Source organism: Rana temporaria, chromosome 4, assembly GCF_905171775.1.
Source record: "Rana temporaria chromosome 4, aRanTem1.1, whole genome shotgun sequence".
NCBI classification, from domain to species: Eukaryota; Metazoa; Chordata; class Amphibia; order Anura; family Ranidae; genus Rana; species Rana temporaria.
In genome coordinates this window covers 168,614,783-168,748,433 of record NC_053492.1, presented here as the reverse complement: position 1 = coordinate 168,748,433, position 133,651 = coordinate 168,614,783, and the positions used below count along the sequence as shown (strand labels likewise).

The 133,651-nt window shown below is 46.1% G+C and overlaps 1 protein-coding gene across 1 annotated transcript; it reads right to left on the bottom strand.

Moving 5' to 3' along the window:
* Window positions 1-13,161: 13,161 nt before the first annotated feature.
* SEC62 (SEC62 homolog, preprotein translocation factor) lies at window positions 13,162-113,139 on the bottom strand. Its single transcript, XM_040349325.1, has 8 exons — window positions 113,017-113,139; window positions 67,682-67,790; window positions 49,163-49,268; window positions 41,414-41,636; window positions 37,976-38,068; window positions 32,641-32,701; window positions 17,923-18,042; window positions 13,162-14,554 (listed from the first exon to the last, which is right to left on the bottom strand). The coding sequence occupies exons 1-8, from the start codon at window positions 113,122-113,124 to the stop codon at window positions 14,088-14,090; spliced, it is 1,287 nt and encodes a 428-aa protein (XP_040205259.1). The 5' UTR covers window positions 113,125-113,139; the 3' UTR covers window positions 13,162-14,087.
* Window positions 113,140-133,651: the final 20,512 nt, after the last annotated feature.

Sequence of the window (133,651 nt, the reverse complement as noted above, 5' to 3'; positions counted from 1 at the left end):
TGGGACCTTAAGACAGGAACCTCCTGCCCTGGCAATCGCCAGGGTGCCTCCGCTACCAGGCGCCCGATATCAGCGTACCAAGGACGCAGAGATTAATCTGGAGCGATTAGAATCATCGGGATCTCCTCAGCATCCACTCTGTGGAGCGGCCGAGGAAGCAACTACCATGGAGGAATGGCAAAAAATCACCGATACAGACAACACAGGGCCACCAGCGCGACTGACGCGTCTGTACAAGATCACTAGACCTGGCCACTAACTGACACCCTTGCGGCGGAGACAAGCTGCCAGGAGATCCATGCCATGTGAGGCTCACCTCCTGCAAGGGAGCCGAAACACCCCAAAGCACAAAGACCAGTCGCCCTGGTCCAGCATCTGGCGACTCCAGTAGTCTGCCTGCCGGCATACCTGATGGTAGACTGAAGCCACGGCCGTGGCGTTGTCCGGCTGAAACCAGATTGGTCGACCACAAGGAGAAGCATAGCCTGATCGCCTAAAATAGTAGGACAATGAACAGTAGACAGCACCTGGTATTCCCAGGCGGTCTTCCACCAGGCACTAGCCAGGCCCGACCCTGGGTAGCTACCGAGACCAGACACATTCAAGGAGGTGTGGTCATAGGTCCACGCAAGTCCAGCGACTCAGGGCCGACTGGACCCCCCAGTTTTGTGAACCTCCAGGTTCACAACCCGTGAGCTGGCATTCGTCGTAAACACCGACCACTGGAAGGAAGGAACAACTTCCCGGACCGAAGAGTCGGGAATCTCTGTCACCAACTCAGAGAGACTCTGACTAGGTGGCGCACAGGAATCTAATGATTTCAGAGACAAGAGATTTTTACCACCTGGACAGTAGTTCCACTGGAAAACCAGGGTGTGGAACTGGGCATACAGTACCACCTTGAAGGAGGCTACCCACAGACCCTGAACCAGCAGGCGCCCGGAGAGAAGACCGATTGCGTGATGCCAATACCTTCTCCGCAGACTGAAGAGTCTGCAATTTCTCCAGGGGAAGAAGGACCTTTGCCACTGAGGAGTCTGGATCAACACTAGATACTCCAACGCTGAGTCGGAACCTAGCATGCCCATAATTTGAACCCTGGGTCGCACACATGTAGGGCAGGCTTGCTGCCACTGAGCTACACTTTCTGGCCTAAACGTCTAACATCCACCCGAATCTTCGGAGGGTCTGAATGGGAATAACCCATCCACTAGGTCGGAGACAGAAGCTGCTCTCAGAAGAAAGTCGTCAAAGTAGCCAATGAGGCAAAGCCTCGCTGACCCAACAAAATTCAAATAAGTGCGAGCTCCTAGCTGAAAACCCATGGTGCTGACGCCAGATCAAAAGGGAGGGCCACAGGCTGACAGAGACCCTTCTCTCATCACGAAGCACAGAAAAAAACACTGTGACATGTGCAAAACGGGACATGCATGTATGCGTCCCTGATGTCCGAGGACGTCAGGACATCCCCCGGATGAAGCGCAGCTACCACCGAACAAATGGATTCCATGCGGAACTACCCGACGTTCACAAAGGTATTTAGGGCCTGAGGCCCATAGAAAACCCCAAAACTCTCGTCCTGCAGGAAAGGTAAAATTACCTTGCAGCTTAGCAAATCCCACACTGCCCAAGGCAGACCGACGTGCCGGGAGGGGAAGACACAAGGACAGAACTTTGTTCTGTGGATAGGAGGAAACCCTATCTAGTACTCCGAAGAGACCACCTCGCAGACCCACTAATCGGAGAGCAGGGAGGTTTCACTGAATTGTGAACCTGCAAGCCGCCCCTCCCACCTAGAGACAGGGAGGGAAGGCTATATACATTGGCAGGATTTGGGTGCCGGCGTGATCGGCTTATGCACCCAGGGACAGATTAGTCCCCCAGCTGGGCCTTTGACGGCCTGGGAGGGTTGCCCCTAAATAATACACACACATAGTGTGTATGTATATTATGTAGGTGTATGCACACATGTCTTTGGAGGAAACCGGAGTACCCGGAGGAAACCCACACAGACACAGGGAGCGACAATGCAAGCTCCAGGCAGATTGGAGATTCGAACCAATGACTCTTTTGCTGCCAAGTAATGGAGTTAAGCACTACACCACCGTGTGCATAAAACCATTCTGAAACAGACGCCCTGGATAACAAGGGCGCAGCATTCAATGAAGCATCACAGACCTATATGAGGCCCTGGACCAGCTGGTCCGCTAGGCTAATAACCTCAGGAGAGAGTCGGTGCTCCTCCACTGTCTGGTGCAAAATGCTCACTCTGTGAGTTGTATACAGCACTAGGGGTCAGGACTACTCCAAGATGGCCGCCGAGCGTTCAGAACGCGGCCACAGGAAAAAGGCCAGCACAATGTAAGCTGCGCCATAGCGTGGCTACGACAAAATGGGCGCCAATGGGAGTTTTCAATGTAATTGAAAAATCTCCCAAAAAAAAATAGCGCCAGCGACCACTGAGACCCCAGTGTAGTGGCCACAATAGGCCGCAAGCCAGACCCCAGCATGGTAAACATGGAACGGGTCAGTACTTCGGATCTTCTATCAGTCAGATCCATACAAGTAGGGGTTCCCGCCCGGCGGTGAGGGACTACAAAAGCCCTCAGTGGCTTTTCTCATTCCGCATCTCAGAAATTATCAAAGAAGGGCACAGAAGGAAAAAACCTACACAGCGGTCTGATTTGTGTGATCCAAAAAAGACCGAGCCCTCAGCGGAAACCCAGCTGCACTATGCAGCTTAGGAGAGTCCCTTGCAGCAGTAAAAAGCGCACCCATAAATGCCTTATTCTGCCTTTTTTTTTTTTTTTTTTTTTCAACTAGGTACCTAGTCCATGGCTCCATAACAGAGCATTCCCCAGGGGATAACGGGGGAAGGGGGCACTCTTTTACCGCCCGCCCGCAGTCCACCCCCACCCTGGCACAAACTGTGTCCAGGACTACAATAAAAACTCTGTGGGAATCACAGGTGCTAACACCTGCTGCCACCACCAGCATGTGGGGAAGGACCCAGATACTGACTCCAATATTTACATATAGTGTGTATTATAATATGCACACCTGTCCATACAAATAGACAAAAGCTCCTAGAGCCCTATTCAGGGCCTCTCACCCACTTGCTGCGCTGACCAGGGGTAACCAGGGGACTCCCTCAGGAGGAGACTGCCCAGCGCTGCCTGTGAGGAAAAGAACCGTGAGGTAACTTTTGCAGGGACCTGTGTTTAAACAGGAAAAGCCTCATAGGGCTGTTTTATTTAAGGATAAGACACAGATACAGCATAAAAAGCAAAACCGTTACAGGTGTCACCAATCAGTCAGCGTCTGCTGAAGTATAATCATAAACATCTGTGCTCATCACAGGGCTTTTTACCTCACAGGAAAGCCCAATACAACAAAAAAAAAAAAAAACACAGGCCAGATAACACAGTCCCCTCAGGAAGGCCCCCTCCCCCCTGACAGCGGCAATGTTAGCAATGCAGCAAGGGAAAGGAGCAGGGAAGTAAGGGAAGGGACCCCCGAACCCCAGGAATGCCCAGCCGTACCAACCCACCGAAGCAGGAGGGACTGTACTTACCCGTCCGAGCGAGGACTCGCTGACGCATTCCTGACAGAACTACAACCGCAATGGAGGTAGCTGTCGGCCCGGTCCACTGTGATTGAGACAACACCACAGCTCAGTCATATGTGGACCTCGGAGCAAAGCTCACCGGCCACCTCAGGAGTCATGAGGTATGGCGTGGCAGACCAAGCCTCTTTGCAAAGGTGTGCCCACGCTTGCTGGTCGGACTGAGTAGACTACAAGGATCTATAATATCCAGCCTGTCTCTCAGCCAACAGTTGAAAGAAGATTCTTCAAGAAAAAGTAAAGTAAAATAAAATAAAATTTCTCCTCAGGGCGCTGGGCCCAAAGGGAGCCATACGTCCTTCTCCTTTGCTAGGCAGAACGAAACTGAGGCTGCAAGCTGCAGTGAGGAGGGTTATGTCTGGAGGGACCGCCCCCTGGGCGGGGCTGTTCAACTCTGTTAATGTAACATGTATTTAACTATTTAACATGTTTCTGCCTAGTCCTCTCCTGTAAACAGGGAACATAACCCACTTGTCAAGATTTAAGGAGCTGTGTCCGTCCATGGACGATAAGAGAAACTAAAATTAGGAAAGCAGTTTCTTGCAACCAATGCAGCACACAAGCAAGGGAGTTACAGATCAGCTCACTATGTGAATATTTTACAACTCAGGCTCTGGTAGTAATCTTCTGCACAGACTTTACCATTCATATCAATGACATTTGCCATTTTCAAACTTGGTACTTAACCAAGGCAATGGACGCTCTGAATGTAATTGTAAGCCTTTCTAGGACATGGACACCATAAACATAATTACAGGCGTCTATAAGATAAACAATAAGAACCATCAGTGAGCAGCACGACTGAGCACAAAGCACAACTTACATTACTAAAGGACAATAGGTCTTCCCCCAGGCATGCACCTAAAAACAATATATATTAATAAAACATTAACACACGCACACTGATATGTTTGAGGGTTCTCACTCGTTCAGGTCATGGTATAGCTAGTAGTAGTTAGTCACATTCAACTGGACTTGTTCTGTAAGGTTGAAGACATTGTGTAGCTTATCTAAGCCAATTCTTTAGTTCTAGTATGAAGCTTAGATAAGCTAAGAAATGTCTTTAACATTACAGAACAATGCGAATAACTACAACTAGATACACACTGATAAGGTTTACATTAAGCTGCTTATATGTATAGATCAAAACACTTTAGTTAAGCTCTAAACCTAATCAACAATAAAATCCCAAAATATAACATGGTCATGTAATTCCAAAAGTTGTTTTCAATCTTAATAAATATGCAGCTTTCATTATCATAACCCCTTCCTGTGATGAGGACATAAATGGGGCCACCTGCGTTTTTGTATACGTCCCTGATGGAGACTATATGTGGCTACACAAATGCGTTATTCATTCATAGATCTGTGAACGAAAAAAATACAAATACCGTCTGCCACTGAGGCCAACATACTTGTAGCTTGAATGGGCTGCAAAGCATGCTGCTCAGCATGGCCGTAGGTTAATTCATTCTTCCTCTAGCTTTGCAACAAAAGCCTGTATAGGGATAGGGGCACAAAACTAGAAGAAGATTGTGCACTGCACCCACAATCTTCTGATCATGGGTGGAATGCTCTGAAGGCTCCAATTAAAATAAATAAATGCACTTTTTTTTTACCTGCAAAAATATGTACATTTATAATTTCTTGGAAAGGTAACTACATTATAGCTCAACTACCAAGTTGTAACTTGCAGGAGGAGCCTGTTCGGGTTTAGGCACTGCGTCGCTTTAACTGACAATTGCGCAGTCTTGCGACGTGGCTCCCAAACAAAATTGGCGTCCCTTTTCCCCCACAAATAGAGCTTTCTTTTGGTGGTATTTTATCACCTCTGCGGTTTTTAGTTTTTGCGCTATAAACAAAAATAGAGCGACAATTTTGAAAAAAAATTATATTTTTTACTTTTTGCTATAATAAATATCCCCCAAAAATATATAAAAATCGCAATAAGCGTTTGATTGGTTTGCGCAAAAGTTATAGCGTTTACTAAATAGGGGGTATTTTTAGGGCATTTTTATTAATATTTTTTTTTACTAGTAATGGCGGCGATCAGCGATTTTTTTTTCGGTACTGCGACATTATGGCGGACACTTCGGACACATTTTTGAGACCATTGGCATTTTTATAGCGATCAGTGCTATAAAAATGCATTGGATTACTATAAAAATGCCACTGGCAGCGAAGGGGTTAACACTAGGGGGCGGGGAAGGGGTTTAGTTTGTTCCCTGGGTGTATTCTAACTGTAGGGGGGGTGGCCTCACTAGGGGAAATGACTGATCTTCTGTTCATACATTGTATGAAAAGAAGATCAGCATTTCTCTCCCTGATAGGACCGGGAGCACGCGCACGGGAGTCGGGGGCGCCCCTAGTGACCTGCGCGAGAGCGACGGCGGCTGGTCGGCAAGTTGTTAAAGCGGAGGTTCACCCAAAAATCCACTTTTTGACATTAGCTGTAGCATACTGCTAACATCTGCAGTATGCTGTTTTTTTTTTTTTTTTACTTGTACTTATAGTTATATGAGCCCTTGTTTTCCGGCTCCGAGCGGGGAATCCTGCGGGGAATGGGCGTTTCTAAGCGAAGAGGAGTTGATTGACAGCTGCTAAGGCGCGTCTTGGCCTCTGTTTAATCTTCAACTACCATGATGCTGCACATGTGATCAGTTATGACACCAGCCATTGGATTGTTTGACAGTTTGGTTGAGAGCACAACCAATGTGACAGTTAGCATTCCCGGCATGCCAGGAATGTAACTGCTTTTTCAAACTGTTAAATTGATGGGTTTACTTCCGCTTTAAGGATGCTGGAAAGTTCATTTTGAGGGTGAACCTCCGCTTTAAGAAGCATTTTTACACAGAAGACAGCAGAAAATCAGTAAAATACAACCACATAAATGACACTGAATAAAAAATGTGAAACTAAAATGCCTTTTTCCTATACAAGATATCAAGTTATTCAATACACATCCCATGAATGGAAACTTACTTTCTTAAAAATAATTTCTCAAAATAGAACTTTGGAAGCGGTCATTGCCAACTGTTTTTTTTTTTTTTTTAATTTGGTGTGAAGGAACAAAAAGGATGGCTGCACTCATATACACGATGCAATTTGGATTTATTGGAAAAATAAAAACATCAGCACACAATGGTACATAGGCAGTGGGACATGGGTGATGCGTTTCACACGGCTTGCATGCTTTTTGTCAGACTCATACACAGAATAACCAATTAGCCAAACAGGTTGTTAAGATCGTAGTTCTCAGCTCTTGTGTTATTTTCCCACACAGGAATATACACAGTTGTCCAATGATAAAAGCAAAAACTTCTTAAATCTAAATGGAAGGAACATACCTCAGCTCTTGTGTTATTTTCCCACACAGGAATATACACAGTTGTCCTATAATAAAAGCAAAAACTTCTTAAATCTAAATGGAAGGAACATATACATGTCGTAAAAATATAGAAATATATAATAAGTCTTTCCAAAACAGACATAAAAATGTATATAATAAGGAAAAGAAAACAAGAGACGTAATAGCAGAAAAATTGATAAATCAAACACACCAATCCAGACTATTGTGAATAACGTAAGCACGTGATATAAACAACCACCTACAATTGGTGTATGCATCAAATTACTCGTAAAAATGTGTCAAGTCCCATTCAAAATTGAGGCCCATCGGAATTCTGGTCTGCAAAGAAAAAATCCAGAAAACCTCACAGAATCCTACATTTGTTCACACCCATCCTAGGGGTGGTGACCTTCTCAATGCCCTAAATCTGTATCAAAGGGGTATCACCCCATTAAAATGTCTAGCCACATTGGTGTCATGTTTATTATTTTATTTCATTTCAGGTACTTCTATAGCGCCATCAATTTACACAGCTCTTTACATATATATTGTAAATTATGTTCCATTATGTTTTTAAAAGACCTCTGACCCATAGTGGAGCACCCGAGGAGAGCAAAGGCAACCAGTTTTACAACATTTACCAGATTCATGGCCCGTGGTTACAGACCTTTCACTTTAACCACTTCAGCCTCGGAAGATTTTACCCCCTTCCTGACCAGAAACATTTTTGCAATTCGGCACTGCGTCACTTTAGCTGACAATTGCACAAAGCAATACTTTTTACTTCTTGCTATAATAAATATCCCCAAAAATATATATAAACATTTTTTTCCTCAGTTTAGGCCGATATGTATTCTACATATTTTTGGTCAAAAAAACAACAACGCAGTAAGTGTATATTGATTGGTTTGCGCACACAAATTATAGCGTCTACAAAATAGAGGATAGATTTATGGCATTTTTATTATTTTGTTTACTAGTAATGGCGGCGATCTGCGATTTTTATCGGGACTGCGATATTATAGCGGACACATCGGATACTCTTTTTGGACCATTGTCATTTATAAGGCGATTACTGCTATAAAAATGCACTGTTTACTGTATAAATGACATTGGCAGGGAAGGGGTTAAGTGTGTCCTAGGGAGTGATTCTAACTAAGGGTGGATGGGCTCACTACAACATGACAAAGATCACTGCTCCCGATGACAGAGAGCAGTAGATCTCTGTCATGTTGCTAGGCAGAACAGGGAAATGCCTTGCTTACATAGGCATCTCCCCGTTCTGCCCCTCCTCGCCGCAATCGCGGGCCACCCGCGAACATTGAGTTTGCAGAGTGCACGAGGCGGCACATTTAAAGGGACGTACAGGAACGCCCATTTGCCTGCCCCCGTCATTCTGCCAACGTAAATCGGTGCTCAGCAGTCAGCAAGGGGCTAAATGGAGCTCAAGATATTGCAGAGGCTACATCTAGACAGCATTAATTGACACAAGAAAAATAGGCCTGGTTTATCCAACACATCTTTTCTACCCCATTTAGTATGAAATTTAAAAAGATCAGGAGAATTATGGAACGTCATATACTGATTTATTTAAGCATGAATGCTATGAAAAAATCCTGGCCAATGTGTATAAAACAGTATCACAACGGGCTCCCTCCTTGGCGAATTCCTCATCTCCGAGTGATTTCAGTTCCAGTGTTCGCTCCAGAACATTTCACTGGGACATATAAATGCGGTAAAACTGTCCTTGGGTGATACAAAGGGAAGTCAATTTTGTTTGGGTACAACGTTGCACGTCCACGCAGTGCCAAATTGCAAAAAATGCTCTGGTCAGGAAGGGGGTAAAATCTTCCGGGGCTGAAGTGGTTAAAGTGGAAGGTCTGTAACCATGGGCCATGAATCTGGTAAATGTGGTAAAACTGGTTGCCCTTGTTCTCCTCGGGTGATACAAAGGGACCACTTTTGCGCCACTATGGGTCAGAGGTCTTATAATAACAAATCCCTCATCAACTGGAATACCAGGAATATTGTTTATTTAATAAGATGTAAAGCATGTGCAGTCCAATATGTTGGTCGCACAACTAGAAGACTCCGTGGTCGTATGCATGATCACATCTATGACACGGAGAAGGAACATAACACCAATATGGCTAGACATTTTAATAAGAGTGCATGGGAGCTATACCTCTTTGATACAGATTCAGGGCATTGAGAAGGTCGCCACCCCTAGGATGGGTGGGTACGGTTCAGGCTTCTGTGTAAACGTAAGGTTTTCTGGATTTTTTTTCTTTGCAGACCAGAATGCCAATGGGCCTCAATTTTGAATGGGACGTAGTAATTTGATACATATACCAATTAATTTCAGGTGGTTATTTCATTTGCTTATGATTATTTACAATAGTCTGGCTTGGGGTGTTTGATATCCATTTTTCTGCTATTATGTCGCTTGTTTATTTTCTTTTGTTTTCCTTTCCTTCTTTTATTTATATATATTTATTTATTTTGGAAAGACATTTTCATATATTTCCATATTTTTACAACATGTAGATGTTCCTTCCATTTAGATTTAAGAAGTTTTTGATCTTATTATTGGACAACTGTGTATATTCCTTTGTGGGAAAATAACACACGAGCTGAGAACCACGATCTTAACCACCTGATTGGATAATTGATCATATGTGATATTTTGACAGACATATATATGTGTGAGGTAGTTATTCCGTGTTAGGGTCTGACAAAGCACGCATGTCATGTGAAACGTGTCACCTGTGTCCCCCCTGCCTATGTCATTGTGTGCTGTTGTTTTTATTTTTTCCAATAAATCCGAATTGCATCGCGCATAGGAGTGTGGCCATCCTTTGTTCCTTCCTACCAATTTCTGCTGCAGTGACAGGGCATGCACCCCTACCTACAAGTGGTTTAATTTGGAGCACTTCCTACCCACCTGCAGTGGCTGAATTTGTTTTTTTCTTTTAATTAATTTTTTATATTTAAAACAAACACATTTATTCATGTCTCCACACTTCGTTTTATTGAAAAATCACTTTAAAAAACACCCCTGGCATTTCTAGCCATAGCCATCTTCAGTAAAGCAAAATTATTTATGTGGATTTTCAAGAATCCATCTGCCCTTAGCTTAGGCATGAAGGTGTGTGTGTAATTATCTGAGAAAGCCTCTCCTCCCCTCCTTCAGAAGAATTAAAAAAAATGCCCATGACAACTCCTGGGATGCATCATTTTGGCCTAGGCCAGAAACCAACCGAAGGAAAAAAAAAACGGGGACGGCTGGTGACAGGATATTCAGAGTTGGTCCTCCGCACTGTAATGTAAATGGGCACTGTGATGTAAAAGAGGCTGCACTGTAAGAATTACAGTGCCCCTTCACAGTGCAGTCCCCCTTTACACCAGTGCCACTTGCAGTCATGCCCTACCCCTTACCCCTTTAATAACAGTGCCCCCCTTTTACTCTCTGCCTCTCCTGCACAGTCCTCTCTCGGTAGGGTAGAGGCAGGATTCAGCCTGTGTGTCCTCTCCAGGGTCTCCTGCCCAGCCGACAATGTCACCCAGGGCAGGGGGTGGGAGGAGCAGAAGATCTGGATCATATTAACAAGGTGGTGATTGTCTGCTTGTTAATATAAAAAGACTCCTGCTCTCTGTGCGGATCTTCAGCTCCTCCTGCACCCTGCTCTTCTCACAGGATGACATTGTTGGCAGGGCGGTAGAGAAGACAGGAATGGCCATGTAGCGGAAGGTGAGTGGCGACCACGGTCTGTGCAAGTCCTGTGCTGATTGCAGTCGGCGCTTACCTCCCACTGTGCGGCCCAGTCATCAACAGGCTGCTCTTGTTGGAGCACGCAGCCTAGGCACACCGGCAAATACATGGTGCGCCCTATGAAAAGTTCAGGCTTGCTTTGGAAAATATATAATCACATACTAGAGTGGCTAATAACATCTAGTCCATAAAATCCTTATGCATATGTTTTCCAAAGCTGCCATATTTACATGGCAAAAATAGACTGCGTAGAAACCTAATGTTGTCCCATGTTGCATTTAGTGCCCCTGAAATCTTGAAGGAAGCATATCAGGATCCACCAGCAATGGGCTGTTTTGACAGTTCTGTATCATCTTCACAGAAGGACATTAGTTATTTATTTTATATGGCTAACGTGTAATGTTGACTACACTGAGAATATCAAGGTTAAACCTTAGATGCCAAAATATCAAAGGAAATGGTATTGAAAAATATTCTGGTTAACAGAGCTATTTCACTTGCCAGTTTTCCTGGATTAGGTTATGTTAACAAACATTTGCAACAACCATCCGATATTACAGGTTTATTGAATTACATCCAACTTGGAATGGTTTTGCATTTAAGAATTTTTTTTTGTTTTGTATTTTTTTTTGCTTTTACATGACTATACATTTCAAATGGTGTCTTAAAAGGTGCACAGACTTACAAACACATCATAATGTTTCTCAATTCTCTTTCCTTTTTATGGTCCTATAAGTAATATTTTAAAAAGGAAAGAGAGCCTCTCCAGATGCCATTGGCTGCTTTTCCATCATCTTGGCCTGCTTGGTGAACATTCGTTTACACAAATAACAGCTACACATACTAAATTGTAGGTATTCATATTAGGAAAAGGGAATATAGCATAGCGAAGACTTTCTAGAACAATCTCCAGCAAATACAAATTACCTGTTCAAATGATTTCACCGAAGAGGACTACCAATGTCAATACCATGAGAAAGAACTTGTTGTTTAAAACACATTCTTCTTGAAAAGGTACCTTGTGTAAAATAGCAATGCACCCTTATTACGCCAAAGGGGCATGGATGAAGCTTGTTAGCCAGCTGACAGAAAAAGGTTTTAGTTTGGTCAAGATAAGCAAAAACATAGAAAGAGAACAATTATGCTGGAAAAATTCCTGGTCATCAATATTGTATATCTGGGATGTCCAACACGTTTGCATTTATCGCTTATAAGGCAGTGATTTTTTCTCAGTAGGCTTAAAGGTGAAATATTATTAGTTGTATGGAGGCCAGCCATAGAAAGTTCCCCCATCAACACAGACAGTGTTGAAAGAGGAATCAGAGGGAGGACACAGGAATTATTGCTAGCGGCTATTACAGCCGTTAGTGATAACCGTATGTAAAATTCAGCAGGCTGGTTGTGCCCAAGCTGATAGCACATTCATGTCCATACATGTCTGAATCTTTGGCCGGTTCAGCAAGAACCGTCTATGATCTGATTAAATAACAGCACAAAAAAACTTTAACACAAAGTCTGTACAAGATGACTTTTGATAAATACTATGGGCTCCATTACCTTTAGTGGGTCATACAAGCTCCACCTCAGCAACCCATACTTGCCTGCCCCTGCTTCAGCGAGATCTTAGCTGTAAGACCGCTTTCCCTGGTAAAGCAGGAACTTTCTATAGGATAGAGATCATAGCACCATATATGGGAGTAGCGGGGTGTGACTAAAGAGGCTGCAAAGTGCTGAACAAGGCTTAAGATGTTAAAAGAACAGAGACAGACAAGTATGTGGCAGCAAGGGAAGCTGGAGTAGGGCATTGAAAAACTTCCAAACTTGGCCTAGATAGGTAATATATTAATGCCTAGACTGCAATTACATGACAGGCCTGCAGGGAATGCAAATTTCTGTCATAGGTACAGAAGGCATAGTAAAGTGCTTTAGCACCAATAAAGCCTGTTTTTGAAATGTAAATCTCCCTTTGCTGACATACTTCCTCTTAAAAGTCACGACAATGAAGTCATCAACGCTTTAAATTGTATTAATCCTAAATTGCGCCACTGTATTAAATGTGATGTACTTCTTATACCCAATAATAAAAATCTATGTAGTTTTGCAGGAAACAGGCAGTTGTTCAATGTTTTCATTGATATTCGGTGCCATCTGTCTTTTTCAATAAGGCAGTGCAAACAGACATGATATACAAAGTGTGATTAACCCTACCAACCAAGTTTCAGCAACAGCAATAATGATTGGCAACTGTAGGATATTGCACTTTGCCTTTCAACATAGACCCATCAATGTCAAAAACAGAACATTGCTCATGGGATAAAATGGATCCCGCAAGGGCTCACATAACCCCATTTGGATAAAACAGGTAATAAAGTCAAATTACAAAGTCTCCTTTCCCAGTGACCTGTCTTTACTATATGAAGTGTGGCAGAAAATAGAATCTGGCCTTTAAATCGGAAACGTATACAATTAGTGTTGAACATCTCTGATATACAAATGTTATTTTTACCACATACAAAGTAGTTATGCGGCAAAATGTACAATCAACACCATAAAAAAACGCAGTGCTTTTTTTTTTTTTTAGCTTTAAAACAAACCTAAGTGGTCAATTCAACTATTAGACAGAAGGGTTGTCCATGAATAAAGGTTGTATTAAAAAAAAAAAAAAAAACAATCTAAATTTTTCATTAACATAAAAAAGGGACAGACATAATATGAACTATATTTAAATAGGGATCATCAAAATCAATAAAAAGAACATTTAATCTTTGAACATTTATGAACAGAAAAGTCAGATGTCCAGTTAAGGTAATAGCACTTTACTGTCAGGTGCTGAAGACACACCGACTAGATCAAGCATTTATAAAAGAGGCTAACCCCTTGAGAACAGACGTAGAATTAAATACTTTGCTACAACTGATATCTTCTGAGATTTACCCCGAACACGTTCTGAAATGAACAGACCTTATTGCATTACATGCACCAGACAGGCAACAATGTGTGTGAACAGCATGCAGAGGTCAGATCAGCTTCATCTAACCCACAAACCAATGGATTGTACATGACTGAACACTATGGACAAGCAGGAGAAGAATAAGCATCTAATCCCTCACATTTTGGATTTTTACCTAGAAAAAAGAACACAAAAATATCTTTAATGGCGGATTTTACGTTTTGTTTTTTTCGTAACTACATTTTTAGCCTAGTGAATTTGATGATCCCTACAGATCCTGCATATTTGAAAAAAACAGTGAAGAGATGTGTGTAAATGTTTTGGTGATCACTCCACGGGAAATAAAAATCCTTTCATTTGTATATAATCAGTCCTACAGCCTGGCCAACGTTTAAGATTTATCACAAAGAGGCTCTGACTCTTTTAAATCCTGGTCGTCGTCTTCGCAGTCTCCTTCATCTGTTTGCTGTTCAAGTTCCTCTTTCGTGATCATTTCAAAATCATTGCCATTGCCGTTACTGTGCTGTGAGCCGTCATCCTCTCTTCTGTCACTGTCCGTGTCTGACTGCCTGTCGGCACCTGAGCCGTCTGTGCCTGATCCCTCTGCTTCGGCAACTTTACCCTCCTCGTCTTCCTTTTTCTCGCTGTCAGATTTATCCTCACTGTCAGACTTTACAGGCTTCTTGGACTCTCCTTTCTCATCTTTTTTCTGATCTGACCTTGGTCCCTTGTACTCATGTGTATACAGTGGTCGGAAGGAGTCAATGAAGCCCACGTCTGCTGTTAAATTAGGCAGGAACCAGAAGTGGTGTCTACCTCCAGTCAAGAGCCAAATGATAAGGAACAGAATACAGCGAGCTGGGAATAGAACACAGAAAATGTAAATGCTAAAATGAGAAGATTAATATGTACTTTCCACAATTGCACAATCAACCTTCTATTGAGCAAGATCAGCATTATTTAAAGCAGGGGTAGGCAACCTTAAAGAGGTGGAGATCTACCTGAAAAACATAGGAGAAGTCAAAGATCACTGAGCACAGCGTCGCGTCCACACACCCGATTTAAACCTGTAACTGCCGCACTACCGTGTTGCAATCGCATACATTGCACGGCAATCATGGGTTTAAAGTGAAACTATGGGTTCAGTTTAATTAATTTTTTTAAACAACAAACATATCATACTTACCTCTACTGTGCAGTTTGTTTTGCACTGAGTGGCCCCGATTGTCCTCTTCTGGGGTCCCATGGCGGCTCTTGCGGCTCCTTTCCGCATTAGATAACCCCCTCTGGGAAGCTCTTTTCTGAGGGGGTTACCTTGCGGGCACACTCCCGTGTCATACACTCTGCGTCCATAGCCACCGAGTATAAGTCTCGGCCACGTCATTGGATTTGATTTGATTGACAGCACTCGGATCACTTTTCAGGGGAGCAGCAGTGCCTGCTGCACTTGTGAATGTGCCCTTAGTTGTATTCGGCAGCGGCACCCTTAGCTGCTCAATCACACATAAGGTTGGGGAGGTAAACCCTGCTGTTGAGTCTTGGTTTTACCGCCCCAAATCCCTACTCCCTTTAGCTGCTTAGGTAGCAGCCAAAAGGTGTACACAATCTGCAGCAGGAATTAAAGAAACACTAAAGGCAAAAATGTTTTTTTTTTTAAATAACAAACATGTTATACTTACCTCCACTGTGCAGCTCGTTTTGCACAGTGTCCCCTAACCCTGTCTTCTGGGGTCCCTTGGCGTCTGTCTCGGCTCCTCCTCGCAAAAGCTTTTCACCTTCATGCGGGCGCACTCCTGTGACACAGCGGCGGGCATAGCCGACTGTATCACTCGGCCCCGCCCCCAGCGCGCCATCGGATGTGATTGACAGCAGCGCCAGCCAATGGCTGCGCTGATATCAATCCGTCCAGCCTACCCAATCAAGGGTAGGATGCATTAAGGTGAAAAAACATTTACCTTTACAACCCCTTTAAGCTGAATGGAAAGCAAAAAACCGTGCTACTACACCAAAGGACTACAGGCAGCAGCTAGCATGCGATACACAATATAAACAAATGAAAAAATAAAAAAATAAAAAGCCGCGCCAGCTTTTTATTTTTTCAACCCCTTTAAGCTCCCTGATGCTTTTGGTGGGTGCTACCGCCTGCCAATCGCGACCCATTCAAGTAAACAGGGCCCCGAAAACAGCATGGTTCTGCAGGGTCCACAGGGTTAAAGCAGGTGGTGAGAAAGCAACACAATGCTGCCTGCTTTGTTTGCTGTATTTACAAGGTTGCAGGGCACTTGCAGAGTGGCCACATTCACTTGAATGGGTCATGCTTGGCAGGTGCTATACCCACCAAACATGACAGGGTGTATAACTCCTGCTGCGGCATTTGTACATCCCATGGCTACTGCAGCTAAGGGGGTGCGGTTGGGGCAGGGGTGATAAAAACACAACTGAGGTACCCCCCCCCTCAAACTGCAAATGAACCCTTATTGATCTGAGCCTATTAGAAGGCTGCTTTCACGCTGATGTGCTTCGGTTTACCTACACTGCGGGTGCATCTAAACTTTCCTAGGTTAGCTGCGTTTTGCTATACATTCTATTATATCCTGCAAGTGTGGAGCATTTTCTGAAAGCGCATAAAAACTCCTGTATTCAGAAAGTGCACCAAACAGGCAGGATATAATAGAAGACAAAGTATATGGCTAAGGGCAGCAAAACTGTAGGAAAGCTGCAGGTACACAGCACTGCACCTGCTTTGTAGGTAAACCATGGCGCATCAGTGTAAAAGCCGACCTATACAATTATGCTCAGTGTATTGCTTCACAATCTAAGGATCTCTTTTTTTCCTGCTGCTGGCACCACTCTGGAGATTGCTAGCCAGGTCAAGATGTGGGAGTGCAGTTGGCATCACTTTGCATTAGACAGAAGCCAGCACTACAAAGGAGGCATTGGTTTATGTGGCTCTTGCTCCCTACTACAGCTCCAACTATAAAAATAGTCCCTTTACATTGCACTGTTTGATGCTCTGGGATGGCAGGTCAGCAAGCCCAGACCGCAATTTACCAGTCACATGGCTGCCATCTACTGGTTGCTGACCTCCAATTTAAAGTGATACTAAAGTCTTGTTTAGGAGGGCCGAGGCACACAAAGTTTTTTTTACTTAATGCATAGAATGCATTAAGATAAATAAACCTCCTGCCTTTAGAACCACTTTAAAGCCTCAGGTTTCCTTTCACTTTCAATAGTTTGTTTGGGCCAAGCTGGCCACAAGATCTATTTCCATCACTAAGAAATGCACTATGTCAGCGCTATATGAACCATATGTAGCATCAGATACATACAGTATACAGAGCTCTGTTCCAGCAGCGTGATGCGTGATGAAGGAGCATCATCCATCTCCCAGAATGGTACTGTTCTGCATGGGCGCCGGAGAGCCTCAGAAACAGCTGGAAAGGCCTGAAAACAGCTCGGCTGACCTCAGAAAGGCTGGGGAACGGAGTGTTTCTGAGTCTTTCCGAGCATTTCCGAACAGCTCCGGCAACCCCCCCCCCCCCACAGCTCAGGCCAAACACGGTACTGCACACCGCTTTGGCCTGAATCCTGCTCGTTTTGTGAGACAACACTCGCAAACCGAGTAAGGATTTTTAAAAATACAGTGCTCCTATTTGCAAAACGCTTGTTAACCGCGTTGCTCGCAATCCGATATTCCACTGTATATATACAATCAGTGTCTGTAGATTCATATGCATGAATATCACCACTGAAATTATAATGTAAGGAATAATGCCCCCTTGTTGGTTTCAGTGGGAGGAACTGCGCCCCAAGGGCCGAATAAAGGCAAGCAAAGGGCCGCATTCAGCCCATGGGACCACAGAACAACTTCATGCGAGAGTATGAATAGTGACATTTAGAAAGAATGGGATGCTGCATGTTGAACATAATCAGTTGTAGGGACAGCTAAAAAATGCTCAAGTGTGAATGGGGGCTAACTGGTACTGTGAAACAGAAGTAGCACTTTAGCCAGGCAGTCAAAAATGCTAGACTATTGGAAAAAAATCAACCGTAGCATTTTTTTTCCATATTCATGAATTACTGCCACACTTTCAGTAAAGATAACTGATAGATCAAAAAGAACAGAACAGAGGAGGTAATGTGAAGTGTTGAGGACACCTAGTGGTTACAAAGGAAAATGACAACATCAGACAAATGCAAATATAACATTTATACAAGAGGCTTACCAACAGCAAGGAGAAGAATACTGGCCACAAAACACCCAGCTCCCACACTGAGATAATACACCCCTACACGCATCTCTGCTGGCCAAAGCGGGAAAAGAGTGGCAGCAATCACTGCAATCACTGTAAAAAAAAGAAAGAAATGAATTAGACACACACAAAGAGGCAATAAGTAACAATTTATGTAACCTGTAACTACACTCATAGGTATAGATATTGCCAACATCTTACATTTGTATTTCCCTGTTGCTCCTCATCTTCCTCAGGTTCTATCTCACACACCTGAAAGATGTGCAGTATATTTGTATTCGCATTTCTTATCCTTGATTCTTGTATGACACAAAACATTGTCATAAAGCAGGGAATTCTCTTATGCCAACAAGCCAATGTACTTAAAACACTGTTAAACTAGTATATATAAAAAAAAAATGAAATAAACGCAAAAAAAAAGGAATTTCGACTTACCTGTAAATCCCATATTTTGGAGTACAGTACAGAGGCACATGCTGCATATTCAGACGTGGGTTTAAAGGCTGCTATCCTCAGGTGACAAGCTTTTAGACAACCCCCTGGGCACACCTATAAACCTACCTCATTGTGTGAGACCTCAGTTTTATACAAAGCAGAATGCAGAGTATAACAAAAACAGAGGGGAGTGTGCCCTGTGGCCTGTACTGTACTCCAAGTAATAGAATGTGACAGATACGTCAAAATTACTTTCAGTACAGCACAGAATATTCGCAGACCCTGGGATGTCCCCAAGCAATGAATCAGAGAGGTGGGCAACAGCAAGGCAAACAGAACCATGCCAACAGGCCCAACAAAACAGACAAGGGTCAAGGACCCAACTCCGATTGCCCCTGAAAGAACCTAGGAACCAAAAGCTGTAGAAACCCAGACATCCACCTGGTAGAAGTTGGCAAATGAGTGAACTGAAGACCAGGTGGCAACCTTGGAAAGCTGAAAAAAATCCCCGATGTGGAAATGTCCAGCAAACCTCCACCGTTCTGGTGGAGCGAGTATGTAAGGATACTGGAAGTACCCTATTCTTCAGAGTGTAAGCTTTTACAACGTACTGTCATCCATCCAGCAATAGTAGACTTGCAAGCAGGGTGACCCTTTGAAGACTCTGATGGCAAAACAAGAGACTTCATTTTCTAGACAGAAGTCGTGGCCTTCAGCAGACAGACCACTAGCTTTTACCGCATCCAGACAATGGAGAGCAATTTCTTTGGGATGCTTAGGATCAAGGTATAGGAAAGGAAAGACAAAGTATTCACTGAGGATAACGACCGATATACCCTTAGATAGAAAAGGAGGGTCTTGGATGTAAAACCACTTTGTCCTTGTAAAGAATCAGAAAGAACTCTTTACTAGAGGGCCTGCTGCCTCAAAACACATATGACACATTGCCAGTTAGGATTCCGCAGAGCTTCTTTGGTAAGCTGCGTACAATTTTCATAATTTAATGTCTGGCAGGCCAAGCCTCTGCAACTTAGATCGCTTCTACAGTGGCCAAAACTTAGAGGTGGGTTGGCCTCCCCGATCTGTCCCTTTACTATACTGCGGTCCACACGAACAGAGTAGTGGACTGGTGCAGACACTTACCCCATAAATTATGGGTCCGCCTAGAACAGGAAACTGTGCCGATCCCCTTAGCAGGCTTACCTTGGAGCGGGACCCGGTTTTTACGATTTTCCTCTCTGCATCCGCTGATTGATCCCACATTGCAGGAGCTTAACTGATACTTCAGAATAGCAGAGACATCCAGCTTTCCTTCCCCGTTAACGCACATAATTGGACACCAATTCTTTACACCGGGTATCTCTGACAGGTCATTCCGGCTCCAATCAGACCAGAGCCTGGTTAGAGCCTCTTCTTTTCTTGGCCCCTCCGAGTGGGTTGACCCCTCAGGCCTATATCCAATCCTTAATTCCTCCATTTTGAGCAGGTGGAAGATTTCACAACTATCCCACTTCCTACGATCCCTCCCTGAGAACGCTTGTTTCCGTAGGCAGCTTTCGTCCTTCGAAGACCTTTGCCTGAGAGATGAGCCTCTCCTATTCCTACAACATTTTACTTGCTCACACATCTCAACATGACCCCCCATATTTGAAGAAATGGGAGACAGATCTCAACATCATGTTTTCTGAGGACCAAAAGAATCGTATCCTCTTATTTGCACATAAGTCGTCGTCCTTGTGTTGCAAGTATCAGGAGATCACCTACAGGATTCTGACGCGCTGGTATAGGACTCCATCTGTGTTAGCGTCAATATTCTCAGGACACAGCCCTCTGTGTTGGAGATGTGGTACCCAAATTGGAAAACTACTTTATATCTTCTGGGAATGTCCGGAGCTGTCCCTCTTGTAGAGACAAGTTCTATTGATCATTCACAAGATTACCGACGTCTCTCTTCAAGATAACCCGGCAGCAGTACTCCTAAACCTGACACCTATGTCTTGTAAGCGTTATCGCATGTGCTTACTGAAACACCTCCTGAATGCAGCCGGGGCATGTGTCCCCAGCGTGTGGAAGCAACAATCTCCTCCGGTGGTGTCACAGTGGTTTGCCAGGGTGTGCGATATACAGCAGATGGAGCATCTTACAGCTGCCCTGGGGGATAGAGCGGAGGAACACAACACCCGCTGGACACATTGGGATCTGTTCAGATTCTCAGAAAGATTACAAGGTCTACCTTTGAATAAATTGGTTTTGGAGGCATCTAAAAGGACTTGGAACGTCGACCCTGCCAGACCTTCTGTCCCCCCCCCCCCCCCCCTTACTTCCCTTCTACTGTATTTTCTCTTTTCATTCCTATCTTTCTTTCCCCCATTGACACCTTCGGTGAAGTCCACTTTTCTTTTCTAAGAAAGAAAAAATTCCATCGGTTTGTGGGGTCCCATTGGTGCCGTTCCTGCGAATCCAGGACTAAGAGTCACACGTTAAATTAGGCACAATGTTTTGTCTTGGTCCCCTGGAGTTCAAGGGCTCAGTACCTGCCATTTCGGGATAAGGAAGTTTTGCCTCTCAGGTGGTCATTCTTCCTCCCTATTGTTATTGCCCATTGGTTTACATATGTCCAATAACATTAACCCTCTTTTCAGTTTGGTGGTTCCCGCCGGGTGTTCAGATTAACTTACAGGGCATAACTGTTGTGGAGTCTCTAGACCACAGTTTCCTGAATTATGACATTGTAATGGAACCTTGACTGTCATGTCACCAATGTTCACAGTAGTTTTTGATGGGTTTCTGTTGTTGCCTTTCATTCGATGTTGTTGATCGATATGTGTGATATAATGCCATTTTGTTTAACCCGCATACATTAAATAAAGAGTTTAAAAAAAAACACATAAGACAGATGCAATAGCCACCAAGAAGGCAGGAGAGAACACCCAAATTGATTCCCTAATGGTTTCAAAGGGTGGCTTTTGCAGAGTAGAGAGAGCAAAATGGACATCCCAAGGAAGCATAGGTTGCAGCAATGAGGGTCTTATCTGTGAGACAACAACATCATGGAAGGTTTTATCAACTGAATTCATGTCCTTTAGGACATGGGTTTTAACAGCCTTTAAAGCCAGTGACTGAGAAGCAGGATGGAGCAGGGGGCCTTGTGACAGCAGGTCTGGCTTATTTGGAAGGAGCCAGGGGACATAGCCTACAAATTAGAGTATGTCTATGCACCAGTTTCATGCAATGAAAACCACCATTTTCTTCTTGGATTCTATCTTGTGGAGCAGTTGAGCAAGAATCCTTACTGGAACGAAGGCATAAATTAACCTGAACAGAGTCCAGGGAATTACCAGAGCATCCAATGCCAATGCTAGAAGATCCTTGATCCTGACCCCAAACAGGAGCATTTTTTATTGAACCTAGAGGCAGAATGTCCACATCTCGGGTGCCTCATTCCAGACACAGGAGATTGAAGATGTTGGGATAAAAGGGACCATTCCCCTTGGTCCAGGCAGTGATGGTTGAGGAAATCCACCTTTCAATCGTCCACTCCTGGAACGTAAACAGACAAGATTGGACATTTTTTTTCACCCAGGAGATGATTAGACTTACTTCTTTCAAGGCTGCTTGACTCCTGGTACCCCCTAATGACTGATATAGGCCACTGAAGTGTCATTGTCTGATAGCACCCTGATTGAGTATCCATTAAGAAGGTGGCCCAGTGGTACAGAGACAATTTTATTGCTCTTAGCTCCAAGATGTTGATGGGAAGCTTTGCTTCCCAGGGTGACCACGTTTCCTGTGAGAGATTGTGACACTCCTGTCCAGCCTGTGAGGCTGGCATCTGTTAAAAATAAAAATAAAAGTGAGCGCTATATGGACTACAGCTGCTAGCATACAACTCCCTTAAGCGACAAATAAAACCAATTGTGTGCAGTGCTCCATGTTAGTATCAAACTAAATACAAAAAGCATATCTGTAAAAGTCCAAAATGCGGTAGTATTGTCCCCAAGATAATAATGTAGAAACAGTCGTTGATGTAACGTGAGTATCGACCAAGTGTTTAAAGGGTCGTCATCCAATGGTTCCATACAGTACAGTTATGCACTCACCAGGAACAAGTGAATATAAAGCCTCAGACTACCATTACATTCAACACGGTTTTGTGAGAACAGAATAACCATCTGTGAGCCTCCACCAATATATTCACTCACCATAAGTTAAGCAGAGATAAGCCTTTATCAGTTCCTGAGGAGTGGGGAATCTCCCAGCTTTTTTTTGGTGATGCCCAAAGCAACGTTACAAGTCTGCATCGATCCGAATTTACTGCTACAATTGTTGTAGTAGAAGGAAGTGAAGTGTTCATCGAAGAAGTCAAAGTGAATAAAAACACGTTCAGCACAGAACTGTCTCCATAAGGGAGAAGATGTCCAAGGACACTAGCAAAAAACTGGGGTCTCCTGGATTGGGGTAGGGATAAGGAGGTGCACCCAGGGGCATATTCAAAAGCTTTGCCTGTGTCCAATCACCTGAAGGTAGTGGCCTATAACTAAACATTTATGAATGTCTAGCCTGTGCCCTATAATGTACAATTAAGATATCATAACTGATATTAGTTTTAAGGTATACATTTATACTCAAAACTTCTTTTAGTAGGTCTGTTGCGTTGAGGGCCTGAGAAAGGTGGGCTGTGCCCCACCAAAACATCAGATCAAATGAAATATTACGTAATCATAGGGGTGTGGCCGGATGTAGGAGCGTGGAGAGTGAGTGAGGCAGAGATGTGAGAAGCGGAGAGGTGTGTGCCTGACCTCCCATGGATCTCCCCCCCATTAGGTCATGCTGGGAGTGCTGATTAAGCAGTTTAATATCCCCGCTGCTGGAGCCTGCTGCCTGCTGATTTCACCTTATCATCACTAACAAGAGGCGGTTACCTGCTCTCTGATCGGGAGCGTTTTGTGTCCTGTGGGGGCTCTTGCTTGCCTGTCCGCCCCGTCCGTGGAGCTTCTGGAGCCGGGGAGAGAGCGGAGGAGACCAGGGGGTGGAGGCTTAGCTGCAGCAGGCGAGCGGAGCGCGTGATTGGAGGACGGCGGTCAGCTGACCAGCCCACGTGATCGGCCCTGTCAGTCCCGGCGTGGATCGGCGTTCTCAGGCTTTGGGAAGCACGGGACATAGCCAGGGGGCGCCCCCCACTCTCCTACGCTGAGCCGGGTTGGTGAGGAGGACTCAGTCACCCTCTACACCAATACACTGAAGCTTTGCAGCTCTGCCTGAAGGAGGAGAAGCTGGGGGAAAAAAAAAAAACCTCACCACTATGCCTCATAAAGCTGCACAAAAGTGAGTAAAATCTTGTATAACAGTGGCAATAGGATACATGGTGCCTTGAACTGAGCTGAGCTATGGTAAACTGTCTTGGACTGATTATAGGCCAATTGAATTAATAGTGCTGTAATGTGCTGGGCTGCGCTGTGCATTGAGAACATGGACTGACTATATGCCTAATGAATCTAACTGTCCAGTGAAGTAAAGTGTAGTGAAGTGGGAGTATGTACATTGCACACTGCATCGAGGACAACTGAGATTTCTGTACTTTACACCTGTGAAGTAGGGTCTATTGATTCTTACCATCATTTATTATCCATGGTTCCTGATGTACAACTAGGGTGATATCCTGCCTCCAGATTTGTTGCCCAACATTTGCTAGCACCTAAATACGGCACTATTTGACTTGCCCCCTGCTAAGTATGGGCTCCACATGAGATGGTGAGCTTCTGATTTTGATCCTGAGATAGAGCCTCAGTAGAGCCTTAACAGAGGACAAAGAAAAACCTTCTTTTTTTTTTTTTTTTTTTTTTTTGCTTTGCTCGCTCCAGACAGTTTTGGCCTGCTTTGATTATAAAGGATAAAGAGGACACACTGGTTTCAAACGAATCAATGGTGACTATACTGCGCTGTGCTGTGCATTGATGTATGGACTGGCTATAGGCCTAAATGAACAAATTGAGCATTAGTGGTTAACTCATTATCTACCTCTAAACAGAAGTTTTTTGTTCATACAATGTCAGGGCCGCAAGCATTGAGGTCAGCAAAAGACAAGGTGGGGGTAGCTGCTGCAGCAGCAGCCAAATTAGAAAAATGTGTTCTTTCAACAGAGCAAACCCCAAATAAAAATGGCTCAATTCCCCAGGCCTTTGCCAAAATAAATGCAGATAGACGAAGCCAAGGCCAAACAGCGGCAGTGGCAGTAAGTAAAACTTCTGCTAATAAGAATACAGCTACCACAGTTATGGACCCAAAAGTAACCCCCAGGCCTGAAGATGCTCCCACAATAAAAGACGTATTCCTAGTGGTGAATGAATGTAAAAAGGCACTGGGAGAACTGTGTGACCAAATGAAAAGTGTCAAGGAAGAACTGGTCTTAGTGGGACAGGAATTAAGGAAAACTAATGAAAGGATATCAGAAGCAGAAGGGAGGATCTCACAAATGGAAGATGAAATGCACCCTCTCAAACAAGATGTTAAGAACATGAAGACCCAAGTGGAGACATTAGAAGAGAAAGTGGATGAAATAGAAAATAGACTCCGGAGGGACAATGTTAGGCTGGTGGGGCTACCGGAGAAATGCGAGGGGGCTAGACCAATAGAATTTTTGGAAAACTGGTTTGTAAAAATATTTGGTAGAGAAAGCTTCTCACAAGCATTTACAATAGAAAGAGCGCATAGAGTCCCCTTTAAGCCTCCCCCCACCGGGGGGCGTCCAAGATCAATGCTACTAAAATTTTTGAATTACCGAGATAAAGAGTCCCTACTGAGAAAGAGTAGAGAAATGGGAGAGGTTTTTTTTGAAGGCTCTAAAGTTTCATTTTACCCTGATTTTTCTCCCCAGTTACAGAAGAGGAGGGCGGGGTTTCTGGAGGTTAAACGGAAAATGCAGAGGGCTAAACTTCCATATGCTTTATTATACCCAGCGAGGCTACGGGTGGCTGCGCTGGGAATGACATTATTTTTTGATAAACCTGAAGATGCAGCATTATGGATGGAAACGCAATTAAAGGAGGGAGGGGGGAGCTAGGAGTAAGGGGTTTAATTTGTAACTTGCACGGATAGGGGGGGGGGAGGTGGGAGGTAAGGTGCACACTTAAAATGAGTGAGAGGAATTGATCAAGAGTTGAATAGAGAAGGGAGGATTGTGAATGAGGAGGGGTGGGAGAAGTGGGGAGGGGGGGGGAAGGGGGGAGTGAATGAAAGTATGTTAAGAGAGGAAAGGACGATATGGGAAACGGCCATAGGAAACCCCTTAGGGGAACACCTGGGTAGGTGCGGGGGCGGGGGGGGAGGGGGGGGAGGGGGAGGAAGGGGGGGAGGGGAAGGGAAGATAAGTACATGATACACAAGGAAAAAATGTTCACTGTAATAAGTAAAATATACGTAAAACACGAACCAAAGAAAAGTATAGAAGGTAATGATAATGCACAAAGGATTGGGAAAAGGGGAAAACGCTAAAGTATTTCATAAGGGGTATATATTTTATATGGGAAAATAGAGTTTGAAAACCTATATGGAAATAACACTAAAATAACACATATATTTCTTGGGGATGTCAGTCCACAAGTTCTAATAGACACGGTAAAATTAGTAATTAGTAAACACTATTTATGCACATAGATAACTAGGGTAATGAATAGCTACATAAATTATTTTCTGGGATGGATGCCCCTATCCCCCTATGGTACATCCGTGGTTGCTAGATGTAAAGTAAAATGTTAAACTTAAGCTCATGGAATGTTAGAGGCCTGGGAACTGCAGCTAAAAGGGCTGCAGTCTTTGCCACGCTGGAAAAACATGGAATAGGGCTGATGTGTCTGCAGGAAACCCATTTAATGAAAAATACAAGTTACTTATTACAGAGTAAAAAATACCCTACTCAGTACCACTCAGTGCACTCTACATATTCTAGAGGAGTGAGTATCCTGGTGAGAGCTGGAGTGGGGTTTTCCTGCAGACAGGTCAGCATAGATGAATATGGTCGATTTATTTTTTTGCATTGTATAATAGACAACAAAATGTACATAATAGCAAATATATATGTCCCCCCGCCCTTTAGGATTGATATTATGCTCAGATTAAATGAATTCATAATGGGGAAGGAAGAGATACCGGTGTTGGTGGTAGGAGATTTTAATGAGGTCTTGGACCGAAGAGTGGATAGGTTTCCCACACCGTTGGTCCCAGACCTCATGAAAAATAGCCGCCTGGGTCAATTTTTGGAAGAGGTTGGTCTGTTAGACTTGTGGAGAGTGAGGAACCCGGGGATTCAACAATATTCTTGTTATTCAAGTACACACAATACACTCTCGAGGATTGATATGGCCCTGGGGAATTATTTAGCACTACAGAGGGTGGGAAAAGTAATATATTTGCCAAGAGGAGTATCTGATCACTCTCCTATGGTTCTTACCCTAAATCAAGGTGGACAAAAAATTCAGAGAGATTGGAAAATTGATGCACACTGGTGTGAGTTAATAAAAAAGTCGGATGAAGTTCTGCCCAAACTGAAGGAATTTGTAGATATCAATGAAGGCACCTCAGGCACTGGGATATTATGGGACACCCTGAAGGCATACCTACGAGGAGTCCTGATCCAGCAGATAGCAAAATTTAATAAAAAAGCAAGAGAGGCGGAGGAAAAATCCCGTAGAGAGGTGTTGGAGGCAGAAAATAACTATGTGGGGGACCCAACGCCGAAGGGAAAGAAAATATGGCTTGAAAAACAACAAGCGTATAAATCGGTAATTACAAGGGAAGTAGAGACCAGGCGACTTTTTTTGCGACAATCCTCATTTGTAGAAGGGGAAAGTGTTGGAAGGATGCTGGCGCAGGTGGTAAAATCTAACTCCTCCTCCTCCGGCGTTCGGTCCATCAGATTAACAAGTGGTGCGATAACTTCGGACACCTCAGAGATAGTGCAGGTTTTCTGGGCATATTATCAGAAATTGTACACTACACAAAAGAGGGGAATGGAGAAAGAAATGGAGGACTTCCTGGAGAGACTAGAAATCCCGTTTATATCCCAATTAGAAAGGGAAGAACTAGAAAACCCAATAACACTTGGGGAGTTACAGGTGGCAGTAGCAGGTATGGCGAATCAAAAATCGCCAGGACCAGATGGGCTCCCACTAGAAATGTACAAATATTATGGAGATATATTGTTACCTCAGCTTATAAAAACATTAAATGGAGCGGCGGTAGAAGGTAAACTCCCTGCCTCAATGCTGGAAGCAACGGTTATAATTATACCAAAAGATGGGAAAGATCCACTGGACCCTGTGGCATATAGACCTATATCCCTTTTGTGCTCTGACGCCAAGATTATAGCAAAGGTCTTGGCGACGAGGCTTAACAGGGTTATTTCAAAATTAATTCACCCAGACCAGACGGGGTTTATAGCCAATAGATCCACCAGTATGAACATCAGGAGGACATTTCTAAACTTACAAACCCCAACACAGAATGAGGGAGCAAGGGCCGTATTGTCACTGGATGTGACCAAAGCCTTTGACAGCGTAGAATGGGGGTATATTTGGAGGGTGCTGGATAAATTTGGGTTCGGCCCGACTTTTTCAGGGTGGATAAAAATGCTCTATGATAATCCTAGTGCTAAGTTAAAAATAAATAATGAATTCTCAAAAAAAATTGTCCTCGAGAGGGGGACGAGACAGGGGTGCCCCTTGTCACCCCTGCTCTTCGCCCTAGCGATGGAACCTCTGGCAATTGCTATTAGGTCAAATATCGAGATATCCGGCTTCCAGAGAATGACGGGAGAAGAAAAAATCGCGCTTTATGCCGACGATATCCTGCTCTTCCTGGGAGACACGGAACAATCTCTGACAAAAGCAATGAGCTTGGTGGAGGAATTTGGGAGTTTTTCAGGATTAGAAATAAATTGGGGGAAGTCCGAGTTACTGCCGTTAGATCCATTGGGAGAAACGGCAATACGTGGATTGCCACAGTTATCAGTGGTGGACACAATGAGATATCTGGGGATATTGGTGACGAAAAACCCTAATCAATACATTTATAAAAATCTCATCCCTCTACTTGCTAAGTTCAAACAAAAAATTTATATTTGGAAACGTCTCCATCTGTCAGTGGCGGGCAGGTGTAGCTTAATCAAAATGATTTGGCAACCACAACTTTTATACATAATGCACAATTCCCCAATATGGATTGGAAAAAAATGGTTCAATAAAATTGAATCTCTCTTTAGGGAGCTAATTTGGAAAGGGGGACAAGCTAGGATACGCCTTCGCACATTACAACTCCCGGTGGGGGAGGGAGGACTTGCAGTGCCCCAACCCGAGATATATTATTTTTCTGCACAACTGCAACAAATAGGGGGAGGTAATATCCCAGGAGGAGGTACCCCTAATGGGATGATAATGATGAACGGGGTCTCTCACGATACTATCTTTGAAGCACTAGAGGCTGATTCCTTTAGATATAGGAATCCAACAACAAAAATGATAACCAAAATATGGAAATCGGTTAAAAAATTGATGGGCTATACCGGGTTTTCTGAACTCTCCCCTTTGTGGAATAACAATAAACTGAAGGAAGTCCTCCAGATAGGAAAGGTCAGAGCATGGGAAATAAACGGTATTAAAAGATTGAAACAACTGTATAAAGAGGATAAATATAGGAAATTTCAGGATTTAAGAGAGGAATTTAAGATACCTCAGTATTCATTTTTCACTTATATACAGGTGGGGCATGCCCTTGAAGCCCAGTTTAGGACACAAACACTAGTGTGGTGCGAAATGCCCCTTCTCCAAGAACTAGGCAAGGTAGGACCAACCAAGGGACTCATCTCCGAATTATACAAACAGATGGTTAAAAAGGCTAATATGGGCCGGCATCTGTTAAAAACAAAAGAGAAATGGGAGGAGGACTTGGGGGAATTGACACAGGATCAGTGGCGGAGGGTTCTGGAGATGGGGCCGAAAGTTTCGGTCTCACCCCCACAGAAGGTCTCCCATCTGATGCTGGTGAACCGTGCTTACTATACACCTAAACGTCTGTTCAAATTTGGGAGAAGAACAAATGACAAATGCCCTAGATGCCAGGGGACCGGAGACCTAGTACACATGGTGTGGCGATGCCCAAAGTTGTTTCGTTACTGGGAGGGAGTCGTAAGTGTCATAGGGGAGACATTTGGGGTACCTCTGGAAGCAGAAGCCACACTATGTGTACTGGGATATAGAAGGGAACGGAACGAGAAGAAAAGCACCACAGTAGTGTTATTGAGATGTCTGTTCCAAGCAAGGAAATTAATAATGTTAAGATGGCAGGCGATAACACCTCCAACAATAAGGGAATGGGAGGGAGCAGTAAATGAGACAATATGTAAAGAAAGAGCAGTCTATACAAAAAGAGGTAACCTTAAGGAGTTTGAGGAGATGTGGAGACCTTGGCTGGAACAGAAGGACCTGCCACTCTAGTGGGTAAGAAATATAACTGGGATGAGGTAGAAATAAAATAATTCTTTAAAAATAAAGCTAGATATGTGTCATTTAGGAAAGCCGAGGCTGGCTTCGAAACCCCACCAGGGGTGAGAGAAAAATGGAGGGAGGGTCTAGATACATAAAGTTAAGAACGAAAATTTTAGGCACCAACCACATTGTAAATAGATACATGAACAGCCCCCTGTAATGGGGATGATCTGAGCATTTTTATCTTTCTCTTTTTTTTTTTTTTTTTTTTTTTTTTTTTTTTCTCTCCCCTTCTCTTTCTCATCCTTTTCACGAGATGTTGTTTCCCTTTCCCTCTATATAAATAAGATGATCAATGTATATTCTTAATTTTTATAATAGATGTATCGCACACTAAGATTAAGTGACAAACAAGTAAGGATGTTGGTTCTTGGAACTTTTTTGATATGAAATATTTGTTTAAATAATCAAATGTGTATAAGGAAAAAAAAGACAAATAAAGAATGAAATTTAAAAAAAAAAAAAATATTACGTAATCATAAAAACGAAAGAGGGAAAGAAAAACAGACAGATTTATAGATATGCAAATGCATTGTACAAGAATACCAGAAGAGGTTATGGTAAGATGGCAACCTACTAAATGGCAGTATTTTTGCAGAACAGCTTTTGCTACCATGGCTCAAACTTCTGAGTGTACTGGGGGAATAGAGATGGGCTCAGGTGTTTTTGGGATCCTAGTCCCAACCCACCTGCCCGATCCCGCCAGGAAGCTGAAACTGCACCTCGCTAATCACAGGCATTGAGACATTTCCTAGTCTGTGCAGCTGTGGACTGGGAAATGCCTCACTGCCTGTGATTAGTGGTGTGCAGTGTTGGATTTCTGGCGGGACCAGGCAGGTGGTTGGGACTAGGATCCCGAACAAGCCTGAGCCTACTTTTCTACTGGGAAACTGTCACTCCAAATAATAAAGGACTCCCTGAGCACCATGTTGCTGATGCTCTGTTGCTGATGAATGTGGAAAATACACTAGAATAATGTGGCCTGAGGCGTACACTGGTTGTAGACTTGCTCACCCCTGAAGTGGAATAATATACAAGTTATATTTTTGATGCCCATCCACCTTAGCTTTCAGGTTGATAGATAATTGGACCTAGATCGTGTACGTGAATTTCAGCTTGAGCTATTGAGTTCCATAAACAGGCTGTACTGCAAAGTGAGAGCCTGTAAAACATTGAGGATTGCAAATCTTCTCCTTCTGGCTTGAAAGAATAATGGAAATTAAAATGTCATATTTCATATTTGTACCCAACAATAAAAAAATATGTTTTAATCCTGAAAAATATTACGAATACTTTCACTATACGTTTCTATTAAACCAGAACTAAATAACCTAATTAACTATTTCTCAAACAGTCATATATAATGCATTCTTTGACTGATAACTGTTAATAGTTACTAGTGTGCTTATGTCAGCTCTCAACCAAACTGTCAAGCCATTAAATGGCTGTTATCGTAGTTGATCACATGTACAATGGCAATTGCAGATCAACAGAGGCTAAGATGGCAGCTTCCTTGGCTGTAAATGATAGGAGGATTTCCACTTTAAAAGGATCAGTTCACCTTTAAAAAAAAAAAAAAAAAAGCACATATTTTTGAAGGTAAAAAATATGTCAACATTTTTTTTTTTTTTTTTTTAACTGCAGTCTGTAAAAGCATTGCACCTGTCATCAGCAGAACACAGGTGCAATGCCAGGATCCTGCAGACTCTCAGTCAGCTGTCTGCCCATATCTCCTCTGTATTGGCAGACAGTTACTGAACTACAGAAGGAATCAATGAACAATGAAAGCACTCACCAGCACCCTCGCAGTTAATTGAAAATTACAAGCCCTCTGCCGCAACGACCGACGGTACTTGTAGTTCATCTAATTATAGGAAACTGTTTTCAAATTTTGACAGCGGGTGCGGGGAGAAGATCCCATGCCTGCTCTCACAGAGTGGGGAGCGCTGGAGGTGGGTCCCTAGGAGCATGTTACACTCTAAATATGGGTGTAACATGCTCCTAAAAGGTGAACATTGCCTTTAAGCTTGAAATGTCCATTTGTAAGGATATGTAAATCGTGCAGGAACAACTGCAAGAACTGTTATTTAATTGTATTCTCTTCATTGAGATGGCAGAAGTTTTAGCTCTGTGTCGAACTAAAAAAGCCTCTGGGAAGGCTGACATGTCTCCTGCATGAGCTTAGGGCTGATAAATTACACTTAGTCCAGGCTGTTGTAGAAGCATAATTCTCAAGAAATTCTTATGTTTTCTTTTACATATCCTGACAGCACTTTTGACAGTTTTTGGATTTATCAGCACCAAGCTCAGACAGAAGGTTGGATGGCCTTGCAGATTGACAGCTGGACACTTCTGCTCTAACTGAAATATTATATTTTACTGAGAGGTAATATAACAATTCTCAAACAAGTTACAAATTATTACAGACACCAAAGTTTGCTTCAAAAGGCCGCAAAAAACAAGATGTGAATAATGGCCCACATGTATATACATTCAGCACCAAAATGATCCCAAAAGGATCAAACCTGCCATATTTTGAGGGCACTTAAGCCATGATGCCGCTACCTTTGAAAAGAGTAAATATATACAATTGGACCATATTTTCAAGGTGGATTGTTCAAACTAAATTACATGCATGCTTGCCTGGTCAATTTCTAAGACAATCTTAAAACGCTTTTTGACACATTCACCTGTACCATAAACTTCTGAATGAACTTACCAAGGATGAGTCCCATGGCAAATGTTTTAAAATGGACTGGATCATATATCCACACGTACACCTAAAAACATTTTTTAACAGTTTAGACATGAGAAGCAACATTTTTAAACACTGAATGGTACAATGCTAAAATTAAAAAAAATATAAAAAATGTCTAATAAATTTAATGGAGGAAAAACAAGTCCATCCATGCAATGTTGGAGCATACAGTAAAATGTAACAGAACAAAATGCTTTATTAGATTTCAAATATCACTGGACAGTGCAGTGGTTAACCAATATCTACTAAGGAGTGATATGCAACCACTTTTTTCTGCCTTCTTCTCTCATTTACTCTATTGTAGGACTCAGTAAACCTTGCCTATTTGTATTCATATTCTCTTGCATGCACAATTGTGTTTTGCATGTATAGCTCAAGTCCATCCTATACCAAGGTAACTACCTAGTTAACTATGATATTTTTTTATCACGAACATTACAGAAATAAACATTTAAAAAGTGTGTTTAAAGCAAAACATATGTGTTTTGGTTAGAGTGGTGAGGAATTTGAATTTCTTATAAGTTTTAAATCAGTCAGTTTGCGTCCTCCCTGGGGTGATTTTGTTTTACTTTTCTGCATGCAGCTTCCCTCGCAGCCCCCTAAATACATATTCGAGCCCAACTCCGATCCAGCGATGTGCACAAGAGCCAAGGCTCTCTTGCTCCTCATTGACTTAGATACAGTAGTGGGAGCCATTGGCTCCCTCTGTGGTCAATCAGAGCCAGTGAGGAGGAAGCGGGGGGACGGGCCAAGCCCTGCTCTGTGTGTCTTATGGACACACCAAGCAGGGCTCGGGAGCAAGCACACACAAACTGCTTGCTATGGGGGCACTCTGAGGGGGAGGAGCCAGGAGCACCAGCAGGGAACCCAAGGAGAGGGGGATTGGAGCTGCTCTGTGCAAAATCATTGCACAGAGCAGGCAAGTATGACACGTATGATACTTTAGTAGAAGAAAAAAATAAAATAAAATATCGAACCTTCGCAATCCTTTAAATTTCTATTTGTTCTGGTGAGCATTGTCAGAGAATAAAATTAAGGGACTACCCAAAGCTTTCAGAACATGAATATAAAAGGGTTCAAACGCTCTTATTTAAGTGAGGAAGTTCCCTCAATTTGTAAAGACTTCCTCTTACATTCTGGTGTGTCTTCAGGACAGGAAGGGAAGAGAAATCTCCCTAATGAGACATAGATGGCAAAACAAACTGACAGGAGTTTTAGTCATTACCTATCTAAAACAAAGCAAAGGACATTTTGGATAATATATATATATATATATTATATATATATATATAAATATGCACACACACACACACAGTTGTGCTCACAAGTTTACATACCCTGGCAGAATTTATGATTTCTTGGCCATTTTTCAGAGAACATGAATGATAACACAAAAACTTTTCTTCCACTCATGATTAGTGTTTGGCTGAAGCCATTTATTATCAATCAACTGTGTTTACTCTTTTTAAATCATAATCGCAACAGAAACTACCCAAATGACCCTGATCAAAAATGTACATACCCTGTGATTTTGGCCTGATAACATGCACACAAGTTGACACAAATGGATTTGAATGGCTATTAAAGGTAACCATCCTTACCTGTGATCTGTTTGCTTGTATTTAGTGTGTGTGTATAAAAGGTCAATGAGTTTCTGGACTCCTGACAGACCCTTGCATCTTTCATCCAGTGCTGCACTGACGTTTCTGGATTCTGAGTCATGGGGAAAGCAAAAGAATTGTCAAAGGATCTGTAGGGAAAAAAGGAAGTCGAACTGTATAAAACAGGAAAGGGATATAAAAAGATATCCAAGGAATTGAGAATGCCAATCAGCAGTGTTTAAACTCTAATCAAGAAGTAGAAAATGAGGGGTTCTGTTAAAACCAAACTACTGTCCGGTAGACCAACTAAAATTTAAGCCACAACTGCCAGTAAAATTGTTTGGGATGCAAAGAAAACCCCACAAATAACTTCAGGTGAAATACAGGATTCTCTGAAAACATGTGGTGTGGCTGTATCAAGATGCACAATAAAGAGGCACTTGAAGAAAGATGGGCTGCATGGTCGAGTCACCAGAAAAAAGCCATTACTATGCAAATGCCACAAAGTATCCCACTAACAATACGCCCAACAGCACAGACACAAGCCTCAAACCTTCTGGAACAAAGTCATTTGGAGTGATGAGACCAAAATGTTGCTTTTTGGCCACAACCATAAACACTACATTTGGAGAGGAGTCAACAAGGCCAATGATGAAAGGTACACCATTCCTACTGTGAAACACGGAGGTGGATTGTTGATGTTCTGGGGATGTGTGAGCTACAAAGACCCAGGAAATTTTGTCAAAAGTGATGGCAAGATGAATGCAGTATGTTATCAAAAAATACTGGAGGAACATTTGCATTCATCAGCCAGGAAGCTGCGCATGGAATGTACTTGGACATTCCAACATAACAATGAGCCAAAACACAAGGCCAAGTCGACCTGTCATTGGTTACAGCAGAATAAAGTAAAGGTTCTGGAGTGGCCATCTCAGTCTCCTGACCTCAATGAGCCACTCTGGTGAGATCTCAAACGTGCAGTTCAAGACAGCCCAAGAATTTACAGGGGCTGGAGGCTTTTTGCCAAGAGGAATGGGCAGCTTTACCATCTGAGAAGATAAAGAGCCTCATCCACAAATACCACAAAAGACTTCAAGCTGTAATTGATGTCAAAGGGGGCAATACACGGTATTAAGAACTGGGGTATGTAAACTTTTGATCAGGGTAATTTGGGTAGTTTCTGTTGCGATTAGGATTTAAAAAGTGTAAAACACAGTTGATTGATAATAAATAGCTTCAGCCAAACACCAACCATGAGTGAAAGTTTCTGTCATCATTCATATTCTCTGAAAAATGGCCAAAAAATCATAAATTCTGCGAGGCTATGTAAATTTATGAGCACAACTGTATATAGACAGAGGCTTTCTGAACAAACTACTTGTTCTGCATTACTATTAAAGACTGAGGGCCAGATTCACAGATGTGTACTTTCAAATTTACCGCGTCGTATGGTTGTTTTGAATCCTCAAAACAAGATACGACGGCTTCTGGGTTAGATCCAACAGGTGTACGTCTTCGTACGCCTTCGGATCTAAGATGCAATACTTTGGCGTCCGCTGGGTGGCGTTTTCCGTGTCCGGTATGCAAATTATCGATTTACGACAATCCACGAACGTACGCGCGGCCGTCGCATTTTGTAACGTCGTCTGTAGTCGGCTTTTTCCGGCGTATAGTTAAAGCTGGTATTTTGCGGCGTATAGCTAGACTTGCCATGTTAAGTATGACCGTCGTTCCCACGTCGAAATTTGATTTTTTTTTGCGTAAGTCGTCCGTGAATAGGGATGGACGTTAAAGTTAAAAAAATTACGTCCTAGCGACGTCATTTAGCGCACTGCACGTTGAGAAATTTTGGGACGCATGCGCAGTTCATTCGGCGCGGGGACGCGCTTCATTTAAATGAAACCTGCCCCCAACTTGAAATCCGCCGCCAGAAATACACTACACCGCCGCAACTTACGGCGCGAACTCGCTGAGGATTCGAATATGCGCCAGGTAAGGTACGGCCGCGTAGTGTATCTCTGATACGCTGCGCCGATCTACATGTATGTGGATCTGGCCCAGAGTCAGTAAAACATCTGGGCAACTAGCAGCACTCAGTCTTTTCTAAGGAAAGGTTTACTATAAAATCTGTGCTTGCTTAGGAGCGGTTTTAATGTAGGAAGATAAAAAAAAAAAACAACAGGTATTCAAACATTTACATTCCTATTTAGAGCACCAAGGACTTGGTAGCTTAGGCGCTTCATGCATAAATATGTAAAGAACATCAGTTCAAATTTGTACATGGCTCCACCCTCCCCCCCCCCCCAATGCCTCCTGCATGTCACTATGTGTAGTATTATCCATTGTATCCACTATTTGCATTATACATTATCCACTATTTGTATTTATATCCATTATCGGAGACCTCAAAGAATGACAATCAGCAATGGGAGGTCAGAAGACAAAAGCCAAGTGTGGCCCTAGAAAATAAGCCTTTTGCCCACTGAAGAACTTTGGGCATTGGAGTTCTGCAACACACATACATCTTTTAAACCTGTACTGTACATTGTGAGCACAACTTTAAGTAGAATTAAAAGGCAAAACTTTTTCATTTTGGATAGAGCGGGAGAGGGCAATAATCCCTCAGTTTTTGCCATCTGTGTCCCTTGTGTTGATTTCCCTTGGAAGTGACATGACATCTCTGTAAATAAATGAATCCCCCTGGGGAACAAAGAGAGGAAATCTATAAGGGTCACCAGAACTAGTGTCCCCAACTGAAGATTTCCCCTCTATTTCAGTTCTGGTGAAATCCCAAAATTTAGATTTTTTTTCTGTTTCACTATTGGTATTAACAGTAAACAGGACAAATAGAGAGAGTGAGTATCTACAGGGGTGCAGGCAGCAATAAAAACGTGACTGGTATTTTAATCCCTTTTTACTCCATCCAATATAAAAAATAATAAAAAAAAAACATTTAAAAAACATGTATCATATGTAAAGCGGAGGTCCGCCGAAAAAAATAAATATTAAAAGCCAGCAGCTACAAATACTGCAGCTGCTGACTTTTAATATATGGACACTTACCTGTCCAGTGTGCCCGCTATGTCGGCAGCCGAAGCCGATCAGTGCATCAGCTCTCAGCTGCTGCCGCCATCATTGGTAAGGGAATCAGGAAGTGAGGCCGTTCACCTCACGGGTCCCTGCTGTCTTCTGGGACCTGTGTGTCTCCCAGAAGACAGCAGACAGGACAGAGTAGGCGCCGTGGGTGGCGTAGGTCACCGCGGTGATCTATGCCAGGAAGTGGGAGCAAATACCTGTATTACACAGGTATCTGCTCCCTCCTCCCCCCTGAAAGGTGCCAAATGTGACACCGGAGGGGGGGGGGGGGATTTCCAAAAAGTGGAAGTTCCATTTTTGGATGGAACTCCACGTTAAAGTCAAGTTTACCACGGTAGATGCCAATGCTTATTATGCTACCCCCTAATGCCTAGTATAATGCATAAATCTTCAGAGTTATGCAACTATAATTGCAGTTTACTATGGAGGGGTGCACACTACAGTCTGAGTATTTTGTAGCTTGTAGTTTGGTTGTATTTTCCATTAGGCGGATTGGTAAACTGCAATATGTAATTTTTTTGGCTTTGGGTTTAATACCATTTTCATTCTTGAAGTTCTCCCAGTATAACAAAAAAGTGACTTTCTTACGACTGTCTCACCTCATTGCCATCCAGGAAAACCTGATCCTCATGGGGTTCCAGCTTGAACTTTCTCTTGGTTTCCTTTTTTTTAGGTGTTCCAGGGGTGTCATCCTATAAAACACCATAACATAAGACATTGAAAGTATCTGTAATCACCTTTAAAAAGGTACATCAGTTATAATTTTTTATGATAACATTACTGCAAAATTATACCAGAATCCATCTTCTGGTTTGTAGGTGGGCCCTCAAGGTAATCACATACCATGTAGAATGGTTGCTTCTGCATTGTACATGATGACATTGGAGAGGTTGCACAACAAGACTGGCTAGGAGAAGTGGCTTTGCAGGACTGCTTGCATGGCAAGGATGAAGCTTGTGGAAGTGAGGAAGTAGTAAGTATTCCTTTGCTTAAAAGCTCCCCTTATTGTGTGTGATCAGGGGCACAAACTACTGCTATTACTCCAGCATTTGGCACAGTGAGGATACCTAAAACCATCATAGGCAGAGGCAATGGTGTTGTTTCGGGACCCCACCTAATCAACATTGCTTTTTTTAACTAGCATAAATTCAAAAATATTTTACATTGCCTGGACCTTGTGGGCTATAGCATTAGATCCTTGACTGGTCCCTGGGATTATGATTCCAGCAGCATTTTGCATTGGGCTTCATCTGGCATATACATGTCTGCTTGCTCTGCCTCTTTGGGAAACAACGGATTAGCTCATTCAGTTTTGGACACCATATTGGCAGATTGGTGTGTTCATGCTTAGGTCATTGGAGAATATAAATCGAGTCATCTATCACTGCCTAAGCACCATAAGGCATAGAATACACTGCATTTGCGATCTGCATTTGGGGTGTCATTAAGGTTGTGTTGAAACCTGTAGCAGATTGCACACCCAGTGCATTTTGAACGTAAGCAAAAAGTATAGGGAAAGTGGGTTTCCCCACACCGTGCTCCGGAATGAATGAGCCCTAAAGCAGGAACATGTAAAAGTTTAGAGAGCTGGTAAACAAATTTTTGCCTTCCAGATGACTTTTTCCTGTGTTGCATGTTCCTATATTTAGCTGTGTTTACAAGTGTTCTAATCAGACTTGGATGCACACAATTTTATGTTCTGTAAATGCAGCTAAGCTGAATGAGCCCTGAAAGTTGTTTCTACTTCCCAGATAACGTCTCTTGTGCTTAGAAAAGCTAATTGCAGGAGTGTTAGTGTTCAAGAGGCCTTAGGTTACATGCACACTGGGCATTTATGCTGTAAATGTTCACAATATGCCTGGAATGCAGGAATTCTAGTTTCGGCCATACACCTGGAGAGTGTGGAATGCAGTAAAATGTAAACAGGTCACATTGAGTATTCAGTATTGCCCCCAAGCTTAATACATTCAAGTGAATGGGGCTGCACCACAACACTGCAACTGTGCGTAATGCAAGCAGTCACAGCATGGTGCAAGATATTACCACTGAACGGCTTGTCAAATGTCGCTGAAAAGCAATCTACTGTGGATCACTTTAGGGCAGTAAAGGGCAGTAAAAATGGCTGCATGTGTAAATAAACCCTTGAAGGTAAAGGACAGGTGAGCTGCACTGGCAGTTGAAATCAAGCTGCTATTCCTGAATACAATTGATGAATTGCACCTAAGTGTCAGTAAGAATTTATTCTACTGCCCCACTACCACCAGTCACATTCACATTGATAACGCCATTTACTGCAACAGGTTTGATTACTACATGTTTGCCATTGTTTATTGCATGGTACTTAACCACTTAAGGACCACCTCCTGCACATATACGTCGGCAGAATGGCACGGCTGGGCACATGTACGTACAGGTACGTCCTGTACTAGTACCCAGCCGTGGGTCGCGGGCGCGCTCCCGCGACCCGGTTCGAAGCTCTGTGACCGGGACCGCGGGACCAGCGAACCCGATCGCCACTGGAGACCCGCGATCGGTCCCCGGAGCTGGAGAACGGGGAGAGCTGTGTGTAAACACGGCTTCCCTGTTCTTCACTGTGGCGGCTGCATCGATCGTGTCATCCCTTTTATAGGGGGACACAATCGATGACGTCACACCTACAGCCACACCCCCCTACAGTTGTAAACACGCTTAACCCCATCAGCGCCCCCTTGTGGTTAACTCCCAAACTGCAACTGTCATTTTCACAATAAACAATGCATTTTATCTTTCAATATTTTTTATTGAAAATGAACAATGTTGTATCAGACACAAGTAACAAAGATAGAAATAACAATCGAGCTCTGTCAGATTATATTACTCATACAAAGAGTCGTAAACATAAAACCTATAGACAAAAAAGGAGACTCAACATAAAATGCAGTTAGCGGGAAAGCCCGTTAATATATCCATATGACATAAGGATAACCAAGGAAAAAAACACAATGTTCCCTTTGAACCGTATCCTTCCCCTCTTCCGCTGTTAAATCATTCATTGAATGGTAATAAAAATAGAAATAACAAAAAAGAAAATAAGAATAAAGCCAATGAGCTATATTCTCGACTCCCTAGGGTCCAACTAGTGGTTGTCCCAGGAAGCCACACTAACCCATAATCGCAAGAATGATTCACACCGGGAGCAAGATGTATATTATAAAGAACAGAGGAGGAATAGAGGAAGAGAAGAGGGAAGAAAAAGGAGGGGAGGGATTGGGAAGGGTAGGGAAAGATAGGGAAGGACAAGGAAGGGTAGGGAAGGGGAAAGAAAAGGGAACCCCTCCATATACTTCCACCAGCATCATGTTAACGTAGAGATAGAAGTTCCGTTAAAGCATCCCACAGTTGGCAACAATAACAAAAATGCATTTTTTGCTGTGAAAATGACAATGGCCCCAAAAATGTGTCAAAATTGTCCGAAGTGTCTGCCATAATGTCGCAGTCACGAAAAAATCGCTGATCGCCACCATTAGTAATAATAATAAAAAATAAATAAAAAAAAAATGCAATAAAACTATCCCCTATTTTGTAAACGTTATACATTTTGCGCAAACCAACCGATAAACGCCTATTGCGATTTTTTTTACCAAAAATAGGTAGAAGAATACGTATCGGCCTAAACTGAGTAAAACATTTTTTTTTTAATATATTTTGGGGGAATATTTATTATAGCAAAAAGTAAAAAATATAGAATTTTTTTCAAAATTGTCGCTCTATTTTTGTTTATAGCGCAAAAAATAAAAACCGCAGAGGTGATGAAATACCACCAAAAGAAAGCTCTATTTGTGGGGAAAAAAGGACGCCAATTTTGTTTGGGAGCCACGTCGCACGACCGCGCAATTGTCAGTTAAAGCGACGCAGTGCCGAATCGCAAAAAGGGGCAAGGTCCTTTAGCTGCATTTTGGTCCGGGTCTTGAGTGGTTAATAAACATTGAGATTAAAAAGAAAATTTATTTGTGAAAGAAACATCTGTAACAGAAGTGACTGGCAGACATTGGTCTTACCTTTTTGCTTTCATCTTTCTCTCCGTCCTTTTTCTTTTCCTTCTCCTTCTCTTTCTCTTTCTTGATTTTCTCATCCTTAGAAGGATCTTTTTTCCCCTTTTTTTCTTCTTCCTTTCCACTATCAGTCTTTCCTTTCTCCTTCTCCTTTTCTTTCTTTGGATCTTTGTCTGGCTTCATTTTCATCACTTTTAATGCCCGATGAAAGAACTGTTTCTTGAGAAGCCTTGACAAAATAGAAAATAATTTTCAAATATTAAGGAGTACATTTTTAATTAGAGGATTCCATAACATTGGTTGTCTTGCTCCAGGATATTTAATAAAACGAAGAATCAAACTGGAACGTATAAGGTCACTAGAGAATATGCATAACCTTTGAAAATAAAAAGCTTATACTCAAGTATGGGGAAACTTCCTAGTAAGACCATCCTATCCCCTTACAATAAAAAAACAAAAAACGGGCTGAAAAAATCCCACAGCCTCTGAATCTGGAGGGATAGGGGGATCCACTGAGGCATTCTACATTTTATAGTGTCATCAACTGCCTGCATTTCTAATGAGCCCTTTTCCATCCAGGCTGTGTTTGTAGAAAGGCTCTGGGTATGTGGGAGTGTGTGTAGGCATTGACAGGGGAGCAGACAACTTCCCGTCTTTTGCTGGGAGGACACATATCATAGTTGTAAAAAAACAGGAGTCCATGTTAATAAATGCAAATGCACACATACAGTGGATATAACCCTGTTAAATGTCAGGTTTCTGTGATGTAAAAAAAAAAAAAAAAATGAGACAAAGAAATAATTTTAGAATTTTTTCCACCTTTAATGTGAACAAACAAACTGAAATATTTTAGGTGGAGGGAAGTAAAAATAAAATAATATTGTTGCATAAGTATGCACAGCCTTAAAGTGGTTGAAAACCCTTACAGGCTGTGCACGGCCTACACGGTTTAGGAGATATTTGCAAAAAAAAGACAGGCACTGATGTCTACGGCGCAGGCACACTGTGGAAACCTTTAGAAACGGCGAGTGTGCCGTTTCTAAAGGCAATCGTGCCGTAGCTGGCGGCTCCCACGCGCATGTGGCTCCGGCCAGTCACATCGCTGGAGCCGCCATACCCGGAAGTCACTCTGGAAGACATGGTGGCAACAGAGGAGGGGAACATACTAGCTCATTATGCCTTTGTCTTGAAGGGTGTTTTTTTTTTTTTGCAGAGGGTTTACTTCCTCTATAAACTAATACTTTGTTAAGGCACCTTTTGATTTTATTACAGCACTCAGTCTTTTTGGGTATGAGTCTATCAGCATGGAACATCTTGACTTGGCAATATTTGCCCACTCTTTGCAAAAACACTCCAAATCTGTAAGATTGCAAGAACATCTCCTGTGCACAGCATTCTTCAGATCTCCCCACAAATTTTCAATGGGATTCAGGTCTGGGCTCTGGATGGGCCATTCCAAAAAATGTTAATCTTCTGGTGAAGCCATTTCTTTGTTGATTTGGATGAATGGTTTGGGTCGCTGTCATGCTGAAAGATGAAGTTCCTCTTCGTGTTCAGCTTTCTAGCAGAAGCCTGAAGGTTTTGTGCCAATATTGACTGGTATTTGGAACTGTTCATAATTGCCACCTCTACCTTGACTAAGGCCCCTGTTCCAGCTGAAGAAAAACAGCCCCAAAGCATGATGCTGCCACCACCATGCTTCACGGTGGGTATGGTTTTCTTTTGGTGATGTGCAGTGCTGTTTTTGCGACAAACATATATTTTGGAATTCTGGCCAAAAAATTCAACCTTGGTTTCATCCGACCATAACACATTTTCCCACATGCTACTGGGATGTGTTTTTGAAAAATTTTGCCAAGCTTGGATGTTTTTCTTCGATAGATAAGGCTTCCGCCTTGCCACTCTACTCCATAGCCTAGGCATGAATAATACGGAAGATTGTTGTCACATGTACCACACAGCCAGTGCTTGCCAGATATTCCTGCAGCTCCTTTAAATGTTGCTGTAGGCCTCTTGGCAGCCTCCCTGACCAGTTTCTCGTCTGTTAATCAATTCTGGTGGGATGTCCAGTTCTTGGTAATGTGCCTGCTATGTCATATTTTCTCCACTGTGTTCCACGGTATAGCTAATGCAGTGGAAATTCTTTTGTACCCTTCTCCTGACTTTTTTTAACAGATCCCGCTGATGCTTGGAAGCTCTCTGCGAACCACGGCTTTTGCTGTAGGATGCAACTAAGAAAGTGTCAGGAAAGACCTACTAGAACAGCTGAACTTTATTTGGGGTTTATCAGAGGCACTTGTACTGACTCAAATTTAACATGAGTTTAAATGTGATTGCTTAATTCTGAACACAGCTACATCCCCAGTTATATGCCCCATCCCCCCCCCAAAAAAAAAGATTTCAGTTTGCTTTTCAATTGAGTTGTACAGTTTATAGGTCACATTAAAGGTGGAAAAAGTTCTGAAATTATTTCTCTTTGTCTTTTTTTTTTTTTTTAACAGAAACCTGACATTTTAACAGGGTGTCTAGACTTTTTATATCCACTGTAGGTCATGCCCACATATAAACGGCGATTAGAGCATCACCTTTGGACAATTTTAGGCACTGTAGTTAGTCCCCATTTCACAGGCGTGTGCAATTTTAAATCTTTCTTTTTTTTCTAGATACTGTACTTTTTATTAAAGTATTTTGAGGTTAAGGTACAAAACAAAGCCCATTGGGCATACCCAGGCTTATAAGATAAAACAAAGACCTAAAAACAAAACTCAACCATTTAAAAATAGGATTTTTATAACAGCTTACCTGTAAAATCATTTTCTTGGAGTACATCACGGGACACAGAGTCTTAGTCATTACGAAATGGGTTATATTCCACCTTCAGGTGCTGGACACTGGTGTAATCAATTAAAAACAGGAAGTTCCCTCCCTATATAACCCCTCTCATACTGGAAGGACCTCAGTTTTTGTAGCAAAGCAATAAGTGTCCCAATATCCCCAAACAAAAGGGGCGGGAACTCTGTGTCCCGTGATGTACTCCAAGAAAAGAATTTTACAGGTAAGCTGTTAAAAAAATCCTATTTTCTTTATCGTACATCACGGGACACAGAGTCTTAGTCATTACTAAATGAGACATCCCAGAGCAATGCTTACTGAGGGGAGGGAGACACCAACAACGCAGACCGTCTTCAGACGTGAGGACCTATAATGCTGCCTGCAGCATACTGCGCCAAAAAAGCTGCAGCCTCTTGCCGTCTTATGTTCACCTGATAGAAATTTGTGAAATTAAGCACCGACGACCAAGTTGCGGCCTTGCAAATCTGAGTCATAAAGGCTTGGTAATACTATCCTGGTAGGGTGCACTCCAAAAAGAAACAGGGGGAGCCCTATACCTAAACCACAAGTCTGAATAATAACCTGATGAATCAACATTGAAAATAGTTGATCTAGACGCTGCCTGCCCTCTCCTGGGGCCTGGTAGCGCAACAACATCAGTTTTCCGTATCCGAGCAGCCGCTCCAGATAGGCCTAGACCATTCTTACACTAACAAAAGAGAGTGTAACCATTTTAACAGCTGATCTGAACACTGCCTGTCGACATCTAGGGTCTTCTGGCAGCACACCAAAACGTCAGATTTCTATATCTGAAACCTTCAGATAGATTTTTAACTGCTCTCATCACTATTGAGAGACAAGCAATAACAATAACTTTTCTTTCCGCGGAACAAGGTTTTGAAAAAAAAGGAAGGCAAGAATATCTTGATTCAAATGAACACTAGATCCTTCTAGTAAATAAGGATGGGTGAGGATTAACATCACCCTACTTGTAAGAATAATTAAGTAAAGCTCTATACAAAGATGCCAATACTGAAAACTCTCTTGCGGAGGCTACCGCAACCAAGAACACCAATTCCCTTGTTAGAAAGATGAAGGGAAATATGGTGCATCGGCCCAAGGTGCTGACTCTGTAAGCCGACAAAACTAGACCCAATCCTCCAAGCCCAAGGGCGACCAAACTGGCTTATACACGTTACCCCTTGTATAACGGCCCGGGTTTCAAGAGTATGAAGCAAGTGACCTTTGAAAATACTGACAAGGCCGAGATCGGATCTTTGATAGAGCTTAAGGCTAGCTCCATCTCCCTTCCAAATGTAGGAAGGCCAGACTTTTACCTATGACATACTTCCAAGGATGCCACCCCTTGGTTTCACACCAGGAACCTGGGCCTTCCAGACCCTAGGACATCTGGTCCTGGAGGCCAGCTCTCCTGAATGAATCAAGGTAATTGCCGCCGATTCTGAAAGCCCCGATCCTCAAGAATGTGGGCTATAATAGTCAGACCATTAATTCACCTGTTTGCAAGACAGCATGTAATACCCCCTGCGAAGTAGGACTGGACAATATGTAAAGGACCCTGAGTCCTCTACTATCACCCCTACTGCTCCTGCACAGTGAGGTCATCTGGGTTATGCCGGAGTAATCAGGCAGGCTTCCGTTATCCTCTGATGTTGCATAGAAGATACAAAAGACGCGGAACTGGGGGGAAAGACACATAAACCAGTGACAACTGGTCCCCCAGGATCACTAACGCATCTGTCCCGCATGCGGGTGGATCCTTTGTCCTTGACACAAAGCTGTTCAATTCTCTTGTTGAACCTGGACGCCAAAACATTTTATGTACAGGGTACCCTTTTCTGTGGCATTTGGTCAGAAAAGTCGGGGTGTAGAGGTCATTCTCCCGAAAACAATTGTTGACGACTCCAGCGAATCGCCTGCTAATTCTGCATTTCATGTAATGACGATTGTCAATAGGCAAGGCACAAGCTCCTCCTTAGTAAATTAAGTAAATCACTAGTATGGCATTGTCTGATTGTACTCTGACAGAACGAACCTGCCACCTAAATGTTCAGGCCTTTAGGCCAGATGATCCATCACTTGGAGCTTGAACACTTCCCCTGGGCCGTGGACTCTTCCAGGCCTGGCAATCCTTTAGTTAAGAACCATCAACTGAAACTCCAGCATGTCTCTGGAACCAGACCCTTTGGATAATGCTAGGTTAGGATACACTCCTTCTAGGCCGACCAAATAATGTTTATATCAGCCTTGAATAAAACTGAGGATAGGGAACGGTCTTGAATGAAGCCAGCATCTTCCCTAGCCCCTAAGAAAAAATAAAAAAGTAAGGAACTGTTCCTTGCCGTGCCCACATAGACCAGCTTTCTCATAGCGATGATCTTGTCTGAGGCCAAAAAACCTCCCCTTTTTGGTCTGAGCATGTACCTTTAGAATGGGATTCTAACCCAGGTGTTCCAGGTACTTGACCACGCTGGACACCCTTAGGTCCAGCCATGCCACGGACTGATCCATCAGCAGGAATTTGCCTTGGTATGCCATTACTGCTATACCCTGGAGCTTTAGACCTGCTAGAGGCGGGCCCTAGCACCCTGTCAACCCAGGCACGGTGGCTAACCTACGGGGCAAGACCACCAACTGGAGACAGTGCTGTTCTCCTGCGAAACGCAGACAACCTCTGCAGTCCCATGTAAATACCACATATGCAAAAGGCTCCCCATATGTGTACGTGGCAAGAGTTAAAGCCATATGCCTCTATGTAAGCGTGATCATGGAAGCGTGTGTCCATGGAAGAAAGAATTCATATAAATATATTTTAGGCAAAAACATAAAAAGGGGCGCGCTGTATGCACGCATACATATAGCGTGTATGCTATGGAACAAGCATCTTGCAAGCAAGTATGCGCTATGAATGTGTTATGCAACATTGTGCAACATGCACCAATGCAGACACGTATTCCTATGCCAGCACAAGGAATCCTGTATAATTAAGGAACCTTAAATTATCATGCCTCAATAAGCAAAATCTAGGCCAACAAGCAACTTTAAACCCATCATGCATTCCTATGCGATTCAGCATTTTTCATGCGATCAAGCATCTTATGCACTTAAGCCAGTTTTCGACAAAATCCAGGCGCCAGGTCACCGTTGCGCATAGAATTATGGACCTGGCGCCCATGGCAGCAGACCTGGGGTTATCCTGAGAGCGTTGCCGCGCATCCCCCCCCACACCCGCGATCGGGTCGTGCTGCTAATTGAGGCCGCGGCTTTGCGGCCTATGCATCGGGCGGTATGGATAACTGTCATGTAGCCGATGATACAAGTAGAGGCTGCGTGAAGGGTGTACCAGGCATAGAATAGCTTTATTGAGAGGCAGGTTCTTATATACACCAAAAAGAAAACTTGCAGTAATCGGATGGACAAAGACACACTCCACCCACAACATCATACAATGGTTTACTAACGAGCCCCCCTCAATACACCTCTTTTAGGAGACAGACGTTCTATCTCTGATATAATCCACATGCGTTAATTACTAGTCATTTACCCAGACGAGGTGACTCAGAGGTAAGCTCTTCTCACCTGCTAAACAACACACATCTATCATCAATAGAAATTCACACAATGAATGGTTCCTGAGAGCCAGACCAAGGTTCATTTACATGACACAGCAGATGACATTACCACAGCAAGCTTTTATAGTACACCCACCCTCTCTCTGCCTGGGAGATATTGAGATCAGTTAAGGAATAAACCAATTATCTCCAGGCAGAGAGCACACAATTTTCCCAAAAGTTGGAACACCCCTTTTCACACAAGGTATCCCTACCATTACATATCCCCCCGATAGCCCCGATCTGGGGGACCAACATATGCAAATTTCACCCAGATTGATCCAGGGGTTCTTAAAAAACAAACCGAAACTATGAGAAAATACAGATTAAAGTCTATTTTCTTCATAAGATTATATTAATAAATAGATACAAGTGAAACATCGGATTGCGAGTAACGTGGTTAATGAGCGTTTTGCAATACGAGCACTTTTTTTTTTAAATCCCGACTCGGTTTGCGAGTGTTTTCTCGCAACACGAGCATGATTCAAGCCACAACAGTGTGCAGTACCGCATTTGGCCTAAGGTGCGGGGGCACCGGAGCCAGTTCCGAGAAACACTGTTCCCGAGGTTTTCCAAATTCAGCCGAGCTGTCCCCGAGCCTTTCCGAGGCTCTCTGGTACCCCCGACCTCTGTCCACATGCGGCATTGCATGCAATAGAAGTAGATGCGGAACAAATTATTTTAGTTTCCATTGACTTCTATAGGGGAAACTCACTTTGATATGCGAGCACTTTGGATTACGAGCATTCTCCTGGAACGGATTATGCTCGTAATACAATATTCCACTGTGTGTGTGTGTGTGTGTGTGTGTGTGTGTGTGTGTGTGTGTGTGTGTATGTGTGTATATATATATATATATATATATATATATATATATATATATATATATATATATATATATATATATATATATATATATATATGTAATTTTTTTTTTCTAAAGATTGAAAATCAATTTTTATAACACAATAAAATCACAAACAAAAGACGTTAAATAAGCTTGGTCTCTCATTGCACGGGAACAAGGCTTGACATATTTGGAGTCTACTTACTAATTGGCTATTATATTGGTTTTGTTTGAATTAAAATAAATTTGAGTGTAATTTTAAAAAAAAAATTACGGAAAATTTAGATTTGATAAACAATTGTGCAATTATGATACAGCAGGTTCTTTGCTTTCAGAAAATATATTTGTACTTTAACATGTGCATACAGAAAAAAAATATATATTCTGGCAGCAAAAGGTTTAGGAGTGCATAGCCCTCACATGGGGTATTTTAACCAGACATACCTGTTGCAAAATTCAACCACAGACTCCCTGTTTGTGAACAGGGCCTCCTCTCCTTTCTTTGCTTTTGCCCATTTTGAATCCAGAAGACAATCCACTGCTTTAGAAGCTGCAAACACAAGAGAAGACTGCTTAATAAAAAAATATTTCACACAAGTTGTTCCAACACTTTAAACCATTTGAAGGCCCCTTCCACACTGGGCGGGCTCCATTGGAGTCCGCCTACCCAGCAGGGAATCTGTCCGCTGAGCCAGCTGAGCGGACACAGACACAGCCTGTTCTCCTCTGTGGGTGGTCGGATCTAAATAGACAGCCACTGTTAGCCCCTTTTACATGGCCCTGTCAGTTTTTTTTTAGGCGAACCCGATCAGACCCTTCAGTCTTCTTAATGGAGCAGTGGGTGTCAACAGACACGTTTCCATTGACACTTGTCAACATCCGAGCCTACCTGCTAAATACTGACCAGAGTGGAAGGCAGTCAAGTGTAAAATGGACAGGTGGTCCGTTTACATCTGACCTCCCATGGAGGGGAGTGGGATGTGTCCGAGTACATTCTGCATAAGCAAAGCAGGCACAGACCAACCATCTGCTTGATCAGTGGTAATCAGTAGACAGATTTCCCATTGAGCAGGCAGACTCCAACAGAGCCCACCCCATGTGGTAAGGACCTTACTGACTTGCCAAAAACATCCCCAAGCATTAAAAAGAGTTCTCAGTACATACAGTGCTCTGTTTAGTAAAAAGAAAGCTTACTTTTTCAGCTGCTCATTTTATTGCTCTCTCTCTCTGCCCTGCAGATGAAAAAGACATATCAAGTGTTGGATGCATGGTGATGAAAACCCACGAACCAGCACTTGGCTTCATTCTCTATCCATGCATGTGTAGTCTGCTCTCTTTTGTGGCTTATGCCGGGTACAGACGATAGGACATTCAACACGTACGACTGTACTAGTCCATTACAACGTGACGAATGTGCCATCTCCATTACGAACACTAGTTTTACCAGACCGAGCGCTTCCGTCTCATACTTGATTCAGAGCATGCGTGGAATTTTGTGCATCGGAATTGACCACACACGATCAGAATTTACGAGAACGGATTTTGCTGTCGGAAAATTTCAGAACCAGCTCTCAAATTTTTGTTGTCGGAAATTCTGACAACAAATGTCCGATGGGGCCTACACACAGTTGGAATTTCCGACCAAAAGCTCCCATTGAACAATTGTTGTCGTAAATTCCGAGCATGTGAACACGGCATTAGTGTTCTTCGGCGAACGAAAGAGCAAACTGCGCATGCGTGGGTAGTGAACAAAGGTAAGTGCAACAAAGAATCTTCTGAGAATGCTGTAAATCTTTAGGATGTTTTTGGCAAAACTCAGTAAAAAGTGAACAAACCCTTTAAACCTGATAACCGCCAGGATTATAGAACATGTAATGCCAGGTTGAGGAGGGTGTTAGAATAGCTTTTGTGATCTTATTTATTATTTTAGTGGTTTGTGAAGTAGAATATTTGCGTAGGAGAACTAATGTGGATTGATGTGGAACATCAATTAATGTGGAACACTGATGTGGATACTAAAAAAAAAAAAAAAAACATCAATCTGTACAAATACAGTAATCCAGGTAATACTGCAATTATGGGGTCACCTTAAAAAATAATTGCAACTCAATCCAAAATGTATTCTTCTGTCAGGTCCTTGGCTGGGGCACTAGCATGGATATCTACCTTGGTGTAGCAACAATAGGATGTGCTGACAATCTACTCTTCTAGAGAAGTAAAAAGCACAATGTTAGGATTAGAGACAAAATCTCAGCTAGGGTTTATAGGAACAGGAGTCATCTGAATTTCTATCCATCCCTGTTCCAGAAGAGTTAATTAACTAACTCGCCCCGAACGGGACTGTCGGTACACTTTTATTTGATCAACTCCTACAGCCAATCAGGTGCAGTGCTGCTCAGTGGTTTCTGGCAGTTGAGGAGTCCCGTTGCCAGAATACAAAAGCGCAGCAGGGGATTCCCCCATCCACCTCAAATGCGTGGATGGGGGAAATAGTTTTTTTTCTTTTTGATCAGCCAACTGGGGAAAAAAACAAAACATCTATGGCCAGTTTTTTTAGAAGTAAAAACTGAGAAAAAACCCTGTTAGACTTATTGGTAACGGTATTTCCAGGAACCTTCCAGGACAGCTACTTGAGAGATGATTGGCTCCGCCCTCTACAGGAAACACAAATCGGATACAATTTAAAAGGCCCCTCCCTTTCCTCTGACCTTCAGTTGTTTAGAAGATCAAGTAAACCTCCACCAAAGTGCACTCGGCAGAGGAAAAACAACACAAAAAAAACAAAAAACACACCACCATCAGGTGAAAGAAAAATAAGGTGAGAATATAGAAGCTGTCCTGGAAGGTTCCTGGAAATACCGTTACCGGTAAGTCTAACAGGGGTTTTCCCCCCTCACCTTCCAGGACAGCTACTTGAGAGGATAAGCAAGATACTATACCTTAGGGAGGGACAACAGCCTGAAGCACTTTCCTACCAAAGGAAAGGTCCTGGCTGGAAAGCATCTGAACTCTATACTGTAATGTTTGACAAATGCATGAGAGAAGGACCAGACGGCAGCTTTAGAAATTTCTTCCCATGATGCCACCACTCTTTCTGCCCATGACGTAGCCATGGATCTTGTTGAATGAGCCCTAATTCTAGAAGGAGGACTACGACATGACGCTTTGTAAGGTTCACAAATAGCTTCCCTTATCCATCTAGCGATAGAGCTTTTGGACACTTTGGATCCCTTTTTGGGGCCACTGATCAATACTAAAAGTTGGGAGGAACTCCTAAACCCACTGGATTACTGTAAAGCAGTAGACATCTCTTTACGTCTAAAAAACTAAATCTTTCCTCTTCCACATTTTTGGGAGAGGAACAAAAACTAGGAAGGACTACTTCCTGGAACCTATGAAAGTTAGAAGAAACTTTGGGCAAATAGAAAGGATCAGGCTTGATCACCACCCTGTGCTCTAAAATCCTCAGGAAGGGATCTTTACAGGAAAGGGACTGCAGATCAGAAATCCTTCTCCCTGACGTAATAGCCAAAAGGAAGGAAATCTTCAAGGAAATACATTTCAGGGAAGCTTCATGCAAAGGCTCAAACGAAGCCCCTGTTGGAGCATTAAGCACTAATGACAGAAGGAGGTACATGTTTGATGATCCTGGGAGCATGTCTAGATCTGGCTGAAAGGAACCTCCTGACTAAAGGATCTTCAGCTAGCCTCTTGTCTGAAAATACAGACAGGGCCACAACCTGAACTCTAAGGGTGCTGACAGAAAGACCTTTCTCCACTCCCTTGTGTAAAAAATCTAGAACACAGGGAGTAGAAAAAGAATCTAAACCATATTTCCATTGCCAGGAATAAAACACTTTCCAAACTTTCCCATAGATTCTTCTAGTTACCAACTTACGGCTGTCCAGGATAGTTTGAATAACTGTCTCTGAACACCCTTTCAACTGTAAGATGCGATCTCAGGGCTTGGATGCAATACTGGTCCCTGATGGAGTAGATCCTTCCGCTCTGGCAGGGGCCAGGGAAGATCCACAGGAGAGGGTCTTCAGAGGAGAACCAACTCCTCCCAGGCCACCAGGGGGCGATCAGAAACACTTCTGCCCAATCCTGAATAATTTTCCGAACTACCAGAGGTAAGAGGGGAAAAGGAGGAATGGCGTAGGCCTGAGCGAAATCCCTGGGAAAGGAGAGATCATCCGTCCCTAAGGACCCTGTCTCTCTCTCTCCAGTGAGAAAAACGCCAGCAGTTTCCTGTTGAGACTGGAGGCAAAAAGATCCATTGCAGGAAAACCCCATCTTAGCACAATCTCCTGAAACGTGCTTTGATGTAACTGGAACTTACGCTCACCCTGCTCAGATAGTCAGCCAGTGTGTTCTCTGAACCTCTGATGTGTACTGCTCTGATCGAGGTGACATTGATTTCCGCCCAGGAAAGAATCTGCTGCGATAGCGTTAGGAGTGACTTCCGAACGAGTGCCCCCCACCTGTCGTGGCATTGTCTGAAAACACCAACAGGTCTTTTTAACTGAGCTTCTCCTGCAGAGCCAAGAGAGCTTTCCCTACGGCTAGTAGTTCCCTGAAATTTGAGGAGCGGTCTTCCTCCTCCGGCGACCAAACTCCCTGGGCCTGCCAGCCCTGAGAATGCGCACCCGAGCCCCACTGACTGGCGTCTGTGGTAACCTTCACTGGAGCATGTTGCGCCCAGTTCTTCCCTCCCTGCAGGTGTTCTCGCTGCTCCCACCAGGAGAGATTGAGAGAATCCTCCCTTGGAAGTTGAACCAGTTCATCCAGAGAATCCTTCCTGCGATCCCAATGGTGTAAGAGAAACGCCTGAAGGGGTCTGGAGTGTAATTGGGCCCAAGGAACTCCTGGGCTGGCAGCGGTCATTAAACCTAATAACTGCATGACCCGCCAAAGCTAGGTCTGGGGGAGCAATCTGAAGGCCTGCACGGCGAGAAGAAGTTTTTAAAACTTTCTCTTCGGGAAGAAAAAATTTCTGAGCAACAGAGTCTATTAGATAACCCAGAAAAAGTATGTTCTTGGGAGGGTACCAGACAAGACTTCCGTTGGTTAACTTTCCACCCTAGATCCTGAAAGGTCCGCAGAACCAACTGCAGAACCCGGATAAGGGATTCTTTGTCTCGGACAAAGATCAGAAAATCGTCCAGATATGGAACGATCGATACACTTTGTATCATGAAAAAAGGCCATGACTTCGGCCATGATCTTTGTAAAAATCCTGGGTGCTGCCGAGAGACTGAAAGGGAGGGCATTGTACTGCCCGTTGTCCATGAGAATCGCAAATCTGAGAAACTTTCGATGGTTCTGGCAGATTGGAACATGAAGATAAGTGTCCTGAAGATCCAGGGTAACCATGAATACCTCTGGCCATAATAGATTCCACAGAGTAAATGTTTTCCATCCTGAAACGTCCGTAGAGAATATACTTGTTCAGGGCGCTCAAAATGATGACCATCCGGAAGCCGCCAGAGGCTTTCTGAACCAGAAAGACATGGGAATAAAATCCCCGGAATTTTTGATTTTCCGGGACAGGGAAAATTACCCTTTGTTTCCCACATGGAAACTAGATTCAACATGGCATGTCGACTCTCTTGGTTTCTCGTCAGAGGAGTAAGAAAAAATCTCTGGGGTGGAATATTTTTGAATTCCAACCTGTAACCCTTTTCCAATGTTTGAAGGATAAAGGAATTGTCAGAAATATTTTCCCATTCCTTGACGAAGTGGGACAACCTTCCCCCTACCCCTATCCTGGCGTCGCTGAAGCAGTAAAAAGAATCCTCTTCTTCTGCTTATCTTTGTTAAAAGACCACTTTTTCTTCGCCTGTTGCCTGTTGGTTCCAAATTTAGCTTTGTTTTGGAAACCACGAAAAGTCTTCTTATTCTGTGGCTTATTCTTTTGAGAAAAAGGGAACCGTTTACTCTTCTCAGAGGAACGAGCTAGGACCTCCACCAAGGAGGAACCGAATAAGAGCTTGCCTTCAAAGGGAATGCCGCAGAGTTTGTTCTTGGAGACCAGGTCCCCCTCCCAAGCCTTAAGCCAGATTGCTCGTCTGGCTGAATTAATGAGAGCAGAAGACCTTGCTGTAGCTTTCACAGAGGATGAAGCTGCATCAGCCAAGAAGGCTACTGCTTTAGCAATGAGTGGAAGGGATTCCCTAACCTCTTCTTTGGGGGTGTCAGACATAAGGAGCTCGTCCAGACGCTGAACCCATACATCTAGATTCCTAGCCACACAGGTGGATGCTACAACTGGACCCAAGGATAAAGCTGAAGCATCCCAGGCCTTACGTAACAAAGACTTGGCCTTCCTATCCATTTGCTCCTTCAGGACCCCTGAATCTTCAAAGGACAGGTCTGACTTTTTAGAAACCTGAGACACAGGGGCATCTAGCTTAGTACATTTAAAGAAAGTTTCTTAAATTTCAGATTGAAAAGGAAATCTTTGTGCCCTTTAGATTGGAACACTCTCCTTTCCAGATCTTTCCATTCTGACAGAATAATATCCTTAAGTGACTGGTGAACCAGAAAAAGTCCTTGACTTCCGCCCCTGAAGCCCCCTATACATTCTATCCTCCACAGATTGGATTTGCTGCGGCATCTCAATCTGCTCAGAGGTATAAATTGATTTCAAAAGCTCATCAATTTCCTCAGCTGGAAAAAGAAACTTAGGGTTACCTGCCTCCCCCACTGATGCAGAATCCCCATCAGATGAGGAGCTCGGGTTCTCCTCTTCTTCTGGATCTGAGGTATAGTGTGAATCACTGATCTCGGACCAAGGAGAGGGTCTAACTGACGGTTCTAGAGTCCTGGGACCAGAGGAAGAAGGTCCCAGACCCGCTGCCCTGTCACTGAAAGACTGGAAGGAGGCAACCACCTCCTTCATTGAAGACAATAGCCTCTTTAAAAAAGAGGAAGTCTCTAAACTAGCCCTAAATGGAAAACAATCTTTTATATGTTTTATAGTTTTTTATATCCATCAGGCAGCCTGGCTCTACAGTTTCCGCATTTCTTTTTCATCTGTCTATCCTAGAAAAAGAACAGAAACAAACAAGCCATAAGAAAGAAGCAGGCCCATACCCCAAAAAAGGACCCCTGCTGCATTATTACAGACAAGGGCTTACCTTGGAGGTAGTATGGGAACCGGAGGCTGCCGCTGGCTCCATCCGAGCGGGTGCTCCCTCCTCAGGCCTATCTTCAAGCTCCATTGGTGAGTGGTGATCGGCCGAAGAGAAAAGGCTGCTGTCCTCAGTTAACTGCGCCATAGTCCTTATGAACACGGCGCCGGAAAATGCATCACGTGAATTCCGGCTCCGGTGTTATCTTGCCACGTCACCGGAAGTCCTCCGACGCCATCTAGGTAACACCTCGATGAAGCCAAGGAAGACAAGGTTTCCACCAGCAGAGCTGGGGAGAACCTGAAGGAAGTTGCCATTTGTACCCTTGCAGGTGAGGCAAAAACCTTTAACAATAGGGAACCCTTCTGGCCAGAAACGGGGACTGAACACATCCAGGACTCAGCCACAACCAGCACTGGATGCTGCCAGAGAAGAGGGGTCTGCCAACCACAGTTACCAGACCTAGGAAAAACAAAAAACGTGTCGGTGCTCCTGGAGGGTCTGGAAACACAAAACAACTGAAGGTCAGAGGAAAGGAAGGGGCCTTTTAAATTGTATCCGATTTGTGTTTTCTGTAGAGGGCGGAGCCAATCATCTCTCAAGTAGCTGTCCTGGAAGGTGAGGGGGAAAAAAGTGTTTTTGTGGAAAGTTGCTCTAAACAAGCTCAGAGCTGTAATAGGTTATTTGGCAGAATTTTTTTTTAAACACTGAATGTAAAATTAGCAATGTTAAAACCAGGAGAAAAAAACCCACCTTTTATTATAGGTTTCGAGGCTAGGCTCACACTATTGCGGTTTTGTGTGCTGCCATGCCAATTTTTTACAAAAAAAAAAAAAGGTTCTGCTAAAATTACCAATCACGTCACACGAATTTCAGATGCATTCATTTTAAATGGCACCTAAAAATGCAGTGTAGTTTTACCTGTGATTTATCGCTTGACAATTGTGGCAGAGCCACACCATGTTTTTAGGTGCCATTAAAATAAACAGCATCTGAAATTAGCGCTGTGCGATTTGTCATTTTAGTAAATCGTTTTTTTATTTTTTTTTATTTCGGTCAGGATTGCAGCGATTCTGCCCACGATTCAAAATGCCCAGGTGTAAATGCAGACTTATGGCCAGTTCACACCAGATTAGTGAGTTTTTTTTCTGCATCAAAAGCACATGGACAGTAGGTTATTTGGATTCCAATGGCATAGTTGACACTAGTGTAGTCAGCTCCAGTGCAGAAAAAAATGCACATGAACCATTTTGTCAGCACAGAACTGTACTGGAACACGGCAAAACACATCATAAACGCACCAGGTTTTTATTGCTGTCTGTACCTCCGTTAGAGAGACTCACCCTCTCTATTTGTCCTGTTTACCATCATCACCAAAAGTGAAGGAAAAGAAAACCCCAAATTTTGGGTTGACATGAGAATGCTAATGGAGAGAACTCTTTCAATGGGGACACTAGTTCTGGTGACACACTGGAATTCCATCACTTTGCAGGGATTTTCTCTCAAGTCCATAACCCTCCCTTACTCTATCCAAAATAAAAAAGATTGTTTGATATAACACCAGCAGAAAGCACAGGACAGCTCTGAATCTCTGACAAAAATCAACAAGCGACATAACTAAATATATAACTAAATTACAAAGTTTTCAATTGTAAATTTAAATGTAACTAAGGGTACAACTTTTTTTTATTTCTGTACTTGAAGCTTCTTTAAAGCGGTTCTCCACCCTAAAGTGGAGTCCCGCTGATCGGAACCCTCCCCCCCTCCGGTGTCACATTTGACACCTTTCAGGGGGGAGGGGGGTGCAGATACCTGTCTAAAGACAGGTATTTGCACCCACTTCCAGCCCGGCATTCACGGGCAAAAGACGGGCATTCCGTCACATCCCGTCTGTCCCCCGTTGTGTGCTGGGAACACTCGGCTCCCAGCACACAGCGGGAGCCAATCGGCGGGCGCGGCGCGACTCGCGCATGCGCCGTAGGAAACCGGGCAGTGAAGCCGCAGCGCTTCACTTCCTGGTTCCCTCAGCGTGGATGGCGGAGGGAGCAGCAGAGAGACGAGCGATCGCTCGTGCTCTGCTGCGATCGGCGCTGGACTCCAGGACAGGTAAGTGTCCTAATATTAAAAGTCAGCAGCTGCAGTATTTGTAGCTGCTGGCTTTTAATATTATTTTCCCGTGGCACATCCGCTTTAAAGGAATAAACATGAAGAAATGTGCATTACAGAGATGTACTGCTGAGCAATTTTTCCTTTTTTTTTACATGACATCTGCTTCAGGTCCTCTATTTTAATTTTGTGTCAAGAGACGTGTGGCATCGTGGTGTACAGTTCACATTACTGTATCTTGGAATAAAGTTTCCGACACCTCCATAACAACCAGTAACAAAAAATAGCATTGAGCTAAAAACATAACTGACACTGTAGAATTTAGACCTCTAGTAAGATTAAAGGACATCCCCCAAAGTACATCCACAACCAGGAAACAAAATATTTTCGTCAACTAAATGAACACTATTTTAGTCGACTAGAATCTAGGAGCCTGCAATCAGTGGATTGATTGACAGTGGGTGCACGAAGAGGAACCCCCGCCCCCCTGCCTTCACCAGTAGGGTGGGCATCAGTCCGATAAGGCAGCTGTTCCTCACCACCTCTAAGCCCAAGAACTAGGAGATCATGTGACTGCTGGTCACCCAGTTCTTGGGTTTCCTCTGAGCAGAGAGCGGTGACTGTCAATAACCGTCTCTCTGCCCTCTCCCTCCAGTGCACACTGGAGCATCAGGTAGGAGCAGCATGCTAAGAGGTTGACAAACTGACGGTCAGGAATCTGGGTGGGTCCCAACATTGTCGGGATTCTTTTAGGAGACTGAAGAGGGTCTGTGATGTCAGCTGATGGCAGACTTTAGCTACTAAGGGGGAAAAAAGGGATTTTTAATACAGCTTACCTGTAAAATCCTTTTCTTGGAGTACATCACGGGACACAGAGCGGCATATTCATTACTATGTGGGTTATATGGAGTACCTTCAGGTGATGGACACTGGCAATCTCAAACAGGAAGTGCCCCTCCCTATATAACCCCCTCCCATAGGAGGAGTACCTCAGTTTTGTAGCAAGCAGTATGCCTCCCAAAAATGGTCCCCATAAGAGGGGTGGGAGCTCTGTGTCCCGTGATGTACTCCAAGAAAAGGATTTTACAGGTAAGCTGTATTAAAAATCCCTTTTTCTCTCTCGTACATCACGGGACACAGAGCGGCATATTCATTACTATGTGGGATGTCCCAAAGCAATGCTTACAATGAGGGGAGGGAGAACATCTTCCCAAGACAAAAGGATTTAATTTAGAGATATACTCAAATCATAATAAATCCAACTTAGTTGAGAAAAATAATTTTTAAATTTAACTCAAAAGGGAGCCCCCGGAATCCGAGGGTCTCAAACTGCAGCCTGCAGCACTGCCTGCCCAAAGGCTGTATCAGTATTCCTTCTTACGTCCAACTGGTAGAATTTTGTAAACGTGTGGACAGACGACCAGGTTGCCGCCTTGCAAACTTGAGCCATAGAGATCTGGTGGTGTGCTGCCCAGGAGGCGCCCATGGCCCTAGTAGAATGAGCCTTTAATGATAACGGAGGAGGCAACCCTTTCAAGCCGTAGGCCTGAGTGATTAACTGTTTAATCCATCTCGAGATGGTGGATTTTGCAGCTGCCTGCCCCTTCTTGGGCCCATCCGGTAAAATGAACAACACATCTGTTTTCCGGATCTTCTCTGTAGCTTTAAGATAGGCCTTCATGGCCCTGACAATATCCAAGGTATGCAGCAACCCTTCCTTTCTGGAAGTAGGTTTAGGGAAGAAGGATGGTAATATCAAATCCTGGTTTAGATGAAAACTGGATATAACCTTCGGTAGGAAGGAAGGATGAGGGCGGAGAACGACCTTGTCCTTATGTAAAATAAGATATGGTTCCTTACAGGATAAGGCTGCCAGTTCCGATACTCTTCTGGCGGAAACTATGGCGACCAAAAATACTAACTTCCTTGTCAGTAAAACCAAAGGAATTTCAGCCAACGGCTCAAAAGGTTGTTTCTGTAAACTTGACAGAACAAGATTTAAATCCCACGGACAAAGCGGGGATTTAACTGGAGGATTAATACGCAAGACCCCTTGAAGGAAGGTCTTAACTAGCGAGTGGGTGGCCAGCGGCCGCTGAAACCACACTGACAAAGCTGAAATCTGTCCTTTGATTGTGCTTAATGCCAGTCCTTTATCCACTCCTAGCTGGAGAAAACTTAATACTCTATCGATGGTAAACTTGCGAGAAAGCCATCGCTTGGACTCACACCAGCCTACATAGGCCTTCCAGACCCTGTAATAAATCACCCTAGAGACCGGTTTCCTGGCTCTGATTAGGGTAGAGATTACTTTCTGAGACAGACCTCTACCCCTGAGAATCAGGGATTCAGCTTCCAGGCCGTCAAATTTAGATGCCGTAAGGCAGGGTGGAGGATCGGACCTTGCGATAGCAGGTCTGGCCGTAGAGGAAGAGTCCAAGGGTCTCCCACTGCCATCTTCAGGATTAGTGAATACCATGCCCTTCTGGGCCATGCTGGAGCTACCAGGATGACTGGTATGTGCTCCAACCTGATCCTGCGCAGCAGGCGGGGTAGTAACTGGAGCGGGGGAAATGCATAAAGAAGTTTGAACTGATGCCAAGGGCAAACTAACGCATCGGTTCCGCAGGCTCTGGGATCCCTTGTGCGGGACATGAACCTGTCTAGCTTCTTGTTTAGTCTCGATGCCATGATATCCACGTCCGGCACTCCCCACTTCTGGCAGAGTGTCTGAAAGACCTGTGGATGCAGAGACCACTCCCCCAGCAATAGAGTCTGGCGACTTAAGAAGTCCGCCTGTAGGTTGTCCACTCCGGGAATGAATATAGCCGATATGCAGGGCACATGGGCTTCTGCCCACAAGAAAATCAAGCTCACTTCTTTCTGAGCGGCTTGACTCTTGGTTCCCCCTTGGTGATTTATGTATGCCACCGCCGTGGCATTGTCCGATTGTATTCTCACCGGGAACCCCTGCAGTTTGGACGTCCAAGCCCTGAGGGCTAGTCGGGCAGCTCTGAGCTCCAAGATATTGATGGGCAACTGCTTCTCTGCCGCTGCCCAAGTGCCCTGGCGAGTGCAACCATCCAAAATTGCTCCCCAGCCGATCAGGCTGGCGTCTGTGGTTACTATCTTCCAGGTCACAGGACTGAACGTCTTTCCCTTCAGGAGATTCTGAGGGTTTAACCACCAAGATAGACTTTGCCGGACTCTTGGTGAGAGTGGCAAAGGAATCTCCAAGGCCTGAGGCCTCTTGCTCCATGCTGACAGGATGGCTGCCTGCAGGATGCGAGTGTGGCTCTGAGCATACGGTACCGCCTCGAAGGTGGCCACCATCTTGCCTAGTAGCCGCATACATAGGCGAACAGTTGGCTTTCTCTTGCTCAGAACTATTTGTATTAGCTCTTTGATGGCCTTGACCTTTAATAGAGGTAGGAACACCTTCTGTTGTTCTGTATCCAATCTCATGCCGAGATATTCCACCTGCCTTGTGGGCCGAAATGCTGATTTGTCTCGATTTAGGACCCAGCCGAACCTCTCGAGGTACTGAACCGTGAGGGCGACTGCTCGTTCCAGGCCAGGAAACGAGTGGTCTACGACCAAGAGGTCATCCAGGTAAGCCAGGACCGTGACCCCTTGGGTCCTTAGATTGGCTAGGATTGGGGCTAGGACCTTCGTGAATACCCGGGGGGCCGTAGCCAACCCGAAGGGGAGCGCCACAAATTGGAAATGACGCTGAGCCACCGAGAAGCGTAGAAATACCTGATGTGGCTGAAAAATTGGCACATGAAGGTAAGCATCCTTTATGTCTATGGATGCCATGAAGTCGTCCTTCTGGAGCACGGCGACAGCTGACCGAATAGTTTCCATCCGGAATGAGCGGACCTTTAGGTACGCATTTACTCCCTTTAAGTCCAAAATTGGCCTGACATCGCCGTTGGGCTTTGGGATGATAAACAGGTTGGAGTAGAACCCCAAGCCCTGTTCCTGGACTGGTACTTCTACTATCACCTTCTGGCACAGCAGATGATTCAATGCCGCCATCAACACGGCTCCCTTCACCGGGTCGCCTGGTACTCTTGACTCCTGGTAATGAGGAGGCGGGAATTCTGAAAATTCTAGTTTGTAGCCCGTGGCCACGGAAGACCGTACCCAGCAGTCGGGAATGCTGGCCTCCCAAACTTCTGCAAAGAGACGTAGCCTTCCCCCCACCATCATGGGTGAGGGCGCCCCTTCATAAGGCCGACTTGGGGGCTGGCTTCGCCGGCTTGCGGTACCACTGCTTCTTGCCCCCAGTGGCTTGGCCTTGTGGCTTATTGTTAAAGCCTGATCTTGCAGGAGGCAGTCGATACTGTCTGGTATTAGAGGGCCCCTGTCCCGGGGAGGGCTGGCGCTTAAACGCGGGCCCTCGGGCTTTCTTCTTGACTGGCAAGAGAGTGCTTTTGCCGCTTGATATAGTCTGAATATATCTATCCAGATCTTCTCCGAAGAGTCGTCCTCCATGGAAGGGAAACCCTACCAGGAGCTTTTTGCATGGGGGCTCAGCCTCCCAACTCTTCAACCATAAGAGCCTTCTCATATGGATTAGAAATAAGGATAAACGTGATGCCTGCTGGATGGAGTCCTTGATAGCATCCACCGTAAAGCGTATAGCCCTCGGTATATCCGAAAATTCCTCTGCCTGCTGGGCAGGGATAAGTTTAAGCATTTGCTTAGTCTTATCTGATAATGCTTGGGTAATTCCAATAGCAGCCACAGCGGGCTGAACTATCGCCCCTGCTGAAGTAAAGGAGGCTTTCAGTAATGTTTCCAAGCGTTTATCAACCGGATCCTTAAACACCTGTATGTTTTCCACCGGACAAGTTAAAGATTTGTTCACATAGGAGATGGCTGCGTCGGGGGCGCCCATCTTTTGGAGAATTTCTCCTCTATAGGATATAAAACAGAGAATTTTTTAGGTGGTAAAAAGACTATCTGGCTTAATCCAATCCTGAAACATGACCTCCTCGAGTAGAGGATGGATCGGGAAAACTGCGTTGCTTTGAGGCGTTCTTAAAGAGCCTAAAGCTGAAACCGCCGATACTTGAGGTTCTGGTATGGGTAACTTAAATGCCTCATGGACCATGTCCGTTAAGGCCTGAACCCACAAACTTTCCCCTTGGGAGGCTGAACCAGACCCCTCAGTATCCAGATCCTCGATCTCTGAACCACCCTGGTCCAAAGCGTCAAGTCTATCCAATTCCCCCAGGGAAAGGATTTCTGTGTCTGAGGGTTCTTGCTCGGGTGACGGAGACCTAGTCCGCTTTCTACCCGATATAGCTTTAGCTATCCTTTTTGCCATTCTTTTCTCTAGTTCACCTAAAGAAACAGCAAGAACTCTCTCAGTGACAAAGCCGGGGTTGGACTGACCTGGATCAGCCCCAGCACCAGATCCCCCAGGTCCCATCAAGGCGTGCCCTGATATGTCCTGTAGGGGGAGCAGCGGCATAGCCGTGTCTGAGCCCTCGGATTTTGCGGGGGAATCCCCACCCTTTGTACCCTCTGACCCAGAAGGCATGGTACAATACCGAGGTACACCTGCTATCACCCAGCCACAGACGTAGCTAAGGGGATCTGTCGGTTTGGGAGCGATAGAGACTAACGCCCAAACTGAGAAGGGAGATCAGCAGTTCTTTCCCTTCTTCTCTTTTCTTTTTTTTTTTTTTTGAAGAGGAAAAGAAACCACTCTGTCTCCCACTAAGTATTGCCAATAGCCATCTGCTGAAAAAAGGAAAAGAAAACCTATCTGTAGGTTTGACAGTCCTTAGAAAACTGCAATTCTTCCTTTCGCCACCGGGTGTCCTCGGCGTGCTCCGCTCTGTGTCCTCCTCTCCTCTAGCTCAGGATGACACTGAGCTCTTGGCAGCTAATGGAAGGACCTCCCCTTCCTTTATTTGTGATTCGCCGCCCACAGGGACGCGCCCCCACCACGGAAACGGCGCGAAAATCGTTTATATCTCGGGCACGCGCGCCCGTCGGCGGGGGCCATCACACATGGAGGAGGACGGAGCAGCGCAGGCACCCAGGCAGGTAAGCCCTTTAGGTAGGTCACAGACCTCCTTTTAGCATGGGAAAAAGACTCCCCTCTTACAGAGATCCCACACCTAGCGCCAGCAGCCCAGCTAAGCAACACTTACCAGGGAGGTCACATATTACTGGGGAAAAAAGATTGAATCATCCTGTCTCTGTCATAGACATAGTGATTCCTTGCCAATGCAGAGCATACCCAGGCCTGTCCCCCTGTGCACCCCCTGTAGGGAACCTGCTAAGAACCAAGTTCCGCAAGTTCCCCCAATACTTACCTGCTCCATGCCGCAGGACTTTTGCACAGCAAGAGGTCCAATCTTCCCCCATCTCCGTGGGTGGTGTCTAGACCTTCAGGCCCTGGGTTCCTATGAAGGAGCCACTGTCCTGGGCCCATATAGCACCCTGGCAACAGAAACATTAGGCCCCCAAAGGTTTCTAAGTTCTGGGCCCAGGGTCCAGCTCTCTGAACAGAAAGCATTATGGGCTACACCCCAATGGTTTGGGGTCCGGTTGCTGACCACTTTAGCACTGAGGCCTTTGGACAGAACCGGTTAGCCCACCTTAATCCCAAGGATGTGGAGGTAAGCTAAACCATGACCAACACCTAAGACACTGGCGAAAAAACTGAGGTACTCCTCCTATGGGAGGGGGTTATATAGGGAGGGGCACTTCCTGTTTGAGATTGCCAGTGTCCATCACCTGAAGGTACTTCATATAACCCACATAGTAATGAATATGCCGCTCTGTGTCCCGTGATGTACGAGAAAGAAAACACTGCAGCAGTGCTAAATCCTTTTAAACCACTCAATGTACCTTTATCTCTGTTTAATCCACTGCTGCCTTGATTGCACAAGAACCTCACACATACTGCAGCTTCAGGTTAAAGGATCACTGAGGCCGTGTTCACACCTATGCGAATTGAGTGCGACTTAAACCGCATCCAATTCGCAGAACATTTCTAAATACATTAATTTCAATGAGGCTGGTTAACATATGTGCGATGCATTCGCACTGCGCATTGCCGAAAAAACGTGTGCGTTTTCAAAGTATTGCGTTGCAGCTCAGATGCAAATTCAGGCCCATTATCTTCTATGGGTACGCATCTGATTCGCAGATGTGTTCATTTCTCTTCAGGATTTCTCTCATTCTACTCAATACATTGCCCCCCTATCCCTCCCCTCCCCCAGGTCTCCAAATTTGCAGATAAAATGGAGATGATCTGCTGAACAGCTCTCTTATCGTTTTGCAGAGACAACAGATCTGGAATTCGCACCGCACAAGTGTGAATCCGGCCTAAAGGTATTTATTTTTATTTTTTTAAATAACAAACATGTTATACTTGCCTCCACTGTGCAGCTCATTTTGCACAGAGTGGCCCCGAACCTGGTCTTCTGGGGTCCCGTGGTGGCTGTCTCGGCTCCTCCTCGCAAGGACTCAACACCTTAATGCGAGCTCGCATGGTGTGGAGTTCTTGCGGGCGCGCTCCCGTGACACAGCTAGCATCATTGGATGTGATTGACAGCAGCGCAAGTGAATGGCTGCGCTGCTTTCAATCAACCAATAAATGAGCCGGGAAGACGGCCCAAAAGCCTGCACATTCACGGCGCGGGACTTTTGAAAAGTCAGGTAAGTAAAGGGGGGGCTCAGGAAGGAGGGGGGGGGGGGGCGGCGTGCTAATACACGGATATTTTTTCACCTTAATGCATAGAATGCATTAAGGTGAAAAAACATTTACCTTTACAACCCCTTTAAATGACTTTGTGCTGTACAACTTCCACTCTCTCTGTGAGATATAGTAAAAGTCTTATAGCAGGTGGGACTCATAACACCAGGCCTGGATATTCACACTGTTCAGAAAAGTATCTTTTTTAGAACACCAGACTACTCTCAAAAATGGGGTTTGAAGTATATTTCTAGGCAAAACTTGTTTCAGGTAGAGTGGGAAAGGGTTATAAACTCTGTCAGTTATTTGTTGCTTTGTAAGTAGTTGCAGAGATGAATCACCCTCACTATTTGTCCTAGTGACCACTATCATCAGAACAGAAGTTGCTGACAAATACAAAGTTTTATTATTTGTCACAGGAACAGGAGATGAGGGAAAAATTTCCAAGGCAACTGTGAGGCCTCTTTTATATGAGCTTAAAGATGTTAAAAGATGACAAAACTTTAAATACGCACCTAAAGTGGTTCTAAAGCCTAAACATTTTACCTTAACCACTTCAGTCCCGGAAGATTTGGCCGACGGGCCATATTTTGCGATTCGGCACTGCTTTGCTTTAACTGACAATTGCGTAGTTGTGGGACGCTGTACCCAAACAAAATTGTTGTCCTTTTTTCCACACAAATAGAGCTTTCTTTTGAAGGTATTTGATCATTTCTGCGATTTTTATTTTTTGCGCTATAACCAAAAAATTCGCGAAAACTTTGAAAAAACACAATATTTTGTACTTTTTGCTATAATAATTATCCCCATTTTTTTTTTTAGTTTAGGCCAATATGTACTCGTCTACATAGTTTTGGTAATTAAAAAAAAAATCGCAATAAGCGTATATTGATTTGTTTGTGCAAAAGTTAAAGCGTCTAGAAAATAGGGGATAGATTTATGGATTTTCTTTTACTAGTAATAGCGCCGATCTGTGATTTTTATCAGGACTGCGACATTATGGCGGACACATCGGACACATTTGACACCACTGCCATTTAAACAGCGAACAGTGCTATAAAAATGCACTGATTACTGTGTAAATGTCACTGGCCGGGAAGGGGTTAACACTAGGGGGAGATTAATGGGTTAAAGGGGTTGTAAAGACAAAAATATTTTCCTCTTAAATTAAAGTCTGACAGTAGCTGATAAAGTAAAAAGTAATGTTTTGCATTATAACTAGTTTGATAGCTGTTGAAATGGAGCGGTTTTATTCACCTCCAGCACTCCTGAATCATTATTCTCACTGACTTCCTGGTTTGCGGCACATAACGGCCTAATGGGAACTACAGTTCCTATTAGGCTTAGCCTCCATGCCTGTGAGGGATAAGAGAGCATCTTCACGCAGGGCTGTAGGCATAGGGAGGGTTTGAGCACATTCTGCTTTCCACCATGCAAAACGGCTCAGATGCTGGTGGAAAGCAAGAAGAGGAGAGACAGGAAATGGCATTTTCAAACCTGGATTACTGTATTTTGGAGGTCAAAAGGAAAAACGAGGTAAGTGATATTTAAATGCTCTAGCTTACAGCAATCAATTGATCTAATAAAAAACGAACCTTTAGTGTTCCTTTAATGGTGTTCCCTGACTGTGTGTTCTAATTGGGGGGAGGGGACTGACTAGAGAAAATTGCAGATTGTGGTTCCTAGCTATTAGGAACCCACGATCTGTCTCTCCTCACAGAACAGGGATTTGTGTGTTTACACACATGTCCCTATTTTGCCTCTTGTGCCCGCGAGCGCTTGTGGCAGGCGGTCATCGCGCCCGCCAGTCACAAGCATCAGCACCCTTGTAATGCAGCGGGTGCATGCCTGTTATCCTGCTTAAAGAGACAGACGGTTCGCGGGATCTTGCTGACCTGCTGCAGTATAACAGCGGCTGGTCGGTAGTGGTTAATGCATAGAAAAAAAAAACTTCTGTTTCACAGAATTCCATTTACACCAACTCAAAATGCTTACCAATGAAATAGTCCACTCTGTGGCCCATCATGTTGGTTGATTTTGCAGGGCAGTTGAAGCGCAAGTACTTTGCAACGGCCTTTTCATCTTTGGTTGGCTCACCGACTTCCTGTCGTAAAACACAAATTAAATCTGTTAAAAAAGTTGTACATTTTAAACTACAAGTCTCAATTTACCACATCACATCACCTCTCTTAATGGAACTGGTAGATTTGTTTTAGCCCCGGTTCACACTGGGCTGCGGGAATGAAGCCGTGCGAGTTCAGCACGATTTCACTCCCGTTTGTCAGTCCCGATTTTAGACGCATCTGTGCAGGTTTCTGCACAGATGTCAATGTAAATCGCGGCCCGAAAACGCAATAAGTAGTACAGAAACTACTTTTTGAAATCGGTGCAGCACCGCAGATGCAGCGTCACACCGATTAGGACGGTGTCATTGCCGGCAATCGCTAGCAAATGCCGTCGATCTAACACGCAATTTGACAGTTCAAATCGCATCTCAAAACGCACATCAAAACACACCAGTGTGAACCAGGGCTTAATAATCATTTATTCAAATACGTATATGTGTTACTTTGAAAGAAAAACGCAACAAAGACAAAACAGTTTAACACACACCTGTTTTGGCAAGAATAATCATCGGCTTCTTTCAGCCATTCTGTTTGCACAGGTTGGAGGAAAAAAAAACCTCATGTTCTCATTTTTAAAACCTGTGGAGATTTACTAAAACGGGTGCACACAGAATCTGCTGCAGCATTGATTGAGGCCGGGTTAACACTGGTGCGACACAACACTAGTACTACTTTGGATCCGACTTTGCCCTGCGACTTGAAGCCGACATATGTCCGACTTTCAATGAACGGGGATCCGACTTGGATCCCTGCCAATACCAGGCACTGTGTTTGATATGAATCTTGAGGGGGAACTCCACGCCAAATTTTAAATAAAAAACCGGCATGGGTTCCCCCTCCAAGAGCATACCAGGCCCTTGGGTCCGGTACGGATTTAAAGGGGAACCCCTACGCCGAAAAAACAGTGTGGGGGTCGCCCCAAAATCCACACCAGACACTTATCCGAGCACGCAGCCCGGCCGTTCAGGAAAGGGGATGGGGACAAGCAAGCGCCCCCCCCCTCCTGAACCGTACCAGGCCGCATGCCCTCAACATGGGGGGGTGAGTGCTTTGGGGCAGGGGGGCGCCCTCCCCACTCCAAAGCACCCTGTCCCCATGTTGATGAGGACAGGGCCTCTTCCTGACAACCCTGGCTGTTGGTTGTCTGGGTCTGCGGGCGGGGGGGATTATCGGAATCTGGGAGCACCCTTTAACAAGGGGGCCCCCGGATACCGGCCCCCCACCCTAAGTGAATATGGGGTATGTACAGGTACGCCCATGTGCCTGATAATGCCATTGTGTTGACGTACATCTGTGTGCGGTGGTCGGCAAGTGGTTAAATGACAAGATTCCATTATTTAAGAAATCCTGGAATCCATGGATTAACTATCAGACTAATTAGTTCTATATAAATAATCGCCCTATATCTCTCCTCACCTCAGATGTTAAGATACTGGCTAGGGTTTTTGCAAATAGGCTATGAAGTTACATTAAAAAAAGAGGATATTCAGCACTGACAAAATAAAAAATGAACAAGCTATAATGCACGCCAGCACTTAAGGTAAATCCATATAGTCCCTAAAATAAATAAATCTATAAATCAGTGCAGCCAATAGTAAAAGTCCATAAATAGATAATTAATGAATCACAACATGAATGTCCATGTATAAATCAGAAAAAAAAAGTCCATCAGTGCATGTGTAAAGCAGAGAACAAAGGTGCAATAGGATGTTTACACAGGTGACATGGATCCCTCCACCGCACAGAGATTGGCCTCTCACCTCATCCACTTGACCTATAAAAAGGTCACAAAGCAGTGAACTCACAATCGGAGTAACAATGGGAATCCTGCTCCAGCTGAAACCATCCAATCGATCAGTAACAGCAGTATACCCACATACACAGCGATAGTCTGTACTTCTGCTGAACTCCACGGCACATAGAAATAAAAAAGAGGCGATCTAGTGCTCTCTGTATGAAAGTTTAATGGTAAAAAACAGGAAAACTACTTACAATAGATGGCACTCTCTAAGCTAGTGCCAGCATCAAAAGCATATACTGGTTTCCAACCAGTGCAATGGCCGCGGGTGACGTCAGACGTGACTCCTCCCCCTGTACGCGTTACGTCTATGGGCGGGACTTTCTCAGCGCGGAGATGGATGACACGTTACATTAACAGTTTGATACACGAGGATCAAACAGGTTTTATTCCAAAGAGAGAAGCAGCAACAAACATTCGTAGGCTTTTTTTGAATTTGCAATTACCTATAGAAAATACGGGATCTAGCGCAATATTGTGTTTAGATGCCCAAAAAGCCTTCGATATGGTGGAGTGGGAATAAACTACGGGCTGTATTGGAGGCTTTTGGAATAGGACCGGTATTTCTAAAATGGGTTGAAATATTATATAGGGACCCTAAAGCAAGGGTAAGAATTAACAACAATTTGCTTACCTTATCTAGAGGATTGGATTGTTGATAGAACACCAACCACAGGATTCAGACAGCCACCCTGCTTAAAGCGGTGGTTCGCCCTCAATAACAACATTAAATTAAGCATAGTAGCGTGAGCTACAGTATGCCTTTATTTATTTTTTTTGCCCCATACTCACTGTTTAATCCTATAGTGAAGATTCAGACTCCCCGCGGGGAATGGGCGTTCCTATCCAGAGGGAAGATGATTGACGGCTGGCTATGGCACGTCACGCTCCCCGAAGATAGCCGGAGTAGGTCTCGGCTCTTCACGGCGCTATACAGCGCCTGTGCACAGACTAGGCGCAGGCGCCGTGAAGAGCCAAGTCCTATTTTGGCTATTTCCGGAGAAGCGTGACGCGCCAGAGCCGGCCGTCAATCATCTTCCCTCTGGATAGGAACGCCCATTCCCTGCGGGGAGTCTGAATCTTCACTATAGGATTAAACAGTGAGTACGGGGCAAAAAAAATAAAGGCATACTGTAGCTCCCGCTACTATGCTTAATTTAATGCTAGAAAAAAAAAAAATTATAGGGTGAACTCCCTCTTTAAGGAGATCCCTACCTGGATGCTCCTACTATTCACTCTGCTTGGTGGCACTAAACCAGTGCCATACCCCCACAGTAATCTACCTTGCAAGGCTCCAGTTCTGGTGCACCCTACTGGGGATATCTTTACATGGTAAAAAGCACAGAATTTATTGTGGCTTGACTGCCATTTACTGCCATCTTGTGGTGACAAATAGACCTGTCCTTCTCAACTACCAATGAGGATGTGTTTTGTGGGTTATATTGTAACCTTTTACCTTCTGCAACTATTTTTTTCAAATAATTGATTTTTCAAATACATTGTGTCACTTGATATGAGATACTACCAAGCTCCCGAAGAAGCGGTCGCCACGAAACATGTCAAGCTAACAGTTGTCGTATCATGCATTACAGTTATTTATGTCCTTTGTGAGATGTGTTGACTTTCTGGACCTTTATTGGATTAATATATGGTCTCTGCAGTTGCTGCTGCAGTTCTCTTTTTAAGCTTTTATTTTATGTATTGTATGTGTTTTCTTTTTTAACAAACCTTTACGGGTTATATGTTAATAAATGTATTTGTATTTTTATAATTGGTGCCTATAAAGTAAATGTTTTCTGTGTTTTCAACACCTGTTGTCCCTACCTTATCTAGGAGGTTGCCCCCTGTCCCCACTACTATTCGCTATAGCAGTGGAGCCTCTTGAGTGAGTGAGTGAAAAACTTATATAGTGCGAACTGAATCGCCCCTGGGCACTTAGTATCCATTCCCTGAGTAAAATGTTTTGACTTTCGGAAGAGATGGGTTTTGATCTTTCTTCTGAAGGCCAAGTGGTTCACCTCCAATCGGATGGTGGTTGGTAGAGCGTTCCACAGTCTAGGTCCTTGGACTGCAAATCTTCGTTCTCCTTTGAACTTGTATTTGGCTTTGGGTATCTGGAGTAGATTTTGGTTGGTGGATCGTAGAACGCGATTGGGGTTGTGAGCTTTTAGTTTTTCGCATAGATATTGGGGGGCATTTCCTTGAATACACTTATGCGTTAGGCAGAGTGCCTTGAAAGTGATTCTGTCTTTTACTGGTAACCAATGAAGGGATCTCAGAGAAGGTGAGATTGATTCCCATGTTTTTTTCCCAGTCACTAGTCAAGCGGCCGTATTTTAAACGACTTGCAGACGAGAGATTTGGTATTTGGGGAGTCCGAGATAGAGGGCATTTGCATAGTCAAGTCTGGAGTTGATAATTGTTCCCACCACGACGGCTATGTCTTCTTTTGGGATAAAGGAAGAGAGTCTGCATAGTAGGCGCAGCAAATGATGCGATCCGCTGACTACTGACCCTATTTGTGCATCCATTGTCATGTTGGTGTCGAAAAGGACTCAGAGACTTTTGACTTTGGTGCTAGGGGTAATGGTTTTACCCAGAATGGGCGGGGGTGTCCATTTTGTTACGGGATGATTTTTTCGTTTGGCGTGAAACAGTAGAAGTTCTGTTTTTGAGCCGTTGAGTTTAAGATAACTCTGTCATCCAGTTTTCTATCAAAGTAAGGCATTTCTCTAGTCCGAGATAATGATCCTTTTTGTTGCAGATGCGAAAATACAGTTGTGTGTCATCTGCATAAGAGTGGTAAAGTAACTTCTGGTTACTGATGATTTCAAAAAGAGGGCGGAGATAGATATTGAACAGAACAGGCGACAAAGGGGATCCCTGAGGGACTTCACATGACACCGTGCGTTTTTCAGAAGTGAAAGGCCATAGTTTCACCAGCCCTCAAAATTTACACTCGCCTGCTCGCATTTTGCGAGTAAATTTTGAGGGCTGGCAAGTGTGGGCTGCTTGGGAGCAGGGGGGCAAGTGTGGGCTGCTTGGGAGCAGGGGGGGCGAGCAAGAAGAAGAGAGCAGAGCAGAGCCGCCGCGGCGTTCAAACCGCGGGGAACATTACAGCTTTCAATTCAATAGCTGTGTTCCCCGCAGCGCGCGTCTTATACAGCCCCTCCCCCTTGTCCGGGCACTTTGATAGACAGATCACCCATCCCAGGATTGGATGGGTGATCTGTCTATCAAAGTTTCCCGGACAAGAGGGGAGGGTCTGTATAAGACGCGCGCATCGGGGAACACAGCTATTGAATTGAAAGCTGTAATGTTTCCCGCGGTTTGAACCATTCGGCGGCCGCTCCTCTCCTACCCAGCACAGGTAGGATGCAGGGGGGGGGGGGACACACTCTGGCTACAATTGTGGGGGGACTCTGGCTACAATTGTGGGGGGACTCTGGCTACAATTGTGGGGGGACTCTGGCTGTAAAATGGGGACATTTTGCTGCATTGGTAGACATGGGCAGGCTGCATTTTTGGGCACGGATAAAGTTGTTGTTAATATTTATTTTTATAACTTAATTCTACATAAAACATTTAAGTGTAATTTCATGAGATTTATGAGGGCGTGTCTAGGGGCGGAATTAGGGGGTGGGACATGGTAGGGGTTGGGCAGGGCAACTGGTGGCGAGTATGCCTTGAGAAGATAAGTAGAAACCTGCGCTAGGATATATGAGGTTGTAGGCTGCTGCCTTCCTAAAGAACTGTCCCCTAGGGGGCAGGAAACGAATATAAATAGGTGAGTAGGATAAGTGGCGCTGCCTAAGTGTACACCTGCTGTAGTGAACCCTGGAGGTGTGATACCTAACCAGGAATGGGTGTCAAAAATAGCCCCAAAAGGGGTACCTGGATCTCCAATAGGCCAGCAGACCTAAGGGGTAAGATCCAATGTCCCACACAGACCAATGAGTCTAGGCTCAGAATGGCCGACAGCTACACTTAAGTGCTCTACTGGTAAATCATAAAGTCTGAGCCTGAAGAAAGTGTGCTGCTAGACAGTGGTATGGAAAGTGTCAGTGTATCCCTAATAAACAGGAGGGACCTCTCCCTAACATTAAATGTTACCACGACACAGAGAATACCAATAAGATAAAAATAAAAATAAAAATAACATCAAAAGTCATTAACAGATGCAATGGGAGCCAGCGTCCGTACCGCAACTAAATCTAGCCACATAAAGAATAGTCCGTGATGCTAAAATATCAAAGAAAATAAATACAGAAAATCCTGGAAACAATGAGTGTAAGTAACATCTAGAGTCCATCCATGTCCGCTAGTCCTTAGGCATAGGGAAATACATCTATATAAAATATGGAAGAATCTTGATGCAGCAGAATGTGGCAGGTGAGGTGCTCCTACAACAGAATTCGACGTGATCCCGGTGCTCCCCTCAAGGTTCCCCACTCACCAGAACGAAGCCCCCTCTTGGGGTAGCATGCATATATCGGGGAATCCTGTAGCTGCTGGTCCACTCCGCTGCTTCCTCTCTTTCCCAGGTGGATGTATGGATTATAGCCGTTTCCCGGTGTACTGTTGTCTTAGTTCCTCAAAAAGAAAAAATCAAGGGCTCCAATGGTGTGATATAGCATGAGACTAAGGTGGCTTAGATAAATCTGTATTTATTAAAATATTGCCATGCAGTAACCTGCTGTGAGGCAGGTCACTGTAAAAGGTACAGACAGTAACAATGTCCCCAAAGTCACTCCTAGCAAGAAGTGCGCAACTGTGGCATAATAAAAATTTATATTAAAAAAATGAATGAACAAAAGCAACAAAATAAGGGCCGTGATCTACTGAGAGCCGTGCTCGTGTAAGTAACGCTGCTTGGCTAATCTCAGAGACTGGCGTGTGCTAGCTTGATGGTGGCGTGCGTTCCAGCCGGACCATCGGACGTGCACCCGGAAGTGACGTAGCACGTGACGTAGCCTGACGTACGTTTCGAAAATGTTGATCGTCTTCTGAGGCGTCCAGAAGACGATCAACATTTTCGAAACGTACGTCAGGCTACGTCACGTGCTACGTCACTTCCGGGTGCACGTCAGATGGTCCGGCTGGAACGCACGCCACCATCAAGCTAGCACACGCCAGTCTCTGAGATTAGCCAAGCAGCATTACTTACACGAGCACGGCTCTCAGTAGATCACGGCCCTTATTTTGTTGCTTTTGTTCATTCATTTTTTTAATATAAATTTTTATTATGCCACAGTTGCGCACTTCTTGCTAGGAGTGACTTTGGGGACATTGTTACTGTCTGTACCTTTTACAGTGGCCTGCCTCACAGCAGGTTACTGCATGGCAATATTTTAATAAATACAGATTTATCTAAGCCACCTTAGTCTCATGCTATATCACACCATTGGAGCCCTTGATTTTTTCTTTTTGAGGAACTAAGACAACAGTACGCCGGGAAACGGCTATAATCCATACATCCACCTGGGAACGAGAGGAAGCAGCGGAGTGGACCAGCAGCTACAGGATTCCCCGATATATGCATGCTACCCCAAGAGGGGGCTTCGTTCTGGTGAGTGGGGAACCTTGAGGGGAGCACCGGGATCACGTCGAATTCTGTTGTAGGAGCACCTCACCTGCCACATTCTGCTGCATCAAGATTCTTCCATATTTTATATAGATGTATTTCCCTATGCCTAAGGACTAGCGGACATGGATGGACTCTAGATGTTACTTACACTCATTGTTTCCAGGATTTTCTGTATTTATTTTCTTTGATATTTTAGCATCACGGACTATTCTTTATGTGGCTAGATTTAGTTGCGGTACGGACGCTGGCTCCCATTGCATCTGTTAATGACTTTTGATATTTTTATTTTTATCTTATTGGTATTCTCTGTGTCGTGGTAACATTTAATGTTAGGGAGAGGTCCCTCCTGTTTATTAGGGATACACTGACACTTTCCATACCACTGTCTAGCAGCACACTTTCTTCAGGCTCAGACTTTATGTTTTACCAGTAGAGCACTTAAGTGTAGCTGTCGGCCATTCTGAGCCTAGACTCATTGGTCTGTGTGGGACATTGGATCTTACCCCTTAGGTCTGCTGGCCTATTGGAGATCCAGGTACCCCTTTTGGGGCTATTTTTGACACCCATTCCTGGTTAGGTATCACACCTCCAGGGTTCACTACAGCAGGTGTACACTTAGGCAGCGCCACTTATCCTACTCACCTATTTATATGAGTATGCCTTGAGGCCTGGCTAGTAGCTCAGGACTTGAAATTTTGAGCCCTGGTTTCACTATTTGTGATCGGTTTTCCAAGGAGGAGAACCAAGATAGTCACCTTCCGCGACTCTGGCTACTTCAGCTAGCCGAGTCAGTAATAATTTGTGGCCTACCGTGTCAAAAGCAGTGCTTAGGTCCAACAGTACCAGAAGACAAGATTCTCCTTCGTCTGCTGCCTCGAGAGCGTCTTCCAATATTTTGAGCATTGCGGTTTCTGTCCCGTGACCAGGACGGAACACCGATTGAAACGGATCGAGTAATTTATGGGTGTCTAAATGATGTTGTAGCTGTTGTACAACTTCTTTCTCCATTACCTTGGAGAAGACATTTAGGCCTGTTATGGGTCGACGGTGGTTTGAGTCTTTGGGGTCGAGGGTCTTTTTTTTTAGAATTGGTTTGATTATGCCTTGTTTCAACAAGGTTGGCACCATGCCCTCCTTGAATGACTGGTTTATGAGCTGCGTGATAGCAGATGCCAAAATATCGGCACATTCTTTCAGCAGTTTAGTGGGGATGATATCATTGGGCGCTGTGCTGTTTCGCAGAGTACCGATGATATTTTTAGTGGCATCGATGGAAATGGGTGTTAGAGTGAAATTAATTGATTGCGGTGGTTTTATGTGGGTATTAGGTTTGTGATTTGGGGGGGGGGGGGGGTTGATGAGAGTTCTATTTTGCTGAATACTTTCACAGATTTTTTCAATTTTGTTGATGAAATGATCCAATAATTTGTTGCAAAATTCTTGTGAATCAGAATTAGGGGCCTCTAGACAGACTGGGTTCATGGTCTGGGTGACTAGATTGAAGAGTTCGCGGGGACGGTTTAGGGCATTTGCGATGATATTGGAAAAATCATTTTTTTTGACTGTAAAGATTTCTTTATGGTATTTCTTAGTTATTATCTTATAAATGGTATGGTTTTCCTCTGAAGAGCATCTTTTCCAAGCTGCTTCCGCTCTTCTACGCTCTTGCTTTAGCAACGACAGCTGGTCGTTAAACCAGCTGGAGTTGTTTTTCCGGATGCATGTTTTGCGTTTTGGCGCTACTAAGTCGGCTGACTGTAGTAGCGCCTTGTTGATAGCGTAAAGTGTTTCTGTGGCTGTTTGATGTTGTTGGATTGTTTTTATTTTGTTCCCTAATGTAGTTTTGAAGAGTTCCAAGTGGAGCTTCTTCTGAGATCTAGTCTAGGTGTACGTTTAATAAACCGTGATAAGCGGAGATCATGATGATCACGGCTGATCACTGCTTATCACAGAGCATTGCCGGTTTAATAAACTGTGATAAGGAGCAGAGAACACATTCTACACTTCACATCACATCACATCACATCACATGGATGTTTTGTCACAAACGGCCAGTTTAATAAACCGTGATATGAAGATTTCACAGCTCTTCACCTGAAATATCTCCCTTCCAGATTCACCAGCTCAGAGGTGGAGAATCTGGGAGAGAAGCTGGTGTGATAAGAGGAAGAAGGCTTATTTCTTCCTAATTTCAACACCAGTGGGTTAAAAATGAATATTAACAACAATATACGTGTGTGTGTATGTGTGTGTGTATATGTGTGTGTATATATATATATATATACACATACAGTATCTATATAACATGTGTGTGTGTATGTGTGTGTGTATATGTGTGTGTATATATATATATATATATATATACACATACAGTATCTATATAACACGTGTGTGTGTGTATATATATATATATATATATATATATATATATACACACACACACACACACACATATATACCGTATTTATCGGCGTATACGCGCACTTTTTTCCCCTTAAAATCAGGGCAAAATTGTGGGTGCGCGATATACGCCGATACTTGCTTCCCGCACTGTGTTTGAACTTTGCCGCCGATCCCTGCTTCCCGCGCTGTGTTTGAACGCTGCCGCAGACATATACCGAGCGCAGTATACTCGGGTACAGTCGGCCAGGCTCGGCTCCCTTCTAGGTTATGCGAGAGGAGCCGAGCGTGCCCGAGTGTACTGTGCTCGGTATATGTCGGCGGCGTTCAAACACAGCGCGGGAAGCAGGGATCGGCTCAGAGACAGCGCAGGAGCAGCGGGGAGGACACCACGAAGGTCGCAGTCGGACGCCAGACCGGACAAGGCCGCCGATGGACGCCAGGCAAGACACCAAAACTGTAAGTAATAAAAAATAAATACAATTCAGGAATTTCACGTCCAGAGTAGGGGTGCGCGCTATACGCGGGTGCGCACAATAGGCTGATACACACAGTATATATATATATATGTATATATATATATATATGTGTGTGTATATATATATACACACACACATATATATATATATACTGTGTGTATATATATATATATATATATATATATATATATATATATATATATATATATACACACACACATACATATACATACAGTATTTATATATATATATATATATATATATATATATATATATATATGTAATTTTATATATATATGTGTTATCACGTCTGAAAACATTAATTACATGTTCTTTTAAACGTTAGTTTCACTGTTTGAATTCGGCTGCACCATAATCTCACAATATCTCACGAGATTACAGGCAGTCCACCAAGTTTTACACAGATCTCGGCTGTTTTCAGAGAAAAAACTTCACCTCTGTTCACCATCTGAGAACTGAAGTTCTCAGCTTATTAAACCGGCTGCAGAGGAGATAATTCTCCTCATGAGAACTGCCGTGAACTGCTGTGAACTGAACGGAGAAAAAACTTCACAGTTTATTAAACGGACACCCTAGTGTGTTGTCACCGGTTTTGTCTTTTTTTTTTGAGGGGGCATTTTTAGTAATTGTGAATTTAATTGCATGGTGATCTGTCCATGGTTGCGACTCATTTTCCAGAATGTTAATTTCCAAATCTTGTTTGAAAATGAGATCGAGTGTGTGACCTGAGGCATGAGTGGGCCCACGTACTAGTTGCTGCAGAACTAATCCTTCCAGATGGTCAATGCAGGCTTCGGCGACGGGGTCCTGTGAGGAGTTGGCCCAGAGGTTGAAATCCCAGAGCAGCAGGAGGTGATTGATGTTTAGGGTATAGGTGGAGATGAACTCTGTCAATGACGTGAGAAGGTGGGTTTTTGGACCGGGTGGTCTATAGCAGAGTAGAATGTGGACGGTGTCCTGGGGATTTGTGTGCAGTTGCAGAGTGAGGGTTTCCATGAATGGAAGTGAGTTCTGAAGGTCTGGTTTAGTGATCGAGAGGTGAGTCTTGTGGATCACCGCCAGACCTCCCCCTCTTTGCCCCACTCTGTTTTCTGTTAGAATGCGATAATTCTCTGGCACCAGTTCTGCTAGAATGGTGTTACAGTCAGCTGTTAGACTGCCTCTTTATCACAGAAAGCTGGCTAAGTTGTGTTGTAGAATGAAATCATGGATTTCTTGTCGGTGTTTTACTGCCGATCTTGTGTTGACCAAAGCGCATGATATGTGCCTTGGCTGGGGTGAATGCGTGTGATTTTTGACTGTTGATCGATCGATCGATTCTTAAAAGTTGCTCACTCCTTAGAGCTTTTTTGGTGATGGCTGGTAATATTGAGGCGGATGGCTTTAGACCCAACATGGTTTCTGCAGAGTATCTCAGATTACCCATAATCGCAGAAACGGCGGGGAAGGTGATGTTGATCGGGGAGGTATTTAGTGACGATAGGAAGGACGATTTCAAGTGGGTCCCCAACTTGCAAAACCATCCCTTCCCGATTGATCCAGAGGAAGGCGAAAAAACCCTGGCTGTGCTATGCCAATCAGCAGCAACAGGGAAAAAAATTCCTTCCTGATCCCTCAAGGGCGACCGGGCGAAGCCCTGGATCAAGTACTGAATGGTGTTAGTCCCTAGATTTATAGCTGTTAGAGCTGATGAGGAGGGGGGTATACTCAGGAGTTCACAGGAGGGGGCCAATTCCCAGCTTTTGGGCTGTGAAAGGGGAATGGGGGTGAGTTCTAGGGATATCCCTGTTGCTGGGGTGTACCAAGATGGCCGCCGACCGGGACTAGGCCCGAGCCGGGGGCTGTGCAGCTGGGATAGTCCGGACGTACGGAGGAGGAGGTACTGTGGCACCGCGGGGAGATGATGGAGATCCTCCTGGGGCAAGGGGGGGGGGGGGGTTTTGTGCTGTTTAAGGAGGGATTGATTTGGTGCGCCGCAGACTTTCCTAAACGCGGCCGCCACGAACTTGCAGCAATAATGTGCGGGCCAAGGTGGGGTTGTTGACGGCGGGAGCTGAGGCGGGGGGATGGCGGGGAGAATGCTCCAATTGCAGCTGGGGGTGTGGGGGATAAAGATCGGGCCGTTTACTCTGCAGCCGCGGCTTGTCCTGAAAAGGACGGCTGCAAACTGTCACCAGGGGAGGTGGTTAGCCCCGGGAACCAGGGCCTTACCTTGAGAGACTCCAAGGGAGTTGATGCCTGCGGGAGGAAGAGGGAGGCCAAAGGGGGAAGGGAGAGCGCTGATCCAGGGTCCTGTAGCAGGGGAGCTGGGAGAACCCTGCCTATCTGCAGCCAGGGGCCACACGTCCTACTACTAGGGTTGCGTGCTGATTACTACTGGCAGCAGTTCTAGCCCTGGGAGGCCCTTGCCATTAGACAATCAACAAAAATAGTTGGGTTTTGCCAGGCTGGAAGATAGGATAAAGTAGCCCTTTACACAGATGATGCTCTTATTTTCCTGGGCGATACCTCCAATTCACTAACGGTACTTATGAGCCTTATCTCCATATTTGGGCTATTTCCAGGCTTCCAGATTAACTGGGATGAATCTATATTATTACCTCTAGAAAATTAAAGTTTAATAAATCAGTGGTAATAGCCTTGCTGGCTAAGATGGGAAGAAAAAAGGGTTTGATATCACAATTATATGATATATTATTTGATTGATACATTTTAGGGTTGTCCAGATACCGATACTAGTATCGGTGCCGATACTGAGCATTTGCCTGAGTACTCTGGAAAATGCTCTGATGCCTAATCCGATACTTAAAAAAAAAAAAAAAAAAAAAAAAAACACACACTGACACCACCCCCACCCCCCCCCCCCCCAACCCCCCAAAAGAAAGCATTGTAAAAAAAAATAGTAAAAAAAAAACTGACGGTCCACGCGTCATCAGTACTGCATATTAGTGCCACTGTCAAAATAAAATGTAAAAAAAAGTATCGGTATCGGCGAGTACTTGGGAAAAAAAGTATTGGTACTTGTACTGGATCTTAAAGTGGTATCGGGACAACCCTAATAAATGTAAATGGTGCAAAAAAAAATAAAAGGTGCTGTAGATATACCAGCAAGATTAGCTTGGTTTGGTGATATAGGGCTAATTTCAGATAAACAGTGGGCACTGGCACTATCTGCAATACCCCTGGCCTCCCTATCTCCAACACAAAATTTAACACAATTATTCATCCTACATGGGTACATTATACACCAGAGAAATTATTCAAATGGAAATGTAGAGATACATATCAATGTCCCAGATGTAAAGGGAGAGCCGCTAATTTAATACACATGCCCCAAACTCCATTGTTATTGGAATGGTGTGGTATTTACGATTAATAACATTTTGAGAGCAGGATATCTATAGAGCCAAGGGAATGTCTTTTGGGTATCCTGGATGAATAAGAATACCGGGAGAATACATGGTAATAATAAATAGAAGTCTATTCCAGGTCTGCAAGCTCATTGCACAAAAGTGGTTGTCACCATTTCCACCTACAGTAGCAGAATGGAAAATGCAAGTAAGGGAAACTAAGGAAAAATATACTTTTTTACATGGATGTCTAGGGACATTTGAAAAAATATGGAGAAGTTAGTTTGATATTTTGGAGGTATGAGATGGGAGTGGATAGATGTATGAGCGATGGGGTGAGGGGGGGGGGGGGGTCATGGCTGTTTTTTTTTTCCTCTTCCCTCTCAATATGGGAAAGGGCTTTATGTTGTTTTTGTTGTCTGTATATAAAAGAAACAAAAAAACTATTTGATCAAAGAATCCATATACACGTAAAGATATTTTACATTAATGTATTTTGGAAATTTATTCGAAATAACTTTTTAATCCGATATACGCATATCTATTAGATCAACACAGTAATCAGTATTACTTGTTCTTATACAAATAAAAGTGAGAATTGAATTGCGGATTTGAAACACATCTATTCTTTTCTAAAATAACAAAGTATATGTAAAAGTTACTGTATGAAATATACTTGCTATACATACTAGTTAATGATGTGTACTGTGACATACTGAAGCAGAGCATAACCCCCTCCCTTCAGAGACTGGGCCGCAGGGCAGTATTCTAACATAACGACCCCAAACATACCTACAAGACAACCACTGCCTTGCTAAAGAAGCTGAGGGTAAAGGTGATGCACTGGCCAAGAATGTCTCCAGACCTAAACCCTATTGAGCATCTGTGGGGAATCCTCAAATGAGAGGTGGAGGAGCACAAGGTCTCTAACATTCACCAGCTCTGTGATGTCGTCATGGAGGAGGGGAAGAAGACTTCAGTGGCAACCTGTGAAGCTCTGGTGAACTCCATGCCCAAGAGGGTTAAGACAGTGATGGAAAATATGGTGACCACACAAAATATTGAGACTTTGGGCCCAATTTGGACATTTTCACTTAGGGGTGTACTCACTTTTGTTGCCAGCGGTTTAGACATTAATGGCTGTGTGTTAATAATATCATATGTTTAGGGGTTCAAAGTAATTTTCTAGTAAAAAACAATTTGACTTCGACACGTGAGTGCCAGAATTGGCCAGGTAGGGAAGTTGTTAAATAGTTTAAATATGTTTAATGCAGGGGTTGACAAATTTGCTTGGAATCTAGGAGCCAGCTAAAAAAGTTAGGAGCCAGAAAACGCACCCCGTCCCGACGAGCTTGCGCGCAGAAGCGAACACATACATGAGCAGCGCCCGCATATATAAACGGTGTTCAAACGCAATTTTGAAGCGTGACATGTTGGGTATGAATTTACTCTGCGTAACATTATCTTTCATAATATTAAAAAAAAATGGGGATAACTTTACTGTTGTCTTATTTTTTTAATTAAAAAAAAGTGTAATTTTTTCCCAAAAAAAGTGCACTTGTAAGACCGCTGCGCAAATACGGCGTGACAGAAAGTATTGCAACTAGGGTTGTCCCGATACCAGTATCGGTATCGGGACCGATACCGAGTATTTGCGCTAGTACTCGTGCAAATACTCCCGATACCAAAATAGAATACTTTTTTTTTTTTGTTTTTGTTTGTGACATCGAGCGGTGCATAGAGGCAGGGCCGGATTAACCGTGGGGCTGATGGAGCTGCAGCTCCAGGCCCCCATCATAATATAGGCCCAAACTTAATTCTCTCACCAGGGCCCGGCGGCCGGCCGACGACCGCTATATAATAAATCCACACGTCCAGGCAGCTGCAGCCTGCATTATGATATAGGCCCAATTGACGCAGTGAACAACATTTAATCACGGGCCGTGGGCCGCGAGCCGCTGCTATGATTCACAGCAGAGCCGCGGCTATCCACAACAACACAGCCTCTTGTAGCGCGGGCGGTGCCAGTGCGCCGAGGCTGAGCGTGCTCCTCCCCTTCAGTACTGTACTGAACACAGACACTGACTGTAGGCGGAGCTTGACGTCCCCCGGCGGCGTGCGTGACATCATCCAGAGGCCGTCCCCGGCGTCCGAGGAGTCTCCATTGCCTTGCGAAAGGACCGCACCGCACGATCGACAGGAAAGGTACAGTAAAAAGCAAGTAAGCCATGAGCGCTGGGGAAGTCACTGTCATACAGATGAGATTATGTTTAATTGTGCAGAAGAAGTGTGGGTACAGTACTGGCTGCAACGAACCTGAAGTGGTTAACTTTTTTTTTTTTGGGGGGGGGGTGCTATATCAGTGCAGGGAGGCAGCTTATTAGTGCATTTCATCAGTGCCACATTTATGAGTGCCACCCAATCAATGCCAGTGCCATCCATTTATGAGTGCCATCCAATCAATGCCAGTGCCACCTATCAGTGCCATTGGATGGCACTGATAGGTGGTACTGGCATTGATTGAATGGCACTCATAAATGGATGGCACTGATAGGTGGCACTGGCATTGATTGGGTGGCACTGATGAGATGCACTAATAAGCTGCCTCCCTGCACTGATGCACTAATGGGCACTGATCTGCACTGATAGGTGGCACTGGCTAGCTGCACTTTTGGGCACTGGCACCGATGAGCTGCACTGATAGGTGGCACTGGCAGTGATCACTCCTTCAATGATATGTAGTTTTCCAGTACCGTATGCTAAGAAACAGCCCCACATCATGATGTACCAGTTCTTCATAATTCTAAAGAAAATATCCTTAGTCTGTATTGTGGTTTGAAAATGGTCACATGACATTTAAAAAAAGTATCGGTATTCGGTATCGGCGACTACTTGAAAAAAAGTATCGGTACTTGTACTCGGTCCTAAAAAAGTGGTATCGGGACAACCCTAATTGCAACGATCGCCATTTTATTCTCTAGGGTGTTAGGATAAAAAATATATATAATGTTTGGGGGTTCTAATTAGAGGGAAGAAGATGGCAGTGAAAATAGTGAAAAATTACATTAGAATTGCTGTTTAACTTGTAATGCTTAACTTGTAATACCAACGGCCACCACCAGATGGCGCCAGCTCACATCTGGTGGTAATAACTTGTAATACCTACGGCTCACCACCAGATGGCACCAGCTCACAAAAAAAAAAAAAAAAAAAGTTTTTTTTTTTTTTGCCCACCTTCCAAGCCAAGTCGCCAGGACACTATTTCTAGTCGCCATGGCGACCTGGCGCCCGGGATTTGTCGATCCCTGGTTTAATGGCACTTTAATGTCACATAGAATGACATGTTTCTCACATGGGATTATGGCCTTACTCGACCTGTAAGCACTACACTAAGGGCTCTTTCACACGGAGCGGATCCGTATTGATCCGCCCCGTGTGTGTCCGTCTGCTCAGCGGGAATCATCCGTAAATCCCCGCTGAGCTGTTGGCGCACAGGGCGGTCCCCGCACACTGTGCAGAGACCGCCCTGTCTTTCCTCCGCTCTCCCCTATGGGGAATCGGATGAATACGGACCGTGTGTCCATATTCATCCGATCCGTTCCGTCAGACGGAAGAAAAATAGGGTTTTCTTCCGTCTGAAAAAGCGGATCTTTGCGGAGGCGGATCTTTACTGACGTTAGCGGATGCATCATCCGCTAATGTCTGCAATCCCATAGGGAAGCATTACAAGTCTGCAAACGGACCGTGTGAAAGGGCCCTTAAAGAAAACCACAGGAAACAAACTACACAGCAGCACCTGGTGTTCTGACACTGAAGTAAACAAGATTGATTGCTAGTTCAGAGACCATGTTTTGCAGGAAGATAATGGTGAATGTTTAGCTTGCTCTGTTTACTGTAAACCTTCGGACTGTGTAGCAATGCAGTGGAATACATCACTCAAAGCTGACTGTCCAAGGCATAAAATGTGGGGACATACCACTCTTCTATCATTCAGGATGGAGTAAATGCAACACATTTTTCTGCACAGAGCCAAGACTGATGGGCACCTGACAGCTGATGTGCCCTTCCTAAACTGTCAACTTTTTAGAATATTTTTGCTGTTTGTATTTCCAGATACTGAATTTTGTTCTCCTCAGACTAAAATACAAACTCCTCAACTTCATTTTAGGCTAAAAGATGTTAAAGCAGAGTTCCGCCTGAAAAAAATGAAAGGCAAAGAAATCAAAAATTGCCATGTGAAGTGGGGGACTGAGGACACCGATGTAAGCATTTGACTGTGATGTAAATGGTGAATCATCGCACAAAAATGCAATTTGGACTTCTGCTAGAATTTTGTTTTTATTGATTAGACCTCTATGAATTTTAATTAATACTCCTGATCTAGAGGGTGAAGGCTCACTTTCTATGCTGACTAGAGCAGTGGTTCTTAACCTTGTTGGAGGTACTGAACCGCACCAGTTTCATATGCGCATTCACCGAATCCTTCTTAATTGGAAAAATAAAATATGATTTTTCGTGTGATGGGCACAGTGGCTGCGTGTGATGGGCACAGTGGCGACAATTGATGGCACAGAGGCTGCATGTGATGGCATAGTGAGGCTGCAATTTATATATATTTTTTTTTGCTAGTCAGAGAAGGCTCATTTAAAATAACACAAAAATGTTTTTTTTATCTGCCATTTTATATTAATAAAGTGCTGGTCACCTCACATCAGTCAGCATCCTCCCCTCCCCCCCAATCCAGCCATTTAATTATATGCTCTTAACAGGTTCTACTTACTTTTAACCACTTCCAGACCTGCGCACGACGATGTACGTCCTATTTTTAAAGATCGATATCTCGGTAACGGCAGCAGCTGCTGCCACAACCGAGGTATCGATCTTTTTTTTTTTTTTTTTAACAAAAGAGTTTTTTATTGAAATAAAATAAACAGAGCAAACATACAGTTGCCAGAGAATCGCCATACATAATTCAACATGTTTATACAGCATTAAAGAATGAAGTTACAATAGATTACCACGCAAGGTGACTGGTCATGCGTTTGTGAGAAAATTTTCCCCCCACACAGTGGGGTCAACCGATAAGCACATACCAAATGTAATTTAGAAGCTGCAGTCTGCAAAGCCCTCGTCTCCCACCAGCCCCCCTTCGCAGAAGTAATCTTCCCCCTCGGGGGTCACATCTATTATTGAAGCAAGATCCCCCCTAAAGGCACAGGGGCAAGCCCCTGCCATCCTACCGCACAGAGTGTTAGGAGACGAATGGAAAGGGGGGAGGGGGGGGAATGGGCCACACTATACCAAAGCCCCTCATTCATTTGTGGTCCGTGCAGGTAGTCCAGCAGGGTCCCATTCGGCCCCAAGTACTATTCACCACCATTCCCATAGATGGTAACCTGGTTTTTAGTATATACTGCCTCCCTAGTCAAGGTCCAAATGTTCCACTTTCACCCAAGCCGCCCACACCTTGTCGAACTTCCCAGGGCAATTGCGACCCATGTATGTTAGTTTGTACAGAGGAAGAGCAGCATTAATCAGCATCTTCCACTGTCTTATCGTGGGAGGAGAAGCCTCCCTCCACTTCAGTAGAATTGCTTTCCTGGCGTAAAAGGCTGCAAAGAAAATAAAAAGTTTTTTAGCCGAAGTCGCAGGCAGATTGTCCACTATTCCCAGAAGCAACGGCAAAGGGTCACAGGGTACGCTGATTTTACATACCATGTTGATTGCATTAACCACCCCCTGCCAGTAAGTTTGTAAGACGGGACAGGACCAGACCACATGGAAGAATGAGCCTTCCTCCACGCCGCATCTGGTGCAGATAGGGCTCCTCTCCGGGTAAATTTTGGCCAAGCGCTGGGGGGAGAAGTAGGCCCTATGCAAAAATTTGAGTTGAATAAACCTGTCTCTAGCCGACACCACCAGGGTGAGGTATTGTTGTATGCCTTCCTCCCAGTCGTCGTCAGCCAGCCCCGGAATATCCGTCTGCCACACCGAGAACAACTGGGAGACCTTAGACGTGTCCAGACCCACCAACAGCGAGTACAAAGCAGACAAGGGCTTAGTCTCATCCGCCGCACTCAGCATTCGCTCTACCTTCGTAGTTTCAAGTGTAATGAGCCCAGGGAATTGTGCCCTGAACGCATGACGCAGTTGGAGAAACCTAAAAAACATCCGATTCGTCAGGCCTTTCCTTTGTTTTAATTCATCGAAGGTGAGTAGTCTGCCCGCCGTGATTATGTCCGCAAGCGTCTTAACCTCGAAGCGGGCCCATAGGGCCGGGTCAGGTATGGAGTGGAAGTGGGAAAGACGCGGGTTTCCCCATAGTGGAGTACGCGGGGACCAGCAGCCGGGGCTCTGAACTTTGGATCGAACGACCTCCCACACCCTCAGGGTAGTTTTCATCGAGGACGTAACAGCCGGGGTAGATCTTGGCCCCCGATGGATAAGATTGCGTAGTTCGGAGTAGGATCCCAGGAGTGCGGCCTCCAGAGTAGCCGCCGGGTTGGCCGGCTCCTCCGAAAGCCACCACCGGAGTGTGACCAGAACCGCAGCCCAATAATACTTCTGAAAGCAGGGAAGAGCCAGCCCGCCGAGAGTAACCGGCAGCTGCAGGGTGGATCTAGCGATTCTAGGGGTGCCCCCACACCAGATGAAAGAAATGATCAGACCCTCTAGTTTCCTAAAAAACGTATTAGGGATCGGGACTGGAGTTTGTCTAAAAATATATAAAAATTTTGGCAAAACAGTCATTTTGACCAGGTTGACCCTTCCAACCGGAGTGAGGGGAAGTGTCCTACAAGCAGCACACCTCTGGGTTAGGAGGGACAAAACCGGAGTTAGATTCAGGGGGATAAACTGGCTCAGGTCCCTATGGACCTCCACTCCCAGGTATCTGAACTGTGACACCCATCGCAGCGGAGTGTCCGTCGGGACCGAGGCCTCCGAAGCTTTTAGCGCGAAAACGACCGATTTCCCCCAATTGATGCGGATGCCGGAGAATCTGCCAAACGTATCAATAAGTGCCAGGGCCGCCCCCAGAGAACCAGACGAATTCCGCAGATACAACAAGGTATCATCCGCGTACAGGGATAGTCTTTCTTCGACCGGACCTATGGGGATACCCCTCACCTCCGACGAGGAGCGGAGAAGGATTGCCATGGGTTCAATAGCTAGGGCGAAAAGGCCCGGGGAAAGAGGACAGCCCTGTCTTGTGCCCCTGTAGAGGCGGAAGGGCTTGGAAAGCGCCGACCCCGTACGCACCCTGGCAGTGGGCGCACTATATAGGGCCTGAACCCAAGACACAAACCTGGGACCAAAACCGAACTGACGCAGGACCTCCCATAAGTACGTCCACTCGACCGAGTCGAATGCTTTTTCAGCGTCCAGGGAGGCCACCACGTCGGACTCAGTCAACGCCCCCTGAGCCCCCAGCACCGTGTATAACCTACGGAGGTTAATGTCTGTGCCCTTCCCGGGCATGAAACCAGTTTGGTCTTCATGCACCACCGTATGGATAATAGTGTTGAGGCGCCTAGCCAAGACTTTGGTGAGGATTTTAGCATCCGCATTTAAGAGTGAAATGGGCCTATAAGAGGCACATAGCTCAGGGTCCTTGCCCGGCTTGTGTATCACCACTATGACGGCTTCCGCCATGGAGGGAGGGAGACTGCCTTCCCTAAGAGAAGCCACTATCATGGCATGGAGTCTAGGGCCAAGAAGTTCCCCGTATTCTTTGTAGAACTCCGGGGGAAGGCCATCCACACCCGGAGTTTTCCCCGACTGTAATTCCCCCAGGGCCTGCTGTACCTCCTCCAGGGATATCCCACCATCAAGGTATGTACGCGCCTCCTCCGTCAGGCTCGGGAAGGTCAACTGTCCCAGAAAGGAGTCCAGCTCCTCCCCGGACCAGTCAGCCCTGGATGAGTACAGTGTCTCGTAGTAGGAGGCAAAACAAGCATTTATAGTCATTGGGTCAACTTCCACCACCCCACCGTCATTTTTAATCCTGGCAATAGTGGCCGTAGGCTGCTGCTCCCTGGCCAACCAGGCCAGGAGGCGTCCTGTCCTCTCCCCCTGCTCAAAGATGCGCTGTGTCTGGGCTAGTTGTCTCTTCCCCGCCTTAGCCACCCTGATAAGCATGACCTCCCGGTAAGCCGATTGCATATCCGAATACGTGACCGGGTTCTGCGTGGCCACGTACCGGGACTCCAGATCCCGGGCCTTGGCCTCCGCTTCCTCAAGACAGATCACGGCAGCACCTCGCTCACGGGATATGACAGACTGATAGCACCCCCTAGTGAATGCCTTAAAGGCATCCCACCTGGTATTTAGGGACATGGAGTCCTCATTGGATCCCCAGTACTCGGACACGCGCCTAGAGATCTCCGCTGTGACCCTCTCCTCTGAGATCCAATAGCGAGAAAGCCGCCACAGTCTCTCCGAAGGGGGGGTTCGTGTCTGTAGTCGGAGGAGCACAGGCGCATGGTCCGAGATACCCCTGGGAAGGATCTGTACCTCACAAACCTTCGGGAGCAGTCCCCCACTGACATATATTAAATCAATTCGTGACATGGCCCTGAAGGAGGTGGAGTGGCATGTATATACTCTGTCTTCTGGGTATTTCCAGCGCCAGACATCCGTAAGACCGTACAGGGAAGCCCATCGCTGCAGGGGAGAATCAACGTTATTATCCGAGGCCAGCCTATCCACAGATGGATTGGGGACCATATTGAAATCCCCTGCAATGATAATGTTGTCCGTGGGGTAGGCAGCCATGATAGGAACCAGGGACTTTAGGAAGGACACCGTGGCAGGGGGCGGTATATAGATGCCCACAATCACCAGCTCCACCGTGTCTACCACTGCGTGGAGAAGTACAAATTTACCTTCAGGGTCTATTCTAACGTCTAGGAGGGTGTAAGCAAGGGACTTGTGGATGAGTATGCTAACCCCCCTGGCATAGTTGGAGTACGCGGCATGGTAAGAGTGTCCCACCCACTGTTTCCTCAGGCCCAATACTTTCCTCCCTGTTAGATGAGTCTCCTGAAGGAGGCATATGTGAGGAGAGTATTTCTTAAGGTAGGCCATAACCAGTGATCTCTTTATCTTATCATTCAGCCTGCGGACATTCCACGAGATTAACCTAATGGGAGCCATGGGGGTCGCACTAATACAGGGCGGTCAGATCGGGTATGGTAGCGCCACCGTGGGGAAGGGTACCCCACCGACCACACTAAAACAGCCACCTCAAAAGCATTGGGCACCCGGCCTATGCAACCAGCACCGGCCGAAAGAGGCGTCCAAGGCAACAAACTGTATGCTATAGTCTGGCAATCACATTGGCAACTCATACGAACAGAAAAAAGGGAAAGGAACAAATAAACAAAACAACCCAGCCCATCCCCCCCACCCCGCACGTCCGGAAAAAAGACCGGAGTGCATTGACCCCAAACCAACCCCATCAACCAGTAGGAAAGTCTCCTATGGGGACAACTGACAAGGCGACCCGTCCGAAGGCACCGGGAGAGCAAGCCCTCGGCTCACCAGTACCAACAAGGGAGGGCACCACCCCCAGACCTGTGTTAATGGACCGGATAATGTGGATCCACCCAGGGTGTTGTAAAACACATAGAGCCCAGCTTAAAGATAAATCTAGTGCAAGATTATAACTGAAGAATTTGTTGATAACAGTTCACCTAGGCGACGCTAGGGGCACAAACTTAAACGTTACAACCAGGAGCCGTTAAACAGGCCCCGTAACCTGGAGGCCTAGGAAAGGCCTCGGCCATCTCCCCCAGCCACCTCTTCATACCCTAGAGCACCCGATCCCAGTCCAACATCCCCCCCCCCCTCCCGCGAACACAGCCCCATCAGTCCCCCAGAATCAGCAAGTTCGTGGCCAGTAGTTCCAGGAGGGAAATCTTTGTAGATATCAAGCCGGGTCACGGGGGGGGAAGGGGCAGGCAGGGGGCCAAACGAACCAGGGGCATAGAGGCACAGTCCTGCCCCGCCACATAGGCGGTAAATGTAAAACTGAGCAACGTTCAGGTGCAGTAAAAATATCAAAGGGAGGTGGCAATAGGGGGATAAGGCAAAGAAGTCATACCATCTCAGTTACCGCTGCCTGGGTAGGGTGTCCAGCCAATGCGAGGCATCCTCCGGCGATGTGAAATAACGGGTGCATTCTCCATCGATGACCCGCAGCCGGGCCGGGAACAGCATGCTATATTTCAGGCCTTTGGCGCGAAGTTGGGCCTTGACATGGTCGAATGTTCTGCGGAGCCGTTGAGTGTCCAGGGAGTAATCAGGGAACATCATCAGGCGTGTGTTTTCAAACCGGAGCTCCTCCACCCGTCTAGCCTCCCTCAGCGCCAGATCCCTGTCGCGAAAATTGAGCAGCCGGAAAATGAAGGTGCGCGGGGGGGCCCCCGGCGCGGCACGGCCCGGCGGCATCCTGTGGGCCCTCTCGACGACAAAATGTGGAGAAAATTGGGCCTGCGGCAGCAGGTTGCGGAGCATGGTTTCGGTAAATGCCGTCGGGTCCCGGCCCTCAGCCCCCTCCGGGAGGCCCACCACCCGGAGGTTGTTTCTCCTGCTGCGGTTCTCGCTGTCTTCCGCTCTCGATTCCAGGGCCTTAACTCTCACCTGGAGGGTGTGCAGGGAGGCTCGCTGATCGCGGATGGAGTCCTCCGAGTCCCCCACTCGCCGCTCCGCCTCCCCCAGACGCTCCCGTATACCATCCAGGTCTCTCCGCAGGAGCCCAAGGTCCAGCTGTAGGGTGTCGATCTTACCCGTGAGGGTGGTTTGGCATCCCTGTATCGCCAGCATGAGAGCCTGGAAGCGATCCTCCTCCGATGCGCTCGCTGGGGAGGGCGCCGTTTGCGATGCCATGTGCGCGCGGCCTACCGGCGTGTGTGTCTGTTGCGGCCGGGGACTCGCCTTAGCTGTGGAGCTGCCTCTCCGTCCGGAACCGGACTTGCCTCTACGCATACCCGGGGGCCCCGGCTGCCAGTCAGGGTAAAGATAGTCGGTGGATCCTGTAAATTAACGGGGGATCAGGTCTCAGAGAGCGGAGCTCCTCTCAACACGTCCGTCTAGGTCGCCATCTTGGCCACGCCCCCCGAGGTATCGATCTTTAGTGTGCGCGGTCTGGTACACGATAACGGCGGTCTCCGCGGCGGATTCGCCACGAGATCGCCGTTATCGGTGGCGGGAGAGGGGCCCCCCCTCCCGCGCCCTCCGCCGCTTACCGGAGCCGTCGGTAGCGGCGGAGGAGATCAGGACTGTTCGGCAGCTGAGCGGGGACGAGACTGAAGGAAAAATCTCCTTCGCCCGTCCCCATAGCTCTGCTGGGCGGAAGTGACGTCAAAACGTCAGTCCCGCCCAGCCTCTTAAAGCGGTAGTTCACCCCCCCCCCGACACATTTTACCATCGAGACAGGCATTGTAGCGCGAGCTACAGTATGCCTGTCCCGATTTTTTTAACCCCGTACTCACCTTGTAGTCGTCCATCGTAGATTCCGGCTCCCGCGGGGAATGGGCGTGCCTATGGAGAGGGAGGATGATTGACGGCCGGCCCTGGCACGTCACTCTCCCCGAAGACAGCCGGAGTAGGTCTCGGCTCTTCACGGCGCCTGCGCACAGGCTATGCGCACGCGTCGTGAAGACCGAGCCTATTTCGGCTATTTCCGGAGAAGCGTGACGCGCCAGAGCCGGCCGTCAATCATCCTCCGTCTCCATAGGCACGCCCATTCCCCGGAATCTTCGATGGACGACTACAAGGTGAGTACGGCGGTAAAAAATTCGTGACAGGCATACTGTAGCTCGCGCTACAATGCCTGATTTTAAGGTAAAATAAACAAAAATAAAAAATTTCCCGTCGATAGGGTGAACCCCCGCTTTAAAGAGACAATTTTTTTTTTGTCATTTGAAAAAATGACAGTTTCAATTTTTTTTTTTTTTTTTTGCATTTTAGTCTAAATATGAGATCTGAGGTCTTTTTGACCCCAGATCTCATATTTAAGAGGACCTGTCATGCTTTTTTCTATTACAAGGGATGTAATTCCTTATAGGAATAAAAGTGATAAATTTTTTTTTTTTTCAGTGTAAAAAGTAATAAAAAAAAATAAAAAAAAAATAAGGAAACCAAAAAAAAATTTTTTTTAAAAGCGCCCCGTCTCGACGAGCTCGCGCGCAGAAGCGAACGCATACGCGAGTAGCGCCCGCATATGAAAACGGTGTTCAAATCACACAAGTGAGGTATCGGTAGCTCAAAAAATGCAATCTCTAGAATTTTTTAAACATCGCCTATCGAGATTTTTAAGGGGTAAAAGTTTGATGCCATGCCACGAGCGGGCGCAATTTTTAAGCGTGACATGTTGGGTATCATTTTACTCGGCGTAACATTATCTTTCACAATATATAAAAAAATTGGGCCAAATTTATTGTCGTCTTATTTTTTAATTCAAAAAAGTGAATTTTTTCCAAAAAAAATGCGCTTGTAAGACCGATGCGCAAATACGGTGTGACAAAAAGTATTGGAATGACCACTATTTTATTCTCTAGGGTGTTAGAAAAAAAATATATAATGTTTGGGAGTTTTAAGTAATCTATTAGCAGAAAAAAATGTTTTAGTCTTGCAAACACCAAATCTGAAAAACACCTAAGGTCTGGAAGTGGTTAAACAAGTTCAGTAGTCTTTTTTAGCACACTGTCTAGGTTCAAATTCCACTAGTCAGGCAGGCTCCTCGAGACTGGTCCTTGCCTCTCTAGCTCCTCACATGCAGCGCCGACACACAGCTCTCTGCGTAACGCTCCGAGTCCCCCCCTTTCGGCCATGAGTGGAGCGACGTCACGCCGTTGATAGGGACCAAGAGACTCCTTCATAGGGGGAGTAAACAGGCTGCAGCAGACAGGAAAGGGAGCCGGGAGGCGACGGTCCCCGATGCAGGAGTGCACTCGGCACACAATTTGTACAGTGCCGCTGGCCGCGCTGGCGGCCGTGGCAGAGCTTCACCTGTGGCTGCGCCCCCCCTCCTATATGAAATGGTATCGCCCAGGGCACCCGTCCGCCCCTGCCTTGTACCGGCGGCCCTGTGTGACCTCTGCCGAACCCCCGAGACTCACTCGTCGAACCCCTGGGGTTCAATCAAATCCAGGTTAAGAACCACTGGACTAGAGTGTACTAGAGCTAGGCGTTTTTTTTTTATAAAAAACTCGATTTACGATTCAAATCAATCATTCTTTTTTTGGATGGCCACCGCGCCGATCCTGAGGAGCTGCGGGCAGGAGTTTTTAGGCGAGGCCGTGGCTTTGGCCTAGTCCGCAGCATCCGGCCTCGCTGACTAGGCCAAAGCCGCGGCCTCACCGAAAAACTCCTGCCCGCAGCTCCTCAGGACCAGCATGGTGTCAGCGCCAGTCCTGGGAAAAAAAAAAAATAGATTTTTTGAAAATATGAATCGATTTGACCTACCAACTCGATTTTTAAATCCCAATCGATTTTTTTTTCTCAGGCTTGGAGTGTACAGTAACATTATTGGGAAAATTAGATATTTTTGTACATAGGTAGGCTTATCAGAGGATGATTACAGTGAAAGACACTGAAAAATATAGGCTAGGAATTAGCTTTATTTCCAGGACCAGCACTATTTAATTTCATTTGGATTCTGAGAGTTTCTTGAAATCATTACAAATCTGGGGTTTTCTTGTACAAAATGGTGTAACACATAGGGGGCATAAAATAAACAAAACCAAGCACAGTACTTGTAGTAATTTTGTAACTGTATTATCACAAATCTAATATGGTCTTCCGCAAATAAAAAAAATATAATTTCACGACACTATAAAAATATTTAACATTTTGTACATGGGGGTTTTAGCACCATAAATTTAATTACGGTAACTTTTTAAATAATATCATCAATTTAAATTAATATGAATATATTGTTGCCATTATTGGCACCTTGAGTGCAAGAAATGTCAAGAAAAATGCAGTCTGTAGTCTCTGACCATCTCCTGTATCATGTCTGCAATCTCTTACTTAAACACACTGCTAATAGTATTAACAACATTTTCATTCGGTGCACCTCTAGCAGATATGATACAGGAGATGGGCAGAGACTGCAGACATGATACCGGAGATCAAAGCAGATTCTTCAGTGCCTATCATATGCAGCCTGCCAGTGCCCATCATATGTAGCCTGCCAGTGCCCAGCAGCCCCACCACTGACCGTCATATGCAGCCTGCCGGTGCCCAGCAGCTTTTACCAGTGCCTATCATATGCAGCCTGCACCCACATCAGCGACGATCTCCGTGTGTCACAGAGCTGGATTTGAAATGCCCAGGCCGCAGTTACAATGTCCCACCTCCTGTAATCATGTAACGCTGATTCAATGCCCCACCATTGGATCAATATGCCGTCTATCACAAGAGGCGGGACACTTGTTTCTGCGGCCGGGCAATTCAGCGCCGTGAAACACGGAGATCGCGGTGAGGAGGAGGGAGTGAAGGACTAGGCGCTCCAGGATGACACTGCCGCAATGGGCGGCACTCGGGGCAGACCACGTTCCCTTTTGGTATCGGCTGTTTTTTTCCATTCGACCGGATAAAACATTTTTTTTGTTTCCGGCTGATAATTTTCGGCACCCGAAATTTCGGTACACCTCTAATATTAGTGCATTAAAAAGGAAAGATTTGTAACATGCTTGCTACACACAAATACAATATTCCCAGTCCCCTTTTACACTAGCAGACTGATCGGGCCCACCTGTCAGTTTTTCAGGCGGACCCTCCAGTCTCCTCTATGGAACGGCAGGTGTCAACAGACATGTGTACGTTGACCTCCACTCACATCCAATTCTATACGCTAAAAACAGACAGATGGGGATCCAATTCCTCATTGGTCTTGCGGATTTGATGGTAGTCAGATGTAAACAGACAAGCGGACCATTTATATAAAACTGCCCACAGGGGAGAGTGGGATGTGACTGTGTCTGCTCTGCATAAGTGGAGCAGACCAGCCATCCGCCTGCTCAGCAGGACAGATTGTTCACTGAGCAGGTGAACTCCAACAGAGCCCACGCTGTGTAGAAGGGTTAGAGGTCTAGCATTAATTGTGACAGTTCTGCAGCACATTTTACTGACTCAAGGGGTGAAAGACTTGCAATTTGTTTTAGTGAGGTCAAGGAAAGACAAACTGCATCCTCTATCAGCTTGATATTTCCTCCAATTTTAAACGGAGCATAAACTTTTACTCACATTTAACTGAACTCAGATCAGAACTTATGTGAACTGACTCACATCGTAAAAGACAGTTACTAATATGAAATCAAAGCTGAAATGGGTTTGAGGTGTCTGGCCAATAAAAAAGGGTCCTTTGTATAAAAATGTACCGTATGTCTGTGCCGAACTGAAAAAGTACTCTGAAGGTTTACATGGATGGCAGTTTTAAACCACAAGGAAGTGACAAGTATTTTCCTTAGGAAAAGCTTAAATAAAATTCGGTCTACGCCATAGAGTTTCCGCAAAACATACAAAAATCCACAAAAAAAAAAAAACCCTTTACTGAGGGATCACCACAAATACTCTATAATAAGCTTTCCAAAGAACATTTTGTAATACAATTTTAAATAAACTATCGCACTCCTAGGAAATTCAAACGAATCAGATGATTGTAAAATACATAAGATACATAAGCAAAGAAGCTTTGATGAGGGCTGGTTTATACCAGAGTACAGTAGTGAAGACAGCAGTGCCAATTGTTTACTTTTTTTTCCAACAAATTTTTAGAAACATCAAAGTGTCATTTCATTAACCTCTTCAGCCCCAGAAGGATTTACTCCCTTCCTGATATGGCCATTTTTTGCAACACGGCACTGCATCGTTTTAACTAACAATTGCGTGGTCGTGCTACATTGTACCCAAACAGCTTAATTGATCACCTCTGCAGTTTATATTATTTTGCGCTATAAACAAAAAAATAAATACAGACAATTAAAAAAAAAAAAAATAATTATAAATGTTTTTTTTCCTTTCTGCTATAATAAATATCCCAAACAAATTCTTCATGAGTACTTTAGGACAATATGCATTCTTCTACATATGTTTTGGTAAAAAAAAAAAAAATCCAATAAGCTTATATAGTAGGCGACATTGTGGCCTACTTGCTCATAATACATAGTGTCTATAGGAAAAGCACACAATTTTTCCTGCCTTGTTTACTACTTATCTGGAATTTTGTATGGTCTTTAACTGTAATGACAGTATGCTGTACAGACATTTTACTAGATTTTTTTTACAATGTTCTTTTGCTTATACGTGCGAGCAAAGTTCGCTCCTCTCTCTGTACTTCTATTTTGTACTCAATAAAAGTTACCTTTAAAGAAAGAAAAAAAAAAAAAAAGTCCCCAACTCACATTTATGCATACACATACTAGGGCCAATTTAGACATGAGCCAATTAACCACTTAAGGCCCGAGCCTGTTTTTCAGACTCTGTGTTTACAAGCTTAAAACATTTTTTTTTGCTAGAAAATTACTTAGAACCCCCAAACAATAGCGGTCATTGCAATACTTTTTGTCACGCCGTATTTGCTAAATATTTGGAAAAAAATCACTTTTTTAAATTAAAAAATAAGAGAACAGTAAAGTTAGCCCAATTTTTTTTATATTGTGAAAGATAATGTTACGCCGAGTAAAATGATACCCAACATGTCACGCTTCAAAATTGCACCCGCTCGTGGAATGGCGTCAAACTTTTACCCTTAAAAATCTCCATAGGCGATGTTTAAAACATTCTATAAGTTGCATCTTTGGAGTTACAGAGGAGGTCTAGGGCTAGAATTATTGCTCTAACGATTGCGGCGATACCTCACTTGTGCGGTTTGAACACCGGTTTCATATGCAGGCGCTACTCACGTATGCGTTCGCTTCTGCGCGCAAGCTAGTCGGGACAGGGCGCTTTAAAAACATATTTTTTCTTATTTTTTACTTTTTTTATTTATTTGTACACTGTAAACATCCCTTGTAATAGAAAAAAGCATGACAGGTCCTCTTAAATATGAGATCTGGTGTCAAAAAGACCTCAGATCTCATATTTAGACTAAAATGCAATAATAAAAAAAAAAATGTGCCTTTAAGACGCATGGGCGGAAGTGACGTTTTGACGTCGCTTCTGCCCTGCTATGGAGATGGGTGGGGGCCATCTTGCCCTCACTCATATCCATGACACAGAAGGAGAAGGACCCGATCACCTCCGCCGCTACCGACGGCTCCGGTAAGGCGAAGGGTGCGGAAGAGTGGGGGCCCCCCCTTCTTCCACCGCCGATAACGGTGATCTTGCGGCGAATCCGCAGCGGAGACTACCATTATCGTTTTTACAGGACCGGCCATGGAAAAGATAGATATCTCAGTTGTGGCAGCAGCTGCTGCCGTTACCGAGATAGCCATCTTTAAAGTGCCGACGTATATGTACATGAGCCAGGCCTTAAGTGGTTAACCTTCCAGCATGTCACCCGAGTACTTAAAGGAAACCCACGCTGGCACGTAGATTGACTTATGTTAGCGTTAGAAATTATACTTTTGTTGAAAAAGATGAGCTCAACCCACCCCTTTACTGCACTACTGTTGCGTGAGGTCATCCTTCATAATAAAGTGCATCTATACCACCACTATTCTTAGCAAATAGTAAAATTACTTTGACTTCCTGCCAATAGCATAAACACAGATACATGGTTCGACAAAATCCAGGCGCCCGGTCGCAATTGCGACTAGAATTAACGACCTGGCGCCCGGGGAAGGAAGCTTAGGCCTGCAAACCGTCGCAAAGCCGCGGAGGTGGGGGCGCACGGAGACACAGGATAACCCCACCTCCCCCGCCGCATGATCGCATCGGGCCGCACCGGCCGGTAATTGAGGCCGTGGCTTTGCGGCCTTCTGCAGGCCTATGCTCGCTCATCCCCACCCCCTTTCCTGACCGGCTGTGCTCCGCTAAGGAGTGCGCAGCGACGGAGTCTGCCTCATGTGAAAGAAGCCTAATGTTTATGCCATGTGTGCATGTGTATGTATATACCATATTTATCGGCGTCTAACACGCAATTTTAAGAGGGGATTTTAAGGGGAAAAAAATTCACAGCCCCCTCTACAGTACACAGCTCCTCGTCCAGTACACAGCTCCCCCCCCCCATCCAGTACACAGCTTCCCCCCCCCCCCCATCCAGTACACAGCTTCCCCCCCCATCCAGTACACAGCTCCCCCCCCCCATCCGGTACACAGCTCCCCCCCCCCATCCGGTACACAGCTCCCCCCCCCCCATCCGGTACACAGCTCCCCCCCCCATCCGGTACACAGCTCCCCCCCCCATCCGGTACACAGCTCCCCCCCCATCCGGTACACAGCCCCCCCCCCCATCCGGTACACAGCCCCCCCCCATCCGGTACACAGCTCCCCCCCCCATCCGGTACACAGCTCCCCCCCTCCATCCGGTACACAGCTCCCCCCCTCCATCCGGTACACAGCTCCCCCCCTCCATCCGGTACACAGCTCCCCCCCCCATCCGGTACACAGCTCCCCCCCCATCCGGTACACAGCTGCCCCCCCATCCCGTACACAGCTCCCCCCAATCCAGTACACAGCTCCCCCCATCCAGTACACAGCTCCCCCCATCCAGTACACAGCTCCCCCCATCCAGTACACAGCTCCCCCCCATCCAGTACACAGCTCCCCCCCATCCAGTACACAGCTCCCCCCCATCCAGTACACAGCTCCCCCCCATCCAGTACACAGCTCCCCCCCATCCAGTACACAGCCCCCCCCCATCCAGTACACAGCTCCCCCCCATCCAGTACACAGCTCCCCCCCATCCAGTACACAGCTCCCCCCCATCCAGTACACAGCTCCCCCCCATCCAGTACACAGCTCTCCCCATTCAGTAAACCAGGGTTTGACAAATTTGCTTGGAATCTAGGCGCCAGCTAGAAAAGTTAGGAGCCAGAAAATGCGCCCGTCCCAAAGAGCTCGCGCGCAGAAGCGAACACATACGTGAGTAGCGCCCGCATATGTAAACGGTATTCAAACCACACATTTGAGGTATCGCCGCGATTGTTAGAGCGAGAGCAATAATTCTAGCTCTAGACCTTCTCTGTAACTCAAAATATGCAACCTGTAGAATTTTTTTAAACGTCGCCTATGGAGATTTTAAAGGGTAAAAGTTTGTCGGCATTCCACGAGCGGACACAATTTTGAAGTGTGACATGTTGGGTATCAATTTACTCGGCATAACATTATCTTTCACAATATAAAAAAAAAATTGGGCTAACTTTACTGTTGTCTTATTTTTTAATAAAAAAAAGTGTATTTTTTCCCCAAAAAAGTGCGCTTGTAAGGCCGCTGCGCAAATACAGCGTGACAAGTATTGCAACGATCGCTATTTTATTCTCTAGGGTGTTAGAATAAAAAATATATATAATGTTTGGGGGTTCTAATTAGAGGGAAGGAGATGGCAGTGAAAAATTACATATTAGAACTGCTGTTTTACTTGTAATGCCAACGGCCACCACCAGATGGCGCAGGTCACAGAAGGCAGCCTGGCACTTCACAAGGCTGCAAAGCCGCGGCCTCAATTACCGGCGATCGCGCGGCGGGGGAGGTGAGGGGCACACTGAGCCTCCGTGCGCCCCACCTCGATCGGCGGGCTCGCGGCGGCCGTTAACTGAGGCTGCGGCATTGTAGGCCACGGCCTTAATTACCGGCGGGCACGTGTCACAATTTCTTGTCGCAATTGCGACCTGGCGCCCGGATTTTGTCGAGCCCTGCAGTATACAGCCCCCTCCATCCAGTATACAGCCCCCTCTCTGCACTCCCAGGATACCCCCAGTCTCCTGGGACAGCGCTGCCAGCATACTCAACAGTTAAGAAAAAAAAATCACTGCAGCTCCGTCCACACTGCTCCTCCTGTGTCACTTCTATTGTAAAATGAAGCTTCCATATACCTCAATAGTTCAGTTTTCCCACTGACCTGGTCACATGACTGCGCTCCTCTGCTGTTACACAGATGGTCATGTGACCGCTCTTCTCCAATCTAAAGCTACACTCAGGGGAGGAGGAGTGGGAGGAGAGCAGCCAGAAAAAAAAACGGAGCTGTTGAGCAATTAACAAGCTTTGTTTTTCAATGACACTGACACAGGAGGAGCGGTGTAGAAGGGGCTGGCAAGTGATTTTTTTTCTCAACTATGCAGGGAACGCTGTCCCAGGCCCAGGAGAGGTGGGACGGCTGGCCTGACACCCCCCCAATGGGTGGCTCCTGGGGCGGACCGCCCGATCCCCGCCCCATTGGTAAAACGTGATATCAGGTTTGGGTGTTATCAAGGCCTGACGAAGGTGGGGAGTTCCCTCAATCTGCATCTACGGTGAGGACGCTAGGTGTCCAAATTGATGAGGGCCTAACCCTGGGACTACGCGTGGACCAGGTGGTCAAAACTTGCCACTTTAAAATGCAGCTGCTTCACCGCTTTTTGCCCTATCTAACTGATCAGGCCAGGATCGCTGTGGTGCGCGCTCTCATCCTTCCGCATCTGGATTACTGTAACGGGCTGCTGGCTGGTTTACCTCACTACCAGATCAAACGTCTACAGAAAGTACAGAATCAAGCGGTAAGGTTAGCCCTCAATCTAAGAGGCCACTGCCCGACCTCTGGGCGCCCGGCAGCCCTTCTTGGCTGCCTGTGGGGCAGCGGATCAGATTCAAAGTTTTAATCTTAGTTTTTAAGGCATTCAATAAATTAGGTCCTACTTACCTCCAGGCGGAATTGACAAGACATCTCAATGGCCGTTCATTGAGAGCGGCCACTCAATTCCGCCTGGAGGTCCCAAAGTTTAGATTAAAAAAGTGGGGGGGCAGAGCATTCTCGAGGTTGGGACCTAGAGAGTGGAACCTCCTGCCATTGGCTCTCAGGCAGACCTCAAACCTACTCCAGTTCCGGAAGGGACTGAAAACCCTTCTGTGGACTGAGGCTGGGTAGATGGCTGTGCGACAGGGGGTGGAAACTGATGGGGTGACAGGGGTTATTTTTCTTCTCGGGGCTTTTTTATTGTTTTATCTATTTTTATCTGATTTATGCTACTGCTTTTTAATGTTTTAATGTTTCTCTGTTTTAACGGCTTTGATGTCTGATTTTACTGTTGTTTTTGTATGTACGGCGAATGGCACCTGGTCCAGTCGCCGGGTAGCGTTTTGATACTTATGTGATTTAACGCTTAACAAAAATATTCAACAAACAATAATAACACGCAGGCACTGTTTACCCTGTTTTCAGGGGGAAAAAATGCGTGTTATACGCTGATAAATACTGAATATATGAAAATATTTCATTACCTGTTTTAGATTATTGTTACAAATAAATAATGTTTACTAACCACTCTACCTCCACAAGTCAATTGCCTCATTTAAAGTCCCACATTCCTTTCTTACGTACTTGAACCCAGGATGGAGGTACATTTATTGTGCCACATTTAAAGTCCCAAACTCCCCCCTCTCGATTGTTTTAAATAAAATACAGCTTTCACGTTTTTAACCACTTCAATACTGGGCACTTTCGCCCCCTTCCTTCCCAGACTAATTTTCAGCTTCAGCTTTCAATGACAATTGCACGGTCATGCTACGCTGTACCCAAATGACATTTTTATCACTTTGTTCACACAAATAAAGCTTTTATTTGGTGGTTTTTATTCATGACTCTGTTTTTTATTTTTTGCGATATAAGCGGAAAAAAAAGAGCGGAAATTTGGAAAATAATATTTTCTTTCTATTTGAAAAGAAATCCAATAAAATCGAATTTTGTCATAAATTTAAGCCAAAATGTATTCTCCTACATGTCTTTGGTAAAAAAAAATCCTGTTAAAGCGGGGGTTCACCCTAAAAAAAAAAATTTTTTCCCCTAACATGCCATCTAGCATACTAGCGCGAGCTACAGTATGCCTTTATTTTATTTTTTTGCGCCGTACTCACTGTTAAATAGCGTAGTCAAGTTTCAGTCTAGTAGGCGTTCCTATGCAGGGGGAACATGATTGACGGCCGGCTATGGCGCGTCACGGAAATAGTCGAAATAGGACTTGGCTCTTCACGGCGCCTGCGCAGTCAGCTCCTAGTCTGTGCGCAGGCGCTGTAAAGCGCCGTGAAGAGCCGAGTCCTACTCGGGAAGAGTGACGCGCCATAGCTGGCCGTCAATCATTGTCCCTCTGCATAGGAACGCCCATTCCCCGCGGGGAGTCTGAAACTTAACTCCAGGATTAAACAGTGAGTACGGCGAAAAAAATAAAATAAAGGCATACTGTAGCTCGCGCTACTATGCTGGAAAACATGGTAGAAACTTGCATTTTAGGGTGAACCTCCGCTTTAAGGCTGCATTCACACCTAAGCGACAGCCGCGTACGCGTGTAGCGGCAGATTTGCCGCGATTACAAATGTATCTTTTTTTTTTTTTTTTTTTTCTAAAGTATTCCCATTGCTGTCTATGGGAAAACGCGCCTGTCGCGTGAAAAAAAGGGTCCGGGACTTTTTTTCAGGCGACAGGCGTTGCGCGTCTATGAGATGTGAACCATCTCCATAGACGGCAATGGGAATTCTCCCCTCTAGCGACAGAAGCGTCCCGCGTCGGGCGTTTTGTCGCTTAGGTGTGAATGCAGCCAAAGTGTATAATAATTGATTTGTGTGATCATGGACATATGTACACAGATGATCATGTATAGGTGTGCGCAAGTGATCACGGACATATGTGTGCAGATGATCATTGGACATGTGATTTTACTGTGTGGGGATGTGTGTTTTGGGGACTTGTGTGGGGACACTGGGCCGGTGATCAGTGTGTAAAAAGCTGTAAAAAACATACTCACTGATCACAATCCGGCTGCAAAGATCTGCTCTCCTCTCCTCACTGACAACTTTTGTGTGAGGAGAGGAGAGCCGACCCCCTAGGAACCAGGTCTCTATTTACATCACATGACGGCTGTGATTAGACACCGCCGTCATTTGATCAGGAGGGCAAATCACAGAGCCCTCCACTGCCAATTGAAGATGCACTGTGTCCAGATGACGCAAGTGCATCAGGATCACGCCACTGAGCGCATGCGCAATCCCCCTTCTTCTGAGGGACATTCCTCAACGTCCACTCAGAAGGAGGAAGTGTATATGTACAGTGGCCGGGTGGAAAGTAGTTAAATCCATTTTCCCCATCTCAATGCCACTGATCTCCTCCAGCCTTTTTCAGCCACTTCATGTCTACATACATGTGCAGCGTGTTCTGCACATCATTGCCCTGGACCACCTTCTCGATAAGTACAATGGTGGCCCATACCTCACTATGTGAGTCAACACAGCCACTTGTAGCCTTTGCCAAGGCAGCATGTGAAAGGGTCGCAACACAGGAACACAACTGTCCGAACAAGGACCTTCTTGGCAGGATCAGATATTTTAATGAAGCTGCAAATTTATTAAAAATGACCTCAAGTGACTTTAAAAATGATATAAAAGCGGTAATAAAGCCTTTAGCCTGCAGCTCCTCTCTCCCTTCACTTCCTGGTCTCACTTGCTTTGCTGAGGCAGTGAGAGCCATTGGAGGCAGCGGGGGGGGGGGGGGGGGGGGGGCAGGGCCAAGTCCCACTGTCTGTGTCAATAGATGCAGACAGGGAGGATCCGGAGCAAGCCCACATGAGCGCTCCCATAGAAAGTGGCTTATTATGGGGGAACTCTGTGGAGAAGAAGTCTCAGGAGCGCAGGCGGGGGACCAGAGAAGAGGAGGTTCGGGGTCACGCTGCAATTCCATTGCACAGAACAGGCAAGTATAAACCTGTTTGTTATTCTTTTTTCACATTCACAATCGCTTTATATGAATGACATTTAGTACGCTAAAGAATTCTGTGCAGTAAACAAGCTGAAGCCTAGGATATGTATTGCATATCTCAGGGGTAGACAAAATCCGGGCGCCAGGTCGCAATTGCGACAACAAATTGTGACCTGGCACCCGCGACGGCCGGTAATTGAGGCCACGGCTTTGCGGTCTTGTGAAGTCCCAAGCTCTTCCTTCTGTGATGCTGGCGCCATCTGGTGGTGGCCGTTGGCATTACAAGTTAAACAGCTGTTCTAATGTGTAATCTTTCACTATTTTCACTGCCATCTCCTTCCCTCTAATTAGAACCCCCAAACATTATATATATTTTTTATTCTAACCCCCTAGAGAATAAAATGGCGATCGCTACAATACTTTGTGTCACGCCATATTTGCGCAGCGGTCTTACAAATGCACTTTTGTGGGGAAAAAAATTACACTTTTTTTAATTAAAAAATAAGACAACAGTAAAGTTATCCCAATTTGTTTTTATATTGTGAAAGATAATGTTATGCCGAGTAAATTGATACCCAACATGTCACGCTTCAATATTGCGTCCGCTCGTGGAATGGCGACAAACTTTTACCCTTTAAAATCTCCATAGGCGACATTTAAAACATTCTACAGGTTGCATGTTTTGAGTTAGAGAGGAGGTCTAGAGCTAGAATTATTGCTCTCGCTCTAACGATCGCGGCGATACCTCACGTGTGTGGTTTGAATACCGTTTACATATGCGGGCGCTACTCACATATGTGTTCGCTTCTGCGCGCGAGCTCTTCGGGACGGGACACGTTTTCTGGCTCCTAACTTTTTTAGCTGGCTCCTAGATTCCAAGCAAATTTGTCAAACCCTGGCATATCTCATAACTGAGGGGCCGCTGGGGAAGCTGACATTCACTATAGTAGTAAGGGGGGCAATAGTACACTGATCTCTGGGATCTTTCAAGTTCTGTGCAAGTGGCTTAACCTCTGTACATGAACCACAGGGCCCGCTCACACCGCATCATCACCATTTACAGAACACCTTGTATTTTTATTTAATTTTTTTCAATGACTAGGTGTTCTCTGGTTGGACTAGGGTTGAGATTGTGATGTCACTGCCCCTCATCCAATTAGAGTATAACTTGTATTCATGCCCCTCAGGTATGAGATACAAATACTCGCATTGTGCCAAGCAGGACCAATGTAAAAATGCAATGTAGATCATAACAGCTTTAAAGTCCAATACAAGAAAAAAAAAGTATCCCTTTGCAGTGGAACTGTGCCTGCACTGCAAGGGTTACTCAATTATGTCTGGGGAAACAATAAAAAGGAAATATACTTACCTAATCCTCTGCTCCTCTCTGCAGCTGGACTGGTCACCTGACTTCTGCATCCCTGCGCTCTAGGGTTGGGACTTCATCAAAAGCAAAGCAGGGTGCATAACCTTTCTCAGAACACGAAGATGCAGAGGGACAGTCCAACACCAGATCAGGGAGGAGCGAAGGATCAGAAAAGTAAAAAACTGGCACAGCCCCATTTCAAAGGGATCATTTTCTTTCTTCCTCGTTTGACTTTAATAGATATCTTTTATGTAGCCTCTTTGTAGCCACTTCCCATCTACACACACCCAAGCGACTGCTGCATGATATTTATCAGGAAAGTGATTGTGACAACAGGAGACCATGTTTAGGTAATGTGTGTTGGCACAACCCCTTGTAATCTCCACCAGGGCATGTGACATGGTGACAACACAGGACACGGCAGTTGTCACACAATAACAAGTACTCCAACAAGGACCTTTGTAGTAGAATCAGGTTTTATTTTAGCGGGTGCTGCAAATATAAAGGCTCATCGCACAAAGAATACATAAAGAAAACGATTCAATGAGGGCACACAAAGTATCCAATCTGGACAATCAGGCAGCCTCTTGCACTACTTACTTTTTGGTAGATCTTATAGTGGCCATACATGCATTGATAAATTATATTTTTCTTCCAATCTCTCCCAATATAAATATTCAATTTATAGTCAACAACCTATTTGATCATTATGCCACACACAAGAAGGTAGATTTAGATCCAAGATCGGAAGATGCGATAGCTAATTTACAATCTTATCTCTGATTCCACCATGTAATCGAATCATCTGATCGACTGAGAACACAAATCCATGCCCAAAGCATCTCAGTGCTGTCAATCGATGCAACATGATTGATCATTTTATTCCATGGCTGATCAGCTGATTAAATCGCTCATTGACTGGATAATAAAACTGAAGCCTGTATGGCCATCATGATGGAGATTGTACTACCCGACTAATGTGTATGTTGAGCGACAACCCATAATAACTTAGGAATAACATTGACAGTAGTGTGTGTAACATTGTAGTGATTGGGTGTATACAGTATCTCCCAAAAGTGAGTACACCCCTCACATTTTTATAAATATTTTATTATATCTTTTCATGTGACAACACTGAAGAAATGACACTTTGCTACAATGTAAAGTAGTGAGTGTACAGCTTGTATAACAGTGTAAATGTGCTGTCCCCTCAAAATAACTCACCACACAGTCATTAATGTCTAAACCGCTGGCAACAAAAGTGAGTACACCCCTAAGTGAAAATGTCCAAATTGGGCCCAATTAGCCATTTTCCCTCCCTGCTGTCATGTGACTCGTTAGTGTTATAAGGTCTCAGGTGTGAATGGGGAGCAGGTGTGTTAAATTTGATATACTGGTCACTGGAAGTTCAACATGGCACCTCATGGCAAAGAACTCTGAGGATCTGAAAAAAAGAATTGTTGCTCTACATTAGGGGTCTCCAAACTTTTTTCAAAGAGGGCCAGATTTAATGAAGTGAACATGCGTGAGGGCCGAACATTTTGCCTGATATTCTTTGAACCATTAAAATTTGGTCTAATTGTGTTCGTCCTAGCACTAATACACTGCCCAACAAGAATTCTCTTGCCTTTGTCGCACTCATTCCCTACACACAGACAAATGTTCTGCTCTTTAGGGGTACCGTTAATTCTTAATGGTACCCGACACATTAGAAAACGTGGGATGCTTTTGATGCAGTGCAAAAAAAAAAAAAAGGTTGGGGACTTCTTTCCGTGCATTTTTGAGGGTAGAGAAGACAATTGAAATGAATGGGCTGCCCTGCACGCAGCCACGCCAATGAGAACCAAGGGCTTGTTCACATGTCAGGTTGGAAGGGCAGTAAAACCACATGGTTAAGCTGTTTTTACCACCCCCAACTTCTCCCCCTCCAGAGAGCCCCCCCTTACATCAGGGTTTCCAGAGAGCCCCCCCCATACATCAGGGTTCCCAGAGATCACCCCCCCATACATCAGGGTCCCCCGACTTAAACATTAGCACAGTACCTTGTTTCCTCATTCAGCCGGGTACTGCACTGTAGGGGGAAGCAGAGAGCACAGCACATTCCCCTGTTTACTTTCACTTTTGAGGCTGACGGTTCTCACAGTGCCGATGTATAGTTTGGCAGGGGGTTGGGCTTATCTGACAGACCTTCTCTCCCCTGATCCCGCGGCACACTAGTTGAGAGGCTGGTTTAGATAACCAGGCTGGCGGGCTGTTCAAAACCGGGCCGCGATTGGCCCGCGGGCCGGACTTTGGACATGCCTGCTCTACATAAAGATAGCCTAGGCTATAAGAAGATTGCCAAGACCCTGAAACTAAGCTGCAGCACGGTGGCCAAGACCTTACAGCGGTTTACCTGGACAGATTACACTCAGAACAGACCTCTCCATGGTCAACCAAAGAAGTTGAGTGCACGTGCTCAGCATCATATCCAGAGGTTGTCTTTGGAAAATAGACGTACAAGTGCTGCCACGTGGATTACTGGAACCATGTCCTGTGGCCTGATGAGACCAAGATAAACTTATTTAGTTCAGATGGGTGTCAAGCGCGTGTGGCAACCAGGTGGAGTACAAAGACAAGTGTGTCTTGCCTACAGTCAAGCATGGTGGTGGGAGTGTCATGGTCTGGGGCTGCATGAGTGCTGCCAGCACTGGGGAGCTACAGTTCATTGAGGGAACCATGAATGCCAACATGTACTGTGACATACTGAAGCAGAGCATGATCCCTTCTCTTTGGAGACTGGGCCACAGGGCAGTATTCCAACATAATAACGACCCCAAACACACCTCCAAGACAACCACTGCCTTGCTAAAGAAGCTGAGGGTAATGCCGCGTACACACCATCACTTCATGTGATGAAAAAAAATGACGTTTTTAAAAACGTCACTTTAATTGACTGTGTGTGGGGGAAAACGTTGTTTTATGTCTTGTAAAAAACGACCAAAAAAAATTGAAGCATGCTTCAATTTTATGTGTCGTTTTTCAAAAGTGCACTTTTTACTTCACAGAAATTGACCGTGTGTAGCAAAAAACGACGTTTTCTAAGACGTTTTTTCATCCACGCATGCCCAGAAGCTACTTATGAAGCAAGCTTCAATGGAAAAACGTGGTGGAACGTAACCTCACTTTGCTAGAACATTGTGAGAAAAACGATGGTGTGTAGACAACTTCGTCTTTGAAAATTGAAGTTTCAAAAACGTCATTTTTTACTTCACAGAAAATGTCGTTTTTTTTCATCACATAAAGTGATGGTGTGTATGCGGCATAAAGGTGATGGACTGGCCAAGCATGTCTCCAGACCTAAACCCTATTGAGCATCTGTGGGGTATTCTCAAACGGAAGGTGGAGGAGTGCAAGGTTTTGGACATCCACCTGCTCTGTGATGTCATCATAGAGGAGTGGAAGAGGACTCCAGTGGCAACCTGTGAAGCTCTGGTGAACTCCATGCCCAAGAGGGTTACGGCAGTGCTGGAAAATAATGGTGGCCACATAAAATATTACCACTTTGGACCCAATTTGGACATTTTCACTTAGGGGTGTACTCACTTTTGTAGCCAGCTGTTTAGACATTAATGGCTGTGTGTTGAGTTATTTTGAAGGGACGGCAAATGTACACTGTTATACAAGCTGTACACTCACTACTTTACATTGTAGCAAAGTGTCATTTCTTCAGTGTTGTCACATGAAAAGGTGTAATAAAATATTTACAAACATGTGAGGGGTGTACTCACTTTTGTGAGATACTGTATATACTTGGGGGACTTGGGGGCCCAGACACAACCTCATTGGGGTTGTATCCAGTACAGCGGAGATGGAGGAGGTCCAGCAACGAGGAGATAGGAGTGAGGAGAGAAGTGAGGAAGGGGTCCAGGAGTGAGTCCAGTGCTGAGGATAGGAGAGAGGATTAAGTCCAGTAGTGAGGAGAGGGTCTAGTGCTGAGGATAAGAGTGAGGAAAGGGCCCAGGAGTGAGGAGAGAGCGGTGAGGAGAGGGTCCATCGGTGAGGAGAGGAGTGAGGCGTAAGTCCAGTATTGAGGAGAAGGTCTAGTACTGAGGATAGGAGTGAGGAGTAAATCCAGTGCTGATGATAGGAGTGAGGAGTAAGTCCAGTGCTGAGGATAGGAGTAAGGAAAGGGTCCAGGAGTGAGGAAGGGGTCCAGGAGTGAGGAAGGGGTCCAGGAGTGAGGAAGGGGTCCAGGAGTGAGGAAGGGGTCCAGGAGTGAGGAAGGGGTCCAGGAGTGAGGAAGGGGTCCAGGAGTGAGGAAGGGGTCCAGGAGTGAGGAAGGGGTCCAGGAGTGAGGAAGGGGACCAGGAGTGAGGAAGGGGACCAGGAGTGAGGAAGGGGTCCAGGAGTGAGGAAGGGGTCCAGGAGTGAGGAAGGGGTCCAGGAGTGAGGAAAGGGTCCAGGAGTGAGGAAAGGGTCCAGGAGTGAGGAAAGGGTCCAGGAGTGAGGAAGGGGTCCAGGAGTGAGGAAAGGGTCCAGGAGTGAGGAAGGGGTCCAGGAGTGAGGAAGGGGTCCAGGAGTGAGGAAAGGGTCCAGGAGTGAGGAGCAAGTCCAGGGCTGAGCATAGGAGTGAGGAGTAAGTCCAGTGCTGAGGATAGGAGTAAGTCCAGTGCTGAGGATAGGAGTGAGGAAAGGGTCCAGGAGTGAGGAAAGGGTCCAGGAGTGAAGACAGGGTCCAGGAGTTAGGAGAGGAGTGAGGAGAGGGTCCAGTGCTGATGATAGGAGTGAGGAGTAAGTCCAGTGCTGAGGATAGGAGTGAGGAGTAAGTCCAGTGCTGAGGATAGGAGTAAGGAGTGAGTCCAGTGCTGAGGATAGGAGTGAGGAGTAAGTCCAGTGCTGAGGATAGGAGTGAGGAGTAGGTCCAGTGCTGAGGATAAGAGTGAAGAGTAAGTCCAGTGCTGAGGATAGGAGGAGTGAGGAGTAAGTCCAGTGCTGAGGATAGGAGGAGTAAGTCCAGTGCTGAGGATAGGAGTGAGGAGTAAGTCCAAAGCTTAGGATAGGAGTGAGGAGTAAGTCCAGTGCTGAGGATAGGAGTGAGGAGTAAGTCCAGTGCTGAGGATAGGAGTGAGGAGTAAGTCCAGTGCTGAGGATAGGAGTGAGGAGTAAGTCCAGTACTGAGGATAGGAGTGAGGAGTAAGTCCAGTTCTGAGGATAGGAGTGAGGAGTAAGTCCAGTGCTGAGGATAGGAGTGAGGAGTAAGTCCAGTGCTGAGGATAGGAGTGAGGAGTAAGTCCAGTACTGAGGATAGGAGTGAGGAGTAAGTCCAGTGCTGAGGATAGGAGTGAGGAGTAAGTCCAGTGCTGAGGATAGGAGTGAGGAGTAAGTCCAGTGCTGAGGATAGGAGTGAGGAGTAAGTCCAGTACTGAGGATAGGAGTGAGGAGTAAGTCCAGTGCTGAGGATAGGAGTGAGGAGTAAGTCCAGTGCTGAGGATAGGAGTGAGGAGTAAGTCCAGTGCTGAGGATAGGAGTGAGGAGTAAGTCCAGTACTGAGGATAGGAGTGAGGAGTAGGTCCAGTGCTGAGGATATGAGTGAGGAGTAAGTCCAGTACTGAGGATAGGAGTGAGGAGTAAGTCCAGTGCTGAGGATAGGAGTGAGGAGTAAGTCCAGTGCTGAGGATATGAGTGAGGAGTAAGTCCAGTGCTAAGGATAGGAGTGAGGAGTAAGTCCAGTGCTGAGGATAGGAGTGAGGAGTAAGTCCAGTACTGAGGATAGGAGTGAGGAGTAGGTCCAGTGCTGAGGATATGAGTGAGGAGTAAGTCCAGTACTGAGGATAGGAGTGAGGAGTAAGTCCAGTGCTGAGGATATGAGTGAGGAGTAAGTCCAGTACTGAGGATAGGAGTGAGGAGTAAGTCCAGTGCTGAGGATAGGAGTGAGGAGTAAGTCCAGTACTGAGGATAGGAGTGAGGAGTAGGTCCAGTGCTGAGGATAGGAGTGAGGAGTAAGTCCAGTGCTGAGGATATGAGTGAGGAGTAAGTCCAGTACTGAGGATAGGAGTGAGGAGTAAGTCCAGGAGTGAGGAGAGGATCCAGCTGTTGTGAGGATGTGTGTAGAGATGACACAGGCGGTGACATCTGGAGATCCCAGCCACCCCATGCCTTGTATAGATGTAGAGAAATCTTCCATCCTCTCAGGACAGCGGATATCACATCCCAGGACTCGTAGGGCCTTTATCCGCCATAGTCACGGGGGGCAGTAGACCCCCCTCCTTTCATATATATGCAGACATATCCCTAGGGACCCCTGTCTCCAACATACAACACCTCTACACACATCAGCACCCCTGTAATGACCAGGCCGGAGGCTTCAATTACCCAGCATCACATTACTTACCTGAATTCGCTTCTTGTGTCTTCTCCGCTCCGCCATGTCTGCCCCGGCCTGTCTGGTGACGTGGAGAAGGCGGGGCTCCGGGGCGTGCGCGGCCATGTGAGGGTCCATTGCGCGTTGCCGGATGCGGGAGTCCAGCTGTGAACAGGAGAGGTAGAGTGCGGCAAGCAGAATGGAGTGATGTACTCCATGTGCTACAGAGACCCTCATACAGGGAAGGAGCAGCCATACCTGCTCAACGAACTGGACCGGTTCACCCCAGTTTGTTGTCTACCAATTGCAGTATTAAGGTCATTTTACATGCTGAGCTCAAATTCCACAAATGTTTGCAAAGTTCCATTGGTCCAGCAATGTGTGTGTGACAGTATTCCATGCCTGAGGGCTCCCCTGGAGACTGGAGGTCATTGTAATGTACACCATTACTACAGACAGCTCCTCTGGCTTCCTGGCAGCTGCTCTGCTGCTTTCTGAGTATAGGAGGTTGCCCACTTGGCAAGGGCACTATTTACAGCAAATGTATTAAACACAATCCCACCCTCCAGGGCATTTCATGTGGCCCTCTCATCCAGGGCTTGTTTTCAGCCGGAATGTGGCCACCACCTCACTGTCACCTAAAATCCTCTCAGCGGCTCCCACCTTCCGCTCCTCACTGTCACCTATAAACATAGAAGCCTTGTGTGTTTACAAAGGACAGCTGTCCTCTCAGCGGCTCCCACATTCCGCTCCCCACTGTCACCTATAAACATAGAAGCCTTGTGTGTTTACAAAGGACAGCTGTCCTCTCAGCGGCTCCCCACTGTCACCTATAAACATAGAAGCCATGTGTGTTTACAAAGGACAGCTGTCCTCTCAGCGGCTCCCACCTTCCGCTCCTCACTGTCACCTATAAACATAGAAGCCTTGTGTGTTTACAAAGGACAGCTGTCCTCTCAGCGGCTCCCACCTTCCGCTCCTCACTGTCACCTATAAACATAGAAGCCTTGTGTGTTTACAAAGGACAGCTGTCCTCTCAGCGGCTCCCACCCTCCCCTCCCCACTGTCACCTATAAACATAGAAGCCTTGTGTGTTTACAAAGGACAGCTGTCCTCTCAGCGGCTCCCACCCTCCGCTCCTCACTGTCACCTATAAACATAGAAGCCTTGTGTGTTTACAAAGGACAGCAGTTCTCTCAGCGGCTCCCACCCTCCGCTCCTCACTGTCACCTATAAACATAGAAGCCTTGTGTGTTTACAAAGGACAGCTGTCCTCTCAGCGGCTCCCACCCTCCGCTCCTCACGGTCACCTATAAACATAGAAGCCTTGTGTGTTTACAAAGGACAGCTGTCCTCTCAGCGGCTCCCACCTTCCTCTCCTCACTGTCACCTATAAACATAGAAGCCTTGTGTGTTTACAAAGGACAGCTGTCCTCTCAGCGGCTCCCACCTTCCGCTCCTCACTGTCACCTATAAACATAGAAGCCTTGTGTGTTTACAAAGGACAGCTGTCCTCTCAGCGGCTCCCACCCTCCGCTCCCCACTGTCACCTATAAACATAGAAGCCTTGTGTGTTTACAAAGGACAGCTGTCCTCTCAGCGGCTCCCACCTTCCTCTCCTCACTGTCACCTATAAACATAGAAGCCTTGTGTGTTTACAAAGGACAGCTGTCCTCTCAGCGGCTCCCACCCTCCGCTCCTCACTGTCACCTATAAACATAGAAGCCTTGTGTGTTTACAAAGGACAGCTGTCCTCTCAGCGGCTCCCACCTTCCGCTCCTCACTGTCACCTATAAACATAGAAGCCTTGTGTGTTTACAAAGGACAGCAGTTCTCTCAGCGGCTCCCACCCTCCGCTCCTCACTGTCACCTATAAACATAGAAGCCTTGTGTGTTTACAAAGGACAGCTGTCCTCTCAGCGGCTCCCACCTTCCGCTCCTCACTGTCACCTATAAACATAGAAGCCTTGTGTGTTTACAAAGGACAGCTGTCCTCTCAGCGGCTCCTACCTTCCACTCCTCACTGTCACCTATAAACATAGAAGCCTTGTGTGTTTACAAAGGACAGCTGTCCTCTCAGCGGCTCCCACCTTCCGCTCCCCACTGTCACCTATAAACATAGAAGCCTTGTGTGTTTACAAAGGACAGCTGTCCTCTCAGCGGCTCCCACCCTCCGCTCCCCACTGTCACCTATAAACATAGAAGCCTTGTGTGTTTACAAAGGACAGCTGTCCTCTCAGCGGCTCCCACCCTCCGCTCCTCACTGTCACCTATAAACATAGAAGCCTTGTGTGTTTACAAAGGACAGCTGTCCTCTCAGCGGCTCCCACCTTCCGCTCCCCACTGTCACCTATAAACATAGAAGAATTGTGTGTTTACAAAGGACAGCTGTCCTCTCAGCGGCTCCTACCCTCCGCTCCCCACTGTCACCTATAAACATAGAAGCCTTGTGTGTTTACAAAGGACAGCTGTCCTCTCAGCGGCTCCCACCCTCCGCTCCCCACTGTCACCTATAAACATAGAAGCCTTGTGTGTTTACAAAGGACAGCTGTCCTCTCAGCGGCTCCCACCTTCCGCTCCTCACCGTCACCTATAAACATAGAAGCCTTGTGTGTTTACAAAGGACAGCTGTCCTCTCAGCGGCTCCCACCTTCCGCTCCTCACTGTCACCTATAAACATAGAAGCCTTGTGTGTTTACAAAGGACAGCTGTCCTCTCAGCAGCTCCCACCTTCCACTCCTCACTGTCACCTATAAACATAGAAGCCTTGTGTGTTTACAAAGGGACAGCTGTCCTCTCAGCAGCTCCCACCTTCCGCTCCTCACTGTCACCTATAAACATAGAAGCCTTGTGTGTTTACAAAGGACAGCTGTCCTCTCAGCGGCTCCCACCTTCCGCTCCTCACTGTCACCTATAAACATAGAAGCCTTGTGTGTTTACAAAGGGACAGCTGTCCTCTCAGCGGCTCCCACCCTCTGCTCCTCACTGTCACCTATAAACATAGAAGCCTTGTGTGTTTACAAAGGACAGCTGTCCTCTCAGCGGCTCCCAACCTCCGCTCCTCACTGTCACCTATAAACATAGAAGCCTTGTGTGTTTACAAAGGACAGCTGTCCTCTCAGCAGCTCCCACCTTCCGCTCCTCACTGTCACCTATAAACATAGAAGCCTTGTGTGTTTACAAAGGGACAGCTATCCTCTCAGCGGCTCCCACCCTCTGCTCCTCACTGTCACCTATAAACATAGAAGCCTTGTGTGTTTACAAAGGACAGCTGTCCTCTCAGTGGCTCCCACCCTCCGCTCCTCACTGTCACCTATAAACATAGAAGCCTTGTGTGTTTACAAAGGACAGCTGTCCTCTCAGCGACTCCCACATTCTGCTCCTCACTGTCACCTATAAACATAGAAGCCTCGTGTGTTTACAAAGGACAGCTGTCCTCTCAGCAGCTCCCACCTTCCGCTCCTCACTGTCACCTATAAACATAGAAGCCTTGTGTGTTTACAAAGGACAGCTGTCCTCTCAGCGGCTCCCACCCTCCGCTCCCCACTGTCACCTATAAACATAGAAGCCTTGTGTGTTTACAAAGGACAGCTGTCCTCTCAGCGGCTCCCACCTTTCACTCCTCACTGTCACCTATAAACAGAAGCCTTGTGTGTTTACAAAGGACAGCTGTCCTCTCAGCGGCTCCCACCCTCCGCTCCTCACTGTCACCTATAAACATAGAAGCCTTGTGTGTTTACAAAGGACAGCTGTCCTCTCAGCGGCTCCCACCCTCCGCTCCTCACTGTCACCTATAAACATAGAAGCCTTGTGTGTTTACAAAGGACAGCTGTCCTCTCAGCGGCTCCCACCTTCCGCTCCTCACTGTCACCTATAAACATAGAAGCCTTGTGTGTTTACAAAGGACAGCTGTCCTCTCAGCGGCTCCCACCTTCCGCTCCCCACTGTCACCTATAAACATAGAAGAATTGTGTGTTTACAAAGGACAGCTGTCCTCTCAGCGGCTCCCACCTTCCGCTCCTCACTGTCACCTATAAACATAGAAGCCTTGTGTGTTTACAAAGGACAGCTGTCCTCTCAGCGGCTCCCACCTTTCACTCCTCACTGTCACCTATAAACATAGAAGCCTTGTGTGTTTACAAAGGACAGCTGTCCTCTCAGCGGCTCCCACCCTCCGCTCCTCACTGTCACCTATAAACATAGAAGCCTTGTGTGTTTACAAAGGACAGCTGTCCTCTCAGCGGCTCCCACCCTCCGCTCCCCACTGTCACCTATAAACATAGAAGCCTTGTGTGTTTACAAAGGACAGCTGTCCTCTCAGCGGCTCCCACCCTCCGCTCCTCACTGTCACCTATAAACATAGAAGCCTTGTGTGTTTACAAAGGACAGCTGTCCTCTCAGCGGCTCCCACCTTCCGCTCCTCACTGTCACCTATAAACATAGAAGCCTTGTGTGTTTACAAAGGACAGCAGTTCTCTCAGCGGCTCCCACCCTCCGCTCCTCACTGTCACCTATAAACATAGAAGCCTTGTGTGTTTACAAAGGACAGCTGTCCTCTCAGCGGCTCCCACCCTCCGCTCCTCACTGTCACCTATAAACATAGAAGCCTTGTGTGTTTACAAAGGACAGCTGTCCTCTCAGCGGCTCCCACCCTCCGCTCCTCACTGTCACCTATAAACATAGAAGCCTTGTGTGTTTACAAAGGACAGCTGTCCTCTCAGCGGCTCCCACCTTCCGCTCCTCACTGTCACCTATAAACATAGAAGCCTTGTGTGTTTACAAAGGACAGCAGTCCTCTCAGCGGCTCCCACCCTCCGCTCCTCACTGTCACCTATAAACATAGAAGCCTTGTGTGTTTACAAAGGACAGCTGTCCTCTCAGCGGCTCCCACCCTCCGCTCCTCACTGTCACCTATAAACATAGAAGCCTTGTGTGTTTACAAAGGACAGCTGTCCTCTCAGCGGCTCCCACCTTCCGCTCCTCACTGTCACCTATAAACATAGAAGCCTTGTGTGTTTACAAAGGACAGCTGTCCTCTCAGCGGCTCCCACCCTCCGCTCCTCACTGTCACCTATAAACATAGAAGCCTTGTGTGTTTACAAAGGACAGCTGTCCTCTCAGCGGCTCCCACCCTCCGCTCCTCACTGTCACCTATAAACATAGAAGCCTTGTGTGTTTACAAAGGACAGCAGTTCTCTCAGCGGCTCCCACCCTCCGCTCCTCACTGTCACCTATAAACATAGAAGCCTTGTGTGTTTACAAAGGACAGCTGTCCTCTCAGCGGCTCCCACCCTCCGCTCCCCACTGTCACCTATAAACATAGAAGCCTTGTGTGTTTACAAAGGACAGCTGTCCTCTCAGCGGCTCCCACCTTCCTCTCCTCACTGTCACCTATAAACATAGAAGCCTTGTGTGTTTACAAAGGACAGCTGTCCTCTCAGCGGCTCCCACCTTCCGCTCCTCACTGTCACCTATAAACATAGAAGCCTTGTGTGTTTACAAAGGACAGCTGTCCTCTCAGCGGCTCCCACCCTCCGCTCCCCACTGTCACCTATAAACATAGAAGCCTTGTGTGTTTACAAAGGACAGCTGTCCTCTCAGCGGCTCCCACCTTCCTCTCCTCACTGTCACCTATAAACATAGAAGCCTTGTGTGTTTACAAAGGACAGCTGTCCTCTCAGCGGCTCCCACCCTCCGCTCCTCACTGTCACCTATAAACATAGAAGCCTTGTGTGTTTACAAAGGACAGCTGTCCTCTCAGCGGCTCCCACCTTCCGCTCCTCACTGTCACCTATAAACATAGAAGCCTTGTGTGTTTACAAAGGACAGCAGTTCTCTCAGCGGCTCCCACCCTCCGCTCCTCACTGTCACCTATAAACATAGAAGCCTTGTGTGTTTACAAAGGACAGCTGTCCTCTCTGCGGCTCCCACCCTCCGCTCCTCACTGTCACCTATAAACATAGAAGCCTTGTGTGTTTACAAAGGACAGCTGTCCTCTCAGCGGCTCCTACCTTCCACTCCTCACTGTCACCTATAAACATAGAAGCCTTGTGTGTTTACAAAGGACAGCTGTCCTCTCAGCGGCTCCCACCTTCCGCTCCCCACTGTCACCTATAAACATAGAAGCCTTGTGTGTTTACAAAGGACAGCTGTCCTCTCAGCGGCTCCCACCCTCCGCTCCCCACTGTCACCTATAAACATAGAAGCCTTGTGTGTTTACAAAGGACAGCTGTCCTCTCAGCGGCTCCCACCCTCCGCTCCTCACTATCACCTATAAACATAGAAGCCTTGTGTGTTTACAAAGGACAGCTGTCCTCTCAGCGGCTCCCACCTTCCGCTCCCCACTGTCACCTATAAACATAGAAGCCTTGTGTGTTTACAAAGGACAGCTGTCCTCTCAGCGGCTCCCACCCTCCGCTCCCCACTGTCACCTATAAACATAGAAGCCTTGTGTGTTTACAAAGGACAGCTGTCCTCTCAGCGGCTCCCACCCTCCGCTCCCCACTGTCACCTATAAACATAGAAGCCTTGTGTGTTTACAAAGGACAGCTGTCCTCTCAGCGGCTCCCACCTTCCGCTCCTCACCGTCACCTATAAACATAGAAGCCTTGTGTGTTTACAAAGGACAGCTGTCCTCTCAGCGGCTCCCACCTTCCGCTCCTCACTGTCACCTATAAACATAGAAGCCTTGTGTGTTTACAAAGGACAGCTGTCCTCTCAGCAGCTCCCACCTTCCACTCCTCACTGTCACCTATAAACATAGAAGCCTTGTGTGTTTACAAAGGACAGCTGTCCTCTCAGCGGCTCCCACCCTCCGCTCCTCACTGTCACCTATAAACATAGAAGCCTTGTGTGTTTACAAAGGACAGCTGTCCTCTCAGCGGCTCCCACCTTCCGCTCCTCACTGTCACCTATAAACATAGAAGCCTTGTGTGTTTACAAAGGACAGCAGTTCTCTCAGCGGCTCCCACCCTCCGCTCCTCACTGTCACCTATAAACATAGAAGCCTTGTGTGTTTACAAAGGACAGCTGTCCTCTCAGCGGCTCCCACCCTCCGCTCCCCACTGTCACCTATAAACATAGAAGCCTTGTGTGTTTACAAAGGACAGCTGTCCTCTCAGCGGCTCCCACCTTCCGCTCCTCACTGTCACCTATAAACATAGAAGCCTTGTGTGTTTACAAAGGACAGCTGTCCTCTCAGCGGCTCCCACCTTCCGCTCCTCACTGTCACCTATAAACATAGAAGCCTTGTGTGTTTACAAAGGACAGCTGTCCTCTCAGCGGCTCCCACCCTCCGCTCACCACTGTCACCTATAAACATAGAAGCCTTGTGTGTTTACAAAGGACAGCTGTCCTCTCAGCGGCTCCCACCTTCCTCTCCTCACTGTCACCTATAAACATAGAAGCCTTGTGTGTTTACAAAGGACAGCTGTCCTCTCAGCGGCTCCCACCCTCCGCTCCTCACTGTCACCTATAAACATAGAAGCCTTGTGTGTTTACAAAGGACAGCTGTCCTCTCAGCGGCTCCCACCTTCCGCTCCTCACTGTCACCTATAAACATAGAAGCCTTGTGTGTTTACAAAGGACAGCAGTTCTCTCAGCGGCTCCCACCCTCCGCTCCTCACTGTCACCTATAAACATAGAAGCCTTGTGTGTTTACAAAGGACAGCTGTCCTCTCAGCGGCTCCCACCCTCCGCTCCTCACTGTCACCTATAAACATAGAAGCCTTGTGTGTTTACAAAGGACAGCTGTCCTCTCAGCGGCTCCTACCTTCCACTCCTCACTGTCACCTATAAACATAGAAGCCTTGTGTGTTTACAAAGGACAGCTGTCCTCTCAGCGGCTCCCACCCTCCGCTCCTCACTATCACCTATAAACATAGAAGCCTTGTGTGTTTACAAAGGACAGCTGTCCTCTCAGCGGCTCCCACCTTCCGCTCCCCACTGTCACCTATAAACATAGAAGCCTTGTGTGTTTACAAAGGACAGCTGTCCTCTCAGCGGCTCCCACCCTCCGCTCCCCACTGTCACCTATAAACATAGAAGCCTTGTGTGTTTACAAAGGACAGCTGTCCTCTCAGCGGCTCCCACCCTCCGCTCCCCACTGTCACCTATAAACATAGAAGCCTTGTGTGTTTACAAAGGACAGCTGTCCTCTCAGCGGCTCCCACCTTCCGCTCCTCACCGTCACCTATAAACATAGAAGCCTTGTGTGTTTACAAAGGACAGCTGTCCTCTCAGCGGCTCCCACCTTCCGCTCCTCACTGTCACCTATAAACATAGAAGCCTTGTGTGTTTACAAAGGACAGCTGTCCTCTCAGCAGCTCCCACCTTCCACTCCTCACTGTCACCTATAAACATAGAAGCCTTGTGTGTTTACAAAGGACAGCTGTCCTCTCAGCGGCTCCCACCCTCCGCTCCTCACTGTCACCTATAAACATAGAAGCCTTGTGTGTTTACAAAGGACAGCTGTCCTCTCAGCGGCTCCCACCTTCCGCTCCTCACTGTCACCTATAAACATAGAAGCCTTGTGTGTTTACAAAGGACAGCAGTTCTCTCAGCGGCTCCCACCCTCCGCTCCTCACTGTCACCTATAAACATAGAAGCCTTGTGTGTTTACAAAGGACAGCTGTCCTCTCAGCGGCTCCCACCCTCCGCTCCCCACTGTCACCTATAAACATAGAAGCCTTGTGTGTTTACAAAGGACAGCTGTCCTCTCAGCGGCTCCCACCTTCCTCTCCTCACTGTCACCTATAAACATAGAAGCCTTGTGTGTTTACAAAGGACAGCTGTCCTCTCAGCGGCTCCCACCTTCCGCTCCTCACTGTCACCTATAAACATAGAAGCCTTGTGTGTTTACAAAGGACAGCTGTCCTCTCAGCGGCTCCCACCCTCCGCTCACCACTGTCACCTATAAACATAGAAGCCTTGTGTGTTTACAAAGGACAGCTGTCCTCTCAGCGGCTCCCACCTTCCTCTCCTCACTGTCACCTATAAACATAGAAGCCTTGTGTGTTTACAAAGGACAGCTGTCCTCTCAGCGGCTCCCACCCTCCGCTCCTCACTGTCACCTATAAACATAGAAGCCTTGTGTGTTTACAAAGGACAGCTGTCCTCTCAGCGGCTCCCACCTTCCGCTCCTCACTGTCACCTATAAACATAGAAGCCTTGTGTGTTTACAAAGGACAGCTGTTCTCTCAGCGGCTCCCACCCTCCGCTCCTCACTGTCACCTATAAACATAGAAGCCTTGTGTGTTTACAAAGGACAGCTGTCCTCTCAGCGGCTCCCACCTTCCGCTCCTCACTGTCACCTATAAACATAGAAGCCTTGTGTGTTTACAAAGGACAGCTGTCCTCTCAGCGGCTCCTACCTTCCACTCCTCACTGTCACCTATAAACATAGAAGCCTTGTGTGTTTACAAAGGACAGCTGTCCTCTCAGCGGCTCCCACCTTCCGCTCCCCACTGTCACCTATAAACATAGAAGCCTTGTGTGTTTACAAAGGACAGCTGTCCTCTCAGCGGCTCCCACCCTCCGCTCCCCACTGTCACCTATAAACATAGAAGCCTTGTGTGTTTACAAAGGACAGCTGTCCTCTCAGCGGCTCCCACCCTCCGCTCCTCACTGTCACCTATAAACATAGAAGCCTTGTGTGTTTACAAAGGACAGCTGTCCTCTCAGCGGCTCCCACCTTCCGCTCCCCACTGTCACCTATAAACATAGAAGCCTTGTGTGTTTACAAAGGACAGCTGTCCTCTCAGCGGCTCCCACCCTCCGCTCCCCACTGTCACCTATAAACATAGAAGCCTTGTGTGTTTACAAAGGACAGCTGTCCTCTCAGCGGCTCCCACCCTCCGCTCCCCACTGTCACCTATAAACATAGAAGCCTTGTGTGTTTACAAAGGACAGCTGTCCTCTCAGCGGCTCCCACCTTCCGCTCCTCACCGTCACCTATAAACATAGAAGCCTTGTGTGTTTACAAAGGACAGCTGTCCTCTCAGCGGCTCCCACCTTCCGCTCCTCACTGTCACCTATAAACATAGAAGCCTTGTGTGTTTACAAAGGACAGCTGTCCTCTCAGCAGCTCCCACCTTTCACTCCTCACTGTCACCTATAAACATAGAAGCCTTGTGTGTTTACAAAGGGACAGCTGTCCTCTCAGCAGCTCCCACCTTCCGCTCCTCACTGTCACCTATAAACATAGAAGCCTTGTGTGTTTACAAAGGACAGCTGTCCTCTCAGCGGCTCCCACCTTCCGCTCCTCACTGTCACCTATAAACATAGAAGCCTTGTGTGTTTACAAAGGGACAGCTGTCCTCTCAGCGGCTCCCACCCTCTGCTCCTCACTGTCACCTATAAACATAGAAGCCTTGTGTGTTTACAAAGGACAGCTGTCCTCTCAGCGGCTCCCACCCTCCGCTCCTCACTGTCACCTATAAACATAAAAGCCTTGTGTGTTTACAAAGGACAGCTGTCCTCTCAGCAGCTCCCACCTTCCGCTCCTCACTGTCACCTATAAACATAGAAGCCTTGTGTGTTTACAAAGGGACAGCTGTCCTCTCAGCGGCTCCCACCCTCTGCTCCTCACTGTCACCTATAAACATAGAAGCCTTGTGTGTTTACAAAGGACAGCTGTCCTCTCAGTGGCTCCCACCCTCCGCTCCTCACTGTCACCTATAAACATAGAAGCCTTGTGTGTTTACAAAGGACAGCTGTCCTCTCAGCGACTCCCACATTCCGCTCCTCACTGTCACCTATAAACATAGAAGCCTCGTGTGTTTACAAAGGACAGCTGTCCTCTCAGCAGCTCCCACCTTCCGCTCCTCACTGTCACCTATAAACATAGAAGCCTTGTGTGTTTACAAAGGACAGCTGTCCTCTCAGCGGCTCCCACCCTCCGCTCCCCACTGTCACCTATAAACATAGAAGCCTTGTGTGTTTACAAAGGACAGCTGTCCTCTCAGCGGCTCCCACCTTTCACTCCTCACTGTCACCTATAAACAGAAGCCTTGTGTGTTTACAAAGGACAGCTGTCCTCTCAGCGGCTCCCACCCTCCGCTCCTCACTGTCACCTATAAACATAGAAGCCTTGTGTGTTTACAAAGGACAGCTGTCCTCTCAGCGGCTCCCACCCTCCGCTCCTCACTGTCACCTATAAACATAGAAGCCTTGTGTGTTTACAAAGGACAGCTGTCCTCTCAGCGGCTCCCACCTTCCGCTCCTCACTGTCACCTATAAACATAGAAGCCTTGTGTGTTTACAAAGGACAGCTGTCCTCTCAGCGGCTCCCACCTTCCGCTCCTCACTGTCACCTATAAACATAGAAGCCTTGTGTGTTTACAAAGGACAGCAGTTCTCTCAGCGGCTCCCACCCTCCGCTCCTCACTGTCACCTATAAACATAGAAGCCTTGTGTGTTTACAAAGGACAGCTGTCCTCTCAGCGGCTCCCACCCTCCGCTCCTCACTGTCACCTATAAACATAGAAGCCTTGTGTGTTTACAAAGGACAGCTGTCCTCTCAGCGGCTCCTACCTTCCACTCCTCACTGTCACCTATAAACATAGAAGCCTTGTGTGTTTACAAAGGACAGCTGTCCTCTCAGCGGCTCCCACCTTCCGCTCCCCACTGTCACCTATAAACATAGAAGCCTTGTGTGTTTACAAAGGACAGCTGTCCTCTCAGCGGCTCCCACCCTCCGCTCCCCACTGTCACCTATAAACATAGAAGCCTTGTGTGTTTACAAAGGACAGCTGTCCTCTCAGCGGCTCCCACCCTCCGCTCCTCACTGTCACCTATAAACATAGAAGCCTTGTGTGTTTACAAAGGACAGCTGTCCTCTCAGCGGCTCCCACCTTCCGCTCCCCACTGTCACCTATAAACATAGAAGAATTGTGTGTTTACAAAGGACAGCTGTCCTCTCAGCGGCTCCCACCCTCCGCTCCCCACTGTCACCTATAAACATAGAAGCCTTGTGTGTTTACAAAGGACAGCTGTCCTCTCAGCGGCTCCCACCCTCCGCTCCCCACTGTCACCTATAAACATAGAAGCCTTGTGTGTTTACAAAGGACAGCTGTCCTCTCAGCGGCTCCCACCTTCCGCTCCTCACCGTCACCTATAAACATAGAAGCCTTGTGTGTTTACAAAGGACAGCTGTCCTCTCAGCGGCTCCCACCCTCCGCTCCTCACTGTCACCTATAAACATAGAAGCCTTGTGTGTTTACAAAGGACAGCTGTCCTCTCAGCAGCTCCCACCTTCCACTCCTCACTGTCACCTATAAACATAGAAGCCTTGTGTGTTTACAAAGGGACAGCTGTCCTCTCAGCAGCTCCCACCTTCCGCTCCTCACTGTCACCTATAAACATAGAAGCCTTGTGTGTTTACAAAGGACAGCTGTCCTCTCAGCGGCTCCCACCTTCCGCTCCTCACTGTCACCTATAAACATAGAAGCCTTGTGTGTTTACAAAGGGACAGCTGTCCTCTCAGCGGCTCCCACCCTCTGCTCCTCACTGTCACCTATAAACATAGAAGCCTTGTGTGTTTACAAAGGACAGCTGTCCTCTCAGCGGCTCCCACCCTCCGCTCCTCACTGTCACCTATAAACATAGAAGCCTTGTGTGTTTACAAAGGACAGCTGTCCTCTCAGCAGCTCCCACCTTCCGCTCCTCACTGTCACCTATAAACATAGAAGCCTTGTGTGTTTACAAAGGGACAGCTGTCCTCTCAGCGGCTCCCACCCTCTGCTCCTCACTGTCACCTATAAACATAGAAGCCTTGTGTGTTTACAAAGGACAGCTGTCCTCTCAGTGGCTCCCACCCTCCGCTCCTCACTGTCACCTATAAACATAGAAGCCTTGTGTGTTTACAAAGGACAGCTGTCCTCTCAGCGACTCCCACATTCCGCTCCTCACTGTCACCTATAAACATAGAAGCCTCGTGTGTTTACAAAGGACAGCTGTCCTCTCAGCAGCTCCCACCTTCCGCTCCTCACTGTCACCTATAAACATAGAAGCCTTGTGTGTTTACAAAGGACAGCTGTCCTCTCAGCGGCTCCCACCCTCCGCTCCCCACTGTCACCTATAAACATAGAAGCCTTGTGTGTTTACAAAGGACAGCTGTCCTCTCAGCGGCTCCCACCTTTCACTCCTCACTGTCACCTATAAACAGAAGCCTTGTGTGTTTACAAAGGACAGCTGTCCTCTCAGCGGCTCCCACCCTCCGCTCCTCACTGTCACCTATAAACATAGAAGCCTTGTGTGTTTACAAAGGACAGCTGTCCTCTCAGCGGCTCCCACCCTCCGCTCCTCACTGTCACCTATAAACATAGAAGCCTTGTGTGTTTACAAAGGACAGCTGTCCTCTCAGCGGCTCCCACCTTCCGCTCCTCACTGTCACCTATAAACATAGAAGCCTTGTGTGTTTACAAAGGACAGCTGTCCTCTCAGCGGCTCCCACCTTCCGCTCCCCACTGTCACCTATAAACATAGAAGAATTGTGTGTTTACAAAGGACAGCTGTCCTCTCAGCGGCTCCCACCTTCCGCTCCTCACTGTCACCTATAAACATAGAAGCCTTGTGTGTTTACAAAGGACAGCTGTCCTCTCAGGGGCTCCCACCTTTCACTCCTCACTGTCACCTATAAACATAGAAGCCTTGTGTGTTTACAAAGGACAGCTGTCCTCTCAGCGGCTCCCACCCTCCGCTCCTCACTGTCACCTATAAACATAGAAGCCTTGTGTGTTTACAAAGGACAGCTGTCCTCTCAGCGGCTCCCACCCTCCGCTCCTCACTGTCACCTATAAACATAGAAGCCTTGTGTGTTTACAAAGGACAGCTGTCCTCTCAGTGGCTCCCACCTTCCGCTCCTTACTGTCACCTATAAACATAGAAGCCTTGTGTGTTTACAAAGGACAGCTGTCCTCTCAGCGGCTCCCACCTTTCACTCCTCACTGTCACCTATAAACATAGAAGCCTTGTGTGTTTACAAAGGACAGCTGTCCTCTCAGCGGCTCCCACCCTCCGCTCCTCACTGTCACCTATAAACATAGAAGCCTTGTGTGTTTACAAAGGACAGCTGTCCTCTCAGCGGCTCCCACCCTCCGCTCCTCACTGTCACCTATAAACATAGAAGCCTTGTGTGTTTACAAAGGACAGCTGTCCTCTCAGCGGCTCCCACATTCCGCTCCTCACTGTCACCTATAAACATAGAAGCCTTGTGTGTTTACAAAGGACAGCTGTCCTCTCAGCGGCTCCCACCCTCCTCTCCTCACTGTCACCTATAAACATAGAAGCCTTGTGTGTTTACAAAGGACAGCTGTCCTCTCAGCGGCTCCCACCTTCCGCTCCCCACTGTCACCTATAAACATAGAAGCCTTGTGTGTTTACAAAGGACAGCTGTCCTCTCAGCGGCTCCCACCCTCCGCTCCTCACTGTCACCTATAAACATAGAAGCCTTGTGTGTTTACAAAGGACAGCTGTCCTCTCAGCGGCTCCCACCTTCCGCTCCTCACTGTCACCTATAAACATAGAAGCCTTGTGTGTTTACAAAGGACAGCAGTTCTCTCAGCGGCTCCCACCCTCCGCTCCTCACTGTCACCTATAAACATAGAAGCCTTGTGTGTTTACAAAGGACAGCTGTCCTTTCAGCGGCTCCCACCCTCCGCTCCTCACTGTCACCTATAAACATAGAAGCCTTGTGTGTTTACAAAGGACAGCTGTCCTCTCAGCGGCTCCCACCCTCCGCTCCTCACTGTCACCTATAAACATAGAAGCCTTGTGTGTTTACAAAGGACAGCTGTCCTCTCAGCGGCTCCCACCTTCCGCTCCTCACTGTCACCTATAAACATAGAAGCCTTGTGTGTTTACAAAGGACAGCAGTTCTCTCAGCGGCTCCCACCCTCCGCTCCTCACTGTCACCTATAAACATAGAAGCCTTGTGTGTTTACAAAGGACAGCTGTCCTCTCAGCGGCTCCCACCCTCCGCTCCTCACTGTCACCTATAAACATAGAAGCCTTGTGTGTTTACAAAGGACAGCTGTCCTCTCAGCGGCTCCCACCTTCCGCTCCTCACTGTCACCTATAAACATAGAAGCCTTGTGTGTTTACAAAGGACAGCTGTCCTCTCAGCGGCTCCCACCCTCCGCTCCTCACTGTCACCTATAAACATAGAAGCCTTGTGTGTTTACAAAGGACAGCTGTCCTCTCAGCGGCTCCCACCTTCCGCTCCTCACTGTCACCTATAAACATAGAAGCCTTGTGTGTTTACAAAGGACAGCAGTTCTCTCAGCGGCTCCCACCCTCCGCTCCTCACTGTCACCTATAAACATAGAAGCCTTGTGTGTTTACAAAGGACAGCTGTCCTCTCAGCGGCTCCCACCCTCCGCTCCCCACTGTCACCTATAAACATAGAAGCCTTGTGTGTTTACAAAGGACAGCTGTCCTCTCAGCGGCTCCCACCCTCCTCTCCTCACTGTCACCTATAAACATAGAAGCCTTGTGTGTTTACAAAGGACAGCTGTCCTCTCAGCGGCTCCCACCTTCCGCTCCTCACTGTCACCTATAAACATAGAAGCCTTGTGTGTTTACAAAGGACAGCTGTCCTCTCAGCGGCTCCCACCCTCCGCTCCCCACTGTCACCTATAAACATAGAAGCCTTGTGTGTTTACAAAGGACAGCTGTCCTCTCAGCGGCTCCCACCTTCCTCTCCTCACTGTCACCTATAAACATAGAAGCCTTGTGTGTTTACAAAGGACAGCTGTCCTCTCAGCGGCTCCCACCCTCCGCTCCTCACTGTCACCTATAAACATAGAAGCCTTGTGTGTTTACAAAGGACAGCTGTCCTCTCAGCGGCTCCCACCTTCCGCTCCTCACTGTCACCTATAAACATAGAAGCCTTGTGTGTTTACAAAGGACAGCAGTTCTCTCAGCGGCTCCCACCCTCCGCTCCTCACTGTCACCTATAAACATAGAAGCCTTGTGTGTTTACAAAGGACAGCTGTCCTCTCAGCGGCTCCCACCCTCCGCTCCTCACTGTCACCTATAAACATAGAAGCCTTGTGTGTTTACAAAGGACAGCTGTCCTCTCAGCGGCTCCTACCTTCCACTCCTCACTGTCACCTATAAACATAGAAGCCTTGTGTGTTTACAAAGGACAGCTGTCCTCTCAGCGGCTCCCACCTTCCGCTCCCCACTGTCACCTATAAACCTAGAAGCCTTGTGTGTTTACAAAGGACAGCTGTCCTCTCAGCGGCTCCCACCCTCCGCTCCCCACTGTCACCTATAAACATAGAAGCCTTGTGTGTTTACAAAGGACAGCTGTCCTCTCAGCGGCTCCCACCCTCCGCTCCTCACTGTCACCTATAAACATAGAAGCCTTGTGTGTTTACAAAGGACAGCTGTCCTCTCAGCGGCTCCCACCTTCCGCTCCCCACTGTCACCTATAAACATAGAAGCCTTGTGTGTTTACAAAGGACAGCTGTCCTCTCAGCGGCTCCCACCCTCCGCTCCCCACTGTCACCTATAAACATAGAAGCCTTGTGTGTTTACAAAGGACAGCTGTCCTCTCAGCGGCTCCCACCCTCCGCTCCCCACTGTCACCTATAAACATAGAAGCCTTGTGTGTTTACAAAGGACAGCTGTCCTCTCAGCGGCTCCCACCTTCCGCTCCTCACCGTCACCTATAAACATAGAAGCCTTGTGTGTTTACAAAGGACAGCTGTCCTCTCAGCGGCTCCCACCTTCCGCTCCTCACTGTCACCTATAAACATAGAAGCCTTGTGTGTTTACAAAGGACAGCTGTCCTCTCAGCAGCTCCCACCTTCCACTCCTCACTGTCACCTATAAACATAGAAGCCTTGTGTGTTTACAAAGGGACAGCTGTCCTCTCAGCGGCTCCCACCTTCCGCTCCTCACTGTCACCTATAAACATAGAAGCCTTGTGTGTTTACAAAGGACAGCTGTCCTCTCAGCGGCTCCCACCTTCCGCTCCTCACTGTCACCTATAAACATAGAAGCCTTGTGTGTTTACAAAGGGACAGCTGTCCTCTCAGCGGCTCCCACCCTCTGCTCCTCACTGTCACCTATAAACATAGAAGCCTTGTGTGTTTACAAAGGACAGCTGTCCTCTCAGCGGCTCCCACCCTCCGCTCCTCACTGTCACCTATAAACATAGAAGCCTTGTGTGTTTACAAAGGACAGCTGTCCTCTCAGCAGCTCCCACCTTCCGCTCCTCACTGTCACCTATAAACATAGAAGCCTTGTGTGTTTAGAAAGGGACAGCTGTCCTCTCAGCGGCTCCCACCCTCTGCTCCTCACTGTCACCTATAAACATAGAAGCCTTGTGTGTTTACAAAGGACAGCTGTCCTCTCAGTGGCTCCCACCCTCCGCTCCTCACTGTCACCTATAAACATAGAAGCCTTGTGTGTTTACAAAGGACAGCTGTCCTCTCAGCGACTCCCACATTCCGCTCCTCACTGTCACCTATAAACATAGAAGCCTCGTGTGTTTACAAAGGACAGCTGTCCTCTCAGCAGCTCCCACCTTCCGCTCCTCACTGTCACCTATAAACATAGAAGCCTTGTGTGTTTACAAAGGACAGCTGTCCTCTCAGCGGCTCCCACCCTCCGCTCCCCACTGTCACCTATAAACATAGAAGCCTTGTGTGTTTACAAAGGACAGCTGTCCTCTCAGCGGCTCCCACCTTTCACTCCTCACTGTCACCTATAAACAGAAGCCTTGTGTGTTTACAAAGGACAGCTGTCCTCTCAGCGGCTCCCACCCTCCGCTCCTCACTGTCACCTATAAACATAGAAGCCTTGTGTGTTTACAAAGGACAGCTGTCCTCTCAGCGGCTCCCACCCTCCGCTCCTCACTGTCACCTATAAACATAGAAGCCTTGTGTGTTTACAAAGGACAGCTGTCCTCTCAGCGGCTCCCACCTTCCGCTCCTCACTGTCACCTATAAACATAGAAGCCTTGTGTGTTTACAAAGGACAGCTGTCCTCTCAGCGGCTCCCACCCTCCACTCCTCACTGTCACCTATAAACATAGAAGCCTTGTGTGTTTACAAAGGACAGCTGTCCTCTCAGCGGCTCCCACCCTCCGCTCCTCACGGTCACCTATAAACATAGAAGCCTTGTGTGTTTACAAAGGACAGCTGTCCTCTCAGCGGCTCCCACCCTCCGCTCCCCACTGTCACCTATAAACATAGAAGCCTTGTGTGTTTACAAAGGACAGCTGTCCTCTCAGCGGCTCCCACCTTCCTCTCCTCACTGTCACCTATAAACATAAAAGCCTTGTGTGTTTACAAAGGACAGCTGTCCTCTCAGCGGCTCCCACCCTCCGCTCCTCACTGTCACCTATAAACATAGAAGCCTTGTGTGTTTACAAAGGACAGCTGTCCTCTCAGCGGCTCCCACCTTCCGCTCCTCACTGTCACCTATAAACATAGAAGCCTTGTGTGTTTACAAAGGACAGCTGTCCTCTCAGCGGCTCCCACCTTCCGCTCCCCACTGTCACCTATAAACATAGAAGAATTGTGTGTTTACAAAGGACAGCTGTCCTCTCAGCGGCTCCCACCTTCCGCTCCTCACTGTCACCTATAAACATAGAAGCCTTGTGTGTTTACAAAGGACAGCTGTCCTCTCAGCGGCTCCCACCTTTCACTCCTCACTGTCACCTATAAACATAGAAGCCTTGTGTGTTTACAAAGGACAGCTGTCCTCTCAGCGGCTCCCACCCTCCGCTCCTCACTGTCACCTATAAACATAGAAGCCTTGTGTGTTTACAAAGGACAGCTGTCCTCTCAGCGGCTCCCACCCTCCGCTCCTCACTGTCACCTATAAACATAGAAGCCTTGTGTGTTTACAAAGGACAGCTGTCCTCTCAGTGGCTCCCACCTTCCGCTCCTTACTGTCACCTATAAACATAGAAGCCTTGTGTGTTTACAAAGGACAGCTGTCCTCTCAGCGGCTCCCACCTTTCACTCCTCACTGTCACCTATAAACATAGAAGCCTTGTGTGTTTACAAAGGACAGCTGTCCTCTCAGCGGCTCCCACCCTCCGCTCCTCACTGTCACCTATAAACATAGAAGCCTTGTGTGTTTACAAAGGACAGCTGTCCTCTCAGCGGCTCCCACCCTCCGCTCCTCACTGTCACCTATAAACATAGAAGCCTTGTGTGTTTACAAAGGACAGCTGTCCTCTCAGCGGCTCCCACCCTCCGCTCCTCACTGTCACCTATAAACATAGAAGCCTTGTGTGTTTACAAAGGACAGCTGTCCTCTCAGCGGCTCCCACCTTCCGCTCCCCACTGTCACCTATAAACATAGAAGCCTTGTGTGTTTACAAAGGACAGCTGTCCTCTCAGCGGCTCCCACCCTCCGCTCCTCACTGTCACCTATAAACATAGAAGCCTTGTGTGTTTACAAAGGACAGCTGTCCTCTCAGCGGCTCCCACCCTCCGCTCCTCACTGTCACCTATAAACATAGAAGCCTTGTGTGTTTACAAAGGACAGCTGTCCTCTCAGCGGCTCCCACCCTCCGCTCCCCACTGTCACCTATAAACATAGAAGCCTTGTGTGTTTACAAAGGACAGCTGTCCTCTCAGCGGCTCCCACCTTCTGCTCCTCACTGTCACCTATAAACATAGAAGCCTTGTGTGTTTACAAAGGACAGCTGTCCTCTCAGCGGCTCCCACCCTCCGCTCCCCACTGTCACCTATAAACATAGAAGCCTTGTGTGTTTACAAAGGACAGCTGTCCTCTCAGCGGCTCCCACCTTCCTCTCCTCACTGTCACCTATAAACATAGAAGCCTTGTGTGTTTACAAAGGACAGCTGTCCTCTCAGCGGCTCCCACCTTCCGCTCCTTACTGTCACCTATAAACATAGAAGCCTTGTGTGTTTACAAAGGACAGCTGTCCTCTCAGCGGCTCCCACCTTCCGCTCCTCACTGTCACCTATAAACATAGAAGCCTTGTGTGTTTACAAAGGACAGCTGTCCTCTCAGCGGCTCCCACCTTCCGCTCCTCACTGTCACCTATAAACATAGCAGCCTTGCGTGTTTATAAGGACAGCTGTCTCTGCACTCACAGAGGGGACAAGGCACCCGATGCCAGAGGTTTAGAGGGAGGGTTTGTCTAGACTCTAGAGCTAAAAAAAATATATACTTTAAATATACTCCTGGAACACAGTACTGCACCTAATGCTACATACAGTTTATACCGCATTGACTATAGCCGCGTCAATAAGTAAGGGCCCCGCACACTAAACCAGGGCAGCAGTCCATTTTGGGGTGCAGTGATTTGCAGCAGGGGGCGGTGTGATGCACATTTTATTGCATCACATAGCTCCTTTTCTTTTTTTAGAACTTTATTTATAGTGGTGCACCAAAATTTTAATTCCGGTCTACACCCAAAAATTCAGAATGCATGAAAACCGACACAGTTTAAAAAATATATATAATTAACCGCTTGCCGACCAGCCACAGCAGTTATTCTGCAGCAGGTTGGCTCGGCTGCGCAAATCGCCGTAAAGGTATACATTGGGCTCGTACATGGTGTGATCAAATACCACAAAAAAGAAAGCTCTATTTGTTGGAAAAAAGGGCATGAATTTTATTCGGTTACAACGTCGCACGACTGCGGAATTGTCGGTTGAAGTAGCGCAGT

Coding starts and splice junctions, on each gene's coding strand:
- SEC62 (XM_040349325.1), bottom strand. CDS start 113,124: ATGGACCCTCACATGGCCGCGCACGCCCCGGAGCCCCGCCTTCTCCAC. Junction 49,269..67,681: donor CAGAGTGGACTATTTCATTG/GTAAGCATTTTG, acceptor TTGTGTTTGCAG/CTTCTAAAGCAGTGGATTGT. Junction 41,637..49,162: donor GTGGTTGAATTTTGCAACAG/GTATGTCTGGTT, acceptor TATTTTGTCAAG/GCTTCTCAAGAAACAGTTCT.